The sequence below is a fragment of the Enhydra lutris genome, unplaced genomic scaffold (assembly GCF_002288905.1).
Source record: "Enhydra lutris kenyoni isolate GAN:26980312 unplaced genomic scaffold, ASM228890v2 scaffoldscaffold90, whole genome shotgun sequence".
Classification (NCBI taxonomy): domain Eukaryota; kingdom Metazoa; phylum Chordata; class Mammalia; order Carnivora; family Mustelidae; genus Enhydra; species Enhydra lutris.
Genome location: NW_019154174.1, coordinates 6,107,713 through 6,226,320, shown reverse-complemented (window position 1 = coordinate 6,226,320; position 118,608 = coordinate 6,107,713). Strand labels below are relative to the sequence as shown.

At 49.2% G+C, this 118,608-nt stretch overlaps 6 protein-coding genes across 14 annotated transcripts; 2 read left to right on the top strand and 4 right to left on the bottom strand.

Moving 5' to 3' along the window:
- Window positions 1-9,851: 9,851 nt before the first annotated feature.
- Window positions 9,852-18,703, top strand: LOC111162242 (zinc finger protein 629). 2 transcript variants are annotated; one of them, XM_022526516.1, is made up of 3 exons: window positions 9,852-10,000; window positions 12,544-12,651; window positions 12,807-18,703. In XM_022526516.1, exons 2-3 carry the CDS (start codon window positions 12,579-12,581, stop codon window positions 15,338-15,340), a joined length of 2,607 nt encoding a protein of 868 aa, XP_022382224.1. In that variant the 5' UTR covers window positions 9,852-10,000; window positions 12,544-12,578; the 3' UTR covers window positions 15,341-18,703. The 2 variants fall into 2 exon arrangements, with proteins under 2 accessions (XP_022382224.1, XP_022382225.1); XM_022526517.1 differs by lacking the exon at window positions 9,852-10,000 and having other exon boundaries at window positions 12,602-12,651; window positions 12,788-18,703.
- Window positions 18,704-21,861: 3,158 nt separating this feature from the next.
- LOC111162266 (ring finger protein 40) lies at window positions 21,862-33,643 on the bottom strand. 2 transcript variants are annotated; one of them, XM_022526553.1, is made up of 20 exons: window positions 33,600-33,643; window positions 33,288-33,491; window positions 32,697-32,864; window positions 32,426-32,567; window positions 31,546-31,752; window positions 30,882-31,003; window positions 30,634-30,780; window positions 30,466-30,540; window positions 29,432-29,551; window positions 29,157-29,336; window positions 28,829-28,964; window positions 27,831-27,952; window positions 27,320-27,747; window positions 27,116-27,233; window positions 26,850-26,999; window positions 26,471-26,683; window positions 26,265-26,390; window positions 25,100-25,240; window positions 24,888-24,989; window positions 21,862-23,137 (listed from the first exon to the last, which is right to left on the bottom strand). In XM_022526553.1, exons 2-20 carry the CDS (start codon window positions 33,417-33,419, stop codon window positions 22,961-22,963), a joined length of 3,006 nt encoding a protein of 1,001 aa, XP_022382261.1. In that variant the 5' UTR covers window positions 33,420-33,491; window positions 33,600-33,643; the 3' UTR covers window positions 21,862-22,960. The 2 variants fall into 2 exon arrangements, with proteins under 2 accessions (XP_022382261.1, XP_022382262.1); XM_022526554.1 differs by having other exon boundaries at window positions 24,888-24,986.
- Window positions 33,644-34,073: 430 nt separating this feature from the next.
- LOC111162229 (coiled-coil domain containing 189) lies at window positions 34,074-37,465 on the top strand. Of its 2 annotated transcripts, none has more exons than XM_022526492.1 (9): window positions 34,074-34,376; window positions 34,704-34,735; window positions 35,250-35,315; window positions 35,474-35,643; window positions 36,197-36,267; window positions 36,468-36,584; window positions 36,664-36,733; window positions 36,807-36,893; window positions 37,233-37,465. In XM_022526492.1, the coding sequence occupies exons 1-9, from the start codon at window positions 34,173-34,175 to the stop codon at window positions 37,409-37,411; spliced, it is 996 nt and encodes a 331-aa protein (XP_022382200.1). In that variant the 5' UTR covers window positions 34,074-34,172; the 3' UTR covers window positions 37,412-37,465. The 2 variants fall into 2 exon arrangements, with proteins under 2 accessions (XP_022382200.1, XP_022382201.1); XM_022526493.1 differs by having other exon boundaries at window positions 34,157-34,376; window positions 36,664-36,745; window positions 36,813-36,893.
- A 61-nt stretch (window positions 37,466-37,526) lies between these two features.
- LOC111162228 (phosphorylase kinase catalytic subunit gamma 2) lies at window positions 37,527-47,958 on the bottom strand. 4 transcript variants are annotated; one of them, XM_022526488.1, is made up of 10 exons: window positions 47,872-47,958; window positions 47,359-47,471; window positions 42,232-42,407; window positions 41,903-41,957; window positions 40,817-40,882; window positions 40,567-40,730; window positions 38,653-38,743; window positions 38,401-38,554; window positions 38,203-38,328; window positions 37,527-38,096 (listed from the first exon to the last, which is right to left on the bottom strand). In XM_022526488.1, exons 2-10 carry the CDS (start codon window positions 47,451-47,453, stop codon window positions 37,803-37,805), a joined length of 1,221 nt encoding a protein of 406 aa, XP_022382196.1. In that variant the 5' UTR covers window positions 47,454-47,471; window positions 47,872-47,958; the 3' UTR covers window positions 37,527-37,802. The 4 variants fall into 4 exon arrangements, with proteins under 4 accessions (XP_022382196.1, XP_022382195.1, XP_022382198.1 ...); XM_022526487.1 differs by having other exon boundaries at window positions 47,799-47,902; XM_022526490.1 differs by lacking the exon at window positions 47,872-47,958 and having other exon boundaries at window positions 42,259-42,407; window positions 47,359-47,593.
- A 3,947-nt stretch (window positions 47,959-51,905) lies between these two features.
- Window positions 51,906-56,032, bottom strand: LOC111162168 (transmembrane protein 265). Of its 2 annotated transcripts, XM_022526366.1 has the most exons (3): window positions 55,396-56,031; window positions 54,161-54,331; window positions 51,907-52,481 (listed from the first exon to the last, which is right to left on the bottom strand). In XM_022526366.1, the coding sequence occupies exons 2-3, from the start codon at window positions 54,326-54,328 to the stop codon at window positions 52,320-52,322; spliced, it is 330 nt and encodes a 109-aa protein (XP_022382074.1). In that variant the 5' UTR covers window positions 54,329-54,331; window positions 55,396-56,031; the 3' UTR covers window positions 51,907-52,319. The 2 variants fall into 2 exon arrangements, with proteins under 2 accessions (XP_022382075.1, XP_022382074.1); XM_022526367.1 differs by having other exon boundaries at window positions 51,906-52,481; window positions 54,161-56,032.
- Window positions 56,033-56,036: 4 nt separating this feature from the next.
- LOC111162167 (Snf2 related CREBBP activator protein) lies at window positions 56,037-88,381 on the bottom strand. 2 transcript variants are annotated; one of them, XM_022526363.1, is made up of 34 exons: window positions 88,297-88,381; window positions 86,783-86,856; window positions 85,724-85,986; window positions 84,312-84,563; window positions 82,657-82,842; window positions 82,267-82,407; window positions 81,029-81,251; window positions 80,636-80,913; window positions 79,913-80,003; window positions 79,683-79,772; window positions 78,990-79,178; window positions 78,566-78,903; window positions 78,285-78,462; window positions 77,608-77,744; window positions 77,193-77,362; window positions 76,885-77,077; window positions 75,335-75,471; window positions 75,059-75,245; window positions 73,217-73,386; window positions 72,566-72,831; window positions 72,072-72,359; window positions 71,408-71,572; window positions 70,944-71,129; window positions 70,459-70,725; window positions 68,606-70,110; window positions 64,826-65,091; window positions 64,487-64,689; window positions 61,834-62,003; window positions 61,490-61,686; window positions 61,280-61,394; window positions 60,712-60,831; window positions 59,418-59,612; window positions 59,179-59,262; window positions 56,037-59,066 (listed from the first exon to the last, which is right to left on the bottom strand). In XM_022526363.1, exons 3-34 carry the CDS (start codon window positions 85,775-85,777, stop codon window positions 56,376-56,378), a joined length of 9,732 nt encoding a protein of 3,243 aa, XP_022382071.1. In that variant the 5' UTR covers window positions 85,778-85,986; window positions 86,783-86,856; window positions 88,297-88,381; the 3' UTR covers window positions 56,037-56,375. The 2 variants fall into 2 exon arrangements, with proteins under 2 accessions (XP_022382071.1, XP_022382072.1); XM_022526364.1 differs by lacking the exon at window positions 88,297-88,381 and adding an exon at window positions 88,003-88,062 and having other exon boundaries at window positions 56,376-59,066.
- Between the last annotated feature and the right edge of the window lie 30,227 nt (window positions 88,382-118,608).

Sequence of the window (118,608 nt, the reverse complement as noted above, 5' to 3'; positions counted from 1 at the left end):
AAAGAAAGAAAGAAAGAAAGAAAGAAAGAAAGAAAGAAAGAAAGAAAGAAACCATTAGTCAAGGGACAATAACCTTACAAGAATCAAACCCTACGAGCTTGGTAAGGAAAGCAGTGATCCCTAGACGGCCACAGAGAGCTGCAGTCCCAGGATACTCTCACATCCTTTATAAGGATAAAACAAGAATAAGGACTGACCGATCAAGGGCTCACTCACACGGGGCCCTGATTTGAACGGTCATGCCATGATACCTTTAATACTCACATCCACCCTATGAAGTAGGAATTATTTTCTATGGTTGTAAGGTTTCTTACTAGGTTCACAGACCAAGGAAATTTTCTAGATTTCGTTTAGATGGATTTCAGCAAGGCATGTAATCAAATCTTTCCTCACATCCTTTAGACAAGACAGACAGACAGAGACCGACTATCATGCACTTAGAGGCACAACTAATTACAAGGTAACACATCACCAAAGCCAGGGAAATGCTCCTAGATCTGACCCAATATTTCTATTTCTGGAACTATCTTTTAAGAAAACAATCAAAATTGAGGTGACATATACTCTCAGAGATGTTCACCGAAGTTTTATTTATAAGAACAAAAACGGAGGCAGTGTAGATATCCAGCAACAGGGAAATGACTCAGCAAAATATGGTGTAGGTAGAAAGAATTCTGCAGACAGCCTGTAAAATTATGGCCATGAAGACGATGAAGCACCAAAAACATATAACTAAGGTTAAAAAAAAAAAAGTTTTGAAAAAAATTCAGGAAGGAAATACAATGAAAGGCAAAAATAGTTGAACTAGGAGCAGGTGCAAAATGCATGATTTTATTTTTTTATATTTTCATTGGAATGGTTATACTATTTTTCTAGTGTAAAAAAAAAATGTATTTAAGCCAAAGATAAAAGCTGAAGCTAGCTACAGGGGGAAAAAAACCAAGGGTCAGTGTGAGCTCACACCGCATTCAGTCCTCACACTCTGGAAGGGTTGTTTTCCTATTTTGCAGATGAGGAAATGGAGAATCAGAGAAGGTCCAGGAATTAGAACAAGGTCTCACAACTGAATGTGATAGAAACAAGAACTGAAACAAAGTCTGACTTTGGTGGCGGCTTTCCAGGTGTCTCACAACTGAGGAAGTCTCCACAGGAATTTTAGCAATTTACGAGGAGGGAGCCCCCTCGGGGCAGACAAATTGCAGAAAGATCCCTTTTCTGGGCAGGCAGCCCCTGACCCATGGGCTTTGGCTGGGGGATTAAGCCTCAACTGAAATGTCATCATATTTGTCCCCGTGGCCGATGCCTTTGCATAGGATATAACCTGCACCAGCGCCCAGATGGGGAGGCAAGGTGGCATCCTGGTGATTGATGTCAAGGTCTTTGCCAGTGTGCTGAGACGGCACCGGGAGCAGGGTGGTCCTTTCTGTTCCCCTTCCCAGGAGAACCCTTTGAGGGCACTCAGGGGAGAGTCTCAGGTTGGTGCAGAGGACTTTATCACCACTGCACGCTCACTGTGCCTCTGTCTCTGTCACTCCTTCTCACATACACACAAAACGAGCCCTTTAGACCCTTATTGTGCAACAATATACAATGGCACTTATTAGCATAATTTAATATTGGTTGAATTTTTTTGTTGAATTTTTTAAAAAGATTTTGAGAGAGAGAGATTGAGCACGAGCAGGGCAGGGAGGGGCAGAGAGAGAAGCAGACTCCCCCCAGAGCAAGGACTCCTATGAGGGGGCTAGAATCCAGGCCCCCTGGGATCTTGACCTGTGCCGAAGGCGACAGACGCTTAACCCACTGAACCACCCAGGCGCCTCTGATTGAAGTTTTTATTGTAAAATTCACATAACAATAACTTCAACCATTTTGAAGTCTACAGTTCAGTGATATGTAGTACATTTACAATGATGTGCAGCCATCACCCCTGTCTAGTTCCAGAACACTCTCATCACCACAACAGAAGTCTTGTACCCATTAAGCTGCCACTCCCCATTCCTCCCCGCATCCCGCCCCTTACCCCTAGCAACCATTCATCTGCTTTATGTCTCTCTGGATTCACCTGTTCCGGATACTTCATATAAACAGAATCATAAAATATGCAACCCCACACATCTAGTTCCTTGCAGTTAATAAAATAGTGTTTTCAAGTTCAGGGGTGCCTGGGTGGCTCAGTCAGTTATGTGTCTGCCTTCGACTCAGGTCACGATCTCAGGGTCCTGGGATCGAGCCCCTCGTTGGGTTCCCTGCTCAGCAGGGAGTCTGCTTCTCCCTCTCCCTCTTCCTCTCCCCTCCCTGCCCCTGCTTGTGTTTGCTCTCTCTAATAAATAAATAAAATCTTAAAAAAAAAAAACCCAAAACAACGTTTTCAAGGCTCATCCACATTGTAGCACCTATCAGCCATCTATTCCTCTTTATGGCTTAATGACATTCCGTTGTATGGATACACACCACATTTTGTTTATCTCTTCATTCCTTGATGGACATCTGAGCTGTTTCCACTTTGGGGCTATTATGAAGAATGCTGGTATGAGCATCTGTGAACAAGTATTTGTGTGGACATATGTTTTCATTTCTCTTGCATGCAGACCCGGAATTGCTGGGTCATGGGTGGTCCTCTGTTTAGCTTTTTGAGGAACCACCAAATTGTTTTCCACAGTGGCCGCAGCATTTTCCATTCCCATCAGCAGTGCGTGAAGGTTGCGAGCTCTCCACATCCTCATCAACACTGGTTACTCTTGGGTTTTTATAAAGTATTATTATTGTAACTGTCCCTGTGGGTTCGAAGTGGGATCTCACTGGGGTTTTGATCTGCATATCCCTCAGGGCCAATGATGTTGAGCATCTTTTCATGTGTTGTTGGCCATCTATAGATCGTCACTGGATAAATGTCCAAGTCCTTTGCCCATGTTTTAATTGGGTTGTGTTTATTGTTGTGTTGTTACAGTGACTTTTTTTTTTTTAAGAGTGGTTAAGGCAGAGGGAGAGGGAGAATCTTAAGCAAGCTCCATGCTAAGTGGGGAGCCCGACATGGGGTTTGATCTCATGACACTAAGATCATGACCTGGGCTGAAATCAAGAGTTGGACACTTATGTAACTTGAGTCACCTATGTGCCCCTGTGGTTCTTTATATATGCTGGATACTAGTTCCTTATCAGATACATAGTTGGCTGAAGTTTCTTCTCCCATTCTGTGGTCTTCACTTTCTTGACAGTTTCCTTTGATGTACAATATTTTTTAAATTTGATGAAGTCCAATTTACCTACTTTTTTTCTTTTGTTGCTTGTATTTTTGGTATCATATCTAAGAAACCATTGCCAAATTCAAGGTCACGAAGATTTACCCCTAAGTTTTCTTCTAAAAGTTTTGTAGTGTTAGGTCTTTGAATCATTTGGAGTTATTTTTGCCTTGTATTTATTTTTACACTTATAATTAGCAATTTTCTTTTTTTTTTTAAGTCTTAACTTATTTAAGTACTCCCTATACCTAACAAATTCACAACCCTGAGATCAAGAGTTGGATGCTCTTCTGACTGAGCCAGCCGAGTGCCCCAGGAACAAGCAATTTTCTATGTATCACACTGACATTGAGTTTCTGTCTCAGATATGTTTTATTCCATGAAGAAACACACACTGAGGGGCGCCTGGGTGGCTCAGTGGGTTAAGCCTCTGCCTTCGGCTCAGGTCATGATCTCGGGGTCCTGGGATCGAGCCCCGCGTCGGGCTCTCTGCTTAGCAGGGAGCCTGCTTCTCCCCCTCTCTCTCTGCCTGCCTCTCTGCCTGCTTGTGATCTCTCTCTCTCCGTCAAATAAATAAATAAATCTTTAAAAAAAAAAAAAGAAACACACACTGAGGAAAAAATATCAAATAACACTAGAGAGGGTACCCTGATGTGGCCAAGATGGCAAGTAAAACATAGGAATCCCTGCAGTCAGATTGTGACAAAAGAGGAGGGCAGTTCTCTAGGAGACAATGTCATCTGGGAAGGACGGGGTAGGATTTAGTGGGATTTTGAAGGAGGGAAGCCCCAGACCCGCAGTCAGCAAATCCAAGGCTCATAGACCCCAGGTTCTCAGGGTTGTTCTGTGATCTGAACATGTTACCTGTCCGAAGTCCTGTACCCCCAGGAGTAAAGGAAGGGTGAGGATAACCACCTCATATCAAGAGACACAAATGTCTGAATGTGAGTTAAAGTATAGGTTCTTTTTTTATTTTTTAAGATTTTATTTATTTATTTGACAGACAGAGATCATAAGTAGGCAGAGAGGCAGGCAGAGAAAAAGAGAGAGGGAAGCAGCCTCCCTGCTAAGCAGAGCCCGATGCGGGGCTCGATCCCAGGACCCTGGATCATGACCTGAGCCGAAGGCAGAGGCTTTAACCCACTGAGCCACCCAGGTGCCCCGAAAGTATAGGTTCTAAAGCACTTGCTCAGTGGGGCTGAGTATCAGGGTCGAGACTTAACGTTGGCTGGCCTCTGAACAGGACCCTGAAGACAGGACTTGGCTGTGTGGAGAGGAGACAGGGAAGCATTCTAGAGGAGGCGAAGGGAGCCATGCTTGGTGAAAGGCCCGAGGAGCAAGACAGACAGTCCTGGGTTGGGGGACCCAGTGGGCGTGGAGCCTGTGGCACTATGTGACAATGGGGATCACCTTGGGGGACACTGAGGAAAGAGGCAGAAAGGCTGGTTTCAGACAGGCCCGCTTCCCTGGCATTTACACGTCACTTCTCCACCCACAAGTCTAGGCTCCTTGGGAGTGTGGTGACAGTGGAATCAGGCTTCAAGTATCCAGGAGCTTACTGATTTTTTTTTTTTTTTTAAGTATTGTAACCGTGTGTGACAATATAATCCTCTCTTCCATCTGTCTTCAATCTCCTTTCCCGTGCTTAGGGCGCAGTCAAGCATCTGTTCCAGGGGAACGGGGACCTCTCTCGAAGGTTACTCTACGTGTCACATGTGAGTAGGAAATCAGCTGCATATGATTTAATGTGACTTGGATCAGGACAAACCCGAAAAGGAGATCAACGTGTTGTTTTAACCCACACTCTCCACTCCAACCTTATACTCTAAATATTTACCATTTAAAAAGTAGAAATTGGAAATTTCCAATTTACAAATTGGAAAGCATCAAACAGAACCAAAGAATCCCAAGTTAAGTCTTCCTCTTACCACAGATCCTCAGTCTTTCTCCCCAGAAGTCACTGTCCTTTCTAGGCACTTATGTACCCTCCCCAAAACATCGACTATGTGGACAAGCTTTCCATATGGCCAGACCCTTACTGTTGAGAACATCTGATCTGATGGGTTGTTCTACGGGTAAGGTGACTGAGGCCCAGAATCGTGATGACTGGAGCTATTTTGGTTCACACCTTTAGCAAATACCTGGTAACAAAACAGTATATGTATATTTTATTTACTTTCATGTTTTCTATTTATTTTTTTATTTTTAAAATATTTTATTTATTTGTTTGACAGACAGAGATCACAAGTAGGCAGAGAGGCAGGCGGGGGGCGGGGAGGCAGGCTCCCTGCAGAGCAGAGAGCCCGATATGGGGCTCAATCCCAGGACCCTGAGATCATGACCTGAGCTGAAGGCAGAGGCTTAACCCACTGAGCCACCCAGACATCCTTATTTATTTATTTTTTAAAGTAGATTCCATGACCAAAATGGGGTTTAAACTCATGACCCTGAGATCAAGTCATGTGCTGTACCAACTGAGCCAGCCAGGCATCCCATATTTACTTTTCTTTTCATTTAAATTATACATGCCTACAATTATTTAATATATAAATTTATTGTATTTACCCAATTATATATTCAGCTTTCTTTTTTTAAAATTTCATTAATTTACTTGATAGAGAGCACAAGCAGGGGGAGTAGCAGGCAGAGGGAGAAGCAGACTCCCTGCTGAGCAAGGAGCCCAATGATGTGATGTGGGGATAGACCCCAGGACCCTGGGATCATGACCTGAGCCGAAGACAAACGCTTAACTCACTGAGCCACCCAGGTGCCCCATGGCTTTCTATAGCTTAATCAAAGTTATTGTCAAAATAGAAATATATAAAAGTTCTTAATTTTCAAAAATTAAAACAAACAAAAAAACTTCCCTATTGATGATGAGGTCGGAGGAGGTGTTCTGAGCGTGAACACACTGCTCCTTTTTGGAAGAATCCTGGGGGACCGGACAGGTGGGAAGAAGCCAAGGGGGCTAGAGGCCAGAGAACCTGTCAGAAAGTCACCCTGGTCATTCAGGGATGACCACCAGGGAGTGCCAGTGGCCTGGGGCAGGGTGACAGAAGAGGTGGGCAGACTCGGCTGAGGTGCCATAGGCCTGAGGACCTGCTGACAAACGGGGTGCAGAGGAGGGCCCTTCAGGCCTTGGGGAGCAGGATGACTGGGTATCAAGGAGAGAAATGGAGCTGGTAAACCCAGACAACCGTGACACGCACAGGTCTGTCAGGCAAATGGACGAAGGAACAAGGCCTCGAGGACAGGGACAAGGCTAAGCCGCTGACGTGGAAGGATTTCTGGAACTGACCACATGGAGCAGGAAATGTTCGAGGAAGAGAATGTAAAGGAAGCACGTGGCTCTGAGCCTTAGGGACATGGTGGTTAGGAGGCAGCAGGAGGGTAGGACTGTGAGAAGTCTTAGGGAGCCACTGCAGGTTCTTGAGCAGAGGAGTGACTGCTCCTGGACTCTTAGAGGCAGAAGGGATCTCCCAGTCCTGGGACTCTGCTCTTATTCCACACTTGAGGACCACATTCCTACAAAGCAGCCCCTAATACATCCTGTGGGCAGGCACAGCCCCAGGGAAGCGGGCCCAGCTTGTCCTGCCGGCACTGGCTGGAGGCCCCCTGCCTGCGGGTGGGCAGCTGTCCTCGGGAGAGGGGTGGGGAGGAAGCAGCCCTCCCCACCCTTCTCAGGCTGCACCTTCTCAGCTCTCACATCCTGCCTGAGAGCGTCCCCCACAGAGGAGAGGGTTGGAGTCTCGGGTCACTGCTTCAGGTCCTCCCAAGTTACATACTCCCTGTGTCTCTCAGGACACGCTTTCCAGGCTCCTGGCTCGCCTGCCCACCGGGCTGAGGACTGTGCGCTCTGATGCGAAAAAATGAGGCAGCCATTTCTAGAGCTGGTCTGCTCTGAATTCTTGTATCATCTCATTATACCCTCCCATCCCTCTGGGAACCAAGGCCCATCCCCTTTCCAAAGAAGAAGCCAGATCCCCAAGTTAGGTGCCCAACACCACCCTGAGCAGTGAGGACAGAGCAGGGACAGATCAGGGCCCATCTCCAGGACCTCACAGCCCTCACACAACCTGGGTCTCAGGACATGGGGGCCTGCGTTAAGGGGCCACGTGGAAGGCTGCTGAGTGGCAGCCAAGAAGAGCCTGGCAGTGGGCCATCCATGAAAGGCAAGGAGGGGGGGACAGTCATCTTTCCAGGAGGGTCTCCTTTCTGGCCACTGTGCCAGCTGACTGTGGGCAACGGACAGCACACAGTCGCCCGCCATCAGAATGGCCCGGTCTGAGCAGGGGCACTCCGCCCTTGCCCGTTCCTCTCTCCAGCTCCTGGAGCAAGTTGGGGGAGAGGATGGCGCCCCTGAGTGGCTCAGGGGCTGCCCCCAGACACACGTGAGCCATTCTGAGAGTTGTGGTTAGAAGCCGTGTGGCTCTAAAGGCAGTGTGTCTGGATGTGAACCCAGTTCCGTCACTACTTAGTCGTGTACAAGGGACTTACCCTACCCTCGGGATGATAATATTGGTTTTGCGAGTTGTTATCAAGGTCCGCGGAGCCCTTGGAGTGAGTAGTGGCACATAGTAAATGCACAATAAACAAAACTCCTCAGAAGACATCTTCCTCATACTTGTTACTCTGACCTGGGGGACACACCAAGGGGTACAGAACCAGAACTCCCATCAAGCGGGTGTTGGAACACCAACAGTGAGTGATCACAGATACACTGAAACCACTTCTCAGCCTCCGGGTTGGAGACACAAGAGAGTGACAGAGACTGGCAAACTGGAAAGCCAGTGGTCTTGTAATGAAGGAAGCTACTGCCCAACCAGAGGCTGCCACGTGAAAATTTGGGCCTTGTTGCCACAGCTTTGGATTTTCCAAAGAAGCGGGAAATTTGGATCTATATGTGAAATGAACTGATTTTTTTTTTTTTTAAGATTTTATTTATTTGTCAGAGAGAGAGAGAGAGAGAGAGAGTGCACAAGCAGGCAAAGTGACCGGCAGAGGCAGAGGCAGATTGAAGCAGGCTCCCCACTGAGCAAGGAGCCCGATGTGGGACTCAATCCCAGGACTTTGGGATCATGACCTGAGCCGAAGGCAGCGGCTTAACCGACTGAGCCACCCACGCATCCCGAAATGGACTGATTTTTAAAGGTGCCAATTAATCTGGTTAAACACACGTGTGCACGCACACCCCACCCCCACCACGGAACAGGGTGTAGGCCAAATTAAACCCTTCTGAGAGCCTCCAGGATGCAGTTTCCAACCCCCACCCCCAACCCCTCTCTAGACTTGTTGCCCCCAGGCCACGTCAGGCTTTTGCAGGGAGGAGGCAATAGTGTGCTGTGAGAAACAGCAGAGAAAGGGAGACCAGGAGGGGCAAAGGCCCTGAGGTGGGCGAGAGGTGTCAAAGGTGATGGAAGCGAGAGGTAAGACAGGGATGCACCTGGCTGGGAAGGTGGGTGAAGGAGATAGCACAGAGACCTGAGCAGGGGCAGGGCCCGGGGGTGGGGGCCACTTGTCCTGGTGCCCACACTCTCTGCACCCCAGATGTAGGCCCAGAGAGGCTGCATCCTCTTGAATAATTTCTGACACACAGTTTGTTCCTGTGCTCGCTCCTTCACATCCCCGGACAAATAACCCTGTTCACCTTCTCCTGGGAATCTCCTGTTGTCTGTCACTTACACACTGTCAAACTTCTTGAGTTCTTGAGGGTAGAAAGCCTGATTCTTGTTCAGCTCTGGGGTCTCTCCACCACTGTTCTCCCCGCAGCGTCCAGGCTTCAAGAGACAAATGTGCGATGGAAATAATGACGACCGTGGCCTTAAGCACGTTGCCTCACTTCCCACAGCTCAGTTTCCTCTCCTGTAAAACGGGGATAATCACGAATTGTGGTGAGGAGGAATGAGATAAAGGGTGTAAGAATTGGGAGTCCAGGTAACCTGGGCCTTGGGAAGCCACCAGCGTTCTCATTTCTCCTGCTATGAGCTGGGTACCCCCTGAGCAGCTGGGAAAGGGCCCTCCCTGGTCAGTGACACCTCCCCCCACACACACAACTGAATTCCCTCCTGCCACCATGGCAGCTCAGAGGAGAGCCAACGGGGCAAGAAGCATGCTGCAAATCCCTCCTGGCTGCCAGGGTCCCCTCAGCCCAGACTCCTGCTGTCATGACTTATTTCATTTATGCCATTTTCAGTCTGTAGGATGCTCCCTCTTGGCATCTGCCCAGCCAGTCCACGCTCCCACCCCACAACCCAGGCATCTGAACCCCATCCCTGAGTCTGAGTCCCAACAAAGGCAGGCCCCAGGGGACAAGCAGCCACCAAATCCAAGCTCAGGGTTGCCGGCAGTGGCCAGCAGAACCCCCTTCAGATGGAGAGTAGCCAGCAATCCAGAGACCCCTCACTGGCATCTGGGCTTCCCCCTGAGGACCCGCTCCCGCTGTAGACCGAGAGAGGGGCGTCTCAGCCACCTCCCCCGCTCCCCGTCCTCTTTTTTTTTTCCCCAGGCTGCGGGAGGCAAAGGGTTAAATCCCATAGAGCTGATGCTCTGACTCCAGGCTAGAGGGGCCCGGGAAGCTGGGGTCACTTCCTGCTCCGTCCCAGTCACCCTGAACTGGTCCCCGGGTCCTCAGCCTGGGATCACCCCTTGAGAAGGACCCCAGAGTCCTCGGCGTCCAGCCTGCCCCCCGAGGCAGGGCATTCAAGGGGTTAAGTCCCCTGGGGCTGGATTCTGCCTTCCGGCCTTCCCCAGACTCCAGAGCCGTGAGTTGGGGACGCCTGGGTTCCTGGGGGGTGGCCCGGAGGGCCCGGGACGACCGCCGGGAACAATGGGGCGCGGGAGGCGGGGGCGCGCGGGCCTGCGCCCCCTCCCAGTCCCGGGCGCCGGTGGGGTGGGGGCCGGGCAGGGGCCGCGAGGGGCCGAGGATTCTGGGAAGAGCGCGAGGGTCTGGCTGTGGGGGAGGGGAGGGAGGGCGTGAGCATTCTGGGAAGAAGGAATGGGGCCGCCGGCGGGGCCGGGGCGCTGCGGAGCGCCGCAATCCTGGGGGCCCGGCGGGCGGGGGAGGCTAGGATGCGGGGCTCTGGCCCGGGAGCCGGAAGAGGGTCGCGGGGACCCACGCGAGCACAAGTCCAGGGTCTGCGTTAGTGCGGGCGTGGGGGAGGGGGGGGCCAGGGCCGGGGCGGCTGCATTCCCGCAGCTGCCTCCATGTCAGGGTCACCCTGGGCCGCTCTCCACCCCTCTCTGCGAGGCAGCCTCCTCCTCCTGTCCTTCCCTTCCACCTTCCCTCCGCGGTGGGGCCGTCCGAGGTCCAAGGCCGGTGCCCCGCGGCCTGTGCCTGGGTGGGCTCCCAGCACTTCTTGCCTCCCTCCGTCTTCCTACTTTCCTACTCCATGGCGGCCTTGGCTTTAACCCCTTCCCTTCTGCTCGGGACCGCTGAGCTTTAATTTCTTGGGACAATCAAGGTACATGAGGTCTTACCTGTCCTAGGAAGCCCAGCGGGCCTGTTCAGAATAGGCGGAGGCCCCTGCTCCCATCGCTCCAAAGACACTTACAGATGGGGGAAGGGACATTTCATGGCCTAAGGAGCTGCAGAAATGAAGACATTAATTTACTTCCCAAAATCCAACTCCTGTCTCCCCTACCGCTGTTTGGCAGGGTGCGACTCGCTCCTGCTACACTCTGGTTGCCTCCCAGCTGCCTCCTCAAGAGTGCTGGCCCTGTCTTCCTGCACCACTGCCCCCCTAGGCACTGTGCCCCTCCCACACAGCCTCTGGAAGCCAGGACCCTCCCCCAGGGACTCTGTTTAGGCTCTAAACATTGTGGGAGCCTAGAATTTAGCTCCTGAGGACCTATTCCCTCAAGCTGGAATCCCGTCACCCTTTTTGGAGGGATAGCTAGCTGTGAAGTTTTACCAGGAGGCCACTCTGAACTCCTGTTCCTTTGGCGCCAACCCCGTTGCAAACTGACCTTTAAAGGCATTAGACCAGACAGGTTTTCCAGGAACGAGGGGCATCTCCCTCATTCACCTTCATTCATTCAACAAAATGTCTAAGGCACCTCTTAGGTGTCAGGCACTGTCCTAGGCACAGGGTACAGCCACAACAAAACAGAACAAATGAAGCAGAAGAAGGGGTGTTAATGGGGGCGGGCCTTCAGCAGGGAGTACTGTTTTGAGGTCATCGGCGCAGACTGTCAGGCCTAGTCACCGGATCCGACAAGCCAAGGAAAGCGGATGGTCCTGGGAATTTCTCCGTATCATGGCCCACAGGTTTTGTCTGAGCTTTCCTCATCACCGGTCTCCTGCCAGCAGTCCACATTTATGAGTTTCACGTGACTCCCAAGGTCATCTCCCTCCCAGAGGCTGGGGCGAGCCAGACCCAGAACCTTGCATTTCTGGTCTGAGCTCTGGCACTTCCCAGCCTGTGACCTTGGAGAAATTTCCCTGAGTGTTGATTTCCTGATCTGTAAAATGGACAGACTGACTCCTCCGTCCCCTCACGGGCCTGTGGGGAGGATCGGGAGAGATAAGGACAGGACACACACCTGGGCAGGGACTGGGCGGCCTCCACACATTTTCCCCTTCTCCCCTTTCTTTTTCATTTCCCTCTCAAGGTCATCTCTGCAGAAGTCCCCCATGGGTTCAGACTGCCCCCCCCACCTCTGGCTTGAACTTTATGTGCTTGGATAACGGGAAGGTGCCCCAGTCCTTTTGGAGGGCCCCATCCCCTCAGGGAAATCTGATTGCTTTTGTGCTTGTTTGCTTGCTCGCTTTTCTTTCTTTCTTTCTTTCTTTCTTTTTTTTTTTTAACTCTTCAAGTGTTCCAGGCACTGTAAGTTCTCTGGGCTCATAAGGAAAGTTTATTGGTCCCAATTAGCAGCCCCATTAAGGAGGAAAATTAGAGTCTTAATGAGCTTCCTCTGATTAGCAAAATAACAGGTTTCCCAGCCTCTGGGCATCGGAGGGGTGGGGTGAGAGCCTCCTTCCCCCGTGGGTGTCAGATACTTCTCTAGCCCCCAGTCTGGGTTCAGAGGGTTATGACTGATGAGCTTTTAATTACACACTTAAATTCATCTACCGGCTTAGTTGTGATCTTAAGATCTGGAGCAGGAATCGGGCCTGCAGGGGTAGGGGGGCCGCTGTGAGAACAGACGCCCGGAAAAATGGGGAGGTGGGAAACTGAAGTTCACCCGAGGAGGAACACGGCCTGGGGCCAGCAGGTGAAGGAGTCGGGCTTGGGAAGTAAAGAAACTTGCAGATCAGCTCCGATCGCGTGATCCTCTCTTCTCCCCTACCCCCCTCCCCCAGGGTGCCTGGAACACTGGGCAGTCCTGAGCTCTGGGATGGAGCCTGAGACAGCGCTGTGGGGCCCCGATCTGCAGGGTCCTGAACAGAGCCCCAGCGATGCTCACAGAGGTGAGGGGCACAAGAAGGGACTGCAGGCCTGACAAGGCAGCGGCCCCGGTTCAGGGAGGGGCCCAGACTCTGGGGGACGCCCAGGGGAGGGAAGAGAGCCCCAGCCCTGTGTTCTGAAAGGAAATGGGGGCTGGAGACTCCCTTTCTCTCTGTAGGTGCCGAGAGTGGGAACGAAGAGGAGAACGCTCAGCAGGAAAGTTCTGGGGAGGAGATCATCTTGGGAGATCCAGCTCAGAGTCCAGAATTCAAGGACCCATCAGAGATGCCCCCAGAGAGACCTTCCCAGGATCCGACAGTCCCTCAGGACTCCCCAACCCCACTGGGTCACCCCAACCCCTTGGACCAGCAGACCGCTCTGGATCCCCCCGCCCCTGAGGTAGTCCCTACGCCCTCGGACTGGACCAAGGCCTGTGAGGCCAGCTGGCAGTGGGGGACTCTGACCACGTGGAACAGCCCCCCGGTGGTCCCAGCCAATGAGCCCAGCCTCCGGGAGCTGGTGCAGGGCCGCCCTTCTGGGGCCGAGAAGCCCTACATCTGCAACGAGTGCGGCAAGAGCTTCAGCCAGTGGTCCAAGCTGCTGCGGCACCAGCGCATCCACACGGGCGAGCGGCCCAACACCTGCTCCGAGTGCGGCAAGAGCTTCACGCAGAGCTCGCACCTGGTGCAGCACCAGCGCACGCACACCGGCGAGAAGCCCTACAAGTGCCCGGACTGCGGCAAGTGCTTCAGCTGGAGCTCCAACCTGGTGCAGCACCAGCGCACGCACACGGGCGAGAAGCCCTACAAGTGCACGGAGTGCGAGAAGGCCTTCACCCAGAGCACCAACCTCATCAAGCACCAGCGCTCGCACACGGGCGAGAAGCCGTACAAGTGCGGCGAGTGCCGGCGCGCCTTCTACCGCAGCTCGGACCTCATCCAGCACCAGGCCACGCACACGGGCGAGAAGCCCTACAAGTGCCCCGAGTGCGGCAAGCGCTTCGGCCAGAACCACAACCTCCTCAAGCACCAGAAGATCCACGCCGGCGAGAAGCCGTACCGCTGCACCGAGTGCGGCAAGAGCTTCATCCAGAGCTCGGAGCTGACCCAGCACCAGCGCACGCACACCGGCGAGAAGCCCTACGAGTGCCTGGAGTGCGGCAAGAGCTTCGGCCACAGCTCCACCCTCATCAAGCACCAGCGGACCCACCTGCGCGAGGACCCGTTCAAGTGCCCCGTGTGCGGCAAGACCTTCACGCTGAGCGCCACGCTGCTGCGGCACCAGCGCACGCACACTGGCGAGCGGCCCTACAAGTGCCCCGAGTGCGGCAAGAGCTTCAGCGTCAGCTCCAACCTCATCAACCACCAGCGCATCCACCGCGGCGAGCGGCCCTACATCTGCGCGGACTGCGGCAAGAGCTTCATCATGAGCTCCACCCTCATCCGCCACCAGCGCATCCACACGGGCGAGAAGCCCTATAAGTGCTCCGACTGCGGCAAGAGCTTCATCCGCAGCTCCCACCTCATCCAGCACCGGCGCACGCACACGGGCGAGAAGCCCTACAAGTGCCCCGAGTGCGGCAAGAGCTTCAGCCAGAGCTCCAACCTCATCACCCACGTGCGCACGCACATGGATGAGAACCTGTTCGTGTGCTCCGACTGCGGGAAGGCCTTCCTGGAGGCGCACGAGCTGGAGCAGCATCGGGTGGTCCACGAGAGGGGCAAGACCCCAGCGCGCAGAGCTCAGGGCGACAGCCTGCTGGGGCTGGGCGACCCCGCCCTGCTGACACCGCCCCCAGGAGCCAAACCACACAAGTGTCTTGTCTGCGGAAAGGGCTTCAACGACGAGGGCATCTTCATGCAGCATCAGCGGATCCACATCGGAGAAAACCCCTACAAAAACTCGGATGGCCTCATCGCACACCCAGCCCCCAAGGCGCCTCAGTTCCGACCCCCCAGGCTCCCCTTCGGAGGCAATTCCTACCCAGGAGCTGCGGAGGGCCGAGCTGAACCCCCCGGACAGCCCTTTAAAATGCCCGAGGGGCAGGAGAGCTTCAGCCAAAGGCTGGGCCTGCTCTCTTCCAAGTCCTACATTTGTTCCCACTGTGGAGAAAGTTTTCTGGATAGGGCCGTGCTCCTCCAGCATCAGCTCACCCACGGCAATGAAAAGCCCTTTCTCTTCCCTGATTATAGGATTGGTCTAGGGGAAGGGGCCGGGCCCAGCCCCTTCCTAAGTGGAAAGCCCTTTAAATGCCCTGAATGCAAAAAGAGCTTTGGCCTCAGCTCTGAGCTGTTGCTGCACCAGAAAGTCCACGCAGGTGGGAAATCCCAGAAGAGTCCGGAGCTGGGGAAGAGCTCTTCTGTCCTCCTGGAGCACCTCAGGAGCCCCTTGGGGGCCAGGCCCTACAGCTGCTCAGACTGTGGGGCCTCCTTTCTTGATCGCCTGGCGCTCACCCGGCACCAGGAGACCCACACCCAAGAAAAGCCCCCCACACCTGAGGATCCCCCTCCAGAATCAGCCACCCTGTCCACGGGCCAGGAAGGTGTGGCAGAGGCCCCCACCCCCACGGGGAGTGGCCACCATGGGGACGGGGAAAACCCCAAGACCCTCTTGGAAGAAAAGCCCTATTTGTGCCCTGAGTGTGGAGACGGCTTCACGGAAGTCGCAGCCCTCCTCCTCCATCGGAGCTGCCACCCCGGGGTCACCTTGTGAAATGGGTCTGGAGACCAAGGGCCTCTCTCTCCTGAGAGGAACACTGGCTCTCCCCAGAGATGGTGTGGGGGAAAGGAGGAAAACCCTATCAGGTTGTAGAGAAGCGGAGGATAAAGAACCCGGGGTAAAAATAGTTCTTTTACATCAGTGACGAGAAACCCTATAAAAATGTTGGTGGGAACCACTTAATAAGGCAGTAGAGAAAAACTGTTGGGTTAGAAACCCTATAAATATGTAGGAAAAAAAAAAAGCCCTTTAAGTCTGTAGCAGAAAAACCCTATAAACCATAGTGGATAAAAGCCCTATTAATTGTAGGAAGAGGTCCCAATACGTCTCTAGGCAACCCTATAAAACTGTATCAAAATCCTTGTGAAACTATAGGGTCGGGGAAGTGCAGGGAATCCAGTGGCATTGACTTGAAAGGAGTGACCCTCAGAAGGTGCAGCAGAGCCTCCCATGAACTTGTCCCGCAGTGTTCCCTCCCCCTGGAGTTCGGAGGGGGCCTCTCTTCCAGAAGCCTTGAACAGTGACACTGAGGAAAATGCTCAGCTGGGGACTAGTGTGGGGGGAGGTGAAAAACAAGGGAGGAGGAGCCCCCAGGCCCACAGAGAAGAAACCACCCAGGGAACTAGGAGGAGAAAGTTCAGCTCGCTGCCCTGGGGCTTCCTCAGGGGATGAGGCCGATCTTAGGTGATCGCGTGTTAGAGGAAGAGGCCCACGGAATTCCTTAGGAGGAAGAACCCAAAAATGGGGAAGGAAAAAAAAAAGTGATGTCAAGCCTTTTTAAAGGCTTAAGTTTGGGGTGCATAGGAACTTCAAAGAACACTGGGAAACCACCACGATAGGGGGCAGGGAGGGATTTCTGTTAGGGCGCGTTGAGGAAAGCAAGCCAAGGTGAAGTGGTGTCCGGATGGAGGCCAGCAGACTCGGGGCTGCCCAGTGCTCCCCGTTTCCGGGAGCTTGTTAAGCTACAAGTGCAAGCAGATCCCAGCTCCAGCCACCGGGGCTGTTCCCCGGGCCAGGCAGGACGGGGGACTTCGACTCCAAGAGGCCTCCCCTGATGGAGGGTCCCGCCTACCCAATTCTCAGGTCTCGCCGTCAGGAGCTGTCTCCTGCCATCTAACTGCCGCCAGACTCGCTGCAGTGGCAGCTCGCATCCTCGAATTCTGCCCTCAGTGGAGAGGGGGAACCCGCTGCTAGTCGACCTCCAAAGAATAAAGCCCTTCAGAGACTCAAGGCTTGTGTGTGGTTAAATCCTCCCTAGACTTCTCTTCTCCGAGTCAAAAGAGCCACGTGTCAGTTCTCTGTGGCCACGAGGGACAGCGAGTCGACAGAACAGAGTGCTCGGATTAGCTGGCAACCTGCTTTTTTAAGCCTCACTCTTCCATCTGAGCTGTTAGCCAGGCTGCCGGTGGGATGAGCCAGCCGGCACATAGTGGTGGGCATCCAGACACCCCACAGATGGGGCCACGGGTCCCTGAAGAGCATCCGGAGGCCTGACCACCTTCCTCACCCTGGTACTTGGAGCACTCTGAGGTGGTGATGACCCAGCCCGATCGTGGCCTTGGAAGGGGACAAATCCCACCCTCCTGGGCTCCTCTTCTCCTTAGCCAGAAACCTCCAGAGGGAAATGGAAGGATGAGAAACCCGCTCCCCTGCCAGGCCCATCTCCCGTCCTCACACACACACAGTAATGCTCTTTCATTAACCCAGCCCAGCCCGCTAACATAACTGGGTGTGTGTGTGTGGCGGCAGGGGTTGGGGGGATACAGAGACTGCTGCCCTAGGAAATGGTCGAGTGGAAACTCTCGTGACACCTGTAACAAGAACCACCCTCTAACCCAGGAGACCCTTAAAGGAGAGGATTCCGTCCAGTGCTGGGTCCAAAGGAAGTGCCCATGGGCCCCACGCTGGCACCAGCTGTGCGTTGTGGTCCTCGACTCAGAGAACTGAGATGCTAGGTGAGGGGGCCTTTCCCTGGAGAGGGCGACCCGCATTCCTCAGAGCTGTGGAAGAGACCTCTAACCCCACAACCTAAAAGCCTGAATGGTGAAAGCACTTCACCCTTCATCTCTCCTGCCCACCCGAAGAGATGACCTTAAATTCAAAGGATCAAAATCTAGAACACTGTAGGAGGAAAAACCCAGGCCTGCTGGGGAGAAGGGAGAGGCAGGCCTTGGATAATTGTGGGGAGACACTTGTCACCATCTGCATAAAGCCCCAGCCCACCCAAGCGCCAGGTCAGAAAGCACTACTGAGAGGGGAGAAGGAATCTGCCCGCCGAATCTCTACTGACCGAAGCATCAGCAGAGGGGGTGTCCCTGTGAGACTAAGGAAGAGGGGACAGTCCTCCAAGTCAAAGCAGATTTGTTCTAAGATGGTAGTAGAAAAAAACCAGTTGTAGAGACAAAGCCCTTGTAAAGCTAGAAACAGCTCCCCTTGGAAACAGGTCTGAGGACTCTGTCTTCGGAAGAGTCCTGGAGAGCAGCCTGTGGGGCTCCAGGGCCAGTCTGGGGTGGTAGCGGGGGAGGTGGTCAGTGTGGTCGAAGGCCAGCCGTCAGCCTGTTGAGGACTAGGGTGTAGCATACATAGTAGGACGCTTGCATGTGTAGGGATGGGTGAGGGCCAGCGGTCTTGGCTCCGGTACTGAATGGATGACGTGGGCATGACTAGTTGTGGTCCGGGGTTTTGTAGCAGGAAAGGGGCCGAATCAGAGACCTTTGGGGCATGACTTGTTCTCTCTTGCCCACCTCCCCAAACTTCTTTACCCAGGTGCTTCCCTCCCAGAGTGAGCTGCATCTTGGGAGGAACTAAGCAGGGAGCTGGCCTGGGGAGGTGGCAGTGTCCAGAGTCCCTCTGGCCAGATGAGGCAAAGGCCCAGGGGACGGTCGTGGCACGTGCCCACCAGAACTTAGTCCAAAAGGTGCAGCATAGCCAAATCCTCTTGTCCGGCTCCTCGCAGGCCTGGCTTCAGGCTTCGGAAGTGCCCTGGGGGAGGAGCCCAACAGACAGGTCACAGGGTCACTGGCGAAAGCAGAGGGGAGAGTAGACACTGATCTGAGCTTAGGGTGCAACCTGAACCTCTATGGCTGTGGAGGTCACGTGGGAACTCGACAGAACTGGGCATGGATCCTGAATGGTGGGGACACTTGAAACGGTCACAGCCAAGAGGGGAGATTCCATGACACCTGCTCCAGAGGCGAGCAGCCCCCAGACTCCTTTGCCCCTATTAGGGAAGCCCCACTCAACCTGACTTGTCCCCGTGGAGTGAAGAGAGGCCCCACGTTTGAGTGTTGTGTGTCAATAACAGTGTTGTGTCGCCGGTGGTCATGTTGATTAGTTGAAGAGAATAAAGGGAATAAGATTTCCCAGGTGTTTTCTGTCTTGTCTTTCAAGCCTGGAGCAAGCTGAAGGAGCTTTGTCCTCTCCCAGAGCCAGGGTCTGTGTGTCTGCTCAAAAGCTCAGCTGGGCCCATTCTCGCAGATGCCCTCAAATTCCCAAACATTGCTCACAGGTAGAAGCCAGAGGCTTTATGGATCGTTAAAATCCCCATCCTAGAGAGAAACACGCTGAGATGGTGGCAGAGCCAAGCAGCTCTTGTTGGTGCCTGGCTTTTGCCACCAGCAAAATGACCGTTGGGCGGCTGCCTGGTGATTCTGGCACTAACTGGCTCTGGTCCAGCCATGCGGCCCCAGGGAGGCCTCTCCCGTCACAAGGAAAAGCTCCAAAGATCTAGTTCCGAAAGCCGGTGGCACCTCCCCTGGTCCGTCTGGGGCCCAGTCAGCCTACCTCTGGAACAGAGCCTCCTAGACCCTGAGGAGGCACGGGTGGAGATCTCCCCCCAAGAGGTAGCCCACAAGCCCTCACTGTGTGGAGAGGTTCGGAGAAGGGCACCACTTGCCCGAGATCCACAGGAAGGCAGTAAGGGAAACCAGAACGGCCGGGAGCAGGCTCCGTACCCAGCCAAACCTGTCCTCCCCCAGCATGGGACCTGCCTGGGCCTGGCCTGGGCTCCACACTGTCTGGCCAGGAGGGGCTGCTCTTGCTGAATCCTCAATGCCTGGTTTGCCTCAGCTGCCATCTCCTGGGCCTAGGCCGGGCCATGGCCCCCTGAACAGTCACCTGAGATCCACACTTTCTTTAACCTGTAGCCCGCCTCTGCCCCGGCCTGCAGGGAGCCTCATGCCCCAGCCAGGAAGCTTTCTCTCCACTTTCTCTGCACCTCTCTGACCTAGACCTCCAGAGCAGTCTTGCTGTCTCTCCTTCCCCTTCCCTATCGGGAAAGCAGGAAGTGGGGTAGTAAGGGAGAAGGGACTTGCCTTTCACAAGGAGGTGAGCAGGGAAGGTTATCCTGCATTCTGTGTTCGCCATCCTGGTCCCAGCGCAGGAATCTTCAGTCAAGTGAGGGGACTTCAGGGAAACAACAGGCATTGGAGCACAGTGATTGGTTCAGAGACTTAGCAGAAAAGGCTGTGGACCCAGACATGGTGCCTGCCACAGCAGAGAGTCAGGAAACTGGCTGGAGGAAGTGACCTGAGGTAAAGGGCAAGGGCCAGGGGTGGGGTGGGAGACAGAAAGTACAGAACATTACACTAGCTAGGCGGTAGCACATAGACCAGTAGAGACTGAGGTAAGGCAGAGAACAGAAGCCAGAGTGTGGTGCATCTTGTCTGAGGAACTTGGCGGTAGGGCACCATCTGGAGGAGAGTGACGACCTTGCCCTCCGCCCTCCCCACCATGGTGGTGGTTTTGTAGGTCTGGAACTCAGGAAGGAGAACTGGTTCTCCCATCCAGGGAGAACTGGATCTTAGCAGCTTAGCTGTAGCCAAAGCCATGGATAAAGACACAGGGAAAGTAGTGAAAAAAGGAGAGGGTGTAGCTTAGGGTTGGAGGAGCAGGGCCAGCAGAAGATAGTATGAGAACAATCAGGAGAGTGTAGCACCATGGTCCAAGGACGTTTCAAAGAGAGTGGGCAATGTCAGATACTCCACTGGATTGTGCGGCCAATCATACAGTAGTAGCTCTAGTTCTAGCTAAAACAGGTACATTCACCATGAGGCTTGCTAAGGTGGAACTTTGGCCTGCCCATCCTAGGGGCCCAGGGTATCACACAGCCACTGAGGCCACTTGGGGTTACTGGGGGTTATCAGGGATCTGACCTCCTGAGTGAAGGGACCTGATCAGCCCCTAAGGCAGAACCTCCCAGAAATTCTGGCATCTTTATCCTCTGCCCTTCAGCTTGAGAAAGTGGTTTGATGCCTACCAGACAACTAGACATTAGTTTTTACTTCTCCGAATCCGGACACCAGCCAAACAGACATTTAGGGAGGTGATGTGCAGTTACTAATATTTACTGAAAGAGCACGTGTGGAGAAGAATCCCGAGAAAGATAGTGCTCAGGGGGGCTGGCTGACCCTGACCCGCTCGGGGTGGGGGGGAGGCAGCCCTCCTCTCAGAGCCGGCCCGCGTCTCTATGATGCAATATGCCGCGTTTTCCCCAGCCTGACGTGTGCTGCGCTTGGGCGGTGGACACTTCCTCAACGGCCCGATGCCATCGCCGGCCGCGGCCCGGGTCTCGGTGAGCATGCCCACCGCGGCCAGCCCAGCGCCGGAAGTCACCGTAGCACGCGTCTCCGCCTCTACTCCGACCTGGTCCAGCCGCCGCAACCCCGCCGAAATCCCGGACGCCAGGTGGAGCCCGAAGGCGGAGAAGGCCGCGAACCCCCGCAAAGGAGCGACCGCCGAAAGGGCCGCGGGGGCGCGCGAAGGCGCCACTGCTGCCAAGCCAGCCGCAGCCACCACAACCATGCGCCCGACTCCGGCCCCTAGCTCCGTCAGTACCGGCCCCGGCATGAGCCCCCAGACGGCTGCAGTGAAGGCTCCACCCGCGGATCCGACAGATAGCTGAACCCACAGACACCCATCCACACGCGGTTCCCGAGAACGCGGACAGCGGCCGGCACAAATTGCAATGAAGGAAGTCACCCGCTGCGCTGCTCTAATCTGTCCGCTCGCGAGGGAGGGGGGTGGTGAAGCCGGCGGGAAGGGACAGCTCGCAGATTGGGTCCAGGCCGGGCAGGCACAACCCGGGAATCAGCTCACCCCACGGAGGAGCCTTGTTGCCAGGTGCTATCAAAGGACTACATTTCCCGGGATCCAACACGAGGCTCCCAGCATCCCTGCAGCCAATGACTGCGACGGGCGTGGTGAGCCCGCGCGGAGGGGTTCCGGCAGGGTCGCCAGGATCCTTGCGGAGTGTCAACACCACAGGGTGGGAATTGGGGAAGCCAGCTGGACAGACGAATGGACGCTTTCTCTCTGCAGACATGCTCCTCCTGCGAGCACAGTCTGGGATCCGAGGCGGCAGTTAGGTCCAAATGTAACTAGATGCTGGGTGGGAAGGGTGAGGTCTCTATGGAGGCCCTTGGGGGTTCATGTGCCAGCCAGGGCAGCGATGGGAAAAGTGTAGCAGCTAAAACCTGGAACCACATTTAGGGCAGGAAGCCTGGCTACTCGGAGTGTAGGCTGAGGGTTGGACGTTTATTCATAACAGTTAACAGCCTGTACAAGACATCTCTAGAGCAGGGCCTGCAGGTCTGAATGGACCCTTGCACCTGTCAGCAGCTCCACCTTCCAGGCCCCTGCCTGCTGCCTTCACATCCCATGGGCGTTTGCTTGGGCAGGCAGCACAGGGAGCATCATGGGGACAGGCGCAGTCACAGGGTGTTAGATGAAGCTCCTCTACCTGGAATGATTGGAAGTTCGCCCAGCCACTAGTCTGTCCCTTCCCCTCCTGGGAAATTCCACCTCCACTGCAGTTAAGGCCATCAAGATGAAAGCAGGGTCAGGCTGGGGACCCAGTGGAGTCTTGGGAAGCATGGGACGGGGGCAGGTAAGTGGGTTTGGAAAAGAAACCGAGATGGTGTGGGGGAGGCTGATTAGAATAGAAACTGATGATCTTGGTTCAGCACTCCTGAGATGAGGGGAAGGTGACCGCAGCAGCCAAAATTCCCCCAAAAAAGAGGACAGTGCCCCCCACCCAGGGGGTACCTCCTTAGGCCCTTAGCGTAAGAGCCAGACCAAAGAGCCCAGGGGACTCCACAGGAAGGAAGCCCCACCCAAGTGTGGAAAGTCTCCCTGGGCCCTAGAGTTTAGGGACTGGGGAAAGTGGCCCACCCTTGGTCCTCACTTGTGGGTAAGCAGGTAGTGAATGAACATTCTCTTGGGTAGGAGGTCACAGCCTGGGGGATCGCACCCTTTGGACTAGGATGGGCCCATGGAGACAGCGGACTAGGAGTCAGCCTGTGGAGAAGGGCTAGGGCCAGCTTCCAGGAAGCTCAGGTGAGTGCTCCAGGCTCCGCAAGCTGCTCACAGCAGACCCCTCCTGCAGGGCAGCTGCGCCCCAGGCTACATCTCTGACTGTGGGGAGAAGACAGAACGGAACGTGACAGATCTTACTCCCACCAGCATGCACTGGGACCCCCAAACCAATGAGGTGGAGAGGGGCTGGGCCCACAGGGTCTGGAATGGAGCATAGGGGCCACTGAACGTGGGTAGGGAGGGACTGGAGGCACAGCCCCCGGGGTCCGTGGGTGTTCCGAAGTCCCCTGAGTTGCGGGTTCAGCTGATGTAGACGCGGTGGAAGTCGTGGGCACCGAAGGCTGCGTTGCACTTGGGGCACTTCCTCTGGCGGGCCTCATAGCGGCCCCGCACACACTCGAAGCAGAAGACGTGGAAGCACTTGGTAAGGACCGCGTCCTTCTTGCGGGTGTTACAGCAGGGGCAGGTCAGCCGCGCCTAGGCCGGGCAAAGGCAGCAGCTCGGGCCCAGTCCTGATGGCACCCAGACCCCGAGCTGAGGGCAGGAGGTGGTCCAGGCCACACCCACCACATACAGACTCCGTCTAACTCTCCCCAGAACCAAGAGGGGCAGAGCGCTCTCTGGATAAGGACTGAGCAAGCTCTCAAAACTTGACAAACGCAGAGTCTGGATTCAACCCTGCTCACTGGTACCCATGAACAACATGTCCCCTCTCAAGGCTGACAATCTACAGGCTCAGCCTGGGATCCTCTGCCCTGGGGCTGGATCTCTCACTCCTCTGGCCTTCTCTGGCAAAACCCCAGTCTTAGCTGAAGCTTTCTGTCTACCTTCTCCTCATCTGCACCTGCTAAGTCACAGCTGGGCAGAGCAGTGCCACTAGAAATCTGCTGTCTCTACCCTTAACTGAGCGCACGCCTGGTGCCATCCAGAGATCTGGCTGGGTCCCCGGACTCACTCTTCTCTACGAAGGTTTTACAAATCTCCTCTCCTATCCTGAAACCTCTCACCGGCCACCAGATCTCACCTCTAAGTCCAGGAATTCCGTCAACTCAGCATTCCCCAACATTCTTCCTCTGCTCATCCTGCTTGAAATCCCAGCCCAGCCTACTGCCCCAGCATCACATCTTCCCTAGCTCTCAAACCACACCCATAAAAGCGCTCTCATCTGGAGAAACCTTCTTCTCCCTCCCCATGGCTGTCCCCCAGCTGCCTCTGCTTCTTCAGGGCCAAACCAGAGGCTTCTCCTCCTCTATCACTGAAGCTTTGAGGCTCCTAAGGGAAAAGAATGGCCTGTCTCTTAGCCTGCCACAGACCCTCCCTGGGGGACCACAGTTGATGGAGTTCCCACCGCTGCCTCTACTCACGATCCCCCAAGCCCCTGTCGTCCAGACAGTCCTTCTGCTTCAAGTGCCTTCCCAGCCAGCTTCCGACAGGCACCTCATTTTCAACATCCTGGAGACACACTGTCCACCAAAACCTGCTTCTCCACAGTCTTCCTAATCCCATCATGTGCCACTTGTCACCCACCTCGTTTCTCAAATCAGGAATGCAAGTACTCTCAGTATCTCCCTCTTCCTCACTCCGTGCATCAATCCATCGCGGAGTCCAAGCACTTCTGCCTCCTGATCTCTTCTACTTGTCTCTAACATCCGGGCTAGCTCCCTGTCCATTTTTTTGCCTCAGTGACTCCAACAGCTTAACAGACTTCTCTGCCTCTAGTCTTCACCTCCTCTCTGCTGAATCTAACAGCACATCAGACCACATCACTCTCTGGCTTAAAACCCTTTGATGTCTCCATGCGGCCTATAGGATAAGCCAAGCATCTCAGCCTGACTCACCACACCCTCCAGGATCTGACACTTCAGGTTTTCCTTGGATGACATTCATTCCAGGAAGCCTACTAACCCCTGGACCTGCCATGCGCCCTGGCCTCTGCCATCACAGTGCTCATCACTCAGAATACTCAGCCGCCTCCTCTTGGTCAGTTTCAAAAGGTCTGGCACTAAGGCTAGCTCCCAGCCCTCCCCCGCCTAGCCGTGCGCCGTGCCTGGCACAAGCACACACAGTACCTGGTCAGTTGTTCGAGTCTCCACAACCAAGGTGCTGCCCACTTTTTGCTACTTATTTCTGATTTCTGGGGTCCCCAGACTATCCACTACAGCTCTCACCAACTCCCCATCTACGATTTCCTGGGTTGATGGGGCATAACTCAGCCCCATAGCCGCACCTTGTACTCCTTGATTTCCTCCTGGAGGATTTCATCGGCGTCCGCATACACCTCCACCTTCCGCTGCTTCTCCAGCTTGCGTCGCAGCCGTGAGATGTCCTCCTGGAGCAGGAGGAGGACTAGCTTAAGTGCAAGGGTTCTCCTCTTGAACCACCCAGCCCCAGGCCCTATCAGTGACCCTGAGCCACAATGCCCCTGCCCCACGCACACACCTGAGCCCTCTTGAGATTGAAGCTCTCCTTCTCACGAGCAGCCCGGCTCTCCGCCAGGCAAGGCTGGATCTCTCGCAGCCGTGTCTGCACATGCTCCAGCTGCACCTTCAAATCCTCGGCCAGCTGGGCCGCTTCCACAGCCTGAGAGAGGTGGGATGGGGGCGGCGGGGGGGTGGGCACCAATCACCTGAGCCTGGGGAGTCAGGTGTGTGGAGCCACGCTCCAGATGCCTGTGTCCAATGTTCCAGTGACTCTTGCTTTTGGAATCAAGTCCAGTATCTTCACTAGAATTAGTCCTGCCTCCTGACCTCCCCACTTTCACCTCCTCCTGTTCTCCACAGCTCCTGACACACTCACTTCCACACCTGCATAATGCGCACGCCCATCCTTCAACCTCCACGGGGCTCTTCTCTCTGGTCCCCTCAACTCCCACAGCACACATACTTCTTCCCAGTGGCCCCCTCAAGCCCCAGCTTACATTCAGCTCCCGAGTCAGGCTCCCCTATTTTTCTTTCACAGCACCTTAGTTTCCTTCACAAGACTTATTGGGATCAGCAATAGCCTATTTTACCTGTGGGATTATTGGCTGGTTATTTGCCCCTCAAGACCGGAGGTTCCCACCTCTGGTAGGGCCCTCTGGTTCCAGGTTCTCCCCAGCACTCAGTGCCGTGGGCTCATAGCAAGGGCATGAGTACGACTGCTTTAATGAATGAATGAAATGGGGAAGAAAAAGCCCAATGAGAGAAAGAAAATGAAAACCAATATTGACCTTAAGCCTCTGCCATGACCTAGATGCTCCTGAGGTTTCATACAACTCTGTGACAAGGACCAGCATGCCTACTTTACAGCTAACCAACACAGTGCTCAAAACATGGGTTATGGAGCCAAGGAGATCCAGGGCCCAATTCCAGGTCCACTCTTTCTTGAGCAAGTCAGCTGCCCGCCCTAAGCCTCAGTTTACTCACTGAGAAAAGCAAATAATAACAAATACCATCTCACGACTGTTACGAGACCAAAACGCAACTGGGCAGAGATAAGGCTCAGCACAGGGATGGGAACACAGTAAGCAGTCAAGACGTGAGCTGGGCTGGGAGCAGAGGCACAGCAAGGCTTCAGCTGTGAGCCACCATCTTAGGCTGCTTTCTCCCCTCGGGCCTAGCCTCACCTTCCTCTTGTTGAGCTCCAGGGCCTGGCTGCGCAGCGTCAGCTCCTTCTCCACACCCCCAAGGCTGCCCTGCAAGGCCCGCTCTTTCTCCTCCAGCTTCTGCACGGTCAGCAGCTGGGCATCCACCTGAGGTCAGGGGTGCTGGCTCAGTGCTGGGGAGCCGCTGGCCCTTCCGGCTCCAGCCTGCAAGCCCCAAGCAGCCTTACCTGGGACTTCAGCCCCAGAACTTGCTCGCCCAGCTCGTCCTTCTCCTCCCGCAGCAGCTTGTGAATCTGGTTGGCCTTGATCCGCTCCGACATCAGCTTGAAGTTGGCGTCATCCTTCTCTCGAAGCTGCTGCAGCAGCCGCCCATTCTGCTCCTGCATGTCTTCAAAAGCCTGGCCGGTCACATCCATCTCAGACAGCAGAGCCTCCTCTTCCTGCGGCCAACGGGCAAAGATGACACCGAATACGGGCGATGATCGCAAGGAAACCATGGGAGAACAGGGCTGAACAGCGTGGGCCCGGACCATCTGCTGGAAGCACTCAACAAGGAGTTAAGGGAATCCCAACATTCAGAAGCAAGGGGACACAAGGGGCTCTCACCTGCTTGGTAGCACCCAGCTTGCGCTGCAGGTGCTCGATCTGCTCCTCCGCCTGCCGAATGCGCCGCAGGGCGTCCTCATCCGCGATTTTTTTGCTCTCCCGCCTGTCCCTCTCCTCCAGTTCCCGAATACGGTTCCGCAGTTCATCAACCTACAGCCACCAGAGTGAGCGCTGGCCATAGCCTGCTGCTGACCTAGGGCTCTGCTCTGGTCAGAACTCCCCAGGGCAGCCTCTATGCAGGCCCCGCAGGCCCTACCTGTCCTCACCTCAGCCTTGGCCTTGCGTTCAGCTGCCATGAGCTGCACCTTATCCCGCTGCTCCTTGGGTGCTGACTTGTACATGTCCAGCAGCAGCTTCATTTCCTTCTGGCTTTCTTGGGCCTTCCTGGGGAGCCACAGGAGGAAGGCTTGGTGACTGGGGGTGGAGGCCACTTTGATAGGGGTGGGAGGGAAACAAGAATAGGGGCTCACTTGAGCTCTGCTCGGAGACCTTTGAGGAGCTCTGACTCCTTCCTCTTGGCCTCCTCCACCTTGGCCTTCTCCCGATCAGCCCTTGAGAGAGCCGAGGCTACAGATGGGGGTCCCAGGCCAGGACCTTCCCGCTCCCGAAGCTCCCGCTTGGGCCTGGGCTCAGGTTCTCGGCCCCGAGAGGAGGAGCCCTGGGACCCAGGAGTTAGGGCCTGGGCATCCTCCTCAGAGGGGACCAGCTCCTCCTTCTTCACTGAGGAGGCAGTGGTGGTGGCACCAGGCACTGAAGCCATCTCCTTTCTGCCGTCGGGGGCAGTGACAGGGCCTGACCCACCCTCTTCTTTCCCTGGGGCTGAGGCACTGAGGCTAGAGTCCTCTGGGTGGCCCAGGCTGGGGATGGAGTGGGTTGAGCCGCTGGCCTGGGCCCGGAGCTGCAAAGACAGAGAACAGGGCTGAGATGAGACAGTGCTCACCCAGGTCCAGTCAAGGGTTTTCCCAGGCAGCCCCCTCTCACCTTGCCAATCTCAGCCTGCACTTCCCGCAGCTTCCGTTTATACCGCTGGGCATCCCCCTTCAGCTGGTGGTTGTGGTTTTGGAGGCTGCTGATCAGGTGGCGCATCTCCCGGTTGATGGGCCCTAGGAGAGGGTTGGGAAGGAAGTAGTTCGACTGGCCTCTGCACAAAGGGCCCAAGCCCTCAGTGGGGAAGAAGAGGAGCCACAGCCATCACTCCCATTGCGGACGACACGGAAACTGAGGCCTTATACATAGAGTATGATCACCTCAAAGTGATAACCCAGCCTCAAAGGAAACTCACCCAAAACTAAAATGAGACTGCCTACTTGGGTTATTTCTGTTAATGTAGATTTTTTTTAGTATTTCCAAATTTCCTTTAAAGGAACATATGACTAATATTCACCAAAGTAAATTAGTCCACTTTCGTTGTATTTTTAAACAAATGTCATCTTGTGAGTTTCACTTCTCTAGCCTTCAGATCCAAGACCACAACCCCTTTCTCCCCACACTTTCTTTCTTCCCTGCTTTCTTTTTCTGGACTTATTTGCCACTATCTAAGATCTGGTTAGGCAAGTCTATTTTTTACTTTGTTGTCTTCCTTCACTACAATACTATTCCACAGTACCAGGGATCGTCAGTGTTTTGTTCATGGACATAATCCCAAAGCCTGGAAAAGAGCCCGGCTCATAGGTCGTGTTCAAAAATCTTCATAAAATGAATGAATACCTCTAAGAGAGAGAGACACCGTAAGGCCAGAGAACCACAGGCGGGGCCAAGAGCTCATGTTCTGGCTGTGCCTGCTCTGTCAGCCACCTCACCTGGTTGTGACCCTCACCATGCCTTTGAGTCAGGTGGCAGGAGCCCCGTTTTGGCCAGGGAGAGGAGGCTCTGCGAAAGGAAGGGGTTTAACCCCCTTGCATCTGGATAAGCGGCAACCCCACACCAGGGACGAGCAATCCCAGATAAGGTCCCCCCTCCACCCTGTTCTCACCACATACCCGCCTGCTCGTTGGCCGCCAGGTTCTGTTCGAACTCGATGCGCAGCATCTCATACTCCTTGCGTACCTGGGCCAGCGTGTCCTCCAGCTGGATGACCTCCGTGCGCAGCTTCTTCTGCAGCCCCAGCTCATCGCTCTGTAGGTTGAAGCGTTAAGGACCCACACGACCCCTCAGCCCCCTAGCAAACTCCTCTCCTCGCATCCCCCCAACCCCCACCTCAGGCCTCTGTGACTTGGGGCGAACTTATTCCCAAGGGACCCCTGGCAGCACACAGGGGCTGCAAAGGCCAGCGACACCTTGACCCTGAGGTCTGCTCCAAGGCCCTACCTCCATGTGCTCAATATGTCTCAGGTGGGAATTCTTGGTAGCCAGCAGCAGCCCCCGGGCCTCATCAAGCTGCGTCTTCACTTGCAGAGACTCGTTGTAGAGCAGCGAGAACTGGGCCTGCAGCATTCGGTACTCCCCCGTTTCCCGCACCACCTCCTCGGGAAGGCTCCGCAGGGCCACCTAGGGCCAGGGTGCCCACGAGCGATCAGCAACAGGATTCAGGACCTGGCCACTACCTTGTAGGTTTAGGCCTCCCAGTCCCAAACAGAGCCCACCTTGAGGCGCTCGTTGGTCCGCACAGCCCCCTGAAGTTCGGCCTGCAGCTTCTCCAGCTCTGCCATCCGGCTATTGGCCAATTCCTGGTTCTCCTCCAACTCTGCATTCAGCATCTCAAACTGTGGAATGGGAGAAGCTGTGGGAGGCAGGGCCCGGCCAGGATGCATGCTTCCCTCACATCCCCACCCAAGGTGGGCAGTAATGGATTCTGAAGCCCCAGGGACAAGCCAAACCCAAGCATTTTCCTAAGGACTTCCAGATAAGTGGGAGAAAACACTACATGATCAGTGCTGGGAACCAAGGCTCATAACTGACAGGGAATCAGAAAAACCTTCTTGAAAGACCTGAAAAGGAACCTGAATTAAGGCTTAACAGGAAACAATGATCCTCACAGGACCAAAAAATATGTTCAGTGAACAAGTGAGACAGCCCTCTCAGTGAGACACCTCTTTCAGCCTGCCAGCTAAGAATGCCAGTCAACTCCAACATACTTCCATTTCCCTCTCCCCTTTTTCTGAAGTTTTATTTACTTTCATGTGTGAGAGAGACAGTGTGCACGTGCATGAGCAGGGTAGGGACAGAGGGAGAAGCAGACTATCTGCTGAGCAGGGAGCCTGACATGGGACTCGATCCCAGGACCTGGTGATCATGACTCAAGCCGAAGGCACACACTTAACCTAATAAGCCACCCAAGTGCCCTCGTTTGTCTCTTTTCTATGCTTTTCCTTTGGGGCACCTTTAACCACCTGATGAACTATCTTACTTCTTGTTTATTCCCCCAACTATAATCCAAGTTCCATGAAAGCTTTGCTTTTTGTCTCTTTTGTCCTCGCATGTGCCTGCTTCTAAGCACCATGCCTAGCATTTAATGTTAACAATCACTTACTAAATACACAAATCAATGAATAAAACAGATCAGCATGAATGACAGGGAAGGGACTCAGAGCATGCAGATATCTGTCCTAAATTTGGAGGGGACCTTCATGGGTGGGGCAGAGAAAAGGGAGGGACTGGAAGAATGGTGCCTACTCACCTTCTGCATGCTAAGTGTGATCTGGCCCCCCTGGAAGCCGGAGGAGCTCCCAGACACATAGTAGCCAGAGTTGAGCTGTGGAGAGACAGACCCATGGGGGTGGAGGAGAGAAGCAAGGGCTCCAAGTGGCTAGCCGTGGCTCCGTCTGACCCAGCACCCAAGCCCCACCTGCTCTAAGGCTTCCGCCAGGTGCTTATTGAGCTTCTGCTCACGCTTGCGCAGCTTCTCAATGTCCCACTGCAGGTCCTCCACTGTCGTCTCCATCTCCAGCACCTTGGTCTCTGCTGATGTCACTTTATCCTGGAGCTCAGAGTACTGGAGACAATGACAGGGTCAGATGCTTAGAGCAGGGAACTTGGGTCCCCGAGAGCCTTCGTATGCGTCTAATCCAAACCCTGCCCTGGTTTTAATCCCACCTCCAACGAGATGCGGTGGTGCTTCTCTTGTAGCTGGGTGGCCAAGTCCTGCAGCCGCCGGTTCTCACGACCCAGCTCCCGGGTGCGTGCCCGAGCCACCTCACCGGGGGGCTCACTGTCCCCTGAGAAGGCAGGGCTCAGGTAAGAGCCAAATCCAGGGCCATGGGGCAAAGTACTAACTCATTCTGGAGTCTGCTATGTGCCCAGTGTGATCCACCAGCTGTCTTGCCAATTTCTCATGACAAAGCCCGAAGTCTTTTATCTCCACTGCACAAAGGAGGAAACCAGCTCAGAGAGGAGAACCATCTGCCCAGAATGACAGGACTAGGGCTGGGAGAGCCTGTCAGCCTGCAAAGCCTGGACACTTGCTACTACGCCTTGTGGGTCAGCAACTGCAACTAAAATCTGTGCAAAGTGTTCCAAAGAGGTCTCCAGCTGGAAGGCAGTGGCCCCAGAAGCAACAAGAACTCCTCCCCCCTGGCTCTCTAGAGCTCAACCCCATGAACCAAAGGCAGAGCCCCATCTACTAACTACCACTTTCCCAAGAACGTGGCTAATTTATTCCCTGGAGAATTATGGCTGCCCCTGGACTCGGGCATTGAGGGGACACAACCAGGACACAAACAGGGACAGATACCTCTGCGGTGGGACACAGAGAACTAACCTCGGCTGTATACTCGCTGACAGAGTTCCTCCACCCGGCGCTGCAGGCGGTCTGAGGCCTCTACGACGCGGGACACAGCTGCCTTGGAGAACTCCATCCGGCCCTGCAGCTGCAACTCCACCTCCTCACTACTGCTGGCGCCCAGCGCTACCACAAAAGCCAAGGCTGGCTCACTGAGCGGGGGCCGCAGCTGCACGGGCAGGGGCTCTGTGGGGGGTGGACAGACCCTCATGAGGATCTCATGAGGTTAAGAGCAGCAGTTACCGCCACTCTATACCAAGTTCCAGACTGAGCCCTTTGACACCCTGTGGCTCACTGATTCAACACACGCCGTGCCCGTTAATACACTGGTGTCCCCATCATCAAAGTGAAACTACGGAGGCTCAGGAAACTAAAGTAATTTCAAGGCCACGGAGCTTCCAAATCATTCCTCAGGGAAGCCGCCTCTGCCTTCGCAATCTCAACGAGACCCACACACAAGTGCACATACACTAATTCCCTTTCATGGGCTCCTATTCTTTTTACTTGTGGTTTATAATCACTTCCTCCCCAATGGCAAAGGCGATATTTCTTTTTTGGCTTATCTTTGTCTCATCCAAGGCTGTTACAGTATGAATTCACAATTATCACTCGATATTAATATTTTCTGAATTAAATGAGTGTCAAACCTGACATGCACTATGAACCAAATCACTCAGATTCCAAAGCCTGGGGCCTGAGTCCTTAACCACTACTTTTTGCTATCCAAACATGAAGTCAAAGTGTGTGTCTGTGTGAAGGGTGGTGGGGAACTCAGGAGACTAATATAAAAGTTCCCTCTTCACCAGGACCGTTCCCAGGACTTAATTAAGCTCCCCAGATCCTAGGGCTCTGGCCCTACCCCTCAGGTCCGATGTCCCTGGCTCTGTGAGAGGGGTCTCATCACGTGTCGGCCCCTCCTGGGTTCCAGGCGACTCTGTCCCTCCAGACAGCTCCCCCTGGCTCTCATGGTGTCGGAGAAGGGCTTCCACAGTTTCATCCAGCTGAAGGGAGAAAGCACCAAAAATGTTATGAATCCCTCAGGTGCTTCCCAGCATGATACTCCTTTCCCAGTAGTCTGAGGACTGGCAGCTGGATCAAGGCCAGGTCTTGGAAAGCAGAGGGGCATCCACCTGGGCCCAGTAGCGATTGACAATGAGGAGCGTGGCATCATCTGTGGCCTGCCGCTTCTCCAGCTTCTCAATTCGTTCTCGGAGTTCATCTTCACAAGCTTGTCGCTGTTCCAACCGCTCTGCTAGTTTCTTGTTCTTGAACTGCAGAACCTTCAGATCCATCTCCTCCTACCAGAGGAAAACAAAAGGGATGAGTAGAGGGTCAAGCAGGGCCCAAGAAACCAATCACAGAGAGAGACAAAAGAGAGCAACTGGAACGGAGAAGACAGTATCCCCACACTAACCACTAGCAGGATTTAAAGACATTTAGGCACCCACAGAGAGAGCATCTTAATTGTGCGGAGGGTCAAGTTCTGCTTTTCTCCCTCTTTCTAATTCTCAGGTCTTTGACAAGTCACACGCCTTCTGGGAACCTGTTTTCCTATCTGTAAAAAGAAGGCAGACGTCATGTCCTCGGTTTCTTTCAACAGAGTGTTCTGTAAAGTGGATCCCGCTAAGCTTGGGGAACAGGGAGTAAAGGCTCTGGATCATTCCGGCGAACAGAGATGGGAATCTGGCAAGTTCTGAGTACTGGGGTAGAGGCCCACGAACCGTGGAAGAGATGCCCCCAAGACGAATGGGCTCTATAAGCGTGGTGGTGGTCTTCTCCTCGCGGCTCAGCTTCTTCTCTGGGGGCCCCGAGCCGCCGTCGCCGGCGGCGCGTTTGTTGCCGGGTCCAGACATGGCCGCGGCTGCGAGGAGCGGCGCAGGGTCTCCCGAGGGACGTCAGGAGGGCTTAGGCGGCACTTCCGTCACCTGTAGAAGACAGAGTGCAGAGGTGGAGAGGCAGCCAGTGCTCCGCAGCCCCAAGCCTTCCCCGCACACACCTGCTGGATCCCGCCCCCACCTGCCCGGGACCCTCACCCGCCGCGGACTCAGCCTAGCGCCATCTTGGACTTCACCGGACGTCACCGGCCTCCTCAGCCCACAGCGCAAGCGCCGCAGGCAATGCCGGATGTGGCGAAATTTCATTTCCTGTTTCTATTGGTCGCGCTTTGTCCCGCCTCTCGGGTCCGGTTTGGTCTCTTCCTGAACACCTCCTCTTTCTCCCGGTGATTGGCCAGCAGACAGTTCCCGTGGCAACTGACACCACACTCACATCCTCCAGCCCTAAGGGCATCGCCTACCTCCTGTTAGCCACTTTGAAGCGAGGGCACGGGGGCGGAGCTTGAAACTTATTGCGCATGCTCTTTCTCTTCTCACTGATTGGTGAGCGTCCTATACTTGCTTCCCCTCCACGAACTACCTTAGCAACGGTCGCCGTTGAGACGGAGGGAGACGCTCCCTGCGGATTGGCCGCACCCGGCCTCTCTGCGGCGTAGATTGGCTGAGGCGTCGCTGGAGGGAGGACTTGACAATCACTGCGGGAGAACCGGCGTTCCCAGGACCTGGGCGGGACACAGCCTGTGGTGACCCGCGCCTAGGAAGAGCGACGAGATGATCCGCCAGAAGTCCAGCCAATTCACGGTCCTGAAGATACAGCCGGAGCGTGAACAGCCCTCAGAGCTGCAGCGGGAACCCCAGAAGGACCTCAACTCAGTGGATGGGTCCGTCACGCGGATGGTAACACGTGTGCGGACCGAGTCCAGAATCACGGCTTCGGTAGAAGCGGATGAGGATCCTGCAGCCAACTTGTTCCCGGTGAGGGCGGGACAGAGTGGTCCGTTCATGAATGCTTGTAAAAGGGCTCCCGGGCAGGGCGTCACCCGTCGTTATGTTTATTAACATTCCAGACGTTTTGTGGGTGCCTTAGTGAAGAAGCAGGGGTGCGTGACTCCGATTGTTTAATGTTCATGAATAGTACTTAGGGCCTACCGAAGCCTGGCCTGCCAGCGTTGCTCATACACAATCCTTAAAATGAGAAGGCAAGTTAGCAGGTTCTTAGGCCCGCTGGAGATTCCAGATGGGTCAGGGACTGGGGCCAGGGACGGCAAAGCTCCGCCTGCCCAATCCGTTTTCTCTCCGCAGCCCCCGTTGCCCCAACCCCGGATCTGCATGTGGTGAGTGTGAAGAATCTTGGGGAAAGCTACACTTTACGCTTGCATTATTCCTCCCCAACAGTCCTGTCAGACAGCTGGGGCATTCCCCGTTTGATAGATGAGGAAACTACAATTATCCAAGATGACTAGATCTCCAGCCTTCCTGCCTCCCCAGTCCAAAGAGGGAGGGTGGGAAGAAGACTACAGATGTAAATGCAATACCGACTGCTAGGGAGCGTTGTATAAACGGAGACACTGACGCTGTAGGGAGTGGCAGAGACAAGAACTCATTACCTAATCCTCAGCTTTATAAATGAAGAGAATCCTAAGAGTTCCTTTACACCATATCCCTCATTTACAGATGGAGAAAGTTACAACCAGAGAGGAAGTGACTTGCCCAATGAGAGTAGTAGAAGGGCAAACCCTCAAGCTGAGGTCTCCTGGTTCCCAGTCCAATGCTCTAGCCATCGCAGCCCTGTCATGAGACTAATGCCTGATGGCCACCAACACCTATTCTCCTCTTGTCTTACGACAGGAAGTACCTGGATATCCATTCCATGCACAGGCTGGAGAAGACAGCCAACACTGAGGAGATGAAGGAGTATGGGGATGGGACAGGGAAGAGCAGAAGAGCTGGCTCCTGGGGAAGGCTGAGGGCTGGGCTGGGAAGGCATGGGTGCTCAGCTCCAGAATACATGGTGCACCAGTGAGGGGTGGTGAAGGGGCTGCTCAGTTCTTCCTTCCTGTCTCCCTCCCAAGGGTGCTAGCTGAGCTCTTGGGGCTAAGCTGTCCTGAGCAAAGCCTGAAGGAGGCCATCACCCTAGACCTCTTCTCCCACGCACTCATCTTCTGCCGTCAGCAGGGCTTCTCACTGGAACAGACATCGACAGCTTGTGCCCTGCTCCAAGATCTTCATAAGGCCTGTGTTGGTGAGAGGAGGCGGCTACCAAAGGGTTTGAGCCCAGGGGACAGTGAAGGCTGGGATGGCACAAGGGACCACGGGAAGCAGTAGTGGATTACCACCTGGAATCTTCGTTCTGTCATTACAAGCAGCATTATCATGCACAAGTTATTTCAGCTTTGAAACCATCCATTTCCTTATAGACAGCACCAACTTTATGAGACTGTTCTGAGGAATACTGTAGGTAATACACACAAATATAGAGACAATGCTTAGTAAATAGCTCCTCCTTCACCTCCCACTTTATTCCGGGAACTGATATCCTGTGGGATGTTTAACAAGAGCTGAAATTCCGTAGTTTTTGTTTTATTGTATGTTACTTAAGGGCAGGATCTCGTCTGTCTTGTTCAGTGCCTAGAACAGTGCATTGTGGGTGCTGTTGAGTGAATTAATGAAACAAGGACTTAACCTTAGAGCTGTTCACTTCCAAAGCTCATGCTCAGTAAGGTAGCTGTTGAGTGAGTGAAATGAATGACTATCCGGGAGGGGACTCACTTGTTACATCTTGTTTTCTCTCCCAGCAACCCCCTTGGGCAACGTGGAGGAATGTTACCGCTACTTCATCAGTGTCCTTTTTTGCCATGGAGTCAGGGTCAGTTCCCCTGAAACGAGATCTTTGGTCTCCCACAGATAAGGTCTAGCCCAGTCTCCTGTCCTCTCGCACACTCATCACCCTCATCTTCCTCTGAAGGCTGCAGGGGGCTCTCCCTGCTCCTCCATGAAGGGGCACCAGGAGAAAAGGTCAGGGTTCCTGGAGGTGATCAGTCCTCTCACTCCCAATCATCCCCACAGCGGCCCCCCTTCAGTATCAACCTCTTTAGGGAGGAACAGCTGCTGGCCCTGGCAGATTATGTGGTCAACACCTACTTTCGCCACTTTAAGCTCTACAAATATGTCTTCACGCCCCAGGTACGGAGGCCGCCCTTCACCTCCCCCTTTCACTCAGTGCAGATGTCCTCCTCTCAGTCTCTCTCCTTCTCCTTCCCAGGTGCGACTGGATCTGTCTTTGACTTACATGGGGCTACAGCCCCCCAAGCTCTTGCCAGAGGAGGAAACAGGTAAGGAAGAATGCTGGGGCTGGGGTTGGGGCTGGGGCTGGGGCTGAAGGCTCTTCCTGCTTCTGGCCTGCAGAGAAAGGCGGCGAGGAGGTGGAGCAGGGCATCAGCCCACAAGAGGAACCAGAAACAGGGGTCCAGCCAGAGCCGGAGCCAGAGCCAAGTGAGGATGGGTTAGGGTCCCCCGTGACTTTGGGCAGGTATAAAATGAAGGGTTTAGATCACATCAGGACTTCAGGTCTGTTTTAGGCACAGTGTCCTTTCTCCAAATACTTCCTTATGCAGAAGTCCAAGGTGACAAACAGGTAATAAGAGTGCAGCTGCTGGGGGTGAGGCAGGAGTTATCTGCTGATCGGCAACCCAGAGGATCCAGGCTGGCCAGCTCCCCCACCTCTCTCCGCGGAAGGGTTATAGCTGGCTTTCCCTGAAATAGAGCTACACTGCCACTGGTGCAGCGGCACAGCATCTCTGCTGACCTGCCCCTTCTTCCCTGTCCTGGCAGGCGAGGTCTCCAGCCTGCAAGCCTACATCAGGACCCAGATGAACAAGGAGCTGAGGAAGCTCCAACAGCTGATGGAGGAGCAGCTCCAGGCCAGCGAGGAACGGCTTAGCAGCAAGCTGACCACCCTAGAGCGGCCCTTCCAGCCACCTTCTGGCAAAGGCAAGAACAAGACCAAGTGACCCCCAGCATTTTCCCCAATAAAGGCCCAGGGCATGGCAGCCCCATCCCCGCCCTGCTCCCGAGCACCTTCTGGGCTCCCGTGCCAAAGCCGGACACCAGACACTGGGCACCGGCTCCCTCTGGCATGCAGATTTTATTGCAAATGCGGCAGAAGCAGCACAGATGAGGCCAGGCGTGGTGTTGCGAGTGGCTGCCTTCCCCCTCTGCTCCGACCCCAAAGCCCCGGCTGGTGGGGGCAGGGGTACATGGCTGTTCTTCATGGTAGTACAAGCAGTGGTGGGCCTGGCCAGCCTGAGGGGCAAGGCCCGAGGCCAAAGCCCAGAAGGGCTGGAATGATAAAAGTCCTCCTCCTGGAGAGTCCTACACTCTGGGGTCCCCGGGGCCAAAGTGCTAGCCCAGCACCAGCACAGCATCCTCCTCGGGGATAGCAGCGGAGTCCCCCTCCTCTTCAGGGCCCGTGATGGGAAAAGGCCCGGGGGGCTGGTGCTGGAAGAGGGCGGCGCGATTCTGTTGCTCCCCCTTCTTCACCCAGTGCCCATAGAGCCGGAAGGCACAGCTGTCAATGAGGCGCCGCACAGGCCGCAGCGCGTAAGGGTCCCTCAGCAGTGCGCTCTTGGTCAGTGGCCGGACACGCTGGGTGCTTAAGGCCACGCGTCCCGCAGCAAGCACGGTCCACACTGCCACCTGGTGGGGAGGCGGGGGGGCCGTGTGAGCTCCAGGGCAGTAGCCACCATAGGAGAAAGATCACGGCACAGAGGAGCAGGTGCAACCCCGAAGCTCGCAGGCTTACCCGGAACCGCTGGCGGGGCGTGAGGTTCCAGGGCTGGCTGCCTTCACAGCGCTCAAAGAACGGGTGCTGCAGGGCCTGGTCCGCTGTCAGGCGCTCCTCAGGGTCCACCTGGAGCAGCCTGGAGATCTAGGGGGAACCCCAGAGCATGAGAGGCAGTGCTTGGGCCTCCTCCCCAGCCCACTCACAGCCTTGGCTCACCAGGTCTTTGACCGTGTTGGAACGGTCATCCCACTCGGGCGAGCTGAACTGGTACTGGCCTTCCATGATCATGCGTAACATCAGGATCTGGCGGCGGTGCCAGAATGGTGGTGAGCCAGCCAGGAGTGTGAACAAGATCACGCCGCAGGCCCAGCTGGGGGAGAGAGCGGAGTCAGGCAGAACGAGGTGCCAGGCAGGCGTGTGAACGATGGAACACAGAGGAGCGTGGAGGCGGGGAGACCGGAAACTCACAGGTCGACCTCCTTTCCGTAGCCGGGGTGGGTCTCATCCATGGAGCATTTAAGGATCTCTGGTGCTAGGTACCCTGGGGTCCCACACAACTCTGGGGAGAGAAGGCTGAGATTGATGGATGCCACAAGCTCCTTCAAGGGTCCCGAACTCCAGACCTCTGCTTGAGCCCCCACACTGCCAGGGCCGAAAGGGTTCCCATTCTGCTCCTGCCCACCGTCCGCTGAGGGCTCACCTAGCCCCATCCCTGCTGAACAACTCAAGTGACCACCAAGATTCCTTGTGGTATTCCTGGGAAAATCTGATTTTTGGACTAACTTCAGTCACCGTATCTTTTGGCGCCTCCATCCCACCCACCCACCCCTTACACAGCCTTTTATCACGTTTTTACATACATAATACACACGGAAAACAAATCTTCACTCTTTTCTATGTTCCTTTCTGCTCAAATTGATTCCTCCACCTATGATCGCTATTCTGTATAGTGGAATCAGCACTCAAACCCAAGGAGAACGAGTGGGCCTATGGGATTTCTTAAGGCACACACTAGGTAAGTCTCTCATTTAAAATCCTTCCCTGGCTGCCCCCACCCCCACCCCATTCGGCCTTGGGCTCAAGTCTAGACTTCTCCAACACAGTGCCCTCTACGACTTGATCCAAGCCTGTTATATGTAGCTGCTTCTGCTTCACGCACCAAATCTTCCATCTTGGCAACTGCCCAACTGTGTTCTGTGCCATACTTCCAGGAGAGCTTAATAGGCCTGACTCTCTGGGTAATTAATTCCCACCAAAAGTATTGAAGAATGCCCACCATGTACCAGGCACCATACTAGACACTGGTGAAATTAGATGTGCCCTTACCAAGCTGTCTATCCGAAAGCAAACAAGAAATAATAGAGTAAGATGTGTGTCCTGAAGGGAGAAGAAGAGAAAGCAGGGGATCTAACCTAACCTGGAGCTTTAAAGGGAAACCTGAGTTCCTAAAGCCAAGGGCAAGGGTGGTGTGGGGGAGGAGCAAAGATGGTTCCAGAATGGGGAAAAGTGTATGGGGAAGCCCAAAGGGAAACAAAGCACAGCATCCGCAAGACAAACATGTTAAGTCCATAGGTTATGAACATGAGCTCTGGAGTCAGACTGTTCAAGTTCAGGTCCCAGCTACCTGACTGTGGGCAAGTCCCCTCACCTCTTTAAGCCCATTTATCAAATGGTGATCCAGACACTATCTCAAAGAGGGGTCAAGAGGATCTAGAGACCCCAGCTATATAAAGACTTAGTGCGGTGCCAGTGAGCGTCAGCTGTTAATAGCACAGCGCCAAGCCAATGAGGGACAGAAAGTACAATGTTAATAGCTCTAAGGAGTCCACAGTCAGACTTTGTGAAGTCTTCCATTTGCACTAAAAATATCTCTGTCACAATGGTGACACAATGCTGTCACACAGGGTGAGTCCCAGTGCACCAGTGGAGCAGCACAGTCTGGCCGCATGGGGCTCTTCCTAGCACCTAAGCAGCACACTGCCATCCTATCTGTACCAAAACCCAAACACGCAGCTGAGGCCTATTATCCACCCCCACCCCTCCACCGCCTTCTTCCTCGGGACAGGCCCAGCTCTGGAGACCCCTCCTTCAGTAGGTCCCTCCAGCTGAATCAGGCGCTCCTCCATCCTGGCTTCCCCTGCATGGTCCCTTGCCTGGCTGTGTCCCACGACCTGCACACCTGTCTCTGTCCCCTCCCCCGCGCAGACTGGGAAGCCCACTCAGATGCACACAAGGCTTTGCACACAGAAGGTACTTGGCAAGTGCTCACTGACTTCTCCCTTTTTCTTGATACCTGGGTACTCGGTTGTCAGACCCAGCTAACCAGCCTCAGGCCTGGGTCCCCTTCCCTCCCAAGCCTCTTAGGGCGCCAGGCCCCCTCACCTCGGAGCTTCTCGCCAGGTTCCAAGTGGCAGGAGAACCCAAAATCTGAAAGTCGGATCTGCATATTGTCATCTAGGAGAATATTCTCGGGCTTCAGGTCTCGGTGCACAATGTTGTTGGCGTGGAGAAAGCTCACTGCTTCCAGCAGAGACCTCATGATGGACCTGGGGAAGGCACAGTCTCCTCGTCTGCTTCTCCCTACCCCGCCCTGCCCCCTGGTCACCCCACGGGCCACAGGCTCAGTCATTACCTGGTTTCCTTTTCGGAGAGGGCCACCTTCTCTGTGAGGTAGTCAAACAGCTCTCCCTTCCGCATCCTAAGGGACAGGAGGGGTTGGGAGGTGGGTGTACCTTACATGGGGGCTGGGAAAAATAAGCCAGTGCTCATAGAAAATACCATGGAAGAGGCCAGGGGAGAGAGAGTCCTCTTTGGTTTTTTTTTGAGCGATCAGAGTGCCCTAAGAGTGAACTGGATGCCAGGGGCAGTTTGGCCCAGGGGTTGCCAGTCAAAATACATGCGCCATGCCATGGCTGCTGTGCTAGCAAGAATAAGAACCTTCTTGCAGCCGCAATTTATGGGAGGTCCTCATTATATGAGACTCATTATATTCAAAGAGGACCCTCTAAAGTGAATCTATTTAGATCATGGACCAAAACTTCACAGGTAATAATGGCAAAAAAGATGGGCAGGATCTTATTTTTATCTTGTCTTTCAAAAACCAAGTTTCTTACTGCAACTCTGTGTCGACCCTCGAAGTCAGGGGTTGCCTGGGGGCATGCAACTGTTCTGCAAAGCTGCATGGCGAGGGGACAGACACTTCCTACCTCCCCCGCCCCTTTTGCAGAGGGTCATTTCTGTATGAAGGCTTTGTGAAATTTTTCCAGGGGTCTCTCTTAATTACTTGCTATTCAAACCACTCTTCTGAAGTGCCTTTGCACTGGTTTACACTATATTGTAGAACATCTCACACTTGGATTCAGACTACCCAGGAAATGAACCAATGGGCAGAGACAAACACCAAGTAGGGTGTTCACAGCAAGAGATAGGGGAGCAAGAATCTGTCAAGAAGTATTCAGCTCTTCAGTCTTCCCTGCTGATCTTATAACCATGGGGGACTGGGACAATGTGCCTGGGGGGTCACGGAAACCCTTTTTAACTGGCTGGTCATGAGCACTCTGGAAGAACTCGTCTCCTCAGGGCACCCAGGGAGAGGGGCCTGGGCTACGGGCCCATGGGAAGTGTGAGCAGGGTAATCTTAGCCCACTGTGTTGTCAGGCTGGGGCCATGCATGGAGGGGAGGAGGATGCTTCTCAGATCAGGGCAGGGAGATACTCACAGGTCAAACACCAGGAACATGAAGCTAGAAGACTCGTAGGAATCGATGAGAGTGACTGGGAAAGAGGCAGAAAGGCAGAGATACGGAGATAGAAAGGAGCAGGTGCAAGTTAAAGGGGCGTTCCACCCCAAGGTGCAGTGGGCTGTTATTGGGAAGGAAGGAGAACCAAAAGGAGGCAGTAGGGACCCAAAGGCTGGCCACACTGTGAGGTGGAACGGAGCCATGATGAAGGGAGCAGAGGTGTGGAGGCAGTGCTGGGGGGAATGGGCTGTGGGCAGGGCCGGCAGGAGGTGGCTGTCGGCTAATGGGAGCGGGGAACGCAGCCTCACTGATGTGGGGGTGGCCGGCGACCTGGCGAAGGATGTGCGTCTCTCGCCGCGTGGCTTCTCGCACCTCCTCTAGCTGTTCAGGACTCAGCCGCTCAGCTGTCACCTCCATGATCTTCACCGCAAACTCATGGCCAGTGGCTCGATGAACACAACGGCGCACCACAGAGCTCACTCCTCTGCCAGAGTCAGACCGCACACGCGTCAGGACCTCCTGCTCTCTCATTTCCACACAGAGTGGAGCCTCGCCATCCTTGTACCCGCTGCACCGTATTCTGAAGCCCCATCTGGACAATAAGGCAGCCTACTGCGGTTCACCCTGGCCTACGGCAGCTTCACAGTAGCCTCAGCAAGCCATGTGAGTACCCAGCAAGATGCAACACAAAGCTCACAGGGAAGGCAGGCGGGGTGCTGGGTTCGAATCCAGCCTCAGCCACTCCCTGCATGGAGAAGCTTAGGGAGGTCCTTTCCACACTGAGCCCCAGAACCTGCCCCTTCTCCCGGAACCCCACAAGGAGAAAGCAAGAAGAAATGATCTAAGGCTCCCTCCAAATTTTACTCACACTTCCCTTGATTACCCCTTCTGAATCCCAAAGTTCTCCTACAATACCTCAAGTGTAAGAGGCTCCAAATAAACAGCAGACCATTGACTGGAGAACAAAGTTGTGAATCAGGAGACCTTGGTGTAGGTCCCAAATGTGCCACTAACTAACCTCCAAGTGACCCACTGACATCAGGTCTCTGGACTTCCATTTTGCGAGCTCTGAAGTGTGGACAACGCCAACTTGAAGAGGTGTCAAATGCCATGAGGTAGAAGAAGAAAAATCCATTTGGCATGGTGAAGAGAAAGTCCTAGACATGTATTTCCTGGCTTGGAATCTGTCGCCAATTCCTTACGATCCTACAAGTACCTCAGGCTAAGTATGAATCTCTCTAAGATCGGACCTCACACCACATTTCCTGTGCTCGTTCCCTGGCTGCCCTTCATGGCTTCCTTTGCTCTTACATAATTCCTTTTGCTTAGAATGCCTGTCACCCACATCTCTGTTTCCATCAAGAGATCTAAACCACTGACCCTCCAGCCAAACACAGCCCAGAGATGTGTTATGTTTGGTCAGTGAGCTGTTCTTTTCAAATCTGAATTCCCATCTTAAGTGGGACAAGAACCTTCTAGCTGCTACAGTGCTCACCACTTCCTACTATCTTACTCTTTGCCACTTGACAGTTTTCATTCCCCCATTAACAGTAATGCCATTCAATCAGACTCCCAAACTAGAAATCTTAGTAGAGTTCTTGGTATTCCCCTTTCTTTCACAATCTACCACATCCAACCAGTCCACTCCCTCTGGTGTGTTTCTCAAATCTGCTTCCTAGTACTCCACCCCCACAGCCATAACGGCCTCCTCACTAATCTCCCCGCTGCCAACCTCGGCCACGCAACCCATCCACCACACTGCTTCCAGAATGACCGCCCCAGTTATGTCATTCCTGCTTAAAACCTTTCCAGCTTAAATTCTCAACTAAGCTCTAAGCATACCCTCATTCCTCAGTGGGACCCCTAGAACAACTGTGCTCTTTTTAAGTGAGCCCTAATAATTTCAACCTTATACAGTTAACTATGGAGGACACTCAACACTGTATTCTCTCCATACTGCCTCCCTATTACCTGCAAGATAGAAGTAAAATCCCAGTTCCTTCACCTGTCATTCAAGGCCTTCACCAAATGGTCTCAGTTTCTTTGCAGCCTCATTTTTGGCTATGTCCCTGCTATTCAATCTTTGTTTCAGTGACTTAGAACTTATCACCAATTTCTAGAATGCAGCAAGCTCTTTTAAAGCTTCAGACATGGGGCGCCTGGGTGGCTCAGAGGGTTAAAGCCTCTGCTTTCGCTTGCGTCATGGTCCTAGGGTCCTGGGATCGGGCCCCGCATCGGGCTCTCTGCTTGGCGGGGAGCCTGCTTCCTCTTCTCTCTCTGCCTGCTGCTCTGCCTACTTGTGATCTCTGTCTGTCAAATAAATAAAATCTTTAAAAAAAAAATAAATAAAGCTTCAGACATGAAGACTTCAGACATGAAGATTTCATACATGAAGAAACTGGCACTCTGGGAACTCATTTAGTGAGAGTGTACAGGTAATTTACTGTGCAGGAGAAACACAGGGAAAAGACAGAGACCAGAGATGCTGCTGCTACAGTAATGCTGGAATGAGAGGCTAACGAACCCTATTCCCTGACCTGCTTTCTCCGAAACTGATCTCTCTGCACCCCATGGCAGTGGAACCATTGTTCTTCTCTAAGGGCTCTCCTAGCTTCAGTGAATCCTCCTTTACCTGGTCCTGAAACCCCACATCAGTTTAGGACTTGGATGTCAGCTCTCTTCTTTTCCAGATACCCTTTCCCCCTGATGACCGTCCTGTCCTGGGCGATTTAAGTACCAGTTGTGCAAATGGCTCCCACTGCACTGCCGCAAGTTTTGATTCCTTTCCAGAATTCCTGATCCCAAAGGCCTCTTTAACATCTGCATGTGATATCTGAAAGAAGTCTGAACAAATCTAACAGTCAGCCCTTTCTGCTTTCCTGGCTTCAGAAGCACTGATCACGGCAGACCATGCCAGCTTTCTAGAAGCACATTCTATTCCTGTTTTTATTTCTAACTCAAAGATGCTATCTCCTTAGTCTCCCTTGCTGACTCCTCCTTTTCTAACTCCTTAATGGTGACATGCCCCAGGGTCTGAGCTTGGCCCCTTTCACTTCTTTCCATATATTTTCTCGCCAGCTACTATGCATATGCTACTGCCTCCCAAACTGATTGCTCTATCACAGCTCTATCTCGAGCTGCAGGGTCATGTACCCACTTGACAGCTCCAGCTGGATATCTCAAACTTCGCATTTCCAAAGCTGAACTCTTGACTTGCTCGGCCCTCCCGGCAATCCGATCCTCCTTGGCCTTCCTCATTTCAGAAAATGGTACTCAGGCACTCAAACCCAAACCTTAGACATTATTCCTATTTACTTTTCTTCTTCTTATGGCCCATATCTGGTCTCTCAGGAAACTGTATCAGTCTCTCTTCAAATCATCACCTCAATCTACCCACTTCTGTGGGAGGCCACGATAAGGCTTGAGACGAGAACCAAACCAGGCCCTTGACTTGTGCCTCCTTTAATGGCTGAATAGCCGAACAAAAGGCTTAGGTCGATAAAGTCGAGTAGCACTGAGAAAGGGTCTGTGCTATGTGTTGTGCGCTCGCCTACGTGACTTCCCACATGTTTGCTAGTCAGAGACGATTTGGTCGGGGTCAGAAATTCTTGGCTGGTCCTTGCTGTCCTTGCACGGGCTATAGACTACACCATTGTAAGACTGTGCTGTGCTTACATAAACTATGTCTTGAGTAGCCTTGAAGTCAGTACATCTGGCGCTGGAGGGTCTGCTATTGGTGCTTGGCAGATAATGGGAAAGCTTGAAGGATTTTCTGTGCATGTTGCAAACTCTTTAGTAATCAACTAAAAATAGATACTTTCTTATGATTGTTTCTGTTAGCTATATAATGCCTTGCTGCCTTGAATAAACTTGGCACTATTGGACATCCTCCTTGGTGCTCCTCCTGCCCCCATCTCTTTGTCTCTTAATTTCTTTTCAGCATCCTCTTACTCTCTCGACCCTGGTCGATTTGTCGTGCCGGCCGCGACACACTTCTCCCCATCTCTACCACCACCATTCAAATCTAAACCACCACCATCTCTTGCCTGAATCAATCGACAGCTTCCTAACTGGTCTCCACACATCCATTCTTGTCCCCCTCCTATCCATTTTATACACAAGAGTCAGAATGATCTTTTTTAAATGTAGTAACATACTCATGTTGAGCACTTACTATGTGCCAGAAGTGTTCTAAGACTATCATATTAATTCTTCCCATCCTCACAGCAACCTACAAGGTAGGGTCTATTTTTATTCCCAATCTAAATGGCAAAACTGAGGCACAGAAAGGCTGAGTTCCTATAGCCCCCAGATCACAGAAATATAAATGAGACCATGTTAATTTAACTACCCTGTTTGAAACCATCAGTTTCACTAGAATAAAATAGAAATTCTTTATCATGGCATAAGGCCTCTATTTACCTCTCCAACTTCATCTCCTCCACCTTGTCCCACTTACTACATCCCAGTCACCATGATCATCTGCCTATTGCTTTAGAATAGGCCTTTTCTTGCCTGTGCCTTTGTATGTGCTGTTCCCTCTGCCCCAAATATATCCTCCTGTTCATGCCCATCCTTCAAGCATCAGCACCGTTAATTACTCTCATCCCCTCACCTGAGCAGATGATGACTGTTGTCTTGTTTTTGTGTTTACTGTCTCTCTCTACCACTGGAATACAAACTCCAGGAGAACAGAAAACATGTGAGACTTGTATCCCCAGTGCCTCACACAGTGCGCCTAGCACACTGTACGTGCTTAGGAAACCTTGGATGAATAAGTGTACCTGTCACTGTCTCTACAGGTGAGGCCTTCCTTCTATTTTCTGCATGCTGAACCACTACTCATCCTTCAAGACCCAAAGATCACCCCTTGTGAAAAGCTGTGGTTTTGAGCCCCATCCCACAACCTGATACCACTTGAATGCTCATGTGTCTCTTTCAGTTACTTCTTCTCCAAGGCATAAATCTCTTCTATACTCCCTGTGTTTAGCTTTGTGTCTGGCAGACCTTCGTTGCTTTAACTACGTCTGTTGAACACATAAATGAGTGAAAGAAATGGGGATTGACCCAAAGACTTAAGTCCCCAAATGGTCCTCCACTAACCACTGTTCGTTCCCATTTAGAACTATACAGGGGCGCCTGGGTAGCTCAGTGGGTTAAGCCTCTGCCTAAGGCTCAGGTCATGATCTCAGGGTCCGAAGATGGAGTCCCGCATCCGGCTCTCCACTTGGCAGGGAGCCTGCTCCCCGCCCCCACCCCCCCGCCTACTTGTGATCTCCTCTCTCTCTCTCTCTCTCTGTCAAATAAATAAATAAATAAATAATCTCAAAAAAAAAAAAAAAAAAAAAAAGAATTATCCAGCCCTCAGATGGAACCGTGTGTTCTGGCCAGGGCCCGACCTCTCCGGACCTCTGTTTCCCTGGCTTAAGCCTCACCTGCCAATGACGTCCTTAGGGTCGTACTTCTGGTAAAACTCCTTGGCCGCGGCCCAGTCGGGCAGCTCATCCTCCGGCCCCACGTCCAGTGTCATTCTGAAGGTGGTGGGGGCCTGTGTGGGGGAAACGGAAGACAGTGAGGGCAGTGAGGCCCACAGGCTCTGGGAGGACGCACATCGCGGCTCGCGGAGGCGCAGCCCTTGCGGCTGGGGCGCCAGGATCTTCGGGGATGGGGACGGGGTGGGGGAAGGATCAGGGCTGGGGAGACCCCACGAAAGGGCCTGGGGGCGGGAGGGGTGTCAGGGCAGGGAGGGGGGCGGGGGAGGGAAGGGAAAAGGTGCGGAGGAAAAAGGGAAGGGGCACACTGGAAGGTGGCTGTTGCTGCGCAGGCGCACTTGGGCGGGCACTGGGAGGGGGCGCGGGGTCTCGCGCAGGCTCACCCGCGGGGGAGGAGAGAGAAGCCAGGGTCGACGCGAAGCCGCTCTATCGCGGGGTTCGCCTCTCGTCCCTTACCTTACACCCGGGCGGCGCCGGCAACGATCCCAAGCCCCGCCCCCATCCTGTCCGCCAATGGCCAGCGGCGCTTGAAAACTGTGGTTCAAAAACAATTCCGATTGGAAATTTGCAGTCCAATAGGAAGCGGAGAGTCTCGAGGTTGGCGCGGGCCTTAGAGTTCGGAGTTACCAAAGGCAGAGACGTTGGGGCGGGGCTTCAGATGCAGCCAATTAGCGCACAGCATCTGCAAGGGATGACGGGGGCGGAGTGCTTGTTGTCTAGTGGGGTTGGAGGCCGGGAACGGGACCCGGAAGTTAGGTTTACCCGGAAGGCGTGGCTTCTGGGTATGTAGGACGCGGGACTTGCTGCGCCTCACGTTCGCTGACTTGGGCATGACTCCCTCATTCCTTTCCTAGCATCACTGTCCAAATCCGCTCTTTTTAAAATTGGCCGCCTGGTCCAAAGTGTATGCTTTCAGGGGCCGCCTCCAGCTCTTAAAACTCTCGGAGCTCGCAGCTTGGATCCCCAACTTGCCACCTGGTGTGGACTTGGACGAACCACGGCACGTCAACCAGAAGTGGCTTCTTAGTCCTCCGGCCGCTCGGATTCTTGAATACCTCCAAAGCTCTCATGCTCACCGTCTGGGGTTATACATTTTCCCAGTCTTCTACCACCGCCTCCCATAAGCCTTGGGGAGTATCACACTCTGTTCTAAGCCTGGCGAGTTGAGATATTGCCAGGAGCGACTTACTTCTTAAGACTTTTCAGTGCACAGCTCAACCCTGGCAGTCACCTACTCATTCAATAAATATTTGCCGAGCGTCTAAACGCTAAACTATCAGCGGCGGGACGGGGGGGGAGGCGGGAGGGGGAAGGCGGGGGCGGAGGGAGTCCTTACCCTTGTGGAGATCCTGTTCCAGCAAAAGAGGCACAGAATGAATTCATTTACTTCTAACAACTATCTTAGAAATGTCACTTTGGGATCACAACCATATAAGAGAAAAACGAATCCAAGTAACTTTTTAACAGAGTATTTTGACTTTATACCACCAATCTAAAGACGAAATAATTGCAAAGAAAACTTGAGCTTTACTTAGTAGGCTTATTGTTATTATAATAGGATTATTCAGAAATATTCAGAAAGTGAATATATTTTTATATTTATATATATTTGCAAATGAATAAACATATTGATGTATTTGGCAGCCAAGGTTCTTAATATGGGACTATGGAATTTGAGATGGGAAAGGGAGAGAAAGAATCTTATGACTGATTGAAATTGGAGGTATAATTTTATTTATTTATTTTTAAAGATTTTATTTATTTGACAGAGATCACAAGTAGGCAGAGAGGCGGGCAGAGAGAGAGGAGGAAGCAGGGTCCCTGCCGAGCGGAGAGCCTGATGTGGGGCTCGATCCTAGGACCCTGGGATCATGACCTGAGCTGAAGGCAGAGGCTTAACCCACTGAGCCACCCAGTCGCCCCTGGAGGTATAATTTTAAACATAGATTTAAAAATAGATATTTTCTAGCTTTAACCTCTGAAAGGGCCTAGAAGCAGTCACATCTCAGGAGAATGAGCACCACTAGTCTAGATACTGATTTCAACGTGACAGGTCCCAGTTGAAGGAACCAGGATTCCTTGGGAGAAATGACCAATTCCCAGGCTGGAGCAGAGAAAGTGTAAGATGAGCCTGGAATAATTTGTGCCAGAAAGCAAGTGAAGAAATGTGGGGACTTATCAGGACAAAAGAACCAGGCTGATGCAATTTCCACTGGTCAAAATCAGAAACAAAAAGAATAATGAGACGGAGAGGGCCACGAGGGAGCCTTCTAATGTGCTAGAAATGTTCTATTCATCTAGGTGGTGATTATACAGATGGATTTATATGAAACATTCACCAAGCCACACACTTAAGATCTGTGCACTTTACTTCATGTAAATTATACCCCAACCAAGTATTTTAAGAAGGATGACAGTAATGGATAAAACAAATTGAACTAAAAAACAATCTGAGACCATACTGACACTAAAAACTGTAAATAAGAATTTAGGAATGGGGCGCCTGGGTGGCTCAGTGGGTTAAGGCCTCTGCCTTCGGCTCCGGTCATGATCTCAGGGTCCTGGGATCGAGCCCCGCGTCGGGCTCTCTGCTTGGCAGGGAGCCTGCTTCCCTTCCTCTCTCTCTGCCTGCTTGTGATCTGTCAAATAAGTAAAATTAAAAAAAAAAAAAGAATTTAGGAATGAAGGGCCTTCCGCTTATTCTCAAATGGCTCCGCAATAACAACATGTGTATTTATTTTTTTAAAAGATTTTATTTATTTATTCGACAGACAGAGATCACAAGTAGGCAGAGGAGACAGGCAGAGAGAGTGGGGAGCAGGCTCCCTGCTGAGCAGAGAGCCTGATTCAGGGCTCGATCCCAGAACCCTGGAATCATGACCTGAGCCGAAGGCAGAGGCTTTAACCCACTGAGCCACCCAGGCGCCCCAACAATATGTGTATTTAGAAAGATCTTAAAACAAATGTGGTGAAACACGTGGTAAATGTGAAACATGGTAAAACAAACGTGAAAAATTTTAAACCTAGGTGAAGAGCACACATGAGTTCACTGTACTATTCTTTTATTGTTCAGTAGGTTTGAAATTTTTTCAAAATTGAGTTTAAAAATAGAAAGACCTAAAAATAAATAAATAAATAAACAAATCTCTCTAAAATGTGCCCAGGCAGGCAGCATTTTACACCGATTCCATCGACATCTGTAGGGCTGAAGTCCAGGCATAAGTACTTTTTAAAGCTCCCCAAGTGGTTCTATTATGAAGCTGATTGAGAGCCACTGCCCTAGGTATGGCTTCTACCCAGTGTTGTAACTCTAACCTCTGGGACCAGCAATGGATACTCTTCACTTTTCTTTCCTGGAGCACTTTGGAACACTGAAGACAACCATCTTCCCCTTTAAACCTCTCTCTTTAGTGTGCAACAAATACCTTTAATTCCTTTAGGTGCTCTGCTGGTCTCTGAATTATGGTGAAATAGCCCAAAAGTTCAGTTCCCAGGGCACATGTACTCCAAGAGACATGTGTAAGAATGTCCACAGTAGCAAGATTCATAATATCCCCCAAATGGAATCATCCCAAAAGTTCACCCACAGATAACGGCTAAGCTGTTAACAAAGTCATGTAATGGGGTACTCTACGGTCTGATGACAACGACAGCGACACCGAATATTGATGAATCTCACCAACAATATTAAGTCATAGAAGTCAAACATAAAAAGAATACATAGGACTCCATTTATATAGTGTTCAAATGCAGGCAAAACTAAACTCCACTGTTAGAAGTCAGAATGCTAGGTATCCGTGGGAAGAAAGGAAGGAGTAGTGATTGGGAGGGTCTAAAGGAGGTTTTGGAGTGCTCTCAATGTTCCATTTCTTGACTGAATGATGGTTTTCAGATGTTGGCTTTGTGTTAACTTAAAAGCTATGTATTCCTTTTGGATATTTTCCTACATATATGATATGCTTCACAATTTGAAATATGTTTAATCGTTTCTCGGCCTTTTGGCTAAGATCAGGTGTAAAATGTGTTTAAAATATTACCGGGAGAGCCCAAGATAAAGGATATAAAAATTCATGATAATCCTACAGAGTTTCACATCCAGGGCAGAAATTCACCTGCTGCCGCCATCCCTTTCATTCCTCTCTCAACTCTGGAACCAAAGCCTCTGAGTTCAATGCCAGCTCAGAATCTCACTAGCTGTATGACCTTGGGTGCCGGCTTCCTCAACTATAAAATGAAATGAGTGAAAACACTCTTCCTGAGTGGCTGTGAGGGGTGAAGGAGTTAAGTAACAGAAAGTGCTTAAGAACACAGCTTGGAATATAGGAAGCACTCCATAAATACAGGAGCAGCTGCTCCTCGTCTTATCTGGCCACAGGGGCTCTCTGTTGATGTGCAAGGGAGAAGCTGGGGTCTTTCCAAGAAGGGAAACTTCCAGAAGAAGGAAAAAAGAAGAAAAACCCTCTTGCAGCTCCTAAGTAAGGGAAAATGCAGACTTTTGCCATCAGTCAGATGTCGGTCTGGCTCTCGCCAAGGGCCAGGGGAAGTAGGGGAACAACAATTAGACAGGAGCATTTCACCACTAAAAAAGATTTTTATTACAAAACAAACTCTAATAAAATCAGGCCTGGTCTTCAACCCCACCTCTGGGTCGAGGCCCCTAGGATGTAGCAGGCTGGGGGAAATAGGGGATGGTGGGCACTGAAAGAACAGAGCAGGCTGGCCTCCCCTCAACAGTTTTAAGCTGCTGCCCCCTTTTAGAAAGGTCTAGAAGAGCTCTTCCAAAGCCTTTTGAGAGAGGCATCATCCTTCCAGCCAGGAAGGACCACTGCTGGCCTCAGACGCTAGCAATGCCGCACTGCAGGATCCAGGAGGTCTTGCTGACTCTCAGCAGAGGCCACCCAGGGTCACTCAGCCTGGGCGATGGCATAGGAGAGCAGCCACAGAAGCAGGGGGCCCAGAATGAGGACAGCAAACCAGACAGTAAAGCTGGCCAGGATGAAGTTCCGGGCCCGGGCCTCCCAGTGCACTGCCTCCTCCAACCGGCCTGCCTTATGCCGCTCTTCCGCCTGCGGGGGCAGGTTTTTGGTTAGGTTCTTCCCCTGCTTCTTCCCCAAAGTGCCCACTGCCCCACACCAATCCTCCATCCTTGTAATGGCTCAAAACCTGACACCCAAACCCCCTGAAATAAAATGTCTTTTCCCTTTCCAATGTCTATTTCTCATGCCTCATCTACAAAATAAGGTTTCTACTCAGCTCTGTGTACTTTTCCAAGTAGCCATTGTTAGCTCACAAGATCACATATGGGAAAGTACTTTTCAAACCTTTTATCCCCAATCCTTTTCTACTCATCCCACATTCATTCAGAATTTGGAATCCTTGGCAAGAAACCGAGAGATATCTTGGAGTCTTTCCCTCCCGTCCAGCCAAACACCACCCCCTTCTCATTAGCCCAATGGGCCTCATCGTTTTATTAAGAATTCTTTTTATGATTTTGATCTGATGAAGCCAGAAAGTCTCAAGATCATAAGAATACAGTTTCTGATTATTAAAATAAAACCAGGATTGAGAAAATTCCCATGTGACATTTAAGTTAGCCTGTGTGGCCTTTCAAAAGGTGCATGTGGGGGCGCCTGGATGGCTCAGTCGTTAAGCGCCTGCCTTTGGCTCAGGTCATGATCCCAGAGTCCTGGGATCCAGCCCCACCTCGGGCTCCCTGCTCAGTGGGAAGCCTGCTTCTCCCTCTCCCACTCCCCCTGCTTGTATTCCCTCTCTTGCTGTCTCTGTCAAATAAATAAATAAAATCTTTAAAAAAAAAAAGTAAACATGCAGTTTTGGTCAGGTGTTTGGAAATGGTGGAGCCCTCTCAAAAACCCCACAGCTTCTCCCCAACTGCTATAGACTGCTCTAATCACTGCTCAGCTGCCTCCAGTCCTGCCCCTTCCAACCCAATCTCCATGCAGGCCTTAGAACACAAACCTGACCATGTCACTCTCCTCTGCAAAAACTCTTTAAAGTACTCCCCAGTACTTTCTTTTTAAAAATATTTTATTTATTTATTTGACAGAGATCATAAGTAGGCAGAGAGGCAGGCAGAGAGAGAGGAGGAAACAGGCTCCCCACTGAGCAGAGAGCCCAATTCAGGGCTTGATCCCAGGACCCTGAGATCATGACCTGAGCCAAAGGCAGAGGCTTAACCCACTGAGCCACCCAGGTGCACCGGCCCCCCTCCGCCCAGTACTTTCAAGATAAAGTTTAAACTTGAAGCACAGCATTGGGAGACCCTTGGGAATCTGGGCCCTTGGGCTTCATCTGTCACCATTCCTCACTGGTCCAGTCATGGGGAACGAAGAGCCCAGGCCTTTGTACACACTGCTCCCTTTACCTGGAATGCCCTTTCAACCCTTAGTCACTCATCCTTTAAGATTACTTTCCTGTCACCTACTCTACATACACAGGTATGTAATCACACATATATATCCTCCCTTGCTTCCAGAATACCTTGTGTTTCCTCCATCACAATACTGATGAGCCACATTGCATTAATTACCCATGTTCACAGCGCTCTCTTTCATTAGACTGTGGGCACTCTGAGGGCCAGAAGCATGTCTTATTTCTGACACCAGGCCCAGAGCCAAACTGTGACAAGTACTTAGCAGCTGTGTGATCAGTGCACATAGATCAAATACACTAATCCATCACCTAACTACAGCCACCCCTCTGCTCCCACGGGAATTGCGCTCCTCACCTTGATGGCAAACACCAGGGCCACGACTCCCAGGCAAGAGCAGCCACAGATAATGCTAGCAGCCGCCAAGCAGCGGAGGCGGAGCCGGCAGCAGCGGACGGGGGATGCAGGATGAGCAGCTTCCGTGTTGCTCACCAAGGTGTCCACTGCCTTCTCCTCGTCCTCCATCACCTGTGGGCGACAGTCAAGGTACTTGTAAGCCCAACAACTGAGCCATTGGCCTGGGTCGGTCAGACTCCGCCCCTCTCTCTGATGTGTCCTTGTGACCTAGCCCAACTCTCAGGAATGCTGCCTTACTGGGGAATTCCTCTCATGACTCACAGACCAAGAGAGGAAACGTTCGGCCGGAATCCTTTATTCTCAGCCTAAGATTCTGAGTGTTTAAAGGCAAGCCGGCACAAACGTAGCATTATCTGTATTACTTAACTGTTTTGACAAGTAGGGAAAAACACAATGACAGGTGCACACTGACAAGCAGGAGAAACACAGAATCTCAAAAGCTGGCAGGAATCAGACTCCACAAATCAGTGATTTTAAACTGTATTTCAAAGGGTCTTAACATTCTCTGAAGTCCCTCAAAAGCTGCTCGTGAATATTAAGGAGGGCTCATGAAATGGCACCCTGAGCCCTGCTACCCCACTTCAAGCACAGCAGCTGTCTCATGTGAAAACAGAGTTGATGAGAACACAGAGATGGGAGAAAGCAGAGGGAAAGGACCCATCTAAGCTCTCTTCTTAGCTGAGGAAGCTGAACATCAGTAAAACCATACCTCCCCAAATTGGGCCTCCTTTGCTATGCTGACTCCCTGCTACCTCTTTTCTCCATTTTAACCCAGGCCACCCAATATATTCAGAGTAACAACATGACCTCATAACCCACACAGAAACCTGCATAATGATGCCCTGCTTAATCATCTCTCATCTCCCTAACTTCTCAGCTCCTCTGAGCTGTGGCATCAAACCACCTTTCCACCCTCATCTCCAACCATCCCCCTACATGCTATACAAAATGGAGCCATTTGCAGTTCTCTGAACACAAGCAACAAGGGTTAGAGTGACAGGAAGCAAGATAAGCAGAGCACGAAGACTCTCTGCCACAAAGCTGCAGGACAGGGGATATGAGGAAAGAACTGACGATGTGGTGAACATAGACACAGTCATTAGGGGGAGAATGCAAGGAGAGGGTTTAGGGAGGTGAGACCAAAGAAAATATAAAAAACGAACAGGGGCTCTTACCTGGCTATGGGCCTCGAGGGACTGCGAGTTTCGGCTCCTGCCTCTGGTTTGATTTGGCTTGGGTGGAGATGGAGCTGACTCAGGTCTCCAAGCCAAGCCCGGGGGTGGGGTTGGGTGGCCAGCCACCACCCAAAAGGCCCCAGGAGCTCAGAAAGGGGCGTGGCTGACTCAAACTAGTTTGGCTAGGTGGAGGAAAGCAAAGAGTGCGGGATGGAGCGACTGAAGGTAGGATGCCTGCCTTCTGGAAAAGGAGTGAAAGCACCTGAACAAGAGGGGTGAAAGCAGGGAAAAGTCTGAGGCATCAGAGAGCTCTGAGTGAAAGTCCAGGAACTAAGGGAATAGGAGGAGAGAAAAAGTATGAGTTGGAGTGACTTAAAACTGAAAATTTAGGGAAAGGCACCCTACCAGATCAGATTTGCCAATCTTTCCTCCTCTTGCGGGATTTCTGCCTCAAAGACACATAATTCTGGGTTAGATATCAGGTACTAGGGTTTTGGCAAGAACGAGAGGAAGAAAATGATGCCCAAGTTCCCACCCAACCCTCCACCAGACCAGAAAATCAGAAGCCTCCTTACGCGGATGCTCATACAGAAACTAAGTTTATTATTTTTTCTTCTTAAAAAAAAAAGAAAAAAAAAAAAAAACTCATGGTAGAGAGAAGCCCCTCTCCCTTCCCCTAAGGGCGGGGGGCTGTGAAAGATAGCTGGGGAATCAAGTACAAGGGGGTGGGGACAGAGACTATCTTGCCACCCTTAACACTGCCCAGCCATGTGGGGTGGAAGGGAAGGGGGTATGTGAAGAGCCCCATTTCCATGACAACCAGTTGCCTACCCCCTACTTTGGTGGAAAGAAGGGAGAGGGCCCCTATGACTCCCAGGAGGCTTTCCCCCTCAAGACTTCAAGTAGTGGTTAACAGAGTCAGGCCTGGTTGTGGAGGGAGAGGGGCCATGGCGGAAAGCCTAGGTGGAGGGGCAGCCCACTCACGTCTTGGCCTTGCGGCCTCTGTGACTAATGGTAGGGCCAGCCAGATGGGGAGGGGCACTGCTACGCAGAATGCGCTGGTCCCCTTGGTTGGTGGCCCCACCAAGTCGGCGGGGGCCAGGCCGGCGTCGTGGGGTCCCATCCCCTTCCTCCTCCTCACCTGAGGCTTCAGCCTCAGACTCCTCTACTGAACCCTCAGGTCCCAGGGGACTTGGAGGCTGTAGGCGGCCCCGCTTTGCCAGCCCAGGACCCCCGCCAACTGGGGCCCCTGCCCGTTTGCGAGGCACCTTCTCAGTCTCTAGTGGGGGGACTAGAGACCCTGGACGCAGGCGGGTGGAGCGCAGTTTTGGAGCTAGCGAGACCACAGGAGGTGTCAATTCTAACCCGCCTGGCCCACTATCTGCTAAATCCAAGTCATCCTGAATTACAGCCACCACCATGGACCCTTCGCTCTTTCGTCCCCGCATTCCCTCCGCTTCAAGCCGCAAGCGGGCCAGGCGGGTGAGGGGGCGGCTTCCGTCCTCGTCAGAGGAACTGCCCTCACTCTCCCCCTGGCCCTGGGGTTGCCGCCGCCTCCCCAATCCACAGCTCTCAAGGACAGAAGAGCTGTCACGGTCCAAGACAGGGAGCTGGCTGGGCCGAGGTGATGGTGGATTCTTGGGAGGTCGGCCCCGCTTCCGCTTGGGTGGGGATGTTGAAATGGTGAGATTGGTGACAGTGTTGGCGACAGTAGCAGTGGGACAGGCTAGGAGTGGTGGGAGTGGTGGCAGGGGAGGTGGTAGCGGGAGTGGCTGTGTCCGGCTCTCTAAGTTGCCATCCCCTGGAGAGGAAATGGTCCCAGGAATGGGCAAATCTCGTGCCTTAGGGGGCCGCCCACGCCTTCTTTTCTCCACAGGTGATAGGATGATGGGCTCTGGTCTGTGAATTGGCTGGGCTCCAAGAGGCTGGGGCCCAGGACTAAGCTGGGGTCCCAGGACAGGCTCCGCCACAATAAGGGTCTCAGCCCTAGGGACTGGGTCAGCCCCGTTGGTTTTTCCCTTAGAGGTGGATGAAGGTACCTCATCCACCCCTCGCCCAACATCTGCTGGAGACCTGTTCTTCTTGGGGGGCCTCCCCCTCCGACGTTTCACAGCTGGAGGGGTGATGGCAAGCAGTGCCCCGTCTCCATTCTCTGGGCTGCCCCCACCAGTCACCCCCAGCTCAATGCGACGGCGAGCTATGAAGGGCTGCTGGGTTGGGGTGGGCAGTGTGGATGGGGGAGCAGCTTCACAGGGCCCACTGGCGGGAGGTGAAGATTCTGGCCCCGACATGCTGCGGGCAGATGGGCTTCCCGGGCTGGCACCAGTCTCAGACACCCCAGGCACTAGGGTGCTGGCAGTTCCCCGCTGCTGTCGCCGTCGCCTCACCAATTCCTTCTCCTCAACCACGGTCACCAGCCGTCCCGGCAGCTTGCGGAGCACTTTGGGGCCTGGAGGCTGCCCTGGCCGACCAGCCCCCTGACCCCTTATTTCTACATCAGCACTGGTGCGACGCCGAGGGGGCCGGGCAGGTGAAGGACTCTCAGGTGAGGAGGTGGCAGAGGATGAGGTTGATGGGGCTGCGACCTCTGGTGAAACAAGTTCCTGTGGCTTCTCTGGGCTGGAGGTTGGGGTCTGGGCCTCCATCAGCTCTTCTGAGCTCTTGTCAGCCTCCACTGGCTCCGGAAGTAGCTCATCAGATGCTCCTGAAGGTGGGAGATCCAGCCCATTGCTCTCACTCAGACACGAGGGCACCTCCTCACCGTCAGGCAGCACTGTGAGGACGGTCCCCTCAGCAGGCTCTGGCACTTCCTGCTCTTGACCGTTGGGGACGCTGTCAGCCTCCAGGGTTGGGCTAGGTGCAGAAGAGGCGAGAGAAAGGTTCTTCTCTGATATAGGCAGGATCTCAACAGCAACTGGCAACAGATCCTTAGGGGGCACAAGAGTAAGCGGGGACGTCTCGGAACTGGCCAAATCAGCCAGCTCCGGGGACTCGGTAGATGCCAATGCTTGTGCACACAGCTCTGTCTCAGGCCCCAAGCCCAAGGAGAGGTTGGTGACTGGGGGAGAAACGGGCACAGAAGGTAGACCAAGCAGGAGAGGGGAGGAAGGAGTTGAGAGAGAAGTTTGGGTGGGAGGTGGCGTATGAGCTGGTGGAGGGGTACAGGCAGGAGGAGGGGTACAGGCAGAAGAACAAGAGGGAGGAATCTGTGAAGGAGGCAGTGGGGGAGAAGGCAAGATATGAACAGGAAGCATGGTTATTGGATTTGGGGCTGAAATGGGGATCGGGGCAGGAATTGGAACGGGGATTGGGGCAGGAATTACAGCAGGAGCTGAAGCTGGAGTGGGTCGAGGCCTAGGTGCTGGCCGGGGAACTCTCTCCCTGGCAGGGCTGCAGCGTGGGGTTGTGGAAGTGCTGCGGGTATGATGGGTGGATGTGACAGGAGTGTGGTTTGCCCCTTGAGTCTCAGCCCGGGCTCCACGAAGACGCTCACTGACGCGAGTCCCTGGCCTTTCAGGGGCCTTGGCCTTCTTACTGCGCCGGTGACTGCCTCCACCAGTCCCACAGGAAACCTCATCCCCAGCCCCTGGCCCCTCCTCCTCCTCTTGGGGTAGGCGGAACACCTCCTCCTTGGCTTGGTCCAGATCCTTGCGGGCAGCTTCCACTTGTTCCTACCAACAAGAGAGCCCAAACGGCAGGCGGTCAGAGGGAGGCAAGCAGGGTCGGGAGTGGGTAGAAAGCAGACACTTCTCATTTCCATCCCCACCTCCTAGAAATACTCACTTCTGCTTGCTTGAGCTCCTCTCGGCTCACCTCCTCCAGTGAAGCTTCCAGGAATTTCATGGCGTAGCGCTCAATGGGGGTCAGCTGTGGGAAGGAACAGTGGTAATCAACAACATAGGGACTTGATAACCGGGGCCCAATATCCTTATTTTCACCAGAGAAGACAGGAGGAGGATCATAAGGCCCAGAGGAAGAAGCTGTGAAGGGTGAGGTTGAGAACTAGTGGGTCCAACACTGACCTGTTCTACAAGGGCAGCGATTTCTTGCTCAGCTCGGGACATCTCTTCATCCTCAGCCCCAGGCCGGCTGGCCTCCTCTCCCTCACCAGCAGGAAACCCATCATTCTCATTGAATTCTGCAAGCTCAGCCACCTGTTCGGCCTTGGCCTGGGTGGCTGCACGGATATCCTCTTCATCCTCTGCCCGACACAGTGCCTGCAAAGGTGTGGGAAGAAAAACCACGAGAATTAAAGAATTCTACAACCTGTGGTTTGGTTCAGACAAAAATCTGAGGCCACATTTATACCAAACCAGGTATATAACTGAACTCAACTCTCTTCTGAGCCCTCGAAGTTATCAAAGCAATGCAGTATTCCACATAGGATAAACTAGATCTCACTTGGAAGCCCACTAGTGAGAAAGCATCTGTTTTAAAAACCTCTAGCTCCGCTTCCTTTTCCATTCAAGTCCGCCTTCTGTCTCCTTAAGAGAGCACTCCCAGAAAGCTGTAATTACAAAAAATCCCTAACTCCTTTTTGCACTGAGATACCTCTTGATAACAGACTAACCACCTCTGGTTTTTTCCCCTGTGATGAACAGCCAGAAAGCACACACTGAAGTCACCGAGGGACACAACCTAGAGTGTGTGCAGGGAAAAGCACCTTCATACTGTACCTTATAGTTCCCAACATCTACCTCTGAAAAAATACAAATGCCCAGCCTTTGCCCCTGCCAAATCACAACTCAGTAGATTCTCAGATGGGCTCCTAGGAATCAATCCTTTAAAAAGCTCTTTAGGGTCACCTGGCTGGCTCAGTCAGTAGAGCAAATGACTCTTAATCTCAAGGTCGTGTGTTCATCGAGCCCCACGTTGGCCATGCAGCCTACTTAAAACAAATTAAAATAAAAAGCCAAAAGGTTCCCCAAATGATTCTATTATGTATTAATCAGTATCTGGAAAACAAGAGGTCACACCACACACAAAGCACTTCTTACTTCCACTATTCCATTTCATCCTCAGTTACTTCCTTCCCATTAGCAGTTTAGAAAGGTGAAAAGCAAGATTCCAGGCTCAGAAGATGAAGCAGACTTGGCTTAACAAACACAGCTAGTAACAGGTACTATTAGAATTCAAACAAGTAACTGAGGATTCCAAATCCTTTCTTCTATGAAATCTTATGAGCCAATAAGCAATCTACTCACAACTCCTAAAGGCCAACAGTCATTTGGGAAGCAGCAGAAATGTTCTTTCACCCCAGACAGCCCACACCTTAACTATTAGCTCTACTCTAGAGAGTGCCTGCTCTTTTCTCACCTGCTCCAGAATATGGGTCTGCTTGCTGGCTACAGTCTCTTCCTCCTCTTCAGGGGCAGAGGGTACAGATGAGCCAGATGGCTCTTCCAGGGGCATATCAAACAGCTCTCGGATGGTCTGCTTTGGAGAGAAGAGAGGGAAGTGTCAGAGCCAATGGAATGCTGGACCCAAGTCTACTATGAAATAAAAGCTCTTAGAAATAATCAGGAATGCCACTAGTTGAAGAGGCAGATCTGTGGAGACCAAAGCATCTTATTTACTTATTTTTGTTAAAGATTTACTGTTTAACTGTTCTAATACATCCAGCATTTATCTCAGAGAAAAAGAAAAAGAGAGCGCAGGAACTTGAGGGGAGGGGCACAAGGAGAGAATCTTTCAAGCAGACTCCCTGCTGACTGCGGAGCCCAGCGCACAACTCAATCCCATGAGATCACAGCCTGAGCTGAAACCAAGAGTGGACGCTTAACAGTCTGAGCCACCCAGGTGCCCCAGAATCGACTTTAATAAGCAGAAGCAACCCCTACGGGCACAGCAGTTGTCTCCTGCATAGACTGGAAGATCTTAGTACCTGTTTAAAATAGGCTGTGGTGAAGTTGCCTCCCTCAATGGCCATGTCTCCCAACATTCTCTTCTGATTTGCCTTTTTTAGGATGTTCTCCTCCACTGTCCGTTCACTGATAAGTCTAGGGAGTGATGAAGGCGATGTGTAAACAGCCAAACAGATTAATAAAACCCTACCAGTAAAGAGGATGCAAAATGAGGGGAGAGTAGGCAATACCTGTAGATGTGGACATCTCGGGTCTGGCCAATTCGGTGACAGCGATCCTGGGCCTGAGCATCCATGGTGGGATTCCAGTCGCTGTCATAAAAAACAACAGTGTCTGCTCCTGTCAGGTTCACACCCACACCCCCACTCCGAGTTGAAAGGATGAAGCAGAATATGCGTTTGTCTGCATTGAATCGTTCCATCAAAGCCTAGAGAGAAAGAAAAAAGACTGTATCAGGAGACACAGCCACCCACACAGACCCAAGGCTTAGTGGGGCCCCTTCTGGACTCTGAGGTCTAGAAAATGGAGACAGTAGCTGAGGTGAGCCTCAAAGGGCTGCAGATGTCCGGGTTACCTGTCTCTGTTCAACTCTAGTAGACCCATCCAGACGCAAGTAGAGGTGGCCATGGTAGGTGAGAAACTGTTCTAATACATCCAACATCCGGGTCATCTGGGTGAATATGAGCACCCGGTGGCCCTCCGCCTTTAGCTGTCGCAACAGCACTGCCAATGTTTGCAATTTTCCTGACGAAAAATGAAGGGTATGGGGAGCTTGTTATAAGCTGGAATAGGGAGAACACTTAGCACTGAAAGACTCTAGCTGAAAAATAATAAAAGCTTTTTTTAGCTGAGGGTTTCAATTAGCCTAAGAGATCAAAAATATTTAACTTTAGGGGTGCCTGGGTGGCTCACTGGGTTAAAGCCTCTGCCTTCGGCTCAGGTCATGATCTCAGGGTCCTGGGATCAAGCCCCGCATCGAGCTCTCTATTCAGCAGGGAGCCTGCTTCCTCCTCTCTCTCTGCCTGCCTCTGTCTACTTGTGATCTCTGTCTGTCAAATAAGTAAAAATATCTTAAAAAGAAAAATTAACTTTAGGAGCGCCTGGGTGGCTCAGTGTCTGACTCTTGGTTTCGGCTTAGGTTATGATCTCAGGGTTGTGAGACTGAGCCCCGTGTTGGGCTCTACGCTCAGTGCAGATTCTCTCTTCCTCTCCCTTCCCATCCCATCCCCATACACATGCTCTCTAAAATAAGTTAATTAATTTTTTAAAAGATTTTATTTATTTATTTGTCAGGGAAAGGGAGCACAAGCAAGCAAAGTGGCAGGCAGAGGCAGAGAGAGAAGCAGGCTCCCCACTGAGCAAGAAGCCCAATGTGGGACTTGATCCCAGGACCCTGGGATCATGACCTGAGCCGAAGGCAGCGGCTTAACCGACTGAGCCACCAGGGAATCCCTAATTAAATATTTTTTAAAAATGTATTCAACTTTATTTTCTTCTTTTATGGGATCCCCCTCTTCAGTCTGCTCCTGTCTAGGATCTACCTTCTATGTCTAACTGGGGGTGGGATAACATATAGACCCTCAGGGGAAAAAAGGAAACCCTCAATGGTATATGAACAGGAAGGAAATCTTTAAGGAGCTACTCTGAGTTATGCCAGCTGAAACACACAACAGATTCACAGGACAGACATCAACAACATCCACTGGATGTTACGACTTACATACAAGGACTGAAGATCCCTAAGATCATAACCATTAAGAGAGGATCCTATGAGGTTATCTAATTCAACCTCCCATCAAACACATAAATACCTTCTATAATGTTTCTGATGAATCAGTTTAAATGCTTTTAACAAAGACTTCAATTTGTCTACTTACTCTCAATGGCTTCAAATGTTACAAAATTGTTTTTTTACTAAAATATTTCTTGAACATACATTAATAAAAATTTTGCTGTCTTACATTCTAAGGCCATTTACAAAATCTCCAAACATGTTACTGAAGAAACATCTCTGCTGGGTTGTTGCAGAAACAATTCGCTACTGTCCAATAGATACTCTTGCATAATAGAACCTGATTTACACTGTAGACACCCTGGCAGAGATCCTTTGATCCAGGGATGATAAGCCCAATCCAACCCCAAAAGATAAATCATGACTGGTCTAGAAAAGCCATAGTTGGGGCGCTTGAGTGGCTCAGTCGGTTAAGCCTCTGCCTTTGGCTCAGGTCATGATCCCAGGGTCCTGGGATCGAGCCCCACATCTAGCTCCTTGTTCAGCGGGGAGCCTGCTTCCCCCCCCTCCCTGCTTGCCTCTCTGCCTACTTGTGATCTCTCTCTGTCAAATAAATAAATAAAATCTTTAAAAAACAAAAATAAAAATAAAAAAGCCATAGTTCCTCTTTGCCATTTCCCTTTGTCAGAGATTATTCTAGGGATGGGCATATGGCCCAAATTAAAGCAGTGAGCTATGAAGCATCGTCAATGAGAACTTTCTTCCCACCCCCCAAAAAGAGAAACTTGCTGAGAATATTTTATCTCAGGCCCTGTTTCCTGCTCAGAGCACGGCTGCACTCCCTGGAGTTGTGGCAGCCATGGTAGAACCATCAATAAATAAACATGAGAACAAGAAGATAAAAGCTAAGGATGGGAGAAAGACAGAAGGTCCTGGGTCCACGAAAACATCAGTAAACTGAATCAGTCATATACCACTATTCTCAGAATTTCTCATTAAGGAAACAATAAATGCTCTTGCGGTTCAAGCCACTATTCAGTTTTCCAATACCTGCAGCCAAATGCATTCTAACCAAAAAACGATTCTAACCAGAGACAGGAAGATCCTTGTGTTTTCCTAAAACACAACTTACTATTTACTGTGCAGTCTTGTACCACCTTGCACCCTTCCCCATGAATCTGAAAACTCTCTGCTGTGCTATCTTATTTGCCACCGTATCCTAAGTGTAAAATACAACAGATACTCATAAAATAATTACCAAATGCATGAGTTAACACACATTTTCAACTTTCAGCGAAGTCAAATCCATGAATGCCAAGAATCCATCATAAGGTCTACATTTCTCCATCCTGCCTATAAGCATAGCCTGAAAAACTGGCTGATGTTTAATGAAATTCACAAAAATCAAGCTACAGCATCCCTTTGATATTGTCTTTGCCTACTCACAGAGGGTGGGGGAAAAGGTCTAGGGATCCTTACTGACCAATGAACTTACCACAGTCATACTGGATGAGCCTCAAGTCAGGGAACTGGGTGCGCATGTTACACACAATACGGTGCAAAGGACGAGCCCGTGGCCAGAGCTCACAGGCCAATTGCTCTTGGAAGGCTGCCTGACGTGGGGCCAGCCAAGGAGGTGGGTGGCAGGCATGCAGGGAAGGGGGAGGTGCCTCCACAGGAGGCATGACAAAGATGAACCTGTGAAGGAAGAAGGCAAGCAGTATAAAAGATGGAACTCTGAAAGGCCCCAAAAGTGCACCTTCACCAGCCCTAACCACTATATCCACTCAGAGGCCCCAAGACCCGGTTCCCATTAGCACTTAGCCCTGCCAACCTCTCAATGATTTCTGACAGCTGGTCTAGTCGTTGCTGGGGAAACAGTACAGCCTGGCGGGCAGCCTCGGTATAAGTCCAAAAGGTGGGGTGGCTGGGGCCAGGAGAACGAGGGCCGATGGGGCTGGCAACAGGTTGGGGCAGGGTACAGAAATCCAGGACTTCAGTCCCATACACAGGTGCCAGGGCCCCATGAGCCTCACTAAGTTGGAAAATCCGTTCCAGGCGTTCAGACCGCTGCCGCTTCCGCTTTTCCTCCAGAGAGTCCTGGGGATGAGAGGAAAACACACACACACACACACACACACACACACACAAAAAGTGATCAGTGTCCTCATAGAAAACCTGACCATTCATCCCAGAATTAAACATAACCTATGGAAACCACAGGATTCAAAACTACATTATGCTTTTAATGTTTTTTTCCAAGCTGTCAATTATGAGTTACTCTTTTCATAATGTTATATGAAATAACTTCTCTGCAAAAAACCCCTGATCTTCCTTTATATGCTACCAAACAGAATGCCTGAATATTCAAAACTAAGATCTGTATATTTAATAAGCTTATAAAATGGATGATTTCTGGAAATTTTCTTAAATAACACTTAAACTCCACACCGTTCAAGTTAATTTGGCTTTTAGAAGTGGATCCGAAACAATTATTGAAAACCTTCCTCCAATCACTGACCAGGACAGAGTGGCTAATCAAATCCATGGGAGGTTTCTGCCAAGGGTCTTACTAGAATGGGGTAGAATTGGGAAAAGCTAATCAGACATCTGGGTTTCATCACCCTAGGAAAGAAAAGGGGAGGGCCCTGGCAGACAGGAAATTTGTAGGACTTTGACCCAGTCCTTTCCCATCACTAGCACTTCAAGTTTGACAGGCTAAAAACTACCTCTTTTTTTGCAGCACTCACCACATTGGTAGTTTTACATCTGTATGAGTCTTTGACTAATGTCGTCTATCCACAAAACTGCAACCATAACACAAACTGTATCTTACCTTGCTCACTATAATTACCCACTATCTAGCTCAGTTATCTGGCACCAAGCAGGCTCTCAATAAACAGCTGCTATGAGAATGAACAAATGAAGATGAACCCTAGGAGATGATCCTGAAAAAAAGCAATGTCCCAAATCTCCCTTCCTGTCTGCTCCCTTAAACTTGAGGCTCTTGGGGATCAAAGTGAAAAAGGAAAGCATCCTAGCAGAGCAGGTTACTCTCAAAAGTAGCAGCAAAGGAGGAAATATCTGCATATCATGTATCTGAAAAGGTATTCGTATCCAGAATGTATCTTTCAAATCAGTAAAATAACCCAATTAAAAAGGGTAGGCGTGCCTGGCTGGCTCTGTTGGTAGAGCACAGTTTTGAAGAGATTTTATTTATTTATTTCTGAGAAAGAGAGAGAGAGAGAGAGAGAGAGAGCGAGCACTCGCGCGCATGCGCGCAAACACAGGCAGAGGCAGAGAGAGAAGCAGGCTCCCTGGGGAGCAAGAAGCCCGATGCAGGACTTGATCCCAGGACCCTGGGATCATGACCTGAGCAGAAGGCAGTGGCTTAACTGACTGAGCCACCCGGGTTTCCCTAGAGCATGGTTTTGATCTTGATCTCAGAGTTGCGAATTCAAGCCCCACACTGGGCATAGAATTTACTTAGAAAAAATAATAATAAAAATAAATTTAAAAAAATTAAAAACACAAAGGATCTAAGTATCTAACATTTCTTCAAAGAATATACACAAATGACAAACCACCAAAAAGATGCTCAACATGACTGGCCATTAGGAAAACAAATCAAAACCACAAGATACCACTTCACACCCACTAGCATAGCTATAATCATAAAGACATAACAGCAAGTGTTGGCAAAGATGTGGAGAACCTTGCCTTCTGTGCTGCCTGTGGGAATGTAAAGTGGTATCAATGGTTATCGCCACTTTGGACAACAGTTTGGTAACTCCTCAGTTAAACATAGTTACTATCCGACTCAGTAATTCTGCTCCTAGGCATACATCCAATATAACTGAAAACATATGAAGACAAAAAAAATTACAAGTGACCTTCAGGACAGCATTATTCATAAGAGCCAAAAAGTAGAAATATTCCAAATGTGTCCATCTACTGCTGAATAGATATATAAAATGTACTGCCGCACAATGGAATGTTATTCAACAATAAAAAAAACAAAATGCCAACATATGCTACAACGTGGATGAAACTCAAAGACATTACGCTAAATGAACAAAGCCAGTCACAAAAGACCATATGCCATGACTCCATGGCAAAATCTAAAGAAACAGAAAAATTAGTGCTTGTCTAAAGTTAGAAGAGATGGAAGGGTTGGAAGATGATGGCTAAGGGTGTGGGGTTTCTTTTCAGGACCATGAAAATGTTTTCAAGTCGACAGCAGTGATGGTTGCAACCTATGTGAATATACTAAAAGCCACTCTTTACATGGGTAAACTTTGCGGTATGTGATCTTTATGATAAACTGCTTAAACAAAAAAAGTGTTTAGAAAAAAAAGTGTTGAGAAGCTTCTACAGGGGGTCATTAAGCGTCTGCCTTCAGCTCAGGTCATGATCCCAGGGTCCTGGTAGGACCTGCTTGGTGGGAGGCCTGCTTTCTTCGTCTCCCACTCCCCTTGCTTGTGTTCCCTCTCTTGCTGTGTCTCTGTCAAATAAACAAATAAAATCTTACAAAAAAAAAAGCTTCCACATACTTGCAGAGCAACCAAAATTTAGCACAGACCATGCAGCCGCCACTCTTGGGCTAGGATCTAGCTCTCTTCTCTCTCCTTGCAGCAAGCCAGACCAACCTGGCAGCATTAGAAAAAGACTGAAAGGCGGAGTCAACGGCACTGATGGAGTGGGGGTCTGGGGCTGAGAAAAAAAATAAGAGGCAGCTCTGAATAAGCAGCAGCTCCCTTTATTTTAAAGGGACAGAAAGACACAGAGGACCTGGAACAATTCACTAGATCTTTCTTCCTATTAGTTCTTGAATTATTTACTCTAATTTGAGCTGTAAGTTTAACTTAACCAAAAACATATATGGAACCATACACGTCACAAAAAAAAATGGTTACCACAAAATTCATGGAAGGACAAGAAACATAGCTCCTTTTACACCGTGGAGGTTAAAAAAAAAACAAAAACCAAAACAAACCAACAAACCTACAAGAGATAACCATCAGTCAGAGGCTTGTGATCTTTAGGGAACTGTATTCCATGGTGCCACCCCCTTCCCACAGAAGCTCAAATACTTGACAACTGCGATGGTTTTAGCAACTGAAAAAAGTTTTCCTATCTCTGAGGAATGCCTTTTGCGTGGAAGAGGAGAAAGCAATGGAGTCAACACATCTGAGTTCTCACAAGTTGTGCCACATTTATAACATCACTTAGTGAGCTAGTTTTTCCATCTGTAAAATGAGGCCATCAGATGCTAACACTGACTCAAGAATAAGCAAGTACCAAAAAGACCAACAGTAACAAGGCAGCCTTGAATGTATCAGTAATTCTTCATAGTTTTAAAAAGCACATTAGGTCCTCAATTTCTCCTCTGAGAAAAGCGGAATACAGATTATCATTCCCATTACACAGAAAAAAGGAAAGGGCCAGGAAAGAGAAGGGACTTGGCCAACTGCACACTCTAAGTATCAGGTCCACAAAACTAGGCTGTGTAATCTACCAGGATAAAATATAACATCATTGTTCCATTCACTCTACCAGAACTCCAAAGAAACCCCAAGTTCTTGTTCCCTCTCTCTGAGGGAGTAAAACTTACCAGATAGAAAGGGGAACGAGGTGGTGGTGGGGGCTGGCGTCGAGGCCGGGGACCACTGAACGAGGTAGCAGTGGAGGGAGGGCTGGGGGGACCAGGGCGCAATGTCAGTGTCTCAGGCTCATCCTTGGAAACAGGCAGCCGGGATACCATGGTGACGGGCAAGGGAGCAGCGCCAGATGCCGAAACCACAAGGGAGGATGTCTGGGAAGCTGGGGCCTGTGTTGAGATTGGGGCCAGCGCCAGAGTCTGGGCTGCAACTGGACCCAAGGTGGACACCGGAACTGGGGCAGGGCTCAAGGTCAATGTTTGCACTGAAGCTGGGGTCAGGAGTGAAGCAGATGACGATACTGGAGCCAAAGTCAGCGTGTGAGCTGGGGCTGGGCCCATTGGAGAAGCTGGAGTCAAAGGGGGTGCTGGAGCCAGAGACAGCGTCTGCGATGGACCCAGTGGTGGTCCTGGCGCCAAAGACAATGTCTGGGCTGGAGCTGGTACTAGGGATGACGCTGGAGTCAATGACAATGTCTGAGCTGAAAAAGGCCCCTGAGGGTTCCCCGTTCCCAAAGAGAGGGTTTGAGATGGAGACGAGCCACCAAGAGTGGATGGTAAAACTGGGGCTAAGGCCAGTGTCTGTGTAGAAGCTGGACTTGGAAGAGGTGATGGAACCGGGGCTGGTACCATGGTCTGAGTTGATGATGGAGCCAACACAGGAGCTGGGGCTGGCACCATTGAAGAAGCTGAAGCTAAAGAGGTTCCTGGAGTAGATGATGAAGCCAGAACTGGAACCGGAGTCTGCGATGGAGCCAGGAGGGGAGCAGGACCTGGCGATGGAGCCAGGACTGGAAGAGGAGCCAGAGAAGGAGCTGGAGGAGCCAGGATTGCTGTCTGTGGAGCCACCATGGGAGCCAGAGAGGTGGCTAGAGCCTGAGATGCAGAAGGTGCTGGAGCCAGAAGGGAAGCCTGAGCTGGAGCTGGATTTGGTGCTGCCGGAAAAGGATTGGCCAGAGCAGAAGCTGGTACCAGGACAGGTGAACATGCTGGGGCCACAGCTGAGTTCAAGCCTGGAACATGTGAAGAGGCTGGAGCCAACAACAGAGGGTGACCAGGTGCCTGAGATGAAGACAGGGATGGAGTTGTGGCCAAACCTAGAGTCAAGGCTGACGCTGATGGGGAAGCCCCAGCTGGTGCCAAAGAGGGAGGTCCAGGAGCCGCTGAGACAACAGGTGCCAGTGTTGGAGTCACATTGGTCAACAGAGCTGGGCCGGAAGCCGAAACAGGCAGGGGGGCTGAGATAGGGATGGTGAGTGGAGCTGACACTGGGGCAGGAGGCGTGGTGGAGACAGAGATGGGAAGTGAAGATGACACTGGAACGGAGACTGTAGAGGACACGGGACTAGCAAGGGGGGAGGAGTTGGGAATTGGCATTGGAGAAGAGGCTGGCCCAGGGAGTGAGGACTGCACAGGGAGAGGAGAAGAGATGGTCAAGGGAGCAGCTCCGGGTGCTGAAGCTGTGGAGACAGAGGATGAGTTAGCCCCAGAATTCTTTTCTTGCTCTATTACCCTGTCCCACCCTTTCCCTTACCCCCCACACTTCATCCCTTTCCCAGAAAACCTTCACTCCCACCCCATGATGTGAAAGATTCAAGGACTTTGACAATTTAACATTTCCTTTCCCTCCCAAGATTCTAAGAAGTATATTCTAAAATAAGGCAAGACCTCAGCAGCCTAGTTCTGGGGCCCACTACAAAGCAAGTCAGTATGCTGATAAATAAGAAACCTATGCGACTAAGAAATCCTCTGGACCACCCTATGTCTATTCCTGGAAAAAACATCTACTCTTAGCCACCTGGACTCACCACTGACTTCGGGCGAAGGACTGTGGACCAGCTTGAGAAGGGGCCTCACCAGAGTGGACGTGGGAATGGGGGCCCGGGCAGTACCCAGAGTAGGCGTGGGTAGCCGGCCAGGGGCTAATGTGGGGCGTGGAGTCAACACAGCTGGAAGCCCAGAACTCGGAGGCCGGGGTGCTGGGGCCAATGGAGGAACAGGAGTCAGTCCATCCCGAGGGGCCTGTCTCACTACAATCTTCACCACGCCTGTATTATTCACCATGGTTGGTGGCACTGCAAGAGGAAGCTACATTGAGGGGAAGGTAGAAAAGAAACAAGAGACCCAAAGGATGGAAATAGTCCAGGGGCACGAGAGGGTAGCAGACAGATATTGGAGATACTGGCAAGGGAAAACAACACTGAGGGAAGGCTGGACAGATAGTAACCCAGGGCATGCCTGAAGGGACCAAGGCCAGCAAGGGCTAAGTAAGTAGGAAGGCCAGGAGCCTCACCCTGGTTAGCAGCAAGCGGAAGGCTGAGGCCAGTGGGGGCAAGGGTGGTGCTGGGGGTCGAAGAAGGCAGCACAGAGACAGGGGTGGGGCCAGGGGTCGGGGCCACGGCCTGGATGAGAGCCACATGGGCAGGCTGGCTGATGAGGTGGTGCTGCCCCCCTGCTGACACCAGGTGCACCACATTCCCTGGGTTAAGGGAAGAGAGAGAGAAAGAGAAGCAGCTATCAGCCGGAGGAGGACAGAGGCAAGGGCAAGAGGAAATGGAAAGAACAGAGAGGGGATAACTTCTCTAGAATGATGTCAACCCTATCTTTTTCAAAAGACCCCCTCCAAACGTTCCCTTTGGCACCACCCACCAAAAGCTAGGGAAAGAAACATTAAGACTGACGTCTGAAAAGAGCAACAAAAACAAAGAGACAAAGAAGAGGAGAAAAAAGGCAGGATAGGGGGTGGGTTTTACCTACTTTGCAGCGGGCGGGGCTGCCCCACAGCAAGCTGGCGCACCTGCGCACCAGTCAGAGTCAGCTTGTTGCCCTGGATCTGGAAGGTGAGAGGTTTGCTCCCCCCTGCGCTAGCCACTGGACGTTGTGCCAGTGAGGCCAATTGCCCGATGCTGACCACTTCACCTGCTGGGAACAAAGAAAGGGCCGAATATACCCAGGGATGACTCGAACACGACTTTGCCCCACGAAGTACAGGTCTCCACTTCCTCCAACCCTCCCCCTCAATTTACCAAATTCCAGTAAACTCAGCCTTTGAGCCTTCAATGTGCTGCTACTTTCAATCCCACTTGTTTGCCTAACAATCTCCTTTATATCTTCTAATGGGCTGCCATCATACTGAGCTAATCACCACCCCCAACTCCATGCTGCCCTTTAACCCCAAATAAACTTTCCACTGCTCGGTTTACCATTATTCACTCATCTCTGGGTCATTTCCCACACTAGCCTGAGAACTCCTTGACAGCTCTTACTTGATTATGAATTTCCAGCATACAGCAAGATACTTCACGTACATTAGCTACCTAGAATTTTACACTTTTATACTCCTGAGCTTTTCTCCAGCCCTGTAGCATGTAAACCTTCTTCTCATCTCAAAGCCTTCACTCACAGACCACTGCGAACTTACAAGGCAGGCGAGCCTGCATATCAGGAGACAAGATGAGGCGCTGCGGTGCAGGAGTAGAAGCTGGTGCTGCCGTGGTGGGAGCAGTAGCCGTGGTGGTAGAGGTGGTGGTGGCAGCAGTGGAAGGGAAAGTGTAGCCTGGTGGCACAGTTAGGGGCTTCAACAGGCTGGAGGAGCCTGGAGGCGGGACAGGGCTTAGGCGAACAGGAGCAGGTGGGGCCGGTTTCAGGGACAGGGTTGGCGTAGGAGGCCGTGAGGTCCCACTAAGGACCCCCAGGGGGGATGGCAACACTGCAGACACAAAGCAAACATCTGTCAGATATACTGACTGGAGCCTTAGCCTGCTCCCAGCAATCTCCACACACACTCCCAAGCCAAAAACCACCACAACTCTGTCTCCAACTTAGCTCCCTCAACACTAATTTCATTACTCCTTCCCCGACCTGAACAATCTGCCTGAGGTAAGCCCCCAGCAGGTTGGCCCCCCTGTAACTCACCCTGGGGCAGAGGCCCACTGTTTGGCTGCAGTGGGGGCAACAGAACAGGGCCAGGAGGCCGGGATGCCGGAATAAGCGGGGGCCCAACAGGTGAGGCCGACACCATCAGCGGTGCTGGCAGCACTGGGGGTGCTGGGCCAGGGGTGGGCTGGGTGGAGAGCTCAGGGCCTGGCGGGGGTCGGACAGGGCCAGGGCCCATGGGGGTCCGTGGGCTGTTCACCAGCACCACTGTACGGCCTTCCTGCTTGGGCACTGGCTGCAGCATCCTATAAAGACAAAATCAAAAGGGTGGGTAGGGAGGGAAGGAGAATAGGAACAGGAAAAGAAAGGAATAAGGAAGATGAAGCAAAAACAAGACAAACATTACAAAAGCAAAGAAGATAAAGACAAAGAACACAAAGGAAAAGAGGGAAAGAAATCCAAGATAACCAAAAAAACACCAAGCAGAAAAAGGGGGCAACGGATCGGTGACAAACACAAGGGCGCCTCCCAGGACTCTCTTCTCTCCCCAACTTCCTCCAGTACTTTCATCCGTCCCATACAAACATTTAGCCTAGCCTCCAACTCTCTCCTTTCCACCCCAATTTCTGCCCCCAGCCAGTGTAGCCACTTTTTCTAGGAACCCATCCCTTTATCCCTCAGCCCTGGTACCTGTTGACCTTCATCTTGACTGGTTTGGGCCGGGGTGGGGGATCAGGAGCAGTGGCCACCTCTAGCAGTACCCGGCGGGAGAGGCGGTGCCGGGGTAGAAATGTGTCAGCTTCATATCTAGAGACACGACCCTCCAGGCCAATAAGATCGAACCGACCCATGTCTATCCGCTGGTAGAAGAAACACAAAAGCATGGTGTCAGATGGACCAATAAGGCAATGATTTCCTGGATATGACACCAACAGCACAGGCAACAAAAGAAAAAAACTGATCATAGGACTGCATCAAAGGATACTACCAACAAAATGAAAAGGTAAGCCATAGAATGGGACAAAAATATTTGCAAATCATGTATCTGATAAGAGGATAATATCCAGAACGTATAAAGACCTCCTACAACTCAACAACAAAGCCACCCAATTAAAAAAATCAGGCAGATATGCCAAATAAACATTTCTCCAAAGGAAATACACAAAGCACAGGAAAAGATGCTCTGCATCACTAAGCATTAGGGAAATGCAAATCAAAATCACAATGAGGTACTGCCACCTCACACCTGTTAAGACGGCTATTATAATAAAACAAAAAAACACCAAGTGCTGGCAATGATGTGGAGAAGTAAGAACCCTTGTGCACCGCTGGTGGCAATGTGAAATGCAGCAGCCACTATGGAAAATACTACAGCAGTTTACCTCAAAAAATTAAAAATCGAACTACTATATGATCTAGCAATTCTGTGTCCCCAAAAGAATTGAGAGCAGGGACTCAAACTGGTATTTGTACACCCATGTTCACTGTAGCATTATCTATAATAGCCAGAAAATGAAAATAACCCAAAGTGTCCACTGATGGGTAAACAGATAAACAAAATGCAGGACATATACGTGTGTAAGCGTGGATGTATACAGACATGTAGACACATGTATGAAACGGCATCACCCACTTAGCAAGGAAATTCTGGCACATGCTACAACAGGGATGAGCCTGGAAGACAATCTGCTAATGAGCCAGTCACAAAAGGACAAATACATATGATCCTATTTATATGAGGACCCAGAAGAGTCAAACTTAGAAAAAGCAGTGGTGGCGGCCAAGGGCTGGGGGAAAGGGGAGCATGAGGAGTTATTATTTCGTGTGCATGGAGTTTCAATTTGGAAAGATGAAAAAAGTTTTGGAGATGCGTGGTGGTGGTGGTCGCACAACATGAATATACTCATGCCACTAAAATACACACTTAAAAGGGGTTAACGTGGTAAACTTTGTGTATTTTACCACAACAAAATCAAAAGTTTGGGGCAGGGGGAGTGTCCAAAAAGAGGGAAGGAACAGGAAAAAACAAAATAGTATTTAAGTATCACTAACATGCCAGGCACTTTCAAAAATATTAACACAGTTTTCACAAACATATTGCAGATAATAGGCCTTTATAATCCCTACTTTCAAGGGCAACCAAACTTAGTGTTAGAGATCAATTAAAAATTAGCTTGCCCGGGGCGCCTGGGTGGCTCAGTGGGTTAAAGCCTCTGCCTTCGGCTCAGGTCATGATCCCAGGGTCCTGGGATCGAGCCCTGCATCGGGCTCTCTGCTCGGCGGGGAGCCTGCTTCCTCCTCTCTCTCTCTGCCTGCCTCTCTGCTTACTTGTAATCTCTCTCTCTGTCAAATAAATAAATAAAATCTTTAAAAAAAAAAAAAAATTAGCTTGCCCTAAGTCACACAGATAGAAAACGATGAAACTAGGGGAAGAGTGCTCAATTTATAAGGGAAGGATGCAATAACTGGACTCTAGCCTAAAAAAAAGGATACAGGGTTGGGCTAGGGCCAATAACTTTGGGAACGACTTACCTGGAGGGGGTGGACATCAGTGGCCCTTAGCACCAGAGAAGCGGTGCTGAAGCAGATTCCTGGGGTGATGAAGGGGGAGGTAACAGGTCGAGGGTCAAACAGGTTTGGATGATTGCAGACTTTTCGCAGCTGCATCAAAATGTTGATGACACTCATGAAATGGCCTGTGGCTAGTGTCTCCTTAGTTCTAGGAGAGAGGAAAAATAAATGGGGCATCCTGACAATCACATCTGTTCCAATATAGGGCCCCAGGGCCTACCCTCTGTCCTCCCTTACGTGGTCTGTGCCATGAAGTCATCATAGAGACAGCGCTGACGCTTGGAGAGCCGGCAGCGGATAACATGCTCGTATTTTTTAGGCATCTGCTTCTCAACATCCACCTTAACCCGGCGCAGCAAAAAAGGCCGCAAAACCTAAAAGCAAATAAGCAGGAGGCTAATAGGAGAACGATGGGCACTGAGCCCCAGCCTAGCCCCTCTAGCTGGTTCTTGGCCTAATGACCAGCAGAACCCTAGCTTAGCCCTTCTGTAAATACTTGTAAAGCCATAAAGTATGCCAGGAATCAATCACACAAAGAGGAGTCAAATGTAAGCTCTCCTCTCAGGACTTTACGGTCTGTTGAAGGAGATCTATATAAAGGTGATAATACCACTCCTTAAGAAATGCTTTAAAAAAAAAAAAAAAAAAAAAAAGAGAGAGAGAGAGAGAGAAAGACACCGAGGGCAGAGTAACTATGCAGAAGGGATGACTTAAATTACATTTCAAAAAGGAACTGTAAATTTATAATATTATGAAAGTAAATCCAGGAAAGAAGCTGAGAACAAAAATTGTGGCAGTGACAGCAGAAAAAACAAAAGGCGAATCTGAAATCCAAAGAGGTAAAATCTGATAGGATAGTCTTTAAATAGACATGGAAGAAACGAAAAATATAAATATAATGAAGAAAAGAGACAGAGCTAAAAAAGATTCTGGTTTCTAGTTTGATTTACCGAAGTGACAGTGTGAACAAAACGGAGTAGAAACAGTAGGCTATAAAATTTGAGATGTTTGGCTTAAATACAGTGTATTCAAGACTCAAATTCAGTAACTCTGAATTAAAGATACCAAGTCAGAAATTTAAATACAGATTGGTTGGGAGAGTAAAAATACAAATCAGAAAGTCTTTAAAGCCTTAAGACATATAAACTGAGACAAAAGAGTTGTCTCACCATAATGCTGAGATGTTACTTAGAAGCTGGACAAAGCAGTAGAGCATCCGACTCTTGATTCTGGCTTGGGTCATGATCTCAGCTTTGTGGGATGGAGCCCCACATCATGCTCTGCACTCACTGTGGAGTCTGCTTGTCCCTCTCCCTCTGCTCCTCCCCCTCCCCTTCTCTAAAATAAATAAAATCTTTAAATTAAAAAAAAAAAAAAAAAAAAGGCTGGAAAAAAAGAGCCAGAAAAAAAAAAAGGAAAAAAAAAAAGAGAGAGAGAGAAGGGGGGAAAAAAAAACCCCACAGAAAAAGAGAAAGAACCCAAAAGTTGAGGAAAGCCTGGTAAGAAGAAATCTAAGCAAGGACCAATCAGCAGTACCATTCTACTGAGAAAATAAAGACAAGTGTCACTAGTTGGGGTGGGGGTGGGGGGCGGGTGGGGGTGGGGACAAGTAAAATGATGACTAAGATGAGGTCACTCAATTTGGCAATGGGTCAGTCACCAGAACACTGCCATCTGACAACTGAGCAAATTCAGCCCAGCATTGATTTCCCTCTCCCTAAAGGTCTTCCAGGTACTACCCTTAGTTTGCCACTCCCAACACCCTGCCAAACTGTTTCAGGCCCTACCTTGTGCAGGCGTTTGACCAGACCTTCATTGTACTCTTGGCTGCCCTCAATCATGCCAGTTAGGGGGTTAGAGAACCATTCTTTAAACTCGCGATGAGACTGGAAGACATGGGGCATCAGAAAGTGCATCAAGGACCACAGCTCCATGAGGCTGTTCTGCAATGGAGTTCCTGTGAGGAGCAGGCGTCTCTGGCTGCAAAGAAACACAGGGAATTGGAAGAAGGATGATCAGCAGGGTCCCAACCTTCTGAGCATCCCACTCTTCAAGTCAAGTCAACCCTCCTCCAAATGCCCATTTGCATCCCCACCTGTTGAAGTTGAGCAGGGACTGCCAGCGCTGGGACTTGAAGTTCTTGATGTTCTGAGCCTCATCCAGAATGAGATAACGCCAGTTCTTGCGACGGAAGGCCTGGTGGTCCTGCAGCACCAGCTTGTAAGACGTGATACACACGTGGAAGGCATTGGGCTTGGTCCAGCCCTGAGGAATCAGGAGAAAGCAGCAGATGGTGGGGTGAAAAGAAAAGAAAGGATAAAGAAAAGGTATGCTAAGGTCCTCAAAGGACATAAGTCAGGTCTGGAGAAAACAGCCAAGTCCCAGAAGAAGAAGGCAGCAACAGAAAGGGGAGGAAAAGGAACTTCTTTGAGAAAAGGGCCTAAGAGTAAAAGAGGCATCAGTGTGGGGCAAAGGAGGCGCGGGAGTGATCAATCACACAGAGAGCGAACCTGCCGCTTGAGCTTCCTCTCTTTCTGGGCTCCATAGTAAGTGAGGATTTTAAAGCTGGGACACCACCGCTTCAGCTCCATCTCCCAGTTCAGCATCACACTGGTGGGGACAATGATCAAATGGGGACCCCAGTTACCTGTTTAGCAAAAGAATGAGACGTGTACAACATGATGACTATAGTTAATAATACTGGACTGCATATTCAAAAGCCATTAAAGGAGATGTTAAAAATTCTCAGTACAATAGAAAAAAAGTTTTTCCAACTGTGTGGTAGTGTACGTTAATTAAACCTGCTGTGCTAATCATTTCGCAACACATACTAGTATCAGAACATTATACTAGACACCTAAAAGTCGTATAATGTTATATACCAACTACATCTCAACTTAAAAAAACAAAATAGAAAGATTTTAAGCAGAATTAAAAAGAGAGATAGTAAGGAAATACAAACTTTAGGGCTCTGTTCTGGTTCCTCAGGTATAACCTTGATCACTCTACCTAATGGCCCCTCTTAAGAATCCTACGCTGGCATCTCCAGTTACTGACCAGAGTCAATAAAGCTACCAAGACAGCACAAAACAGGGAGTGGTTCACCATCCCGCGGTTAGTCCCCATTAAACAGTCTTTGCAGGGGACTGGCCAAGGAGACCCAAATGGGAGGGCCCTGCCTCGTTACCTTTTTCACAGGCCAAGTGAGCAAGCAGGGAGATGGTCTGGATTGTCTTGCCTAGCCCCATTTCATCAGCAAGAATACCATTAAGTTTCTTCTCATACATAGTAACCAGCCAGTCCAGCCCAATGTGTTGGTACTCCCGGAGCTGGCCCCGCAGGAGCAGGGGGATGGGCGTCTTCACCTGGTAGGGAAAAAGAGAAGTAGCACAGTAGAAATGAGGCACGAGTCACTGGGAAACAAAAAAGTCAAGATATGAAAAAGTAGAAGCTGGGCTTTGGGGTTACCTGCGTGGTGGCCAAGGTATAACCCTTGGGCTGAAGACTTTCAGCTGCCGCAGCAATGTCAGTAATTTCCTTCTTAGGGCCTAGAGTAGTGGCAGGTCCTGGGGTGGGAGGTCCGCTCCCCCCATCTGCCTCACTCTGCTCCTCATCCCTGGCAAGCAAGTACTCCACCCCAAAGTCGTCATCATCTTCCTCTTCCTCCTCCTCCTCCTCTGCCTGGCTCTGTGATGGAGACTCCTCAGACTCGTCAGACTCAGATTCCTCTGATTCGGAACTGCCGCTCGTTTCTTCCTCCTCTGAATGCTCATCTTCCTCTTCCTCGCTCTGCTCCTCAGCAGATTCTAAAGCACAAGACCAAGGCTTAGTGCTCACCATACCTACTCCTCTAGTATCTCCCCTCCAGGGTGCCTGTGGCCCACACAGTCACCTGACTGACTGCTACTATCCTCTTGAGGAGCCTCTTCGGCTTCTGTGGCCCCCTCTGGTTCACAGTCAGAGCTGTTAGCCTCAACCTCATCTTCGTCTTCCTCTTCACTACTCCCAGAGCCTGGGACAGAGGCGTCAGAAGCATAAGCTCCTGCGTACTGCTGCAATAGCTCCTCCATTGAGAGCTCACCTGGAAAAGAAACAACAGCTAAGCTTCCGGGTGCTTTGAGGGAAAAGGGATAAAGACAAAAGAGAGGTCTGAGTGGTGCCCATTCATTTTATCTGGGTTTCTACACACTCTACTGGGCTCAGGTCTGAAGGGAGACAGAAGAGTGTGCTTTCAGCACCAGCTACAAAGCCAAGCCCCACAACCTGGGCTAGAACTATAGATGCTGCTGCCTTCCACTGGGAAGGACAGACAGCATCAAACTAAACCTCTCTTTAAGGTTCAGGTCAAATGTGGCCAACATGCTCTTACATTAGCTCCACTAAATGGTCATGTCACTTTGTTCAAGCTTCCATCATAACTGGTCGTCATACTCTATTTATAATTATTTGTTTACATCTCTCTGTCATTAGACCTGTAGTTCCTCCAAGGGGGATAAAAAGTGTCTTTCTTATTCATCTCTATCCCTCGCATTCTACACAGAAGAGACACCAAGCGGATGCTCATGAGACGTCTGGTGAATGTCACCTTCTCGAGCCAACTCGCTCAGCTCCATGGCATGGTCCACGTCCCCTTCCAACTGCTCCTCAGCTGCTATGGTATCCTCTTCATCCTCCGCTGAGAGAGAGAATGAACCAAAATCAATGGGAACAGAATCACAGGACCCAGTCCAAGTTGAAGAGAGGAGAAAGCATGAAATGTTAGGTCCAGATAATTCAAAGGGCAAGGGGCAATAAGATAAAGAGAACATGCCTGACCTTCATCCTCATTGGCAGTAAACTCTTCATCATCCTCATCTGGATGCCAAGGCTGTTTGTTGCGCTGTGTGACAGAGGGTGGGGGCTTCACCTGAATGGCAAAGCATGAAAAGGGACAAGACCTAAGGTTAGAACAGCAGGAGAAAGGTGCAATGTTGAATATGACGTCACAGAACAGTCTCTCTGTCCCACTGAGTGACAGCTGCCACTGGCACAGTCCCAGAGCAAGGATGCAATCAAGGGTTTTCTTTCAGCACCAGCTACCAAATCCTGGCCCCACTGTCCAGAGGAGGATCTGTGAAAGTGCTAGATAAGAAACACAGGCCCCCAGCACCAACCCCACACACTCAGACTTTTAAGAAAGAGACAGCTTAGGTCCAGAAAGACTTCAGGATTATCATCCTAGCTCCAAACCTACAAACCAATAGGGAGTATTAGGACCATTTCACAAAAGTGGCAAGAACTAGATTAAGTATTTTTTTTCAAGGTCACATAACAGTTGTAGAGTACAGTACTCTTCCACTACAGCATTGGAAACTTCCCGTCTCAGAATGCAACTTGCCCCAAACCCAGATTCTTCCCTATCCATCCCTCAATGAGAGCCAAATGCCCTTAACCAGGGAGAACTCCTGAAAACCACAACGACCTTATATACCAGAACTCAGTCCTTGAACCTCTAGCTCTGCTCCCACTGAGTCCTCCCTCTACCCATTCTCCCCATACCTGTAACACCCGAGAGGGCTCTTCTTCACCACCTTCTTCAGGCCCATCGCGGGTGTCACTGTCACGAGATGAGGGGGTTCTTGAGGGGCTGGAAGGCCCTCCTAGCAGCTGAGGGGGGAGGGAACGGAGCAGCTCTTCCAATGGCAATTCTCCCTCACGTCGAAGCAGCTCAATCTCACGCCTCTGGGTCTCTGCATCATTGCCTTCCTGTTGTTCTTCAACCTCAATCGTCTCCTCATCATCCTCTTCCTCCTCCTCTTGGGGTTGGAAGTCCCCATCTATAGCAGGAGAACAAGGTCACAAAGTCCACGGGGCCCTGCAAGCCACAGGGTGGGTTTTCAGCTCTGGAAAGGGTACATGAGGAAGAGTAACAGAGCCAAAGAGGACACACACCTTCATCATCCAGCCGGGAAACCGGGGGTGGAGGACTAGAGGCAGCTGAGGAAGAGCCAAGGCAAGGGGAAGAGCCAGCTTTGCTGGATGCTAGTGGCTGGTTGAGGCTCTGAGATAAAAGGTCTGAGTACTTTTCAGTTTGCCCCACAATGAAGTCCAGGTGCAGATCCAGAGCTTTTTTACGTTTTTCCTCAAGCCGGGACTGTTGCTTGAATTGCACCACCTGCCACAGCATGAAATGGACAGGTCACTAATAGAATCTTTTATTCATGTAATCTTTAACCCAACATTTAGGGAAACTTCCTCTGTGCTAGTCTTTGGACTTGCTTTTCAAGAGGGAAAAACTAAATGTCCTTGAAAGTGCTTTTGATGAAAACAAAACAAAACAAAACAAAAAAGTGCTTTTGAAAAAATCAAAAAGGAAGCACAGGAAAGAGAAAAGCCAATTTAACTTCAGGCAGCAGAGAAAGATTTACAAATGTATCTGGGGCTGAATCTTAAAAACTAAGTAGGTGTTCCCTAAGTGCGCATGAGAAGAAAGGCATTCCTGGCAGCAGAAAGAACATGGGTAAGTTACCAGGGATGTGCAAAAAAAGAATATTTGAAGTAGAAAAGAAAAGGAACTGGCAAGAGACAAGACTGAATATACAGACAGAAACCAGGCAGTACTTGAGAAACAAAACTTCATATATGAGAACAATTTGATTACTAAGAACTTCAATGATGTTTAAACAGGTAAATGGCATTAAGAGGCTTTAGGAAAAGCATGCTGAATGCCCTGCAGATGGACAGATGGCCTAGAGGGATCCAGCAATCTTATTAACAATCCCCAAAGGCAGGACCATATTTTCCACATTATTTCTTTCTTCCTCACAGCACTCAATGCTAGAGAGATCCAATGCAAAACAGAAATGTCACCAGAGTTGCCTGAAGTTAGAATATTCACTCTCTCAAGAAGTTTTTTTTTTTAAGATTTTTCTTTATTTATTCAACAGAGATCACAAGTAGGCAGAGAGGCAGGCAGAGAGAGAGATGGGGAAGCAGGCTCCCTGCTGTGCAGAGAGCCCGATGCGGGGTTCGATCCCAGGATCCCGAGATCATGACTCGAGCTGAAGGCAGAGGCTTAACCCACTGAGCCACCCAGGCGCCCCTCTCTCAGGAAGTTTTGATCATTCCTGCTACCATGCTACCACTAAGCAAACCTCCGGCATTTCCCTTTCCTAATCCCTGTTGCCTACCTTCTCCACATTACTCCAGAACTGCCTGACGTCCTTAGCCATGGTGGAGGCAATTCGGCGTAGCTTGGCTTGCTCTTCTCTCCGAGCCCGTTCCTCTTTCTGCCGTTGCTCCTCGTGGTGCCGGATGACCATGCGCACAACCTGTGGGAATAAGGAACCAGAGTGAAAACACTCCAAGGCCAGTCTCCTATTCCCTCCTCAAACCAACAGCAATGAGAATAATCAAGGCCAAGAAATCTGGGAAGTCAGAGCCTGCCTCCTGAAACTATGGGCATTAATAAGCACCCTATACTGTTTATTCTGTTTGGTTCCCTTCAAACCAACCCACTTATCAAGGAAAAGGAAATCTGGAAAAGAAATAATGGAAGGTACGCCCAGCTGATGACCTACCTTACGGGCCACACCCCGTTTCCAACGACGCTCCTGAGCAAAGTCAGCAGAGAGCCACTGCATCTCCTCACAAAGATAGTCCCAGTGCCCTTTGGGGCGGGGAGGCTCAGGCACCTTAGGCAGCCTCTTCAATGACCAGAAACCCTCCTTCCGCAGCTCAGCAATCCGAGTCTCAATCTCAGCCTCCTAACAAGGAAGAACTAGGTCAGTCAAGTTACCGCACACACATGCTACCTCATGAAGACAACTGAATTCCTGGGCACTGATTAAATATAGGCACTGTCTGGACTGAATGTTTTATGTGTCTTAAAGTCCGCATACCAATCCTGCAAGTAACTAGGTATTATAACTTTTTCAAGTGAGGGGGGTAAAAAGATGAGAGATTAAGTGATTTACTTGAGATCACACAACCAGGAAGTGGTAAGAGCTGGGAATTAAAAATAGGTCTAATGACTCCAGACACAGATTTCATGTTCTTTCCATTATTTCACTCAATCTCCATGCCCCACAAACATAGGAAAGACTGAGGAAAACAGATTTCAAGGGAAGCCTCCAGGGAAGCAGGGGGCGTACCCTCCCTTATAGATTGGATACAAAGGATCTTCATCGCTGTTGAATTCCACTTAAGAGTATGTTCATGCTTAGATATATAAAGCCCAACATACACAATCTGATTTGTTTTTATAAAAATATACATTTTGGTGAAAATACTGAAAAATTATACGTAAAAGATTAAACAATAGTATGATAAAAAGGTAACATGTTTCTACAATGGTTAAATTTCACACGCAAAAAAGTGAAAGCATTTGAAATCTACAAAAGTGACTTAAAAACTCAAGACAACTGGGAGCCCTAGTGGCTCAGTCAGTTGAGCACTGGACTACTGATTTTAGCTCAGGTCATGATCTCAGGCTTGTAGGATCCAGCAACCCTGTCAGACTCCCCTCTCAGCTTTTCTCCCTGTCCCTATCCTTCTGCCTCCCCCTGAACAACTTACTCTCGAAAATAAAGAAATAAATCTTTAAAAACAAACTCAAGACAACTGCTTTCATTATTCTTGTCTTCTCCTGACAAAAACTAAATCATAGGAAATAACAGCCAGAGAGGACAGGGAACAAATGGCCTGATGGTGAAGAAAAAAATCAAGGAAGACAAGGGTATTATTAGACCATAGCTCTTGTATTTAAGCATGCATCAGAATCACGTGGAGTGCTTTTTAAGACAGACTGCTGGGCCCCCACCCTCGAGCTTTAAATGGATAGATGTAAGAGGAGTACCAACAAACTTGAATTTCTAACAAATCTGTCAGGTGATGCCAATGCCGCTGGTCTAGGGACCACACTTACCACTGGGTAAAGCAGCAGAGGCTAGAGGATAGAAATGAGCAGTAGAAACCAGTAAATCTTAAGAACCTCACAGTTTAAAAAGCATTCCAGGTCTATTTCCTCCTTTAACTTAGAGCTCACAACAGTTTATAGACTACTACACCACCTCTAACTTACAGAAAAGGAGGTTCAGAGGCCAAGCAACTTGCTCAAGATTTGCAATTTAAGGCAGAGCCCACACTCTAAATCCACAAGGAAAGAAATGTAAAATGTTCATGGGACATAGAAGTTGAGGAAAGAAGAATCCTCATGGGCCTTCCCAATACGTACATGCTTGGCCTGCTCTGCAATCTCAGCATGGCTCTTCTCCCACTTTGGGCCCTTGTTAGCCAGGTCAGCAGCCTGGGGTAAGTTGAGCCCCTCCAGGGGCACTGTGGCACCATCTGGGGGCCCTGGAGGTCCATCCAGAGAGGAATCTTGAGCTATATGCTGGGGGGAGATGCCGCCTGCCCCACTAGAGGCTGGGGAACTGGATGAGGCAGGGGACACAGGATTGCTGCCTGTCATGCCGTCCGACACCATCTAGAAATAAACAGAAAATGATAGATAAAATGAATGCTTAGCAAGATATTGGAAGTTCTCATCATTCTATCTTACAAGAAAAAACTCGAGTAAATAACCAACCTCGTTTTTATAAACATAAATATACAAGATAATGTTTTGGTAAGGTGTTCAAGATAGCAGACCCAAGTTTATAGATGCCTGGCATACAAAAGGAGTTATAGCCAGACATTTACAGTTCCCAAATTCAAGAATAATACCATAGTATATAATTTCAAACGCTAATGATCCTTTCAGAACCTAAAGAATTTCATTCACATACACAACTCCCTATTTTTTCTTCCTTTACACAGAATGAAAGATTCACCTATTAGAATAAATCTGAGTTACCACCAAATTAAAAAAGCAACAATGACCACCTCCAAGATTACTTAAACTTCTTTATGTTCTTCATCAATCTTGGTAGTTTCCTTACTAGGAAGGTGGAAGGGAAGGCGAGGGGGGCTGGTCACTGCTCTCAAACACTCACCTACTACTTCATAAAGTAGTGCACACAAAATAGTAAGTAGAGAACAAAGTCTCACTTAAATGTGGATGTGAGCAAACAAATCACTCCAGCACACTAGCCTAACAAGTGTGCCACTGAAATTCCTACCTCAGTTAAATGACAAAAGACTGTGTATCACAAAATTCCCCAGCTGCTCAGGAAAATTTTAAGTATCAAATCCATACCCATCAAAAGCCTACTCTATGCAAACCTATGTATGTCTACTCTCAAAAGCCACATTTTTCCTACTCTTACATTTCCTTAGTATGAGAAAAGTATAAACACTACACACCATCCATAATACTTATGTTTTTCCAGTTCCTAAGGAAACTGAGCTATTCTCAAAGCTCAGTCTTAGGAAGCATGTCGTCCCAACCTCCATTTCAAACCTGGCCTAATTCCACCCTTTTCAGGTAACAATGAGTTTCTTCACTCTTAGCAATCAATATCATATTATTGTTGAAAAGTGTGTGAATATCTAATCACATTGATGGTGAACCTGAGCACCAAAAATTTTCCAAATACAGATAGCTAGGATCATGGAAATGTGGCTAAAACTTGCCACATTTCTTCTGCCTCAGATCCAACAGCCCACAAAGCAGAACCAGAGAAGGAACCCTCCCCACATTCAAACCTGTGTCTGCAGGATTGGGAGCTGAGGGTGAGCAGGGGAGGGGCTGCTCTGCATGGTCCCACTCCCAGGCTCCTCTTTGGACGCCTGAAGAATGACTGGGTCGTTATCACCACTGCTGCTGGCCGAGGGGCTGGCGTCCGGCTGCAGGGCATGCTGGGAGCTGGCCTCATTCTGGGCCACCGGCCACCGGGACCCGCCTTCCAGGGCCCGGGGCCCACTAGGGCGTCCCAGCCTCCGCTCAGGTCCACCGGCCTCTGGAGCACCTAAAATAGGGCAAAAAGAGTAAAAATGGGATTTAAAAACATTAACGAATCTTAAAAAAACAAACACAAACAAAAACCAAGAACAACGTTAAAGAATAAAGATAATGGGGGCGCCTGGGTGGCTCAGTGGGTTAAGCCTCTGCCTTCAAGCCAGGTCATGATCTCAGGGTCCTGGATTCCAGCCCCACATTGGGCTCTCTGCTCAGCAGGGAGCCTGCTTCCCCCTCTCTCTCTGCCTGCTGCTCTGCCTACTTGTGATCTTTCTCCCTGTCAAATAAATAAGTATCTTTTGAAAAAAAGAAGAATAAAGATAGTGAACAATGATTATAGCCTATGTTCCCCGAGCTTCCACTGCATGTCATACTTTACTAAGCACCAACTTGATATGTTCTATAATCCTCACACCTACCTTGCAAGCCAGGTACCTTTCACACCTTAGTAAAAGTTTAGTTCCTTCTATGTACTAAAGATAGAGACACAGAGAGAATATCCCTGACCTAAATGAAGCATGCATTCTAATGCTTTCCCTATTTTATGTTAGGAAGTCATCACACACAGAGACATAAATGGAATTGACAGGAAGACTGAAACTGAGGTAGTTTCATGCCAAAACCATGGAGAATGTGCTACTCGCCTTGGGAAAACAAGGATGATCAGACCTTTCTCTAACCACATGTCCAGTTTGTTCTTGTACCACTATCATCAAACCGAAAACACTGACATAATTTTTCTCATTAATTATCTCAAACATCTCTCCCATTAGCATCAGTACAGAAAACGGTATCTGAACCCTCACCTGTGTGAGCTGAGACCACACCCCCTGTGAAAGTCTGTACTTCCACGGTGCCGCCGTACTGAGGGGAATCACGCCTGAAACAAACAGAAAGGATGGAAAACAACAGTGAGTAACCAATCCACATTTACCAACATCTATCAAAGCCTTTTTTCCAATAACTTTTGAGGTTTTTAAATATACCCAAATCAAAGGCTGAAAAAAGAGTTACGACAGTAAGAAAAGTTCACATTTCAGAAAAATAAAAGCAAATCATGTTTTGCGAAAAAGGAATTCCCTAAAGACCAAAGATTCTGGCTGGAAGAGAAGCCCTGAAGTGAAGCAAAAAAAAAAAAAGTTTAAAAAGCTTAAGTGCAAAAGGCTCCAACCACTAAATGGAGAGCATATAACAAAGCAAAAAGAGCTGTCACATCCAGAAGCTCAGAAAGATGTTGGCTCTCCTCTGCAGTGAGTGTTGAACAGAATCACAGGAGAATCCACCGTTCCTCGGGACAGGGCCCTGTAACTCCTCTACCTGCAGCATGAGACACTTCCCCAAACACAAGAACTGCAGCAAGAAACTGGAGAAGTCAGAAGCGAGAAAGACCGCTCGGCAAAGAACCATGCCCCGGAAACAGGTGGGGTAAACCCACCGAAGGCCCGGAAGTGTTTCCCCAGTGTTTAAGGAAATTCCTTCACCAGAGTGCAGCCTTTGATTCACTCCTTCCTCCACAACAGATTCGCAGGACCCGAGCTAACCAGAATCCAAGACGCCTGAACTCTTGACCCCCAGCTTCACTGCTCTCTCCCAACTCCTTCCAACAGACTGACCCGGCGTGACCCCTGACCTCTGCCCCCAGTTGCCACTAACCCTAAGCTAGCCCCGCCCCCTCCTAGACTCCCACCCCACCCAACGTGCGCGACAGACTGGGGGAGGGGCCCGCGCGTGCGCGCCTGGAGGCGGAGAGAGCCGGCTGCGCGCACCGCCCGGGGGCTCCCGCCAGAGCCCAAACCCACGCACACAAGGGTCGCAGGCTGGGAAGTCTCTCATCCCTACCCGTCAGGGAGCCCCCCACCACCTGACCGCGAAGGGCTGACATAAGGGAGGGTTCGTGCCGCCAGGTCCTGGTTACTGACTGGATATGGTGGGCGCGCGCCCCGACTCCTCGTCCCACGCCCCCCTTCCTCTTCCCGCGCGCCCCTGGGGGGGGGGGGCTGGGGTTGGTGGGCGGGCAGGAGCGCACCTGGGTCCGTCCTCTCAGGGCTCGCTCGCTCGCTCAGGCACGCGTGCGCAGACGGGCGGGAGGGGAGAGGAGATGCGCCCGGGCCCTGTGCTGGCCGGCCTGGCCCCCCTCAGCCTGTCTCTATGGGCGCGCGCCGACAGCCTCGCGCACCGGCCCCGGGGCCCCGGCCGAAGGTGCGCGCGCAGCACCCCGGGAAGGTGGGAGGAGAGGCGGTGGCGGAAAGATGCGCGCGCAGTCACCCGTCAGGGGAGGGGGAACTGTGGAGCGTCCGCCATCTTGTCTCCCTCTCCTTACCTGCGTCCTCGGGGGCGTGCGCTCCACCCCCCCTCCCGCCGAGGAGGGGGGAGGGCCCCCTCTTGGCTGCCGCTTTCGCGGCCTTTAAATTCCCCTGGGGCCCGCGGCTACTTTCACCGCCTTGCTTCCACTGCCTCCTCTCGCGGCACAGAGATGCGGGCGGTGGGTGGGAAAAATGGAAGACGCTACTCTCAGCGAACCGCCGCCGCCGCTTCCGAGGCCCCACCAAAATGGCCGCCGCCGTCTCGGCCGCCACCACCACCACCAGCACCACCACCACAGCTCACTATCGCTACCGCCGGCGCGGCCCGTCCTCTCGCGAGAGACAGTAACTGGAGGTTGGGGGAACGGGGAGGCTCGCGTGCTAGCGTAGGGCGCTGCCTGAAGCGCAAAGCAGGCTGGGTGATGTAGTCGTCCTGGAGACTCCGCGCTTGCCCCGCGGCAAAGCGTCTTTATCCTCCACCAGAGAAAGTGCCAGTGAAGCTGCATTGCGGCTGCCAATTCGGACCATTCCCCCGTTTTTTAATAGAGCACCCAGAGAGCTGAAGCTGTTTGTCAGCAAGTTAGTAGTAGAGCCTGGGCCTCTGGATTCCCCACGGCAGTCCACTTTAACAGAGAACGGCTTCGTTTTACGCAAGGGTGTTATTCCCGGTAGCTTCTAATCACCTCCATGCCATTTGTTGGCCAACTTTCTAGGTTAAGAACTCCTTTGAGATGCCCTCACCCCAGAATAGAATAACAACAGTTACCTTCTACTGAGACCACTTTGTGCACTGATTCTCTTTTAATCCCAACAAACTCCATTTTACAAATGAACTGAAGCTCATAGATTAACCAGTGACAGAGCCCAAAGCCAGGATTCATAGCCAAGCAGTCTAAATCACAAGAATCCACATACAAAATTTACCGATTAAAGCCCACCTTGGGGGGCGCCTGGGTGGCTCAGTGGGTTAAAGCCTCTGCCTTCGGCTCAGGTCATGATCCCAGGGTCCTGGGATCGAGCCCCGCATCGGGCTCTCTGCTCAGCGGGGAGCCTGCTTCCTCCTCTCTCTCTGCCTGCCTCTCTGCCTACTTGTGATCTCTGTCAGATGGATAAATAAAATCTTTAAAAAAAAATAAAAATAAAAATAAAGCCCACCTTGGGAGCCAGATTAGGGAGCCCTGATGAAGTTCTCGTTCAAAAACTCTTCACTCAGTTTAGTTCTTACCTATTTTACTCAGAGTTGATCCTTCTCTCTGTGTCACTTAGTTGAAGATCTGTTTTTCTTACAGGAAAGATCAGGGGTTGAAAACTGAAAAACGTATGCCCATGAAGCTAGCATAACATTGTATGCTAATTATACATCAATAAGAAAATAAATGTGAAAAAAAGAAAGAAAGCTAAAATACCTAAAAGAGCCACGAAAGTAATATAAGTGAAGAAGGTCAGATGAGGAATGTGAGGGACTGGAGACTATATGCTCTGTTTCGCAAGAATAGCCACTATTCAAACCACTATTTTCCAGTGGTCACCCAGCAGGCCAAAATACATCTAAGGGTCAAATTCAGCCACAGGTTGCCCATTTGCTACCTCTGGCCTATGCTGGAGCCTCAAGGCATAAAGAAGGACCCAGGACAGATTATTTGACTGACTGAAAAAGTGGATGAATGTCCATCCATTTAGGCCCAGGTCAGTGTGTTTTGTTTTGTTTTGTTTTTTCCATACCAAGCTTACATATTTCTGAGACCCCATCATAGAACCACACTGAGCTCCCAAGAGATCTCACATTTCTTGGCCTTCTCATAAACCATTTCATCCTTTTTCAGCTATTCTTCCTTCAAAATTCAGCTCAAGGGTGACAACCCCCAGTTGATCCCATTTGACCACACCTAGGCTGCTGTCCTTACTGTTGGCTCCCATAGCCTCCTGGGTTTCTTTTTCTTTTTCTCTTTTTAAGATTTTATTTATTTGTTTATTTGACAGACAGAGACCACAAGCAGGCAGAGAGGCAGGCAGAGAGAGGGGGAAGCAGGCACCCCGCTAAGCAGAGAGCCCGATGCAGGGCTCGATCCCAGGACCCTGAGACCACGACATGAGCCGAAGGCAGAGGCTTTAACCCACTGAGCCACCCAGGCGCCCCCTTCCTGGGTTTCTTAAAGCACTGACTGCATTATATCTGGATTCGTGTCTGTCTACCCCACCCCAAAACGTTTTAACCCTTTGAGGATAGGAACATGGTTTATACATGAAAATCCGCGAAGCCAGTCTCAGAAAGGTTATTCAGGAAACTTATTAGTGTGAACTACTTGTATTATAATACTTGGTTAAAAACAAAAATAACTGGTATTGGATTCATGAGCTCAAACTGAAAATAAACCCCAAATCTCTCTTCTGTTTCTATGACTATCACCCTAGAGCCAGCCACCATTATCTCTTGGTTGGATTACTCCTGACTGGCTTTCCCACATCCACTTCTGTTTCTCTTTACTCCATTCTCCACATAGCAACCAGAGTGACCTTTACATATAAATAAGATCATGTTGCTCTCATACTTATGACCCCTGAGTGGCATCTTAATTCACTTAAATTATGTATCTTAAAATCTCCATAGGACAGACATTATGTTGAGTTGACGAAGCCAACACAAGAGAATTGACATATGATCCCATTTATATAAAGTTCAAGAGCAGACAAAACTAACTGATGGTGGGGCGCCTGGGTAGCCCAGTTGTTAAGCTTCTACCTATGGCTTGAGTCATGTTCCCGGGGTCCTGGGATCGAGCTCTGCATTGGGCTCCCTACTCGGTGGGAGGCCTGCTTCTCCCTCTCCCACCCCGCCCTTCCTCTCACTGTGTCTCTCTCTGTCAAATAAATAAATAAAAATCTTTTAAAAAGGGGCGCCTGGGTGGCTCAGTGGGTTAAGCCTCTGCCTTCGGCTCAGGTCATGATCCCAGGGTCCTGGGATCGAGCCCCGCATCAGGCTCTCTGCTCCGCAGGGAGACTGCTTCCTTTCCTCTCTCTCTGCCTGCTTTTCTGCCTACTTGTGATCTCCATCTGTCAAATAAAATAAAATAAAATAAACTTTAAAAAATCTTTAAAAAAAATAACTGATGGTGATAAAAATAATACCCATTGAGAGAGAGAACTTTTACCTGGGAAGAGACACAAGGAGGATACTAGAAATGTGTATTAGGAGCTGGTAAATTATGGCCCAGAGGGCAAGTCTTGTACAGCCCCAGGTTTCATACAGCCTGCAAGCTAAGAGTGTTAACAAGTCTAAGTGACAAGTCTTACATTTACAGATGGTTGAGGAACAGTCAAAGGAAGAAAACTCTTGTGACACATGAAAAGCAAATGTAAATCAAATTTCACTGTAACTAAAGATTTCTTGGAATCCCACCATACCCACTGACTAACATGGCATCTATGTCTGCTTTCCTATTACGGTACTATAGCTGAGTAGTTGCAAGAAAGGCCCTCGGCCCACAAAGCCTAAGCAATTTTCTGTCTGGTGCTTTACCAAAAATGTCTGCTGACCTCTGTTCTCTATCTTGATCTGGAAGAGGTCATTTCCAGATCGAGACAGATACGAACATTCATTGAACTGTGTACTTAACATTTGTATATTTTGTGCACTTGTATTTTATACTTTAATTTTAAGAATAAATATCCTACAGGATATGACCCCTGTCTACTTATTTTTTAAAACTTCATTTACACCTTTTTCACTACACTGAAGCCACCATGTCCTCTAAACCATCAAGTTCATTTCTGCTTCCAGAGCCTTCATTTTTGTTGTTTCTTCTGTCTGAAAGTTTTTCTTCATGGCTAGCTCTCCCTTTTCATGAAAGTCTCAATTTAAATGTTGCCTCCTTAGAGAAGTTCCCTGACATTGGAACAGCCCTTTCACTGCCAGTCACTCCCTATTCCATGCTTTCTTCACAACACTTACTTGGAAATTACTAATTTATCTGATGCTTGTTTATTGTCTGCCCCCCTCCCATCTAAAAGATAAGCTTCCTGAGAGCAGGGACATTGTGCTAGGGATTACAGTACTCTGGATAACATTTCAGACAACCCTATAAAAAGGAGATTATTCCATTTGACAAATGAAATTTCAGTTGAATGGGAAGTCAGTGTTGAAGTCCGAATATTGTCAAGATGTCCATTCTTCCCAACTTGATCTATAGATTTGGGGCGATCCCTATAAAAATCCCAGCAAGTTATTTTGTGAATATCAACAAACTGATTTTAAAAGTTTATACCTTAAACTTTAGAGGCAGAAGAGCCAGAATAGCCAAGATATTATTGAAGGAGAACAAAGTTGAAAGACTTCAAGACTTACTGTAAAGCTGCAGTAATCAAGAAAGCATGATATTGGCAAAAGTATAGACAAATAGATCAAAAGAACAAATAGATCAATAGAGAGCCCAGAAGTAGACCCACATTGATATGGGCAACTGATCTTGACAAAGGAGTAAAGGTAATACAATGGAGCCAAAATACTCTTTTCAGCAAATGAAGCCAGAACAGCTGAACATGCATAAGCAAAAATATTAATCTAGACACAGACCTTACACCCTTCACAAAAATTAACTCAAAATGGATTGCAGACTTAAATGTACAGAGCAAAACTGAAACATCTAGAAGATAACATAGAAAATCTAGATGACCTTGACTGTGGTATTGATGCCTTTTAGAAACAATAAGAAAAGGATGATCCATATAAGAAATAATTGGTAATCTGGACTTCATTAAAATTAAAAATGTCCCTGTGAGTGCTCGCTTCGGCAGCACGTATACTAAAAATGTCCCTGTGAAAGTCAATGTGAAGAGAATGAGAAGACAAGCCACAGATTGGGAGAGAGTATTTACAAAAGACAACTGATAAAGGACTGTTACTCAAAATATTCAAAGAACTCTTAAAACTCAATAAGAAAACATTAAAAATGGGCCAAAGACCTTAGCAAAGAAGACATACAGACAGCAAATGAATGTATGAAAAGATGTTCCACATCATGTGGCATCAGGGAAATGCTAACTAAAACAACAGTGAGATACCACTACACATCTATCAGAATGACCCAAATTCGGAATATTGACAACACCAAATGCCAACAAGAATGTGGAACAATGGGAACTCTCATTCATTGCTTTTGGGAATGGTATAGCCAGTTTGGAAGATGGTTTGGTGGTTTCTTACAAAAGTAAACATACTCTAACCATACAATCCAGCAATCAAACTCCTTTTAATTCCCAAAGGAATTTTTTAAAAAACCTATATCCACACAAAAAACTGCAAATGGATGTTTATAGTGTTATTCATAATTGCCAGAACTTGGGAGCAACCAAAGTGGCTTTCAGTAGGTGAATGGATAAACCATGATACATCCAGAGAATGGAATATTATTCAACACGAAAAGGAAGTGAGCTATTGAGACGCACAGAAACATGGAAGAGGGGTGCCTGGTTGGCTTAGCCAGTTAAGCATCCAACTCTTGAGTTTGGCTCAGGTCATGATCTCAGGGTTATGAGATCAAGCCCTGCATTGGGCTCTGCCCTGGGCATGGAGCCTGCTTAAGATTCTTTCTCCCCCTCTCCTTCTGCCCCTTCTCCCCCATAATTCCCTCTCTAAAAATTAAAGAAAGAGAGAGAGAAAGAGAAACATGGAGGAAACTTAAATGCATGTTATCAAGTGAAAGAAGCCAATCTGAAAAGGCTACATACTGTATCATTCCAATTGTATGACATTCTGGAAAAGGCAGAACTATGGAGACTAAAATAATCAGTGATTGCCAGGGGTCAGTGGGGGAGGGATGAATAGGAGGCAAGAACAGAGGATTTTTAGGGAAGAAAATACTCTCTCTATGATACTGTAATGGTGGATACATGCCGTCATATATTTGTCTAAACTCATAAAATGTACAACACCAACAGTTAACTCTAAGGTAAATCATGGACTTTGGGTGATTAGACTGTGTCAACGTTGGTTCATCAGTTGTAACAAATGTCCCACTATCATGAAGGATATTGGTAATAGAGAGACTCTGCATGTGTGGGGACCGGGTATATCTAAGAAGTCTCTGTGCCTTTCCCTCAATGCTATCAATGTAATATTGTTCTAAAAGTTAGCCTTAATTTTTATTTATTTTTTATTTTAAAAGATTTTATTTATATGACAGAGAAAGACGAGAGAGAGAATACAAGCAAGAGAGAGAATACAAGCAAGGGGAGTGCGAGTAAGAGAAGCAGGCTCTTTGCTGAGCGGAGAGCCCAATGCGGGGCTCGATCCCACGACCCTGGGATCATGACCTGAGCCAAAGGCAAATGCTTAACGACTGAGCCACCCAGGTGCCCCCTAAAATAGCCTTAATTTAAAAGAATTAAATGGTGCCCATCTTTTTAGACCCTCTTCCCATCACCTTCAGAAGACAGGAAGCCAGGCCAGAGTCCAAAAGGGTTGGACCTAGCCTTGTGCTACTAATTCCTTGCTATGTCATCTTAAGAAGCACCTCAGGTCTCTGAGCCTCACTTCTCTCACACATGTAAGGGAGATAGAGTTACTGATGTAAAATTGCTTTGAAAGCTCCAAAGAGAGGGGTGTACTTTGGATCCATATTTCAGAGTCTCAAACTCATGACTCTTCAGGTCAAGTTAGCTTTAAGATATGATTTACAGGGTGTTTTAATGTTCCGAGTGTTATTAATACTTTAGGCAAAAGAATGAAAGCTCCTACTTGCCACATACCCCGCCATTCCTAATTGTCTTGCTCTGGGTAACTTCATGCACTTATCTTATCTGTCTGGCTCCTGAGGGTAGTTGAATCGCAGCTTCTTGTTCCTACAGTTGGGTGGTAGTGGGTGTGCTCTCCTTACTAGCATTTTCTCTGCCCACTGAGTGTCAGGGCCTATACTGGTTAAATGGGAGAGACAGGAGAGATCATGACACAGTCTCTACTCCCAAGAACTTAGTCTCATTGGGGGTGATCTTTGAGCTTGGTGAAAATCAGGGCAGTGTTTTGCAGTCACAAGAGAAGGTGGTCAAGGGTCAGATCAGATCAAGTCGGTATCAGGGAGGGTTTTCTAGATAAGATGTCATTGGAGACTGACCTTGAAAAATTGAGGCACGAAGGGTGGGCAATTCAAGAAGATGACACAGCTGCAACAAGGCTGAGGGATGTGGGGATGGCAAATAGATCAGCTTATCTTCTTTATGAGGGAGCAGATTGAGATAGACAAGTCACCTGGAACCAGGCGGCCAAAGGTCCAGCATTCTAGGCTAGGTAGTGGGATTAGTTTGGAGGTGACAGGGAGCTAGTGAAATTCGTGGAGGTGGGATGGGCATGGTCCAGGCTCCACTAGAGGCTGGAAATAGAGATACCAGAGCAGTCACCCAGTTGTAATAGGGGCTATTGACCAGGAGGTGGCAGTGGAGTTAGAGGGTGAGACATTGCAGAGGCTGCCTTAGCAGAACTTGGCACACGGTTGATTGCTAGTGATAATGATCCTCTAAACAGCCATTCTTCTTGCCTTCTGTGAAGCCTTTCCCAGTCTCCTCCTACCTCCTACCTCCCTGGACGCCCCTTCTCAGTCTCCCTCACAGGCCGCTTCTTCTGGTCCCGTCCATCAATTGTAGGTGTTCCTCAAGATTCTGCCCTCCATTGCTTTCTCTTATCCAATACATCCACAAGGGCAGAGGCAGATACCATGAAGCTAAGAAGTTTAAGCTTCTGGACCCCTTCTTTACAGGGGCCCTCCATTGCTAGAAGTATCTGGGGGCTATAGAACAGTCTAGATGAAGTGGAGAAGCCCGTCTGCAACCAGAAAACATTTACATGTAAGCTTTTCTGGTGGTAACTTACATTTACATGTAAGCCTAAAGAGGTCTCAGAAAAAAAAGGCATTTTGTCATGATTTCATTGTGCATTCCAATTACCATCTCTTAAGCCAGACATTTCCCCCAGCTCAGAATTTGTGTTCCTATCTGTATAACTCCTGGATTCCTCCAGGCCTCCCAGCTGAACCACAGAATCTGCTCTGAGGAGATGGCACCACCATCCCCCCAGTTGCTTAAACTAGAAACGAAGACATCACCCTCCCTTTCCCTCATGTTCCACATCTGGCCACTAAGTCTTGTCCATTACATCCTAAAGATTTCTATATTCTTGGGGCACCTGGGCAGCTCAGTCGGTTGAGCATCTGCCTTCAGCTTGGGTCATGATCTCAGGATCCTGAGATCGAGGCCCGTCGGGCTCCCTGCTCATCGGGGAGTCTGCTTCTCCCTCTCCCTCTCACTTCCCCTTGCTTGTTCTCTCTCTCTCTCTGTCAAATAAGTAAATAAAATCTTCTAAAAAGATTTTTAGAATGTATTTCTATATTCTCTTTTTTAAAAAGATTTTCTTTATTTATTTGACAGAAAGAACATGTGCAGGGGGAGCGGCAGGCAGTGGGAGAGGGAGAAGCAGGCTCCTTGCTGAGCAGAGAGCTTGATGGGGCTCCATCCCAGGGTCCTGGGATCATAACCAGAGCCAAAGGCAGAGGCTTAGCTGGCTGAGCCACTCAAGCGCCCCCAAATTTCTATATTCCATTTCTCTCCAGCCCCACACTTGATCCTTAGCCCTTGATGACTCACAATCCGTGACAGTACCAAGAACTGGCTTGTTGGGACTGCTGGCACTTTATGTACTGACTGAGCCAGCCAGGCGCCCTGAGACCACGGGGACTTTAGTTCCCCTTCCTCACTACCCTATCTCACCGCCTCCCCACTCCATTCTTTGATATGGACAATTGCTCTTTTCTCGGTCTGGTGTAAAGTGCTATGCAAACGAAGCTTCAAGCTGTCAAGTCCTCTAGCCTCCCGCTCTGTACCAGCCAGCCAGCTGCTCCTAACCCTCCTAGCAAATCAAAGCTCCAGAACTCTGGCCATCCACACCAACCTCCTAATCGGTCTTCCTGTGGCCAGTCTCTCTCCCCCTCCCCAAAGTCCCAGCTCTTTTGGAGGTTCCGTTTCAATGGGGGTGACATGAGAGCACGCATAAGAGAGAGTGATAGAGGCTGACTGGGTGACTCAAGTCCCGCATCGGGCTCCCTGCTGAGTGGTGAGCCTGCTTCTCCCCCTACTAAATAAATAAATAAATAAATAAATAAAATCTTAAATAAATAAAATCTTTGAAAAAGGAGAGAGTGATAGAATGTCAGGGCTCATGATATACTAAAGCAGGTGAAGAGGGGCAGAGATGAGGGGCAGGGGAAATGCCATTTTATTTATTTTACTTTTTAAAGATTTTATTTGTTTATTTGATGGGCAGAGAGAGAGAATACAAACAGGGGGAGTGGGAAAGGGAGAAGCAGGCTCTCTGCAAAGCAGGGAGACCTATGTGGGCCTCAATTCCAGGTCCCTGGGATCATGACCTGAGCCAAAGGCAGGCAATGACTGAGCCACCCAGGCGCTCTGGGAGATGCCATTTAAACAAGGTGGTCTCTAGTGGCTTTTGAACAGAGACCTAAAGCAACATCCAGGGAAGACTTGGCTAACTGCTAAGTGGACAGAGTCAGTCTCCAACTCTGAGTCCCTCCTTTCACGGCTCCTGTGGAAGTCTTTTGTGAGACCACCAAAGCCCCGCCTGGTGGTCCCTGCCAGACTCTCCCACCTCATCTCTCCCAGTCCCTGCACTTCCAGCCACACAGGCCTTCCCACTGTACAGGCTCTTTCTCCGCCCTGAGCTTTCTCACACGTAGGTCTCTCTTCCCTCTCCACCAGCTCGGAACTTACAGAAGTTTCCAGGACCTCTTGCTGACCCTCAGACTAAGTTATATCTCCTGAAAAATTCGGTGCTTTGTTGTCTCTCAACACTTTTAACTCTAGAAATAATTATTTGAGTTTCTGAAGACTCACAGTAAGAGAGGGGCCACAACTGTCTTGTTAATTTTCTGTATCCGTGTCTCTACCCGTTGTCTGGGGGAGTGACAGGCACATACCCATGGTCTGGGGGAGTGACAGGCACATACACTGGTAGATCAGAGTTGGGTCACGTTTGCATGTATATATGTGTGTGTGTGTGTGTGTGTGTGTGTGTGTGTGTATAATAATAAGAACCCGTAGGTTTTTAACTCCCTCAAAAACTGTAATAGTGACAAACACCAGCCTATGTTTTCACGTGGATTAACTCATTTAGCTCTCAAAACAACCTAATGAGAGTAGATTATCATCTCTGTTTTATAGACGGTAGAAAGGATGGTTAAGTAACTTGCCCCAGTGACGCAGCTGGAAAGCAGCAAGAAGATCCGGGGCTTGAACCCAGAGAGACTGACTCACGGCTGTGCCCTCAACTGTGGTGTGGGACAGACGGTCAGATCCAGCTCTGAGAAGTGCCAGGCATTATCCTAGGCCCAGCAGAGATAATACTGGAAAAACAAACCAGTAAAACACTTGAAGTTCCAGCTTTTATCAAGCTTACATTCCTGGTGAGGGAAGACCAAGAACACACACACTAAGACACACTAAGTCGACATATAAAATAATGACAGGTAATGTGTGTTAGGGAAATAGAAAACAGGGTTCGGGCAGGGGAGGTGCTGTTTTAGACAAAGGTGGCCTGGCAAGGCCTCTCTGGTGTGGTGACATTTGAGCAGAGAATGTTTGGGGGAGAGAGCATTCCAAGCAGAGGTAAATAAGTACAAAGACTCGGAGGCTGGCCCAGCTTATCCTAACAGGAAACATCCAGGAGGCCCAGGGGACTGCAGGGGACTGGGGAAATGTTGGCATTGAGATCGAGAGAATGGCCGGGCCTGGAATTGGCAGGGCTCTGAAGGCCAAGCTCAGGAGTTCAGATGGGATTCCAAGTGTAGCAGGAAGGCTGTGAGCAGAGGCTAGTGTCGAGAAGGACTGTAGGGGTGAGGCCCCGGGGGCAACTGCCGCAGTCTAGGTGAGAGGAGTAGAACAGGAACCTGGGAGTAGAGTTGCCAGATTTAGCAAATAGCTCTTCCAGGGGGGACCTCTTGAGAGGAGCCTCCGAAAGGCAGCTGTCAAGTGGCTGAGATCCCAGGAGGCTAGGAGAGGGTGGTGAGCTACTAGAACCCCTCTCTCCTCTCTAGGAGGACTGGGAACTGTTTTTAAGAAAAGATTTTATTTATTTGTCAGAGAGAGAGAGAGAGAGAGAGAGAGCACAAGCAGGGGAAGAGGCAGGCAGAGCGGGCAGAGAGAGAAGCAGGCTCCCCGCTGAGCAGAGAGCCCAATGCAGGGCTCGATCCCAACCTGAGCCAAGGCAGATGCTTAACCAACTGGACCACCCAGGCATCCCTAGACTGGGAACTTCTGAGAACACAGATAACACAGTACGGGGACTTTGCAGGTGGAATCCAGTACTTCTTAAGCAGCACGCCAATCCAAAACATCCGCAGCCCTCCAAGAAGGCAACTAAAATCATGACGCTCTGTTCTGGGAAGGGTGTGGAAAGACAGGCACACACACACTGCTGCGGGGGTGGGGTGGAGTGTGTACATGTACACAGTATTTTTTAATTTGGATTTTTAATGAGATTTTATGTATTTATTTGAGAGAGAGAGAACACAAGTGAGGGTGGCAGAGGGAGAAGGAGAAGCAGACTTCTCGCTGAGCAGGGAGCCCAACTTGGGGTTATCATGACCTGAGCCAAATGCAGACGCTTAACCTACAGAGCCACCCAGGTGCCCCTGATTTGGTTTTTTAAACGATTGTTTCTTAAAAAGAAAAAAAAGTTGTAAATTTAAAATATATCCTTTGTCCCAGAGACCCCTGGGTGGCTCAGTACGTTAAGCATCTGCATCCAGCTCGGGTCATGATCCCAGGGTCATAGGATCGATTCCCACACTGGGCTTCCTGCTCTTCAGGAACCTGCTTCTCCCTCTCCTCCCTGCGTGTGCTCTCTCTTGCTATCCCTGTCACTCGTTCTCTCTTTCTCTCAAATAAATAAAATTTTAAAAAATAAAATAAAATATGTCCTTTGTTCCAGACATTCCACTTTTAGAAACTTATCTAAGGAATGAATCAGAAAAATGAGCAAATGTGCAGGTGTGAAGATGCCCATCACAGCATTATTTATAAAAGCAAAACAATTTGGACATGCCATGGAAGTTTTAACAACAGAAAAATAGGCAAAGAAGCAGCAGTTGGGAGGCAAGGAAACTCAAATGACCAGTAAGTATATTGAAAAGATGGTCTACCTCATGAATAATGGGAAAGGGGAGAGTGATAACTACTATTTCACAGAGCAAAGAGGACTTCACCTGTATCTGTAAAGTTGCATTTATTTTGACAATTCTGCATCCTAACAAAGCACCTTAGTGTTCAGATCATAGTCTTTAAAAGGAACTAGGTAGGGCTGGTTGCTGAAAAGGCTGAGTCTGTGACTACGGCTGAAAGGTACAAGGTAAGCCTGCAGTATCTCATTGAGCCAGGAAGCCAGGAGTTTTTCAAAGATTAATGAAGTCTTATTGGAAAGACACAAGAATCTTCACTCAGGGACAACAATAAGACTATGGAAACCTCAAAAGGAGAATATCAACCTGTCAATATTGGCTTTGGTCCATTGAAGTTTTCACAAGAGAGTAAACCTAAAGTACTGTATTCTAAAACAAGGTGTTAGGATAAAACACATTCTATCTTGTTGTCTTATTAACTAAAAACAAGGAAACAAAAAATTAACAGAACACGTGTTTTTTAATTCTAGGATATAAGTACACAGGTGTTTGTTTTAGTTTTCTTATTTTTTTAAAATTTAAAAACAATTTTATTTTCTTTAAGTTTTTTTTTTTTAATTTATTTGTCAGAGAGAGAGAGTGCACAAGAAGAGGGAGAGGCAGGCGGAGGAAGAAGCAGGGACCCCACTGAGCAAGGAGCCCCAGGCGGGGCTCCATTCCAGGACACTGAGATCATGACCTGAGCCGAAGGCAGCCACTTTTAACCAACTGAGCCACCCAGGCATCCCAAAAACAATTTTAAAATAATATTTCTAGGGTAGGGGTGCCTGGGTGACTCAATTTGTTAAGCGTCTGCCTTTGGCTCAGGTCATGATCCCAGGGTCCTGTGATCGAGCCCCAAATCGGGTTCCCTGCTCAGTGGGGAGTCTGTTTCTCCTTCTCCCCTCCCCCTGCTCATGCTCACTCTCTCTCTCTCTCTTTCTCAAATGAATAAACAAAATATTTAAAACAATACATGTACTTACACATTCTTCTAATGTGTGTTATACTTTACAATTAAAAAGTTTTTAAAAAAGGACAACAGCAAGGGATCGCATAATTAAATTATGGGATAGTTGTTATAATGGCAAAATGTGCAGTCATTACAATGACGTACTGATGTGCAACATATTGAAAACAGTGGGGCGTAGTGTAGCGTGTTCTATATGATTCCAGTTTATCAACTGAGAGGATAAGTATGTTTCTTTAGGTGGAGAAGGAAAGAAGTAAGAACATGTACTCATATGCTGACTGGGGTTATCTCTGAGTGGCAGGATTTGGGGATAATCTCAACTTTTTGTATGCTTGTCTGAATTTTCAAAAATTGTGATCACATGCATGTATCATTATTATGAAAACAACGCACTACAAAAATCCCAAACCCCCTCAATCCAATCTCCCATGTATAACTACTTTGAACAGAGTTTAGTGGCTATCCTCATAGACCATCTTTTCAGACCCTCACACACACATTTACTTTTTTCTTTCTTATTTAAACAAAAATGAGATAATACTGTACGTATGGTTCTACAACTTGCATTTCTTATTTAGCAACACAACTATAGAGATATTTTCTTTGTGAATCACACAGTCCAATCAGGAAAAAAAATATAGTTATTTCTGGTTTTGGAAACAACCGATATTGTACCAACTGATATAATAGTAGTAATAATAATAATAATTTTTAATTTATTTAACTAATATTTACCAACTGAGCCACCCAGATACCCTGATGATTCTATTTTGTAAAAAAATAAATGTATCTAGGGACACCTGGGTGGTTCAGTCTGTTAAGGGTCTGCCTTTGGCTCAGGTCATGGTTCCAGGGTCCTGGGATTGAACCCCACATTGGGCTCCCTGCTCAGCGGGAAGCCTGCTGCTCCCCCTGCTTGTTCTCTCTCTCTTTCTCTCTCTCTGATAAACAAATAAATAAATAAGAAAAATAATGACTATATCTAAATAAGCAAATAAAAAGACAGACAAAAATTCTTATTTTATTTAATTTATTTATTTGACAGACAGAGATCACAAGTAGGCAGAGAGGCAGGCAGAGAGAGGGGGAAGCAGGATCCCTGCTGAGCAGAAAGCCCAATGCAGGGCTAGATCCCAGGACCCTGAGACCAGGACCTGAGCCGAAGGCAGAGGCTTAACCCACTGAGCCACCCAGGCGCCCCAAGACAGACAAAAATTTTAAAAGAATATACCCTGGGGGCGCCTGGATGGCTCAGTGGGTTAAAGCCTCTGCCTTCAACTCAGGTCATGATCCTGGGGTCCTGGGATCGAGCCCCACATCGGGCTCTCTGGGCAGCGGGGAGCCTGCTTCCCCTTCTCTCTCTCTCTGCCTGCCTCTCTGCCTACTTGTGATCTCTGTCTGTCAAATAAATAAATAAAATCTAAAAAAAAAAAAAAAAGAATATACCCTGAACTACATTTTGTTAAGGGTAAGAAGGCAAAAACTGTCATCTTTTCTTACTTATGTGCTTCTATATTTTCTTTAAAATTTTTTTTGCAGTGAGCAAAAAATTGCTTCTTTTTACATTGCTTCTCTTTTTTTAAAAGATTTATTTATTTATCTGAGAGAGAGAGCATGAGTGGGAGGGACAGAGGGAGAGGGAGGGAGAATCTCAAGCAGACTTCCCCACTGAGTGCAAAGTCAAAGTAGGGCTTGATCTCATGACCTTGAGATCACAACCTAAGCTGAAACCGAGAGCGGGATGTTCAACGGACTGTGGCCTACAGGTGCCCATGGTGCTTCTTTTTTCAAAAAAGATTTTATTTATGGGGCACCTGGCGGTTAAGTCAGCTAAGGTTAAGCGTCTGCCTTCGGATCAGGTCATGATCTCAGTAGGGTCCTGAGATCAAGTCCTGCAGTGGGGGCGGGGAGTCCCCAGCTCAGCGGGGAGTTTGGTTTTCCCATTACCCTTCCCCCTGCTCATGATCTCTCTTTCTCACTCTCTCCCTCTCCCTCTCTCAAATAAATGAATAAAATCTTTTTTAAAAAATATTTTATTTTTTGAAGATTATTTGAAAGAGAAAGAGCATGCACAGACCTGCACCAGTGGGGGAAGGGCAGAGGAAGAGACTCTTCAAGCAGACTCCCCACTGAAAGCAGAGCCTGATTTGGGGGAGGTGGGGGTGGGGCTCGATCTCACAACCCATGAGATCATGACCTGAGCAAAAAAACCAAGAGTCAGATGCTCAACTGACTGAGCCACCCAGGCGCCCCTTAGGATTTTATTTTAAGTAATCTCTACATCCGGGCACTTGGAAGACGTCTGCCTTTGGCTTAGGTCATGATCCATCAATCCTAGGACTGAGCCCCCCGTTGGGCTCCTTGCTCTCAGGGGGCCTGCTTCTCCCTCTCCTCTTGGCTGGTGCCTTCTCTCTCTTACTATCCCACAATAAATAAATAAAATCTTTATTTAAAAAAAAAGGGGCGCCTGGGTGGCTCAGTGGGTTAAAGCCTCTGCCTTTGGCTCAGGTCATGATCCCAGGGCCCTGGGATCAAGCCCTGCATGGAGCTCTCCACTCAGCAGGAAGCCTGCTTCCTCCTCTCTCTCTGCCTGCCTCTCTGCCTACTTGTCATCTGTCTGTCAAATAAATAAATAAAAGCTAAAAAAAAAAAGTAATCTCTATATCCAACATGGGGCTCAAACTCACAATCCCAAAATCAAGAGTCACAAGCTCTATGGACTGAGCCAGCCAGCCGCCCCACATTGCTTCTTTTTAATTTATGAACTACCCTCCAGCTTCACTAAGATGTAATTGACATGTAATACTTTGTTTTGAACTTCTAAAATACATTTTTAATTTATTTTTTTTCAAGTAAACTCTATGCCCAGCATGGGGCTTGAACTCACGACCCTGAGATCAAGACCTGAGCTGAAATCAAGAGTCAGACACTTAACCAACTGAGCCACCCAGGCACCCCTAAAATAGATTTCTTTTATTACAGCAGTACTAAGTGTTTGCTCTTTATAAAAAAATAAAATCCAGTATTAAATATAAACCAGAAAGTATGTCCTTCCCTTTACCCTTTCAATTTCACTCCCGAGAAGTAACTGGTGTTAACAGCTGTCTGCATTTGCTCAGGAATTTTCCATGCATATGTGTATCTTTTATGCCTGCAAATGATATCATACTATATATATTGTTCTGCATTTGTTTTTTTACACTTAATGTATGTGTAACATCTTTCCAGGTTAATACATACAGACTTATCTCTTACTTTTATTTTATTATTTTTTTAAGATTTTATTTATTTGTCAGAGAGAGAGAGAGCACAAGCAGGCAGAGTGGCAGGCAGAGGCAGAGAGAGAAGCAGGCTCCCTGCTGAGCAAGGAGCCCAATGTGGGACTCGATCCCAGGACCCTGGGATCATGACCTGAGCCGAAGGCAGATGCTCAACCAACTGAGCCACCCAGGCATCCCTTACTTTTATTTTTTAATATTTTATTTATTTATTTGACAGAGATCTCAAGTAGGCAGAGAGGCAGGCAGAGAGAGAGGGGGAAACAGGCTTCCCGCAGAGCAGAGAGCCCCATGCGGGGCTCAATCCCAGGACCCTGAGATCATGACCTGAGCTGAAGGCAGAGGCTTTAACCCACTGAGCCACCCAGGTGCCCCAATCTCTTATGTTTAAATAGTGGCTGAGTACTCACTTGTGTGGCTATACCACAGTGGGTAGCTAATTTTGTGTTGTGCTGTGACGGCAATCTTGTACACTTATATCTTGGGCAGTATGGTGAATCTATAAATTCTTTTTCCTTTTTTAAAAAAGTAATCCTTATGCCCATAGTGGGCCTCAAACTCATGGTCCTGAGATCAAGAATCTCATGCTCTGTTGAATAAGCCAGGCAGGCGCCCTGTAAAGAAAATTCTTGAACTGGAAGAGACTTGCTGGATCAGAATATGTGTATTTAAGATTTTCACAGATACTACTAACTATTGCCTTCCAGTAGCTGCACCAGTTTCTGCCACCAACAGAGTATGAAGGGTTTCTGCTCACCCCGCCTCATCAATACCACTAATTAGCGAGGTCTTAAAACATCTGCAACAAAACATCAACTGTACTGAATTTAAAAACTCTGTTTTTGGGGTGCCTGGATGGCTCAGTGGGTTAAAGCCTCTGCCTTCGGCTCAGGTCAGGATCCTAGGGTGCTGGAATCAAGCCCTGCATCGGGCTCTCTGCTCAGCAGGGAGCCTGCTTCCCTTCCTCTCTCTCTGCGTGCCTCTCTGCCTAATTGTGATCTCTGTCTGTCAAATAAAACCTTAAAAAAATCCCTCCGTTTTTATTCTAATTTCTTTTTTTAAAGGTTTCATTCATTTATTTGACAGAGAGATAGAGAATGGCAGAGAAAGTGGGAGAAGCAGGCTCCCCGCTGAGGAGGTAGCCCACTGCGGGGCTCAATCCCAGGCCCTTGAGATCATGACCTGAGCCAAAGGCAGATGCTTAACCGACTGAGCCACCCAAGCACCCGTATTTTAATTTCTTTTGATACTACTCTTGCTGAAAAGATAGTCTATGCACAGGGTAAAAAAATAAATAAAACAGGGATGTCTGGGTGGCTCAGTTGGTTAAGCCACTGCCTTCGGCTCAGGTCATGATCCCAGTGTCCTGGGATTGAGTCCCACATCGGGCTCCTTGCTCGGCAAGGAGCCTGCTTCTCCCTCTGCCTCTGCCTACCACTCTGTCTGCCTGTGATCGCTCTCTCTCTCTAACAAATAAATAAATTTAAAAATAAACAAATAGATAAATAAATAAATAAAACAAAAATCCCAATAGTACGCAAGGTATAAAGTAAGAAGAAACTCTCCCTATCCGTGACTTCCCATCCCACCCAATCCCCGATTACCTTGTGGGAAGACTGTTGTTCTATGAATAACATTTTATATGTATGGATAATGGATAGTCCCCCCACCTAATTTTTTTACACAAGTAGTAGCGTATGGTACATGCTCATTTTTTTTTTAAAGAAAGGACTTCAGGTATAAAGAATTGGTTTAATTAAAATCCTTAACCTGTGACACACTATTACTTTCTGTTCATGACCCTCTTTTATTTATTTACTTGCTTTATATTTTTATTTGTTCATTTATTTATATACTTAGGTTTTTTGGAGCGAGAGAGTGTGTGTGTACATGCAGGGGTGAGAGAAGGGACAGAGGGAGAGAGAAACCCAAACAGCCTCCATACCTAGTGCAGAGCCTGACTAGGGCTCGATCTCATGACACTGAGATCATGACCTGAGCCGAAATCAAGAGTCGGATGCTTAACCGACTAAGCCACCCAGGTGCCCCTATGTATTTACTTATTAATATTAAGATCATATTGACAATAATTCACATCTTCTGATGACTTCTACCTCTATCCTATTCAAGCTGCTTCTCCCCTGTACAAACCAGGAAGCCACTATCTTGAATTTAGTGTTTATTGGTTTTTGCCTTTAGTTTTGTAACTTTGTCCCCAATGTGATGATTAAACAATATATTGTTTAGCTGTAGTGTTTCTGAATTTTAAAAAAAGGATATCATGATGTAGGTAGTCCTTGGCTTCCTGTTTTCTTTTTTTACACTCAGTTTCATATTAGTAAAAATCTTGGTTTTGGCTCAGGTCATAATCACAGGCTCATAATCTCATAATTTCAGGCTCTGCGCTCAGCACGGAGTCTGCCTAAGATTCTCTCCCTCTCTCTCTGCCCCTCCTCTCCCCCCATATGCACTCTCACTCTCTCTCTCTCAAATAAATAAATAAGTTTTTAAAAATCATCCATATGGTATGTGTGGCTGCGATTCATTCAAATTTCACTCTGTAGTATTTCATTTGGTCTGTGTACCTTCATGTACTTATCCATTCTCCTGTTGAAGGGCAGTAGGAGTTCTTTCTGTTGTTGTCGGGATTTTCTTTTTGCCCTTTATTCACAGCTGTTATGAATATTCATATATTCATATGAATATATCATGTTAATATATTCATATATTCATAGGAGCACACATATAAGACTTGCTCCTGGATATTTGCCCAAGAGTGGAACTGCCATGTTTCAAGGTATGTGAGTGTTCAATTTTACAAGAAAATGATAAATTGCTTTCCAAAATGGCTTTATGGATATACAGTTCTGCCAGCTATGGACAGGAGACCTAAGGCTCTTCTCCAGCACTTAGTGTTACCTGACTTCTTAACTGTCGCCACAGACTGCATATAAATCGATGTGGCATCTCACTGTTCTCTTGATTTGTATTTCCTTGATTACTGGCGATGTTGAGCATCGATCCCTTCATGAGATTTTCAGCCACGTTTCCTTTCATGTGCATTTTCAAGTATTTTACCTATTTTGTTTTACTGGTTTGTTGTTCTTTATTGATTTGCACATGTTTAGAGTATTTCGATAAGTATCCCTGAATGGTTATCTGTGTTTTCATGTTTCTTCTGCAAATTTGTACCTTATCATTTCATTTTCTTTTCTTGTATATTAAAATATAACTCATGTATTAATATTTTCTTTTATGATTACTCTTTTGTGTTTTGTTTAATTAAGAGATTCTTTCTGGGGCACCTGGCTGTCTCAGTCATGTGACACTTGATCTTGGGATCGAAAGTTTGAGCCCCATGTTGGGCGTAGAAATTACTTAAAAATAAAATCTTTAAGGGGTGTCTGGGTGGCTCAGTTGGTTGAACGTCTGACTCTTTGAGTTTGGCTCAGATTGTGATCTCAGGGTCGTAGGATCAAGCCCTGTGTTGGCTTCTGAGCTAAGCATGGAGTCTGCTTCAGAGTCTCTCTCCTCCCTCTGTCCCTCCCTGCTCACACACACTCTCTCTCTCTGTAAAAACAAATACATAAATTTTTTTAAAATTAAAAAATAAAATATTTAAAATAAGTAAATAAATCTTTAAAAAGAGAGATTCTTTGTACCCCAAGTCCAGAAAGGAATTCCCTTAGATTTTCTTCTAAAAGTTTTAAAGTTGTGCTTTTGATAATTAAGTTCTTACATCTGGAGCTGGGTTTTGTGGAGTGTGTGAGGCAATGATCTAATTTCATTTTTTCCCATATGGATGACAATTTTTGTTACAGTTCCGTTTATCGAACAGTCCCTCCTTTGATGAGCTCTACCACCCCTGTCACGTATCAGAATTTTTTGTACTCATGAGCTGGTTTGGGGGATTCCTATCACTACTAACACCACCTTGACTTCATTACTACAGCCTTTAAACAATCCTGGTACAGCAAGCCTTTTCTCTTTATTCTTTCTCTTCTTGCCCCTTTACTTCTCCCTCTATATATAAAGATAAATATATTATTTATTTGAGAGAGAGAGAGAGCATGAGCAGGGGGAGCAGCAGAGGGAGATGGAGAAGCAGACTTCAGACTGAGCAGGGAGACTGATGAGGGGTTCAATCCCAAGACCCCAGGATAGTGCCCTGAACCAAAGGCAGACACTTAACAGACTGAGCCACCCAGGCATGTGTGTGTGTGTGTGTGTGTGTGTGTGTGTGTGTGTGTGTGTAAAGTTTACTTCTTCAGGTAATCTCTACACCCAATATGGGGCTTGAACTCATGACCCAGAGATCAAGAGTCATATGCTCTTCTGATTGAGCCAGCCAGGCACCCCCTCCCTATGTATTTCTTAATTGACTTGTTGAATTTCATTAAAAAAAAATCCTGTTGTCCCATTTGCAGCACTGATTTTGTCTCCTTAATAAATTTTTAGTTATGAAAAAAAATCCTGTTGTGAGTTTGATTAGCATTGTATTGACTCTTACCAACCAATTTGGAGAAAATTGCATCTTTGCAATCCTGAGTCTCCCTCTCTATGAACATAAGATATCTCCACTTACTTATTAAAAATAAATCTTGAAGATTAGCCCAGATATTCATGTTAGATCTACCTTATACTTTAAAAAGCCATATTGGGGGATGCCTGGATGGCTCAGTGGGTTAAGTGTCTGCCTTTAGCTCAGGTCATGATCCTGGGGTCCTGGGATGGAGCCCAGCACTGGGCTCCCTGCTCAGCAGGGAGTCTGCTTCTCTCTCTCCCTCTGCCCTTTCCCCGGCTCCTGCTCTTTCTCTCTCTTTCAAATAATAATAAAAAAAAACTTAAAAAAAAATCTTGGGGCGCCTGGGTGGCTCAGTCGTTTGGCATCTGCCTTCAGCTCAGGTCACGATCCCAGGGTCCTGGGATTGAGCCCCACATCAGGCTCCCTGCTCTGCAGGAAGTCTACTTCTCCCTTTCCCACTCCCCTGTTGTGTTTCCTCTCTTGCTGTGTCTCTGTCAAATAAATTTAAAAATCTTAAAAAATATATCTTTAAAAAGCCGTATTGGTCCATTCATTGTGTGAATGTCAAATGATGTATTTTCTCTGTCTCTTATTTTGGACACTGGAATTGTTTGCGTTCCCTTCGTTCTAGAAACAATGCTTCAGTGAATATCTTCACGTATATGAAAAACAGTATTTTTTTTTCATCTCTCTCTATTGTGTACCTAACCAGCCTGCTCTGCAGCCAGCACAACGGGCCTAGGTGCCCTCATTCCTTATTCCTTACCGTGTTCCTCCCCCATGTCTTCCCCGGGAGACCGACAGTGGCTCCTTGATCCCCCAAAGGTTGTGGTCAGCGTCCTCCTGAAGTTAAGGTTGGGGTGGGGAGGTTTGGGGTAAACTAAACTGATTTCTTTAGACAAGAAAAATTGCTTCGTTTCTAAGTGGTTCCCGGCTCTTCATACACATTTCATCAAAGTCCTCCTCCACCGCCCCCAGCCCTGACGGGTTAGCATCTTTAGCCTGAAACACTATGAGGCTTCGGTTCACACAGAATTTTAGAGACCTCAACAGGGGTCCAACCTTGGGTTATCCCAGCAGGCCTTGGGAAATCTTTATTGACGAGTGGAGCCAAGTGTGAGTACATCAACAAACACGTGTGAACCGATTTTTCTCCTTTCAAAGTTTTAAACGTTTCCACCCCAGGTGTCAACGAGCTCATTGTTTTGTTAATGAAAAAAGTCAACATTCATTTGCATCACTGAGGGCCTCTCCTCCTCATTCACAGTGGGGCTCGGGAGGGCAGGAGCCCGTATTAGGGAAAGAGTTAGAGACCGCAAGACCTAGTCTGTCATCTGACCTCGGCACCTAACACAGGCAACACCTCGGTCCATACATATTATCATGCAGAACCCTTCCAGAATAATTACCCTAATAGCAGCTATTTCCTGGACAGCTGCCGTGCTCCAAGCACTATGGGAGGCCTTTTCTTTTCCAGCAGCTTTGAATCCTTGAAGTCCTGTGAGGTCTGAGGCCTTGTCCCTTTTTTTTTCCTTGTCCCTTTTTGATAGGTTGTGGTTAACTCTTGGACTCAGAGAGCTAACTAGCCTAAAGTCACGAGGCGAAAAGGCTGCAAAGCACGGATTCAAACTCCTATTTTTGTACGACCCTAAACTCTGCCCATCTTGAATTTTTCACCAAGTCTGAAAGCCCTTTTCATCTTCGTGCCTCGCTATACTTACGTACAAAATGGGTGTAGTCGTACCAGCCTTGCCTGTCTCTCTGTATAATTGGGAGAATAATTATACTCTTTTTATTCAATAGGCACCCCAAGTAGTCAGTGCTGAAGGCAGACTAATATTCACAGTAATTCTAACTACTTTTATTTGTTTATTTTTAAAGATTTTATTTATTTGTTTGACAGAGACACAGCGAGAAAGGGAACACAAGCAGGGGGAGTGGGCGAGGGAGAAGCAGGCTCCCTGCTGAGCAGGAAGCCCAAGGCGGGGCTTGATCCTACGACCCTGGGATCATGACCTGAGCTGAAGGCAGACGCTTAACAGCTGAGCTATCCAGGTGCCCCAATTCTAACTACTTTTTAGAACTCACGACAGTTCCACGGAGACAGGCTTATATCGTTTTTCCCATTTTGCGGATGGGGAGACTAAGGTTCAGGAAGGTGAAGTCCTTTGCTCGAGAGTCATTGTGGACTCTGGACTTGATGGAGAAAGGGTGGGAGGGGGTAAAAGAAGGCAAGAGAGGACTCCCTCCAAGACCGAGGAGGAATTCTGGGAGTTGGGAGGAATTGGGAAAATACCTGTCTTACCCACCACCGCCCACAACAAAATGCCAAGCATGTAGAAAGTGCCCCACAGATGCTTGTCATAGTCTTCCCTTTGATCAGTAGCCAGCGACAGCCACACATGGCCTCTGGCTGATCCCCCAGTCCACCCAGCACATTTCCACCTCAGCCACTGGGCACTGCTGCTCCCTCTGCCAGAGGGAGCATTTCTCTTCCCAATTCTTGATTTTTGTATTTTTTATTCTTCTTGTGATATTTAAAATGTATGTTTGCATAAGAGTTACACATAAACATGTTTTTTAAAGATTTTATTTATTTATGTTATATATTGAGAGAGAGCACAAGTGCGGGAGCAGCAGGCAGAGGGAGGAGAAGCAGGCTTCCTGCTGAACAAGAAGCCTGATGCAGTGCTCGAGCCCAGTATCCTGAGATCATGACCCAATAGGAAGGCAGATGCCTAACCGACTGAGCCACCCAGCCACCCCAACAGATGTGTTTCTTTTTTCTTTTTTCTATTTTTTTTAAGATTTATCCATTTATTTGATAGAGAGAGAGATCACAAGTAGACATAGCAGCAGGCAGAGAAAGAGGGAAAAGCAGGCTCTCTGCCAAGCAGACAACCTGACACTGGGCTTGATCCCAGGACCCTGAGATCATGACCTGAGCCAAAGGCAAAGGCTCAACCCACTGAGCCACCCAGGCGCCCCTCTCGCCTTCATTTTTGAAAACTTAACAATCCATCACAGAGAGCCTTCTCTGTCTCCCACATCTGCAAAGGCAGACACACCCCGTTCTTTTTGACATTTCCATGTTTACCCACTGATGATCCTACAAGTGTATTTAACAGATCCTTGTGGATAGATATTTGGGTTGTTTCCAGTCTCTGTGCTATGATGAACAGTGTTTCTGGGAACATCCCTTATCATTATTATTGTTATTGAATTACAATTCATGTACCATAAATTCCAACCCTTTATACAATCCAGGCATTTTTGGTATATTCACAAAGTTGTGCAGCTATTACCACCTACCTAATTCCAGGGAACATTCTTAAACATGCATATTTATGGCTTTGTACAAAGGGGTCAACAGGAGGCAGTTCTAGGGTGTGGGTGCTGGGCTTTGGGGAGATGATTCCTTCCAATGGGAAAAAAAAGGTAGGCTTATTTGTCATCCATGAGCAAAATCTTTGGGATTAGGGGTTTGGGATCACCACATTAGCCCTGCCAAACTGAGCCCATGGCCGTGGCTTTGACTGCCCAGTCCATTAAAGAAAATCAGGTGCATCTGAAATTTCATACATTGGATTTGCTTAAAGCAGGCCCGGCTCCTAAACATTCCAGTTGAACAGGCTGATGATGGGAAATGCTCCCAGGGGCACGTGTACTGTAATGTCTCAATTCCTAGACCGTGCTGTTGTTCGGTCCTTTATTTTTTTTTAAGATTTTATTTATTTATGAGAGAGAGAGAGAGAGAGAGAATGTGTGTGTATGTGTGTATGTGTGTAGAGGCAGAGATAGGGAGAAGCAGACTCCTCACTAAGCAGAGACCCTGATGCGTGACTCGATCCCAGAACCCTGAGATCATGACCTGAGCCAAATGCAGACACCTAACCAACTAAGCCACCCAAGCACCCTGTATGGTCCTTTAAAAAGCTAAATTGAATAATGTCATTCCTCTGCTCCAAAACTCTCCAAAAAATTATTTTTATACAGGTACAGCCGAAATAAACTTTGGAATGGCTAGCTAGCACCTCACTCAGAAAAGCAGCCAGAGTCCTTACAAAGGCCTCCAAGGCCCAGTGTGATCTGGTCTCCACTTACCTCTAGAATCTCACCTCCCACCCACTCTGCCTCTTGCTCACTCTGCTCCAGCCACCTTGGCCCTCTGGCTGATCCCCCAGCTCACCAAGCACACTCCTACCTCAGGGCCTCTCTGCCGAAAGCGTGCCTCTCCCAGATGATCGCATGTTTCCTTTTCTCACTGTATTCCCATCTCCGCTCCCTTGGCAACCCTCAGAGAAACCCTCTTGAATCCATCTACATAACATAGCACCCCAGAACTTTCTAGCCCAAACCCTATTTTCCCCCCAACAGATATTGCCAACCCACATGTATTTGTTCCCTTACTCTCTGTCTACCGCCTCTAGAATTTTAATCTCCCAGAGCAGAATTACCTTTGCCTTCTCTGCTCACTGTCACATTGCTAAAACAGAGTCTGATATACAATAGGTAAACAAATATTTGGTAATGGAAGAAATGAATGAGTAGCTTTCACTGAGGCACAAAACAAAGGTGATTAAAAAAAACAAAACAAAACCCAAAAAGGGCGCCTGGGTTGCTCAGTAAGTTAAGTGTCCACCTTCGGCTCAGGTCATGATCCCAGGGTTCTGGGATTGAGCCCCACATGGGGCTCCCTACTCAGTGGGGGACCTGCTTCTCCCCTGTGTGTGCGTGCTTTCTTTCTCTCCTCTCTCTCTCTCAAATAAATAAATAAATCTTGGGGCGCCTGGGTGGCTCAGTGGTTAAAGCCTCTGCTTTTGGCTCAGGTCATGGTCCCAGGGTTCTGGGCTCGAGCCCCGCATCGGGCTCTCTGCTCAGCAAGGAGCCTGCTTCTCTCTCTCTCTCTCTGCCTGCCTCTCTGTCAAATAAATAAAATCTTTAAAAATAAATAAATAAATAAATAAATAAATTCTTAAAAAAAAAAAAAGAAATGAAAAGCAGGGTGAGAGGGGAATGAGCAGCTGTTTAAAAAAGGGAATTCACAGAAAACAAAGACACAAAGGACTTGTAAATGTCCAGCAAGATGCTCAGCTTCACTCAAATTTAAAAGAAACGCAGATTCAAACTTCTATGAGTCACCATCTTTCACCTATGGGATTGGCAAAAATCAAAAAGCTTGTTAGCTCTCCGTGTTAGCAAGGGTGTGGGGAAACAGGTCTTCTCTTACGATGTTGGTGAGAGTGAAAATTGGCAGTTGGTACAAGGTTTGGGCAGGACAATGTAGCAGCATCTAGATGTTGAAAGCATGTACTCTTCGACTCAGCAATTCTCTGCCTAGAAATTTATCCTGCAGATATATTTGCTCACCTATACAAAGAGGTGGATAGTCACTGCAGCACTCCTTGTTCTAGTAAGACTGGAAAGAACATAAATGTCCACTAATGGAGATTGGTTAAATATATTATGGTAGAGCCTTCCATAGGAAAGCTATAACCTGCAACAGATAGTTACTTTAGAAAAACAGCATACAGAACAGTATGTACTATATGTAAACACCTGTTTGAAAGAAGAAAAAAAAGAATTGTTCTGGAGAAACAAACAAGAAATTAACAAGGTATCTCTGGAAAGCTGAAATGGAGCAACAGGAATGATCAGGGGTAGGAAGGAAACTTTTTACTCTACCTTCTTTTTAAAAATTTTTTAAAAATATAAATAAAAGTAAAAAATAAATACATTCTTAAAAATAATTTTTCTTTAAGTCATCTCAAACCCATGCCCCCAAGATCAAGAGTCACATGGTCTACCAAATGAGCCAGCCTGCCACCCCTCTTCTACCTTCTTTTTTTTTTTTTTTAAGATTTATTTATTTGACAGAGAGATCACAAGCAGGCAGAGAGGCAGGCAGAGAGAGAGGAGGAAGCAGGCTCCCCTAGAGAGCAGAGAGCCCGATGCGGGGCTCGATCCCAGGACTCTGAGATCATGACCTGAGCCGAAGGCAGCGGCTTAACCCACTGAGCCACCCAGGCGCCCCATCTTCTACCTTCTTTTATAAGCTACACAATTTTTATGTTAATTACACTGGCATTTTTTAATTTTTAAGAACAGATAATACATTCACATGAGACAAAAACTGAAAGATACAAAAGGATAAACATTAAAAAAAAATCAGCTTCTGCTTAAAAAAAAAACAAACCGATAATGAAAGGGACACAGGAGCCAACTGAAAACTGGGGACTAATAAATAAAATAGTACTGAGGTATAACGTAAGTAGAAAAGAAATATCCCTGAATCCATCATAATATAAATAAATTATTGAATAAATAAGTAAAGGGAGAGGAGACAAATTTCCCATACCGAATTCCAAGTAAGTAGGTAGATACTCTGTCCTCAAAGAGGTGGAGTGTAATTTCCCAACTCCCACAGTCTGGGCTGCGGAGGGACTTCCTTCTGAAGAGTAGAATAGGCAAAGAAGGGGGAAAGACTAATTTGGCAGCGGAAACTGACAAGTGCTCTCTCAGCCACAACAATGGATAGATGGTCTAGAAGGGGTGTACCACTGATTTGTTGTAATAAAAACAGCACTTCACCTCTGCTTCCTCCCCAAACCCAAACCTCTGTTCTCATCCCAAGAAAAACAACATACGAATCCCAAATAAGGGTCATTTTCTAAAATACCTGACCAATACTCCTCAAAACTCAAGATCATCAAAAACAAGGAGAGTTTAGATAAGTCATGGTCCAAAGGAGCCTAAGGAGACATGACGACTGAACATAAGGTGGTGTTCTTGTGGGATCCTGGAACAGGCAAAGGACATTAGGTAAAACTAAGGAAGTCTGGACGCACCTGCGTGGTGCAGTCCGTTAAGCATCTAACTCTTGGTTTTTGGCTCTGGTCGTGATCTCTTCTTGGAGTGTCAAAGCAGAAAGGTATTACCAAGGTGCATCTGGGTGGCTCAGTCGGTTAAGTGTCTGCCTTAAATAAAATCTTTTTTTTTTTTTAAAGGCATCACTGATAATGAGAGCAACCATTGTTCGAGTACTTACTCTGTGCTAGGCACTGTTCTAAGAAGTCTGTGCTAATTAACTTAGCAAATTCATATGGTAATACGAGGACAACTATTACAAAACTCCATCTGGGGCGCCTGGATGGCTGAGTTGGTTGAGAGTCTGTCTGCCTTCAGCTTAGGTCATGGTCCTAGGTTCCTGGGGTCGAGACCCCTGTCTGGCTGACTGCTCAGGGGGGATCCTGCTTCTCCTTCTAATCTGCCTGTGCCCTGCCCCCCAGATTTGTGCACATGTGCACTCTCAAATAAATAATCTTTTTAAAAAAGATTTTTATGTATTTATTTGAAATATATAGAGAGAGCACAGGCATGGGGAACAGCACGCAGAGGGGGAGGGAGATTTTAAGAATAAAAAAAAAGATTTATTTATTTAAGAGAGATAGCATGCACGAGCAGGGAGGAGGGACGGAGGGAGAGAGGGAGAGGGAGAAGCAGAATCCCCACTAAGCAGGGAGCCCAATGCAGTGTTGAATCCCAGGAATCTGGGATCATGACCTGAGCCAGAGGCAGATGCTTAACCGACTGAGCCACCCAGGCGCCCCAAATAAATAAAATCTTTAAAAAAATAGCACAACCACGTTGAAAACTAGTTTGGGGGCTTCCCAAAACGCTAAACATAAGAGTTACCATACAACATGGCAATTCCAATCCAAGGTATATACCCAAGAGAATTAAGAACAAAAATTAGAATTAAAAAATTAGAATTAAAATTAAAAATTAGAAAATTAGAATTAAAATTAAAAAATTAGAATTAAAGAATTAAAAACAAAAACTTGTTCCTGGATATTCACAGTGGCCATAATGGTTAAAAGAAAGAACTGGGGTACCTGGGTGGCTCAGTCAGTTAAGCGTCTTGGTTTTGGCTCAGGTCATAATCTCAGGGTCCTGGGACCCAGCCCCTACCTCCACCCCTGAGTCTGCTTGCCCCCCCCTGCCTCCGCTCCTCCCCCATCTCACACACTCTCTCCCCGCTTCTCTCAAAATAAATAAATAAATACTTTTTTTTTTTTTTTTTTAAGAAAACAACTTAAACGTCCATCAGCTGAAGAACAGGTAAACACCATGGGGTACATCCATATAATGGAGTATTGTTTGGCAATAAAAAGGAATGCAGGACTGATATGAGCTCCAACACAGATGCACCTTGAACACTTATCCTGCTAAATGAAAGAACCCAGTCATCAAAGACTGGGTGAATTATATGGTATGTGAATTATATCTCAATGAAGTTGTTTAAAAACCCTCCATTTGCTAGATGGGGTTCTGCCCAATCTATGAATCATTTAATAGAGCCAATTAGATATTCAAATTAAAAAACTCCCCTCCATTCTACATCAGCCATGGCCCAGAAATAAGCACATTGCTCAAGATTACATAGCTACACTTCTGGGTTCATTCAAAACAAACAAAAATGCATTTCCAAATAGCAGCCTTGTGATGCTGAAATGATTTTGGTTCTGTTTTGCTTTTCTCTGGCAGTCAGTCTTCCTGGAGTCCTCTTTTACCTCTGCCCGAGGAGCTCCTGAGTTCAGATCAGATCACGCAGAGACAGGTCAATGGAGTGTAGTGGTTCTGAGGACAGGCCCCACGAAGGCAGCCCTGGGGATTCCTGCCCTTCACCCTCCTTTTCTTCTGGAAGCCTGTTCTGTTGCTCCTCCCAGGACCTGCGGGTAAGCTCCAGGAGAGCTGGGATTTTTGGTTTTGTTTACCTCTGTATCCCCAGCCATGAGTTTGGTGGCTGGGATGATCAAGAGAACAGTGGTAGAAAGAATAAAAGGCAGTGCAGACTATGAATCAAGCGAGGTAAGATGGCGCTTTCTGACTTGGGCGCTGCTAACAGAGATGGAAATGGGTTGGGCTTGGGGGCACAGCATCAGATCTAGGAGATGACTGGGTATCTAAGTTACTTTTGGGGGGTTGGATTATATGTATCTAGGAAGTACTCTGAGAGTTCCACACCCAAATGTGTATGGGAAACAGGGAAGTACCTCAATAGTTACAAGGCTCCTACCTAAACAAGAATGGAGACAGTGGCAATCTGGAGAGATCATGTCCCATCTCAAGTGGCAGCCATAGGAGAAAGCAGGTGTAGGGTAAAAGGATTTTTAGATTTCTCGAAAGAAGCTGAATGGAAGGACTGCCGTGTCCTTCTGGTCAACCGTTTCTGATTTCTCTTCCAACAGTCCAGGCTTGAGCTGTCCCTAGAGGCCTTGGGCATGTGCAGTGGTGGCAGAGAACGTTGGCTGCCATCTTTCCTAAGGTGATGGGTACAG

What these genes read in the sequence shown, in the direction of transcription:
- LOC111162168 (XM_022526367.1), bottom strand. Translation starts at nt 54,328, where the DNA reads ATGGAGGACGAGGAGAAGGCAGTGGACACCTTGGTGAGCAACACGGAA. An exon ending in CCCTGGTGTTTGCCATCAAG is followed by an intron (nt 52,482 to 54,160) that starts GTGAGGAGCGCA and finishes CTGCCCCCGCAG; the next exon opens with GCGGAAGAGCGGCATAAGGC.
- LOC111162242 (XM_022526516.1), top strand. Translation starts at nt 12,579, where the DNA reads ATGGAGCCTGAGACAGCGCTGTGGGGCCCCGATCTGCAGGGTCCTGAA. An exon ending in CCCCAGCGATGCTCACAGAG is followed by an intron (nt 12,652 to 12,806) that starts GTGAGGGGCACA and finishes TTCTCTCTGTAG; the next exon opens with GTGCCGAGAGTGGGAACGAA.
- LOC111162229 (XM_022526493.1), top strand. Translation starts at nt 34,173, where the DNA reads ATGATCCGCCAGAAGTCCAGCCAATTCACGGTCCTGAAGATACAGCCG. An exon ending in TTTTTTGCCATGGAGTCAGG is followed by an intron (nt 36,268 to 36,467) that starts GTCAGTTCCCCT and finishes TCATCCCCACAG; the next exon opens with CGGCCCCCCTTCAGTATCAA. An exon ending in AGAGCCGGAGCCAGAGCCAA is followed by an intron (nt 36,894 to 37,232) that starts GTGAGGATGGGT and finishes CTGTCCTGGCAG; the next exon opens with GCGAGGTCTCCAGCCTGCAA.
- LOC111162167 (XM_022526363.1), bottom strand. Translation starts at nt 85,777, where the DNA reads ATGCAGAGCAGCCCCTCCCCTGCTCACCCTCAGCTCCCAATCCTGCAG. An exon ending in TGGTCAAACGCCTGCACAAG is followed by an intron (nt 75,472 to 76,884) that starts GTAGGGCCTGAA and finishes ATTTGCTTTTAG; the next exon opens with GTTTTGCGGCCTTTTTTGCT. An exon ending in GCAGCCCCGCCCGCTGCAAA is followed by an intron (nt 71,130 to 71,407) that starts GTAGGTAAAACC and finishes CCCTTAACCCAG; the next exon opens with GGAATGTGGTGCACCTGGTG.
- LOC111162266 (XM_022526553.1), bottom strand. Translation starts at nt 33,419, where the DNA reads ATGTCTGGACCCGGCAACAAACGCGCCGCCGGCGACGGCGGCTCGGGG. An exon ending in TCAATCGCTACTGGGCCCAG is followed by an intron (nt 32,568 to 32,696) that starts GTGGATGCCCCT and finishes TTCTCCCTTCAG; the next exon opens with CTGGATGAAACTGTGGAAGC. An exon ending in TGGCGGAAGCCTTAGAGCAG is followed by an intron (nt 30,541 to 30,633) that starts GTGGGGCTTGGG and finishes GTCTCTCCACAG; the next exon opens with CTCAACTCTGGCTACTATGT.
- LOC111162228 (XM_022526488.1), bottom strand. Translation starts at nt 47,453, where the DNA reads ATGACACTGGACGTGGGGCCGGAGGATGAGCTGCCCGACTGGGCCGCG. An exon ending in CGCCGGCCACCCCCACATCA is followed by an intron (nt 41,958 to 42,231) that starts GTGAGGCTGCGT and finishes CCTCTTTCCCAG; the next exon opens with TCACTCTCATCGATTCCTAC. An exon ending in CGCCCCGCCAGCGGTTCCGG is followed by an intron (nt 38,097 to 38,202) that starts GTAAGCCTGCGA and finishes CCTCCCCACCAG; the next exon opens with GTGGCAGTGTGGACCGTGCT.